This window comes from Salmo salar, chromosome 09 (genome assembly GCF_965601325.2).
Source record: "Salmo salar chromosome 09, fSalSal1, whole genome shotgun sequence".
Taxonomy (NCBI): domain Eukaryota; kingdom Metazoa; phylum Chordata; class Actinopteri; order Salmoniformes; family Salmonidae; genus Salmo; species Salmo salar.
In genome coordinates, this window is record NC_138299.1 from 76103162 (window position 1) to 76217300 (window position 114139).

General features: G+C 43.5%; 2 protein-coding genes and 1 long non-coding RNA gene across 3 annotated transcripts; 1 reads left to right on the forward strand and 2 right to left on the reverse strand.

Annotated features, from left to right (window-relative positions):
- Positions 1-8993: 8993 nt before the first annotated feature.
- Positions 8994-13751, reverse strand: zic6 (zic family member 6). Its single transcript, XM_014212240.2, has 2 exons — positions 12549-13751; positions 8994-10293 (listed from the first exon to the last, which is right to left on the reverse strand). The coding sequence occupies exons 1-2, from the start codon at positions 13507-13509 to the stop codon at positions 9656-9658; spliced, it is 1599 nt and encodes a 532-aa protein (XP_014067715.2). The 5' UTR covers positions 13510-13751; the 3' UTR covers positions 8994-9655.
- Positions 13752-25943: 12192 nt separating this feature from the next.
- On the forward strand, positions 25944-29430 carry LOC106611727 (zinc finger protein ZIC 3). The gene is made up of 3 exons (XM_014212239.3): positions 25944-27241; positions 28150-28313; positions 28688-29430. The coding sequence occupies exons 1-3, from the start codon at positions 26251-26253 to the stop codon at positions 28871-28873; spliced, it is 1341 nt and encodes a 446-aa protein (XP_014067714.1). The 5' UTR covers positions 25944-26250; the 3' UTR covers positions 28874-29430.
- Positions 29431-36863: 7433 nt separating this feature from the next.
- On the reverse strand, positions 36864-85903 carry LOC106611726 (uncharacterized). Its single transcript, XR_001330148.3, has 4 exons — positions 85781-85903; positions 64620-64738; positions 37483-37568; positions 36864-37350 (listed from the first exon to the last, which is right to left on the reverse strand). It is a non-coding gene; the product is annotated as an uncharacterized LOC106611726 (long non-coding RNA).
- Between the last annotated feature and the right edge of the window lie 28236 nt (positions 85904-114139).

Consider the following 114139-nt stretch of genomic DNA (forward strand, 5'->3'; position numbering starts at 1 on the left):
TTTTCAAACAGCTCTTACACTAAAAGGGCATTATCATAATTTTCACAATTTCACAGAATTAGGCCAACCTCATAGTGTGTGTCACGAGTGCTGTCTTCAAATTCCCTGTCATAAAGGAGCCAAGGCGCAGCGTGCCGGTAATTCCACATCTTTATTGAAGGAAACCGAAACCAAAACAATAAACAGGAACGCAGCAAGAAACATAACGCACTGTGCCGTACACACACAGAAATAACAATAACCCACAAACACAGGTGGGGAACAGGCTGCCTAAGTATGATTCCTAATCAGAGACAACGATAGGCAGCTGCCTCTGATTAGGAACCATACTCGGCCCAAAACAAAGAAATACAAAAACATAGAATGCCCACCCCACACCCTGACCTAACCACATAGAGAAATAAACCCTCTCTCTCAGGTCAGGGCGTGACAGTACACCCCCAAAGTTGCGGACTCCCGGCCGCAAACCTGAACCTATAGGGTAGGGTCCGGGTGGGCATCTATACTTGGCGCCGGCTCTGGTTCGGGGCATAGCCCCCACACCGCCCGCTGATCCCCCCGCTTCTGTGTCGCCGGAGGAACCAGACCGTGGATCAGGGCCGGAGGCTCTGAACTGCCGACCGCCGCTGAAGACTCTGGGCTGCAGACCGTCGCTGGAGACTCTGGGCTGCGGACCGTCGCTGGAGACTCCGGGCTGCGGACCGTCTCTGGAGACTCTGGGCTGCGGACCGTCGCTGAAGACTCCGGGCTGCAGACCGTCGCTGAAGACTCCGGGCTGCGGACCGTCGCTGAAGACTCCGGGCTGCGGACCGTCGCTGAAGACTCCGGGCTGCGGACCGTCTCTGAAGACTCCGGGCTGCTGACAGTCGCTGAAGACTCCGGGCTGCAGACCGTCGCTGGAGGCTGCGAGCTGAGGAGCGTCGGTGGAGGCTCCGGGCTGAGGAGCGTCGCTGGAGGCTCCGGCCTGAGGAGCGTCGCTGGAGGCTCCGGGCCATGGGTTATCCCTGGAGGCTTCGTGCCATGGATCATCCCTACAGACTCCGGGCCATGGATCATCACTGGAGGCTTCGTGCCATGGATCATCCCTACAGGCTCCGGGCCATGGATCATCATTGGAGGCTTCGTGCCTTGGATTAACACTACAGGCTCCGGGCCATGGATCATCACTGGAGGCTTCGTGCCATGGATTATCGTTGGAGGCTTCGGACCATTGATCATCACTGGAGGCTTCCTACGGGGAGCTGGAACCGGTCTCACCAGACTGGGGAGACTCACAGGGGACTGGGTGCGCAGAGCAGGCACAGGGCACACTGGGCCGTGGAGGCGCACCGGAGGTCTGGAGCTCAGGGCTGGCACACCCCGTCCTGGCTGGATGGTCACTGTAGCCCAGCAAGGGCGGGATGCTGGCACAGGATGATCTGTGCTGCGCTGGTGAACGGGGGGTACCGTGCGTAGAGTAGGCGCAGGATAACCTGGGCCATAGAGACGCACTGGAGACCAGACACGCTGAGCCGGCGCACTTCTTCCTGGCTGATGGCCAACTCTAGCACGGCAACTGTGAGGAGCTTGCACCGAGTGCCCCGGGCTGTGAGTGCGCACGGGCGACACCGTGCGCACCACCGCATAACACGGTGCTTCTACCGTCACTCGCTCCCCACGGTAAGCACGGGGAGTTGGCTTAGGTCTTAACCTCGCCTTCGCCAATCTACCCGTGTGCCCCCCCCAAAAAAAAATTTTTGCAGCTGCCTCTCGGCCTCTTCTTGCCTGCCTAGCCGTTCCTCCCAGTATCGTCGTTCCGCCTTCGCTGCTTCTATCTCCCACTGCGGACGGCGATACTCCCCAGGGCTTGTCCAGGGTCCTGCCTCATCTAAGATCTCCTTCCAGGTCCAGTCCTCTGAACCATACTGCTTGGTCCTGCTCTTCCTCCTCGAGAATGCACGCTGCTTGGTCCGTTGGTGGTGGGTAGCTCTGTCACGGGAGTCATTGAAAGGGGACCAAGGCGCAGAGTGTAAAGTGCTCATATTACTTTTATTAATGATAACACTTCAACATAATAACAAAAAAACGACAGCCAACAGTTCCGTCAGGTACGTAGACAAAACGGAAAACAACTACCCACAAACCCCAAAGGAAAACAGGCTGCCTAAGTATGGCTTCCATACCTGCCTAAGAAACCATACCCGGACAAAACCTGGAAAACAAAACATAGAAATAGAATACTAGAAAAAACCCACCTATAAACAGAAAACCCAAAACAACCACCTGTCACGCCCTGACCGCTCTACTATGGCAAATGACCTCTTACAAGGGTCAGGACGTGACAGTGTGGAACCATACACTACTGTTCAAAAGTTTGGGGTCACTTAGAAATGTCCTTGTTTTTGAAAGAAAAGCACATTTTCTGTCCATTAACATAACATCAAATTGATCAGAAATACAGTGTAGACATTGTTAATGTTGTAAATGACTATTGTAGCTGGAAACTGTTTTTTTAATGTATCATCTACATAGGTGTACAGAGGCCCATTATCAGCAACCTTCACTCCTGTGTTCCAATGGCACGTTGTGTTAGCTAATCCAAGTTTATCATTTTAAAAGGCTAATTGATCATTAGAAAACCCTTTTGCAATTATGTTAGCACAGCTGAAAACTGTTGTGCTGATAAAGAAGCGATAAAACTGGCCTTCTTTAGACTAGTTGAGTATCTGGAGCATCAGCATTTGTGCGTTCGATTACAGGCTCAAAATGGCTAGAAACAAAGAACTTTCTTCTGAAACTCGTCAGTCTATTCTTGTTCTGAGAAATGAAGGCTATTCCATGCGAGAAATTGCCAAGAAACTGAAGATCTGGTACAACACTGTGTACTACTCCCTTCACAGAACAGCACAAACTGGCTCTAACCAGAATAGAATGAGGGGTAGGAGGCCCCGGTGCACAACTGAGCACGAGGACAAGTACATTACAGTGTCTAGTTTGAGAAACAGACGCCTCACAAGTCCTCAACTGGCAGCTTCATTAAATAGTACCAGCAAAACACCAGTCTCAACGTCAACAGTGAAGAGGCGACTCCGGGATGCTGGCCTTCTGATTGTATGCGTCTCTGTGTGTGGAGTATAGGTGGTCCAGAGTTCTTTTTCCTCTGTTTGCACATTTAACATGCTGATAGAAATTTGGTAAAACAAATTTCAGTTTCCCTGCATTAAAGTCCCCAGCTACTAGGAGCGCCACCTCTGGGTGAGCGTTTTCTTGTTTGCTTATGGTGGAATACAGCTCATTCAATGCTATCTTAGTGCCAGCCTCTGACTGTGGTGGTATGTAAACAGATACAAAGAATACAGATGAAAACTCTCGGTAGGTAATGTGGTCTACAGCTTATCATGAGATACTCTACCTCAGGCGAGCAATAGCTCGAGACTTCCTTAGAAATCGTGCACCAGCTGTTGTTTATAAAAATACATACACCGCTTCCCCTTGTCTTACCAGACGCCGCTGTTCTATCCTGCCGGTACATCGTATAACCAGCCAGCTGTGTGTTGATGTTGTCGTTGTTCAGCCACGACTCCGTGAAGCATAAGATGCTACAGTTTTTAATGTTCTGTCGGTAGTTTAATCTCCCACGTAACTTGTCGATTGTATTGTCCAAAGATTGCACGTTTGCTAGCAAAATGGAGGGAAGTGGGGGTTTATTCGATCGCCTACGAATTCTCAGAAGGCAGCCCGACCTTCGCCCCCCCTCTTTCTGCAGCTCCTCTTCACACAGATCACGGGGATCGGGGCCTGTTCTCGAGGAGGCAGTTTATCCTTCACATCGGGCTCGTCAGAGTCGTGAAAGGAAAAATATAATTCTACTAGTCCGTGGTGAGTAATCTCAGTCCTGATGTCTAGAAGTTATTTTCGGTCATAAGAGACGGTAGTGGCAACATTATGTACAAAATAAGTTTTAAAAAAGTTACAAACAACAAATACATTTTTTTTTTAAAAACACAATCGGCTGGGGGCACGTAAAACGTCTGCCATCTTCTCTGGCGCCATCTTACTTATTTACACAGGAAATCACATTTTCACTGCACTGGGCCTTTAAACAATATGGTTTCAAGGTTTGTTTGACATCAAATTAAATTCACATTGACAACTCAATCAAACAATAATCAAACTGGACGTTGATCTGACGTCTTTGCACGGTGGCTGCTGACTCATGAAGCAAGCACACACACTAGCTGTTGATAAAGTTAATCTAAATTAAGGGAACCAGACCTAACGATCATATGAGGTTCTGGAAGGAATAGGTGATGAGGTTCTGGAAGGAATAGGTGTGTCTCTCCCTTCTTTCTAATCCTCATCTTGTTTTTTGATTGCACCTCATCTCACATTGGTTGAGTGCCTTCTACTCCTCTCCAATCTGAGGTTCAGACAATTGTATCATCTCTCATTTAATATTACAGTTCTTTTATGAGAGGTTTCTGAAAGATGGCAACACAAAACATCAACAAGTTCTTGCAAATTATAGGATCCACAATCAAATGTCTACTCTTTCGAAAAGCAAATTAGTAAGGGGATCTTTGTGGTGTTACTGGCGGATGACTTCTCAGACAGATGGCTTGGGTCTCCGACCCGCTCGTTATTTATTTCCCTGGGCCGACATAGAGGGCAAGCACCCAACCGTGGTCTAACTCAGTGGGATTTGCAAAATACACCATCAAAACATCCTGCCTTCTCTAAAGACGCGTCCTCATGAATATTGTGTACGACATACACTAATACGACACACTTCAGTTTACATGAAAGCCCTAACACGCTTATCACCTTTTGCAGAATCCGGAAAAGTGCTACCTCGTGAGGAAATTGACTATGTGTGCTGAGCTGCCATTGTTGGCGATGGGTGCTGCAGTCAAAGCAGGCAGGGAAAAAACAGTTTAGGAGGTGGAGAACTCAAATACATGATAGGACACACAGCTTGTGCAGCCGTGTCTATTGATATCAAGAGGCTGCAGGTGATGGGCCTCAATATCTTTTTACCTTTATTTAACTAGACAAGTCAGTTAAGAAAAAAAGTATTATTTACAATGACGGCCTACCCCGGACGACACTGGGACAAATGTGCGCCCCCTTATGGGACTCCCAATCATGGCCGGTTGTGATACAGCCTGGAATCAAACCAGGGTCTGTAGTGACACCTCTAGTACTGAGATGCAGATGCAGTGCCTTAGTCCGCTGTGCCACTCAGGAGCCTGCGAATAACTAAGAACAAGAACACAAAGCAGACAGTCAGTCAGTCAGTCTGAGCAGTAACCATGACATCGCTGTAGGCCATGACATCATCATTACAAGAACATTCTGGGGGGAAGAAAATCAACAATGAACTTGTTTCAATTTAACTTGGGAAAAAAACATGTTCCACGACATTGGTTCTCTTTCATCAGCAGAACATTACTTTAGAATAAATCTGTAAAGATATTTGTTGTGACAATAATGACAACCCTTCTGACCTATCAAACTTTCAGAATGACACAAGTATATTCTAGCCCAGCTTTGCACATCAGCGGTAGAGTATAGTATGTACGGGGAACACAAAATGGTTTGAAAAACATTATTTTAGCCTCGTTCTATTTTTCCAAAATCGTATTAGGCCCTGTCAGACACTGTCCCGACTTACCACACTCCAACATATCTATGTTGCCGACTACACTAAATCACTGCTGTCCCATTAATACCACAGAGTGGATTCCTAGAAATTGAACAGTGTGAAGTAAAAGTATGGAATGGCATACTCATAGTGTGATACACCAAAATGGTCTCCTCAACCATAAACTGTCTGCACAAGTTTATTTTACTGCAGTAAAAAACATCCATACGCTCTTAGAAAAAAGGTTTCTTTGGCCGTCCTCATAGGAAAAACCTTTTTGGTTCCAGGTAGAACCCTTTCGGGTTCCATGTAGGATCTAAATGGAACTGAAAAAGGTTCTTCAAAGGGTTCTCCTATGTGGACAGCCGAAGAACCCTTTCATAGCACCTTTTTTTCACAGGGTATGATATGATCATGTTAAAGCACCAATGAGGTCATCAATGTGGAGTGACTCTCATCGGGTGGCATGGCTACTGTACACTGACCCCCTTTCCCCAGTCAGACAAGTGGACACGGACACTTATTGCAGGCATAATTTTCAGCCTGTCACAAATATGCGCCTAGTTAGCTGTGCTGAATTCTGTGGCCTCTGCTTTTCCAGCACCTCTCCCTTTTAACTAGACTGTAATGATTTGTGCCTGAGGCTCCATCTTTGACAGTGGGAATTGGATGTGTAAACTATGAATGAGTTATATTATAGTAATAACTATCCAGGGATGACATCGGCCGTTTTAACAGTAATAGACTATGAATCATTAGAGCCACTGTGTTCAGACACAGCAGAGAGGGCAGCAGGTAGTCTAGTGGTTAGAGCATTGGGCCAGTAATCGAAAGGTTGCTGGATCGAATCCCTGAGCTGACAAGGTAAAAATCTGTTGTTCTGCCCCTGAACAAGGCAGTTAACCCACTGTTCCTAGGCCGTCATTGTAAATAACAATTTGTTCTTAACTGACTTGCCTAGTTAAATAAAAAGACAGACTGGCATGATGTATGGAATAGATGGCAGTAGGCTGCTGTACTAGGATCTGTCTGGGTTACTGTAATATATCTGTCACTGTCATATCTGTACTAGGATCTGTCTGGGTTACTGTAAAATATCTGTCACTGTCATATCTGTACTAGGATCTGTCTGGGTTACTGTAATATATCTGTCACTGTCATATCTGTACTAGGATCTGTCTGGGTTACTGTAATATATCTGTCACTGTCATATCTGTACTAGGATCTGTCTGGGTTACTGTAATATATCGGTCACTGTCATATCTGTACTAGGATCTGTCTGGGTTACTGTAATATATCTGTCACTGTCATATCTGTACTAGGATCTGTCTATGTTACTGTAATATATCTGTCACTGTCATATCTGTACTAGGATCTGTCTGGGTTACTGTAATATATCTGTCACTGTCATATCTGTACTAGGATCTGTCTATGTTACTGTAATATATCTGTCACTGTCATATCTGTACTAGGATCTGTCTGGGTTACTGTAATATATCTGTACAAGGATCTGTCTATGTTACTGTAATATCTGTGCTATGACCTATGTTTTACTTTAATAATATCAAAGAAATCATTGTTCACAAACGGATTTATCACAGACGCAAGTACACTGTGATATGAGTTGGATCAAACATCTGAATGGCTTTCTCCAAGACTGGAATTCAGACAAAAATACATAGCAAACACCCACAATGAAACAACGGTTTAGGTCTGTGCAGTCCGCTTACAATTGGATATCAACTGCTTACAGTGATGAAAACCATGGGGCAGAAGCATATAGTACAATAAACGTTGTTTTATAAGTCAATTGCAAATAGTAGAAGGTAATGTTATGAACATGTATTTTCCCTGTGCTATTCTCCTGCAGCACACATTTGATTAAATTTCACTTTAGTTCCAAAGGTCCTGTAAATAAACAGGGCTTTCGAGCAGGGCCATTACTTTTGCTGTACAAATCACAAAAAATATAACATTTCAAAACATCAGCAAACTGGTCTAATAATCTCACATTTCAAAGTTTGACACAGATAGCCAATAGCATTAAATAATAAAATGTAAGGAAGATATTTGCTAGACTCAACCTGACAGCATGATAGGTCAGTTAGGAAATATAAGGAAGTATTAGTAAAATGTAGTTAATCACCAAGAAAGCAACCTTCACCGAGGCCCACAACCTTGAAAATGGGTACTTTGGATAGTGTGCTCTTGCATGCATGGAATTGAATAAATGGAATTGAGAAATGGGCCAGACAATCGCACATCTATGACTGTGGCAAATACGCACGCCCTAATGTAGACCAGGTGCCGCTATGATTTCTAGGAGATCAACTGCCTACACTGCAATCAATAATGGCTTTCCCCTGCGCCATCACTGTGCGTCATCATGGGCCAAGACAGCAGCCAACTTGTCATCAATACCACTGTTTGTTTGCCCTAAATAGCACAGAAACCGACATTTGTTAAAACATTTGACCTCGATTTCCGCTTGATTTCGGTAAGCTGCTCCATATCAAATGAAACCCGTCAACTGTCAAGAGCGCAAAGATTTGGTTTGAATCTTGATTCATGCCTTAATAAGTGTGCACTCCTAATAACATTTTACAAATGAAATTGAGAGTATATGGGCACGTGGATAACACGTCGGCCACCTCGCGGTCGGCTATTTTAGGTGAACCAAGATGTTCAGAATTCAGTGCAGGCTTATACAGAATTCAATGTATTGCATGAAATGCTCATTCAATTCCAAGAAACCTATGTATGAAATGCTAATTACATTTCAAGTAAAATGAACCAATGCACGGATATAGTAACACTGAAATGAACAAAGCGCGTTGAGTCTGTGAGGAGTCACTGTTGTACTATAGCACATTTTCTTTGACAATGCATTGGGCTTAATCACAGAGCCTGATCAAAGAGAATATACTTAAATGAAATATTTAATGCATAATTCATGTTACAGTATGTACAGTAGAATTGTAATTAAACATGTAAATTCTTATCGAGAATACCGTCGATTGTGTTCTCAACTGATGCCGGGAAGAAGAAAAAAATTACACAAAAATTCATAAAATATCAATATACAAAGAACGAATTGTAGTGTATGCTGAGGAGGGAGGGTGTAGGCGGACAGGCGGATCATGCTTCATACACTATATTCTACACTCCACTCTTCTTGGAACAGAGCAAAGCAGCTGAAAGCTTTTTAGGCCTAATGCACCTTCCTTTCATCTGATGTTAATCATGATATTTAGTAAATTAGTGTTATAATGACTATAATGATATGATATTAAATTATGATACAAATCATAGGATGTCATAATTGGTTCACTTGTTATTTGGCCTCAAAATTAAACTTGACGAGAAATAATAGGTTTTCAATAATATTTTATTTCCAAGTTCTGCCTTACATTAAACACGACATAAGTAATGCACGTTTCTATGCTTTCCCACAATACAATACAGTTACATTCCACGAAGACCCAGTCCTTTATATATACTGGTATAGCCTTCCAAGCAACAACACAAGTATAGTTCCTTTTATATCACGTTTGCTACATTCATATATGCATATAGACCTATATATATCGACGCATAGACATCCCCGTTGAATCCATTTCGTTTCCTTGTCCTGTAGGCAGATATACTGTAGGCAGCATTTGTATTAATGATTTATTATTCTAATAGTCCAACAGAAGGGGGGTGAGTGTTCCCTGTAGCCTACACGTGTGTTACAACAGGCCCGTTTCTTACAACTGGCATAGCTCAATGCCCACCACACATAGGACTATATAGTTTGTGCGTCACAGAACAGTTAAAGCTTACCATTACGCATTTCGCAACGCTGTATATATAGTTGAGCACGTTTTCAAAACTACGACACATAATAACTTCGACGTGGCACATTTGTATAGTTCACAACATCGACAAAAACACGCAATAATAGGCCTATATAATCCAAGAAAAACAGATGTCATAACAGAAATAGACCCAAGTTGTGTAGGTCAACGTCACTCAGGTGACATGACTGAGTCAAATGGATGATATGTCGTTATTACACTGCTTTGGTGAGAAAGCGTCCACGCCACTGTGACACGTATACCACCCGTTGACAATACTTTTCTGAAAGGGTGAGGCGGTGGAAAATGTCCTGGCGCTCTGGGCGAAACTGTGGCCTGCCTGGCTGCATGGGTATTGGGTGGGCTCAGGTCTGTAACTGCTCCTCTGGATCAACAATGGATCCAAGAGGCCCTGCGACCTATGTGAGGAGTAGTCCAAACTGTTGTCGAATGTGTGATGGAAACGTGACCTCAGAGTGGACTCGTTTTGAAGCTCAGGGGATAAGGACTCTTGGGAAGTGGGGGGCTGAGGTTGTGTCACCGTGGTGGACGAGGCGGTTTCGGATTGATCTGTTACTTCGGGTGACCTGGCCTCTGCAAGGTGTTCCCCGTCCCCATCGCGCCCATCGCTGCCTTTCGCGCTGTAGACCTTGCAGTGGAGCTTCATGTGCTTCCGGAGGGAACTTGGGTGGGTGTAACACTTCTCACACCCCCTGACCTTGCACATGTAGGGTTTATCACTGGAGTGCACGTGAGAATGCTTCTTTCTGTCGCTGCTGTTAGCAAACCTCCGATTGCAGCCCTCGAACTCACATTTAAAAGGTTTTTCACCTAAACGTGCAAAGAGAGAAATGACCGCGTGTTACGATATGGTGCCTGATTTGTTCTAAACCTCTAGGTTTGGCTTGTAAACTCATCTAGACTTACATTTATTTATATTGTTATACATTTGCACATAAACAAGTGATGATCGAAATGATGATAACTGGGAGTTTATGACCAAGTGGTGTGTAGGCCTATAGTCCTAATTCCAAAACTTTCTTAAAATATTAGATAGTCATGTCGATTTGAGTTTTGGGTACATTTTTCCTCTGTAATGTGCAATAACAATTAATGTGAATGCCTACATTAAACTTGATCACGTGTTAAGACAGTTGTGTTGTCTTTACACTAACCTTAGGCTTAATATTAACTTTAACATAACCCCTAAACCATAACTTCGATTCTAGGCCTAAACCCGGAATAAAGGGTAGAATTGCACAAAGCGTAATGAACATTCCATGAATACTGTAGTTTAATATAGGCCTACACGGAAAATGTCCCAAAAACTACTCTAAACTGACACTTCCGTCAAAAATTGTATGGAAGATATGACGAAGATGATCATGAACATAATCAACATGGCAAGAAGTGGAACAGATCATTCCCATAGAAGTTTACCATACCCATGAAACCCCATTCATACCGTCAATGATTTACCCCAAAGTCGCAGTAAAACAGGCACCATAATCTATCAAGGGAACTGTCAAACCGTCGACCTCCCCAAGTCCGACCCTTGTTATTAGCATGCTAAAGCTATGTTTGAACAATTCTGTCCTGTATCCAGTAAACAAGGCAGAAGATCAAAACCTCATATTCCTACAGATAAATGAGTGTGGTTAGGCCTACTCTTGAAATTGGGATTAGGCCTAAATTGCAAAATATGTTGAAACGGTGTTTTCTCGTCTCAATTAGTCCCAACAAACCATCATTTATTTCTAAAATAATATTTTTTCCAGACGAACATTAATATTTCAGTACATGCATCTGTATTTACTGTTTAATTCGATTAAAACGATACTATTCACTCAATCCAATATAAATGTTGTCACGTAGGCCTACATTTTAACATCAATGCAAAGTTTACTTTAATGTGGCATTGGCATGTATAATAATTAAGGGTTCTTACCATAAAAGTTTGTCACTGAAGGTTTTTCTCTTTGTGTTGATTTAGACAACTCTGGCTACCAACGATATCATTATTAATAAATGTTTGTCCACACTACATTTCTCTTTAAGGAAGCATTCGACTCATTTATATATTTTTTAAAGGACAACATAAACTGTGTTCAATTATCTACGAGCTAAATTTCCACTGCACTTTAACATTTAAATCCTGTTGATCTCTGTAAAATTTAGCAGAGATCAGACTACAAAGGCATTGTGTTGTCTATACCTCATAACCTACTTGGCTGCTGTGTTCTACTACTACACGTCCGGCGTTGTTCCTGCGCCTGCGCAGAGAGGAGGCCTCCCTACTGGGGCTGCAACTGAGCGAAGAGTAAAAGCTACGTCACAACTCTCCGGTGTCCCGGCTTTTATTTATTTATTTAAGTGAATGAATGGGCAAAGCACTCAAACAAATGGGCCTGAAAACGACTTGTCTGTAGCAGTAATACTACAGGTCTTCTGTCCTACTATTTGCAGTCGCTCATGCTTCTCTCCTGTACAACTACCACCACAACAATAACGACAGGCTATAAAGTCATAAGCATATTATAGAAACTACACAGACAACAACAGCACCACGAACATCATAAATAATGACGGCAATATGACGATATTAATAACAAATAATCTGATTATTGAAAATAATAATAATAACAATAATAATATAATACAAATCCTAATAATAGCAGAATATGCACATTTTAATTATCAAAAATCTGGCATGGCAGACAGTGACTATAATTCAAAACAATCAAAAGTTTTGTTCAAACAATTGTTTTTGCTAATATTTTTGTGCACTATAAAATGTTAAATAAATGTCATTATACATACAGAGATAAGATTGAGTTTTGTTACACAATCTAACTTGTGTATATAAGGATATCATTTAGTAAAATATAAACATCAAACATTTAAAATGAGGTTTAAATGAGGTTATCAACCATTTCTCATAGAGTAAATTTAGCCCCCAAAAATTAACAAGATTTTGGCAAATTTGATCGTTGATTAGATTTTTTTCTGCCAACTTTTCTGCTAAATCATTTCCATTATTATTATTATTATTATCATTGCTATTATTTACACTAATAGTTACATACCTGTGTGTGTTCTCTTGTGAATCTTGAGGTTCTCTGATCTTGCAAAAACTTTTTCACAACCGTGGAAAGGGCAGGGAAATGGCTTTTCCCCTGTGTGGACTCTGACATGGTTCACCAGCTTGTATTTGGCTTTGAAAGGCTTTCTGTCCCTCGGACAATTCTCCCAGTAACACACGTATTCAGAGTGCTCTGGTCCTCCGACATGTTCCACTGTCACATGGGTGACAAGTTCATACATAGTCCCGAAAGTTCTGGCGCAGTACTGCTTCCCAGACCCCTCTTGGCTGTCAGTCCACTTACACACCAGTTCGTGCTTCAGGTTCTGTCTGGAGCACCTGAGGAAAGCGTCACCTCCTCCACGCTGAATTGCCATGTTCAGCGGTTTGTAGAGACCCAGGAACTGAGAAACGAGTTGTTGGCTGTTTCCCCTGGGGCCGCTGATGCTCTGACCGTAAGGGTGCGTCCGGGTGAGGAGGTCCCCAGGTAGACCCAACATCACTTGACCGGAGAGATCTCGGGTCGCGTCGGAGGAGCCATGGGCCTGCTCGTGATATGGGGTGAAAAAAGCATGGCTTCTGCTATCTCTATAGCTAGGCAGGTCACGATACCTTCCAATCCCGCCATGTTGGTTACTTCTTGATGCCAGTTGATCAGTGACGGGTGGCATTCCGGTTCCAGAAAGATTGGCTCCAATGATACTACCCCTAGGGCTGTGCTCTAAACGGTGGCTGGAGTATCCAGAGTCTCCAAAATGGGGAACCGAATGGTCAACATATGCACTGGACCTCGTCTCAGGGTAGTCTCGCAAATTGTGCGAGGGGCAGAGTTTTAAGGAACTGCCAGTGGGGTGCCCCATGTGCTCCCCTGCCAAAGGTGGCAGCACCACGCTGGGTTCAGTATTGCTCTCCCCGGGGTTGACGCAAGAAAGAGGACAGCCACTAAACCTCGACAGGCTTGTCATGTTTTGCTGTGAGTTTGTCTGTGAGTTTGCAAAATCAACCAATTCTGTGCTCAAGATTTACATATAAATCTTGTTTCCAGAAATCTTGTTTCCATTTCCTTTGCTGTTTATCATCTGCATGTGAAATGTTTGGCCGTGAACTTCCCAGTAGTAGGAACCAGACTCAAGTTCGTTAAAGTTAGTGTGAGTCCCATGCCGTTCACTTTGCCCTCTTGATTTGTGGCAATAACAGTGGTAGTAAAAATGCTTCGAAACAGGCCATGGTGCAATATAAAAGCACAGCAGGAAAACCTGCTTTTAAAAAAGGGCCTTTGGGATTGGTTGGAATGTGGCATGATTGACAGGCCCTGGGTTTGTTTTAAAAGGGACACGCAGGCGTTCACTGCACGACTCCGTTTTCAAATATCTCAGAGAAAATGCTTTGAAATGTGCCGCGGTATACACTGCCAAATATTGGTGGCTCTTTGACTGTAAGCGACACAATATAAGCGCCTATTCGTAAATGTCTATTTACTGTACATTTTTGTGTGGAAGTCTACAAAATTAAGATATTGAAATGCAATGTTAAAGTATCAAACGTCACAGCTTTTCATTTCATTTCAATGTTTATTTTACTTGAAGGAATAGGTTCCAAAATGACATTCTAGGTTAAGATTGTGGGGTTTTTTTCTGACGGGGGGCAAACGAAAACAAAGGAGAGTAGCCCTATACCCTAAAAAGACCTCAAACAATCACAATATCAATACATTTGGCGTACTAAAAACAACTATATTTTGCTAAACCAAAAAAAAGTAAGTAATTTTAAAACAAGTTACAGAATTGCTGATAAAAAAATAAGTTGATATGACAGAAGATAAAGTTTTGTTGCAAGTCAATAGACCATAATATGTCCGGATAGCCAGACTATAAAATATAAAGCCATCTATCTGTATGCACTCCGTTGCATGATCTTGATAAATGGTGGAGTACAAGGTTCTGGCTTCAAGGCAAAAGGGCAATAACCCAATCAAAACAAGTAGACAATTTGCATATGGGATTTCTACTAACTCATTTGGAAGGAAAAAACGTAGCATTTATTTATTGATATTCGAACAGGCTACGTTGATTTTCCAATGGCTTTCCATAAACGTGTTCCATAAACCGCTCATTTTTTCCATATTCTTGCCAGCCTACTTTTAATTTCACTGACAACTCTAAACCGATTGGATTTTCTCTCACGTCATGCAACATCACCTGATTTAACGAGCATGTTTTGCAAAGTCAACCTTCATACCCTGACACACTGTAACTGCAGTCATTCATATAGGCCACCGTAGCGCCTTTAATGGGATCCACTCTGTCCTGTTTTATGCATGTAGGCTATGATCATGGGGAGAAACTGTGATGTATTATTTGTATAGGTGTTCAACCAGCAGAATCTTTCACTTGTAGACAATGAACAGCGAAAATATGACTATTGTGAAAAGTAAACTGTATCTCCAAGGGCTGCAGTGAAAAGTGGAACTCGGGCCATGCAACAACTCGTCTGTCTGGCAAACACATTTCAAACAGTAACTTATTCTGCCAAATTATTAGAGTTGTATTTAGCGGGTTTTAGTTGTAAATGATGAAGGCCCCCCCAAAAAACTATGTTCCCAAATGAATAGTCCATGCGTCTTCGTTTGGTTATAGAAGGCCTATATTTTAATTTAAGCCACTTGTGATTAATTTGGATGCAGAGGTGCACATCGAATGTAGATTTAATTAGTCAACTATTATTTATCAAGACTGTGTTGTCCTCTAACTTTCAGTCCAGGTTCAACTTTATTGTTCTGATGTCACAAGTCACTAGGCCCAGACAAAACGAGCGAGGCCCACTTGACATAAAGTGCCTTAATGTCGACAAACAGCATTGGCCAAACTTTGTAATTATTGTAATGGTTGCTCATGTTGGTCGGTCTTTAATTAACCTGGCGCATTTCCATCGGCCATATGCATTGGCCTATACTGAAAACATCACGTTTCAGTCACTAGCATAGTATAGCCTATAAAATAGCCTACAACGGGGTTTCAAGGTTTTAGGGGATATCCATCCTCCTTTCGAAATAAATTGTAAAACAAAAAGTAGATCAATAAAGTTGGTGAAAACTCACTTTTGTGATCAATTATGCACATTGCCATTTGTCTCCGCATGCACCTTTCATTGAGGCCCACTATCTTTCAGAGCTGTTGTCTATTTACATTTACATTTGAGACATTTATCATAAACTCTTATCCAAAGCGACTTACAGGAGCAATTATGGTTAGGTGCACTGCTTAAAGGCACATTGACAGATTTTTCACAGATGCGGCTCAGGAATTGGAATCAGCGAACTTTCGGGTTACTGGCCCAAAGCTCTTAACCCCCTAGGCTACCTGCCACCCCTTTTATTGATTTGTTGACCAATGACATTGCATATGGCATGAATTCCTTATAGTCCTAATAACAGCTACATGCAACATACCCAGAAACAACCCGACATCCTTAGGTTGTGTCCTCTAACATTTCAGTGAAATAGATGTGGAGGCCTACATTGTAAAAACTATTATTGACTTTCAGTCATAATTATTCATTTTATCTAGCCAAGTCAACTACATTAGCGAAATTTGTTAACTTTTTTTTCAAAACTTACTAAATCAAGTTAAGTTAGCAAAAAACTACGTGCTTACTCAATTTAGAAATTCACAACCATGAAGTCAAAACAACTGAAGCAACATAACAGTTGAGTTGACAAAAAATGTCAAGTTACAGTTTTTTACAATCACTTTGGCACTAATTTCGGAACCTTGATGTCATTTTTCAAAACTCTAGACACAAAACTCACAACCAATGATCAAAATGCACATTATTCAAAACTCTTAACACTTTTTCCAATTGCTTGGATACAATACACATAAAGCTAAGATCATTTGTTCATTGAACTAAAATCAGCTGTTCAAAATGACATAACTTAACATCAAAGTATTACAATTCACACATTACATCTGAAATGACTGTCTATTCATTTCATTACAATGATCTAACTATAAATTGATACAACTGCTCAAAATGATAAGTAACTGTTGCATTACTCTTAATGCATAGTTTTATGTAAACTGACAAACAATATTCCATGTTTAGATCATGAAAGGTTCAGGATAACGAGATCCATTGACACCAGTTACCGTGGAACATTAACCAATTGGACTACATTATCTATGGATGTAATATTTCATCATCATTCTTTATCAGACACTGTTTCTATGGTCCCATGTACCACTTTTCCAGACCATGTTTTCAGATTTGACATTACTGTACACTCATCGGCCACTTTATTAGGTACACCTATCTAGTACTGGGTACACAGCCTGAATTATTCACGGTGTTGTACGTTAAGAGATGCCCTTCTGCACACCACTGTTTTAAACAGCTGTTATTTGAGCATTTGTGGCCTTTCTGTTAGCTTGAATGAGTCTGGACATTCTCCTCTGACCTCTCTCATTAACAAGGTGTTTTTGCCCACAGAACTGCCGCTCACTGAATGTGTTTTGTTTATCGCACCATTCTCTGTAAACTCTAGAGACTGTAGTGCGTAAAAATCCCAGGAAGGCAGCTGTTTCTGAGATGCTGGAATCACCATGTGTGGCATCAACAATCATACCACGGTCAAAGTTGCTTAGATTACTCATCTTGCCTGTTCTAATGTTAGGTCGAACAACAACTAAAGCTCTCTACTCTATATATTCCATATATTCAGTTGCAGGCAGCCGCCACCTGATTCGCTGTTTGAATGTAACCTTCCTTGATGAGCTAAATCAGGTCTGTAGAGCTGATGGCGTGACCTATGTCATTGTGTGGGATAATGTCAGGTTCCACCATGCTCAAATGGTGCAAGCATGGTTTCAGGCCCATCCACAATTTACCACCCTGTACTTACCCCCATACTCTCCTTTCCTAAAACCCGATTGAGGAATTTTTCTCCACATGGAGGTGGAAGGTATATGATAGGCGCCCTCACGAACAAGCCACCATTCTCCAGGCCATGGATGACTCATGCCATGACATCACGGCAGACCAGTGTCAGGCCTGGATTCGCCATGCCCGAAGATTCTTCCCAAGATGTTTGGCTAATGAAAACATCCATTGTGATGTGGATGAGAACCTGTGGCCAAATCGACAAGACAGGGTTGAGGGAAATATAGAAGTACAGTAATCAAGCCTTTGTTTTGCTTTTTACAGTAAGCCAGGTGAGGAACACTGCAGTTGATGTTTTACTGTAGTTTTTTTGTTTTTTTTGTAGCTAATTATTTTTGCTTTGATTCAAAGAAACTTATGTGATTTTATTGTATTTCATCAATAAATTTCAGATTTTGTTCAATGATTCCACTGTGTCTGTAGTATTCTCTCTACTAGTCCTTTTACAGTGATGAATTTACGTGTAGTACCATAATGAAACATGTATCACATATTTTGTACTACAATATTTAATGATTGTACGAACAACTACACAGTGAAACTATCGGTATCTTGTGTGTGGGTGATCTAAATGAATGTTTCTATGGTATTTCATGATAAATTAGTTATTTGAACCAATGATTCTGCAAGTGCAAGGTTTCTTTAAAGATATGAAGGCACAATGCAATATTTTGAACATTGGACAGCCTGTGTTACAAGTTCTGAAATTAGTGCCAAAGGGATTGTAAAAAACTGTAAGATGACTTCAACAAATTTTGGAGGGGCAGAGCTCATTAGAAAGGTACCCACCATGCTTTGCAACCATACATTTTTACATAAACATTTTGGTCATTTACCAGACACTTTTACCCAGAGCAACTTCAGTTAGTGCATTCAGTGAAGGTAGATAAACAACCACATGTAAAAAGTAACAAGTACAACGTTTCTGTAACTGTTACTGAGAATGTCATTGTAGTTAAAGTGTTCTGTTGGTTGGTTGATATTACTGAGTGCACTGCCAGTTTTGAAACTGGCGAAAAAGCTCACACATGAGCAAGAGCCAGATGGGAGCATAATGTTCCCTACTGAAATCTCTATTATATGATTGCTAGGGTTAGTGTTGTTTAGTCAATGTATATGTAGTCTACTTAACTGGATAGCAAGTTAGATGTAGGCTAGTTATCGCTAATAAAACCTAAATGAATTAAACTATAAATGGTAGGTTATACTGACAAACTGTAAAGTTGACATTACTTAATTGTATTAGTCAAAGTCAATTTGGTGTTAGTTAGGATAACTCTACATTTAAAGTTGATATAACTAAAGTTAGTTTTGATTGCTAACTCAAGACTTAGGCCTACAGTTTACAGCTAAATTGTGACTACCAACACACTAGACAAGGGTCAGGGCTATCACTGAGAGTATTGATTGCATTCATTACATGATATGTGTAAGACGATCACAATCAAATTTCACACTTCACATTCAAAATACACAGCCATAGAATAGCAGAAACTGATATCAACAGTCGCTTATGAGGCCTGAGTTGTAGCCTATAGCCACAGCAGAATCAAGATGCACTCGGCTTCAAAGAACACAAAAATGCTGTAAATGTTTTTTCACATAGAATGATATATTATGAGGTCAATATTATGACAGTAGTTGAATGTCAGGGCAATAACCTATTCCACGGGCATGGATTTTACCTAGACTTACCTCTATTTAGCTTTCTCAATGTGTCCGCGATGATCGAATGCTGTTTAAAATGGCACCCATCGCCATGTTACAAAGGGCCCTCTACAAATTGCATGGCTGTGCACATTGTTCATGACCTGTTATTACCTAGTCCTATACGATAATCAACAGGAATCATACCCAAATAAGTGAAAAACTACTCTGCTCAGGCCTTTTATTACACTGTAATAGAGAAAAATGCACAGGAGTCATGGGCAGCTTCATGTACTTCATAGATGCACCCATAAAACCAGCCAAGGTGGAAAATAAACAAATGGAAAAGACAATTAGGGATATCTGTTCATAGATCATAATTTTTGTGATTTAGACTATTTTGACTCTCTGTATAAAATGATAGTGTATCCGTGTATGTGTATCCGTGTGTGAATCCGTGTGTGTAACCGTGTGTGTAACTGTGTGTGTGTGTGTCACCGGCTGTTTGTGTGTGTGTGTGTGTGTGTGTGTGTGTGTGTGTGTGTGTGTGTGTGTGTGTGTGTGTGTGTGTGTGTGTGTGTGTGTGTGTGTGTGTGTGTGTGTGTGTAACCGTGTGTTTATATGTGTGGGTGTATCTGTGTGTGTGTGTGTGTGTGTGTGTGTGTGTATATCCGTGTGTATCCGTGTGTTTGTGTGTCCATGTGTGTCTAAGACTATTCACTGGCACTGCACTTTTGTCATGACTATATTAAATGTAGATGAATTAAGAGGTTTGGGGTGAGGCCATTTGCAGACAGATGTTCCAATAAATCGCAGCGAGGAGTTAATTAGCCATGTTGATAAGCTATATCACAAACGTGATTAAAAAGGGTCAATGGTGCAAGTCTTGAACTTGTAGTAGATTCACTTGGTCCAACCCACCGAACTGACCACAAACACCAAAGTGTACGCTGTCATGGACTATCATGTTGGAAATGTGTCTTTCCTACATTAAAGGCCCAGTGCAGTTAAAAGTGTGATTTTTCTGTGTTTTATATATTTTTCCACACTATGAGGTTGGAATAATACTGTGAAATTGCCCCTTTAGTGTAAGAGCTGTTTAAAAATAAGTGCTTGAAATTTCTACCTATTTTGGTGGGATAGAGTTTTGGCATGCCTGGTGACATCACCAGGTGGTAAATTAGTTAATAGACCAATAAGAAAGAGAGTTGCAAACCTCTCTGCTAATAACAGCTAGTTTTCAGTTTTCCCCTCCCCTCTCCCAGACAGTCGTAGCAAAATTCTTGCTTGAGTAATTACTCTTTGCTAAGAAGCTATTGTAAAAAAAATCACAGTAAGGTACTTAATTGTCACCCAGAAATGATTTGATATTGAGATGAAAATGGTTGGATTGGACCTTTAACATCTGAGTAGAACATGTAATTAGCAGTGGACAGGTTATGAACCTTGAAAGCCAGGTCATGAACCCTGAAAGGCAATGACTGATTGATACACAAATGTATATATTTGAGGGAAAGGTATATCTCTGTATCTTCAAGATAGTTTTCTTCCAAACTCCGCAATCTGAAAAATTAGTCCAAGAAAATGGCAGAAAACAGCCAAAGCACTGCATCCCACATGATGGCTAATACAGGGAGAGATCTGGCAGAATTGTACTGTATTCCTCCTCCATACATGACCTTTATGACCTTGGCTGCCTCTGAGCAGCAGAAGGGGTATTTGTGTCTATAACATGGATAAATAGTGGTCAAATGATATTATCTGTCCCAGTTGGGATGATAAATAACGAACTTGCCCACAAGTTTCTAAGAACTTTGCCTCTCTAACTATAAGAAACTACAGACAGAATACAAAAACGGACTCTGCGTTTACCTTAATGTAAGTTGTTATAAATATGAGTGCATGAACATGTAAGCACCTTTATTACAGTCCCATTGGATATTTTTTAACCTTCATTTAACTAGGCAAGTCCGTTACGAACAAATTATTATTTACAATGACGGCCTACCGGGGAACAGGGGGTTAACTGCCTTGTCCGCTCAGGGATTCGATCCAGCTACTTTTCGGTAATTGGCCCAACGCTCTAACCACTAGGATACCTGCCGGCATTGTGTATTGTCCACTCTACTCTACTCTAAGAGAAGCTCTCTCTTGGTTTTTCGCTCTGCCGATTTAGAGGTGAAAAGATAGGCCTTTCCCAGAAGCTGAGAAAGTGTATTTTATACAATATTTTCCAATAATGCCAAAACCAATGATGTCAAAACCACATATTACCATTTTCAGATTCACACCAAAATGCATGCCTAAAACAAGATTGGTCAAAACATGAGTGAACCTAAAATAATTTTAGAAATATTGCAATCGTTACAGAAAAACAACACATCAGCGCCATGTATCAGTGTCCATTATTAATTGACCAGTGTGTTTCTAACACCAATTACGCATTTCACTTGAACTTCTTAATGTAAATAACGACAGACTAACTCAATTACTGTTGACCATGCAATAAATCATATTTTCCCGCGATTCAATTCAGCAATAACAATTCGTTATAGTTTACACATTTAAATGTGTGTATATAACAAATTCAAACGGAAACATAATTGAATATATATATTTGATTATGATTTAGTTTTAATTTGTTTACATTGATGGTGAATGATAGACAATTGTTTGGTAACCATTGGGTTAACTGTTGAAGAGGAAAGTTTATTCAATAAACTTGTCGAGGGCTACTGCACGCGCGGCTTCAGCTCAGGCACCGCTACGTCAGAGAGAGCCATGCTAATAATGGACAACCATCGCACAAAGACATCTAACCTGGAATTCGAATAGATTTCTCAAATATTTCAAATGTGAGCTATCAAATACAATTCATTTGTTTTCCATGTCCAGTATAGTTTTCATTGACACTGTCGATAAGAAAAGTGCATTAGGCCAATAAGCTATCTTACAGTTTGTGCCCTTAAGACAACATTGATATAAATTGCATTGGTACATTTGATTATATGTGTTCTATTGTCTGGAGGATCTTTGCATCGCAAGACAATTATGAATTAAACATTATCAAGGCAATGATGGTGCAGTATATTTACCCAATTTTCTCAACTCAGAGAGCGATTTGTATAAGAAATAGTCTTACAAGATATTAGACTACCAGAATAGTGTTTCTGCTGAAGCTCATGCGCATGCTCAGGGCCAAATATTATGGGCAGGCAACCGTCTACCGAAAAGGATTTCCTCGCTGAAGCTACTTGAGCTAAAAAAGAATCACCTTGGTAAATATAACTCTTAAATAAGGCAGAAAATGAATAAATAAGTTAATTACTCATTCAAATTGGGACATAACACTGTCGGCGGTTGATTAGTGAAAAAGTATGATGTAGGCTGCAATCATGGAGAGATCTTAGCATATCAATTTGTCTGCAAGCAATCAAACGCAAGCAAAATATGTCCATGCGTGACAATTTTAACATTTAACATAGAAATGTTTAGCTTCACCAATGCAAACGAGGAGATGAGAATAAATACTGTGTATTGTGACATCAATTATTACTTTATATATTTTTATATATATTTATTTTTCTTTTTTCTCTTTAAGTGTCTAAGGTGTAAGCCTTATAATAAGATGCTATCCTGTTTCATTCAAATCAAACTCCGGTAAAGAAAAAAAGATACTAGGAATACAGAACCACAGTGTTGAGAAACAAAATATATTGAGGGCAAAAGACAGGCCTAACATTTCAATATCAGGACCTAATCTGTTCAAATTTCAACAGAAACAAGTTTTGTTATTTAAAAAAAATACTCCTAATTTAATTTGTACAGAGGCAAATGTACCAGGCTACAATCCTCGAAATGTTTGAGTAGATAGCAACAACAACAACAACAATGGTGTAATCTTGTTGACGCATCTGCGAGGCCTTCACTTTGCGTGGCGGAAGTAGATTATGATAATTTTTTATATCCTGGTACTAAATCCAGTCATTCCTATGTGTGTGATCTTCAGTTTGCTACATCAACATGGCAACATGGGATAACTTAACTTTGTTTCTTCTTGTTTATAGTACAACCAGTTGGGTCACGAAATGTGTTGTTGGAAACTCAATAGGCTATAGTATTTTCCAATAAAAGACTAAATACATTTAAAGAACTAACATTTTATGTGGTTCTCTGCAAAGTTGTAGATAATGCTCGCATCTGGATCAATGTATTTGTCTGAAATTCAATAATATTAGGCCGATAGGTCGTTTTCTGCATCACATTGTTTGGCTCTCCGCGAGCAACAGTTGCTTTCGATTATTTGGTGAAGACAGTAACCTGTAACAACACACCAGGCATTTTCTGATGCCAAAGGTCGGTGAACCACTCTCGCCATAGTCGACACTCCAAGACTCTCCTAATACTGCGGAGAACTTGGTGGCTAATCTAATTGAGCGTTCCGTTGTAGAGACAACAGTGCACGTGCTTCTCATCGTTAATCATTTTATAGTAACACCATCACTGTGAACATACCATATATAATAACCTCACCGAGTCCTTTCGTTTCAACAAGCCAATAAAATATCGAAGAGGAAAAGTTAAGAAAACTTAACTGCCTGTCACTTGTGAAAGTTCACAAAGGTCGCCATAAATCTCAAGCTCTAAGACTGCAAGGCTATTCACAGTTAACTCATGTTCCCCCTCTCTCTCACTGTGTGTGTGTGTGTGTGTGTGTGTGAGAGAGAGAGAAAGAGGGAGAGAGAGAGGGGGGAGAGAGAGAGAGAGAGAGAAAGAAAGAAAGAGAGAGCGAAAGAGAGAGCGAGGAGCGGGAGACAGAGAGGGAGGGGGACGAAAGAGTGAAGAGAGAGTAAAAGAGGGTTTGTGTGAGTGTGTGTAAGAGAGAGAGAGAGAGAGAGAGAGAGAGAGAGAGAGAGAGAGAGAGAGAGAGAGAGAGAGACGAGAGAGAGAGAGAGGGGAGGGGAGGGAGCGAGAGAGAGAGAGGGGGAGGGAGCGAGAGAGAGAGAGAGCCCGCGTGGTAGGGAGAAAAATGAGGGAGCGGGAATCATAGTTTTCCATAAAAAAAAAAAAAAATACGTTGTTGAGTTTAGAAACGCAGCTGAGATCTATCTGCTCTAAAAGAAGCACAAAAGTTTAATTTTATGAGAAAAAATATGACTGCTAGGAGTTAAACAAGGTACCACAAGAAACAACTAAAGTTAGGAATATCATAAACAAGTGTCCCGAGCTGACTTTTAAAGAAAGCCTTTAAGCACAGATTTACACACCTCCACAGATTTACACACCTCCACAGATTTACACACCTCCACAGATTTACACACCTCCACAGAACCCTACTTACAATTACTCCACGGTTGCTTTCCTTCAAAAGAAAAGTAACCTTGAAAATTTTAATATTGCATAAATATGAAAACTCACCTTGCAATTTAAAACACTTTTTTTTCTCGTAGAGGAATATGTTGTGGGAATGATTGCGGAGTGGATAAGGCCGCAAGCAGAATGAAGGACTGATTTGAAGATTTTTCTCTTTTTCTTTTTTCAGATGTTTAAAATAAAGAATGTGAACTCCTTCCTGGGACAGATTGAGGGGTAAGGGATGTGAAAGACTTGGTGTTATAAAGCGCCGCTTGAAGCACTCAACGCGTCTCTGAACTTGATCAGATTTTATGTGTCCTGCAGCGAGTCAGCGGCTACCCTGTGAAACTCGCTCAATGGCAGGAATTTTTGGCTAAGCAAAAAATCTCAGGATATTACAATTACTGCCATCTTTCTTTCTGTCTTTTATTCCTGCGTCTTACACCCTATAGAGCTTTGCAAAAAAAGGCCCCCTCCCTTCTCATGCGGCTTCAAGAAAGCCTCATTTCGGATCTCTGCCAACTGCATTCATGTTCTCAGCTAATAAGAGTCAAAATGCTAAAATAAAATAGATAGATAGATAGATAGATAGATAGATAGATAGATAGATAGATAGATAGATAGATAGATAGATAGATAGATAGATAGATAGATAGATAGATAGATAGATAGATAGATAGATAGATAGATAGATAGATAGATAGATAGATAGATAGATAGATAGATAGATAGATAGATAGATAGATAGATAGATAGATAGATAGATAGATAGATAGATAGATAGATAGATAGATAGATATATAGATAGATAGATAGATAGATAGATAGATAGATAGATAGATAGATAGATAGATAGATAGATAGATAGATAGATAGATGTAAACGGGAATGATTTACTGTTATTACACGTGCATTTTGAAAGACACGATGTATAACCAAACGTTACAAACTTATGCCCCCACCAAAAGACACCAAGTAAAATGTTATCTTTTTGTCCAATGCATAGACGATTAATTGTGATTGTTGGTTAAACAACATGCTCGTTCGTGTATGACTGAATTATTTGACATGTAAGCAAGCCATAGGCTGAAGTTTAGATAATGAATATTTTTCCTAGATTTCTATCAGATAAACACATTTTCAGTAACTTTGTTAGGACATCCTGAAACAAACATTTGCTATGACTATTGTCCTCTGGTTATTTACAGCTTTATAATAGAGATTATTCAACTTTTGCAACGGGAGATAAACACGGGTCATGGTATTGAAGCGAAAGAACGCTCGCTCCGTTACCTTACCTGCAAAATACTGCCTGCACTAACCAATCAAATTAAACCATTGAGACGAACTGCCATTTTCAATACCGAACCGTGCCAATCAACAGACATCTAGCCAATTAACTTCCTTCTTTGGCGTCACGTGCCAAAGGGGGAGCTGAGCTCTCATTGGGCGTCATAGCACTGCCTCCCGAGTTCATTTATGTGCAGGGAGTGAGTGATTGACTTTATCAGTCCAAGGACATCATTCGTCTGGAAAGGGGGGGAAGTTTGATCATTTTTCTCACGGATCCCAGTTACGGGAGTTTCTCTCTGCTGTGTAAGCGAAGGATTGTTTTTTCGTTGTTTTGCTTTTCTACTTTTAAAGTCTTATTTGCCGTTTCAACGCACTGAAATCGGGTTCCCGTTATTCGAGGTTAGAGTGAGCTCCATTAACCTGGAGTTTCAATTGAATTCTCTTTTATTTCGTTATAAGTTCGCTTGAGCCCAATGACTATGCTCCTTGACAGCGGTCCGCAGTTCCCATCGCTAGGAGTGGGGGGGTTCGGAACACCGCGGCACCATGAGATAGGGAACAGAGACCCAGGTTTGGGACTCAATCCCTTCGCTGATTCATCCCACTCCGCAGCTTTCAAACTCAGCCCGGTGGCCCACGATATAGCCTCCAGCCAGACTTCAGCTTTTACCCCGCAAGCCAGTGGATACGCAGCTGCCCTGGGACACCATCATGGCGGACAGGTGGGTTCGTACGGCGGTGGACCGTTCAATTCAACCCGGGACTTTCTATTCAGAAACCGTGGCGTTGGGGAGTCCGCTGCATCGAGTGCCCAGCATGGGATCTTTGCCGCTTCTGCGGGGAGCCTGCATGGACCCCCTGGAATCTCCGATAACCCAGGACATCTGTTGTTTTCAGGGCTCCATGACCAGGGCGTGAGCCATACTTCACCAAGCGGACATGTAGTCAACAGTCAAATGCATCTTGGTTTACGCGGGGACATTTTTGGAAGACCCGACCCATACCGTCCAGTCGCCAGCCCTCGGACAGACCCCTACGGCGCTCAGCTCCACAACTACAACCACCCAATGGGAATGAATATGGGGATGAATGTGCCAACACACCACGGTCCTGGGGCCTTCTTTAGATACATGAGGCAACCCATAAAGCAAGAAATGTCGTGTAAATGGATAGATGAGAACCAGATGAACCGACCCAAAAAGACTTGTGAAAGGACTTTCAGCACAATGCACGAGATGGTGACGCACGTCTCCATGGAACACGTTGGCGGCCCCGAGCAAAGTAACCACATTTGCTTTTGGGAGGATTGTCCGAGAGAGGGGAAATCATTTAAGGCCAAGTACAAACTCGTGAACCACATTCGAGTGCACACTGGAGAGAAACCCTTCCCCTGTCCATTCCCTGGTTGTGGAAAAATATTCGCCAGGTCGGAAAATTTGAAAATTCACAAAAGAACACACACAGGTAATTAATTCACTTTTCTCATGTTTGCTAACAAAAACCACACGTTTACGTTGCCTATCCATATGCCGCTATTTTATTTTTGCAGTAGGCATATTGCATGGGAAAGAGAATAGGCATATTGTGGAGAGATTGTTGCATTTTATAACTTAATGCTCGAGAGCAGGCCGCAATTTGGTTTCTAGTTTATACTGGGATAGATAATAAATATGTTGGAACGAAAATACCCATAATATTATTTTATGCACTGAAGATTGTATTTGTTGAAGGATCGGATAGTCTAATTTAAGCCTATCTGAATATATATTAAACGTCCATATTTTGACGTTGGCATGTGTGGACATATTTCTCGATTAGAGAAGCTATTCTGCACGCTCTCGAGGTGTTGATCGAGTTGTGTGTGTATTAAGGGAGAGGCGGACACATACTTTCTCAAAACGAGTGTGAGTGAAGTAGCCTAAACTACATTACGATGGACTCTCTCGGTGCATGGTTTTGTGTGAGTCTGAACAACTGGCCCGGTTACTCTCTCTCTTGTTTTACTAGGCTGGGCTATAAGCTACTACTCCATCCTACAAATCAGTGCAGCAGTTGGGTATTAGCATTGTAGTCTAGGTAAACACACTACGACAAAGCATACAACCGTTGCCTAATATCAAAGTACATACTACATCAAACCCCTACAATAGCATTCGCTGGTCCATATTTGTGCACGTTTGTGTGTATCCTAAACATGTAGGCCTGTATTGAACACATGCTATTGCTATTCACAGGGCATACGTCATCAACGGTGAACAAGTCAGCAGAACATCTCTGCTCGAGAGCATGTCGAGTTTGCATATGTCGTGGTGGGAGGCTAATCAATCTACTTTGTATGGGGGTTAACGAATTATGTTTATTCCATCTTGCAGGTGAGAAGCCGTTCAAGTGCGAATTTGACGGCTGCGACAGACGCTTCGCCAACAGCAGTGACAGGAAAAAGCACATGCACGTGCATACTTCTGACAAGCCATACATCTGCAAAGTGTGCGACAAGTCCTACACGCACCCCAGCTCTCTCAGGAAACACATGAAGGTAATTACCGTGTCAATTACACCTAATCACGTTCATCCATTGACCCAGACTGGCTAATCAAAGCATCGGCCCCGAAACAGAATCACACTCAGCTGAAAGTTTTCACTGCTATTTCACTAGGTTGGAGTGTAGCATAATGTTCATTTCCCAAATATTACTACTTACTTGGAGGCTAAGTTTGAGAAGCAAATTACGCTGCAAGCCTTCAATGAAATAGCAATTTGATAGATCAAAGGGTTGTAAATGGACTTATGTTGAGTGTGTATCAGTGTGTATAACATGTTCAACGTTCTTCTTCAAGCTATAGGCCTATAGATATATCAATATATAATAGCAACTCCTCATGTATTCTTTTAAAATTATTATTATTACAGGTACACGAGTCTCAATGTTCTGAGTCCTCTCCAGCAGCAAGTTCTGGATATGAGTCGTCCACACCGCCAGTTCTGGTGTCAGCGAACACTGAAGACCCAACAAAAACACCACCGTCAGCCGTGCAAAACACATCTGGGCACAGCGATGCAGGACTGCCACCCAACTTTAATGAATGGTACGTTTGAAGTCAGAAGCAAGCTCTCAATGTGGACAAAGAGGTTTTAAGGAAACCTTAATAAGTACTCACACCAAGGTGTACACAAAATGGGATAGGAACAACACGAGGAGATGAGAGCAAGCCAGCAGCAGCAGCAGGCCTCGTCCTTTCTCAGGATTTTATTCCGAGTTCAAAGAGAACAAATAAATCATAAATAATGAAATAATACTTTCTAAGAATAAAAAAAACAACTTGTTTTTCCCCCTTTTTTAGTTTACAGATTTCAGATAATTATTTTATTTTTCATTTTATGTATTTTCTCAAATTTTTATTTAAAAAAATAATGGAGAAGGAAGAATATTTCACGGTGTTTTATATAATGGTGACACACTACTGTCGCCTTTCAATTGATTGTTAAAAATTCAGACAGTCTTAAGAAACGTGCCAAAGTCTTTGTCTTGAACTTGAACAAAAAATAAATCATAAATAAATATATACTCGTGAATGTATTTCCTTGTTTGATGGGGTCGAATCTGTTGTCAATGTCTGTTTTCAGGTGGAGAAATGTGGTATTAGGTTACGATTGTTACCGTTAAATATAACGTTGCCTTTTGTTAATAACGTTGTAAATACATATTCATGATGCCATATTTATCAATTTGTAATTTAATTATGGATATAAGTTCTAAAACTGAAATGATATTTATGAAAATTTTTCTAACAAGACTGTACAGTTTTGGGTCATAACCAGCTAGCATTAAACAACTATGATCAACTATAAAGCTCCAATATTGCGATTGTATCTTTTTTTAACCAATACATGTGTCTTATTTGGATCTAAGATATCGTCTATATAAATATTATGGATTTGTCTATATGATGCTGATTTTTCCATCACTTATTGTTTAGCTTGTGAGACCATTGACATGTAAATCACCAATTCTGTAAATCTGAATTGTAATCAATTGAGTTGGCAAACTATATAAAACGGTTCTGTCGTAACTTTTTGGTCAAATTATCTTTTTTGTGTATTTGACTTTTATAGAATCAGAGAGTAGAGTTCATTTGTAGCATGATTTCTGATTCGAAATATCCATCAGCCATTGACAGATGTTATACCTAGTTCATTCACGAATTCCACACCAAGGTGACAATATTTGGAGTATTTCAAATTCGGGTCAAATACCCAAACATATGAGCCAGTATGGCATTCCTTTATAGTTCCAACAATGTCTTTGTGCAAGTATGTTTAAATGTGTGCATCGGCAACAATGGAACTGTCACAACACAGTATCTTCAAAATAAAAGTTTTTTTGTCTGTCAGCTTGCATTGTTTTAAATGTAATTATTCTGTGAAACTAAGCGTGTTATTTGTTATAAGTACTGTGGTGTTGCATATAGAGCAGTTTGATTATACATTTGCTTGTTTTGTGTGAATAACCTGTCGAGAAAACCTTTTTGTGTGAATTAAGTCTAAGGAACACTAATAGTTATAGGCTATGTGGGTTGGGGAAAATATGTTCAGTGGCACAAAGAGTTACAGCATTGCATTGTAACCTATTTTCAAGAATTTAATCTTATGCATACCACAAAATATATTGTGCTTATGAGAACGATTTCAGACCACCAGCACTACTTTTAAAACAAAATGTAAAAACAGTACCTCGTAAGTGACAGTGATATATAAAATACGTTTATTTAAATAATTTAAGGAATATATGTTTTATATACTATTTTCTATACATTAATTTAAAATAAATACTTTTTTCTTATTCCCACAACCCTTATGCCCCATGCCCTGAAGTCGGAGCACATTTCTGACTTAGAAACGCAGCTAGAATGTGATGTTGTAACACTTTCTGGGAGAAATGGGTCACACTCCAAGTTATTCCTGAAAAGCAAATGTTTTACTGATGAACTGTGTCACTGTGCCACAATCGAGGCAAACGATGACACAACAGCGAGCCTATTCCTTATTTAGCGGGAAGAGACAAAGCTTCATTGTACAATTTAAAGTAGGCTATCGTTTGTTGGTTTGTTTGTTTTACCAACTATTTATGAAGAAATGTGAACATACATTTTGAATGAAATAAAAAAATCATTAAAACTAACGAACTGTGACGTTTATCATTCTTTGTCATTGTTGAATTAGCTTGCACTCTCTGCTAAGATCATATAGAAATTACATTTGTCTGTGCGAGTAGGCACTTCACTTGAACTTGACACTGAGGAAGGCGCCATTTTAGCATCTTGTTTCTGGGAAGATAGACTGGAAAAGTTATCGACTGTAAGCTACTTGGTGCTTTCTAGAAGGAGGTGCGATTGGGCGAAACATACGCCATGTGTGAATGAAAGTGCCACATAAATGGGATCACAACGTGAGAACTATCAAACTAACAACTACTAAAAAGTAAGCCAAGAGAGTGAGGCAAATGAGGACATGAGTTAGCAGCAAAGTACCGTCATACAGCCTATTAGGCTACTCAGGCTGCCAAAAGTAACCACTGAGCACCACGGCAAGTCGTTTTACGCATGCGTGCTGAGTGCTGCTGCCAATGTATGGGCCACTACAGCGGGAAATAGTTTTGAGAAACGTTGTAGTAGCCTATCATCGAGTAGTCTCATGAAATATTAATTGTATGTAGGCTACTCTACAAATATTAAATAATATCAAACTATCAAACACAAAGTGAATTAAAATAAGTCATAATGTTAAACAATTGACATGCATTAGCCTAGCAAAAACCCTTGAAAAAATATCTGTTTGCCAATTGTTCTGCTAATCCTCAGCAATCATGGGGGAGACGTAGAAGCCTATCAAGTTGGAATTATGATTTAACTTTACTCACTGATGATTGTAGGCTATGATTGTAAATTTATGTTGTATAGCTATAAGACTTCATATTTACTACACAGTACTTTTAGACCTACCCCCAAAGACTCTATACCTCCGCTTCCAACCCTGCCCTACCCCCATCTTCAAATATAAACAGATTTAAGAATGTATTCAAATTCCGTTTTCCATCCTCTTGCACAAGCGCGCTCTTGTATTTCACCAGGACATTTTTTCTTCTTACCCATGCAGTTCAAGTTCTTTCTAGCGGACCCCATGACGTCAAAACAAAAAATGGGATAGGCTTTCCCTACGAGTGGCTCTGTGAAACAACGCTCACGAAAGCAAAGCCACGCATTGATGATGGCATATCGGAAGAAAAGCCTAAATAATAGCTTATTCAGACGAATACAACCTAATACAAGCTGATAACTCCTAGCATAATCGTGTTTTGAGATGATGAGAAAACTGGGTGTGGGCCTATATCCACAAGAAAAACATGAAAGGCTCCTTTTTGGGGACTCTCAATGGGATTAGAAAGCGCTGGTAGTCACATGGTATGAGATGGGTAGCGGTTGTCTGACAGTGCTGATTGTGAATACAGTAGTAGGCTCTATGTATGTGAATAGCATTAACATGAAGTGTTCATTCATCTTGACATATGGACGGGGATATATTTGGAACCATAGAACAGCTTTGACAATGCACACATTAATCTATCCACGACTCTAGTGCTCACAGTCACATATGTGCTCTCATCATATCTGGAGTAGCCTATAGTCATCTGTATTCAAACCTATATCATCATCTATAATCAAACCTCTTCCCAACTGGCAAAGTCCGCATCAATTGTTACGGGTTTAGTACGTTTACATGCACACTACTAATTCGATATTAAATTGATTATGGCACAAGGCCGAGTATGGCAATAGTCGTGTAAACATATTACTTTGCTTATCTTAATCGGCGTGAAGTCAAAAATCGAAGTAAGCATACGAGGATTAAAACACCTGGTTTTCTGAGCAATCTTTCGAATTATTAGAACATGTAAAGACCTTAATCGGCGTTCCAGTGGAGTAACTGTTCTACGCATGTGCTAGCACCAGCGGAGCGAGCCTCCCTCTTCAGCGTGAGTGAAGTGAGTTCGAAACAACTGAATGCATGCGTTTTAGAAGTCGTTTTCACATACAAACTTTATATGTGCAAACTCTGCATCAAATATGCTTCTCAAAAAAGAATATGGTGGCTGTGGTAGAACGTTTATTTTGATTGGCGATTTTCTGCATTTATCAGAGTGCCATCGGGTAGCCTGATTTCAGATGTGTCCATGTAAACAGGATTATTAGGGAAATTCTTCTTCTTGCAAAGCATGTAAACGTTTTCATTGAACTATTATATTAATCTGACTATCCATAATGGCATTATTGTGTGCATGTAACCGTAGTTTGACAAAACTAACCCCCCCCCCCCCTTACCTTCCTCCTCCCGGCACTTGAGTCCATAAGAGGACAGACTGAAACAAGCAGGTTCCGAACGCTTTTTGTCACGCAACCGAGTTTGTGATCCTAATAAAGTTGCTGGATAAATTATCTCGCGTAAGGCGTGCTGCAAAGTGAGAGTGTATCAGAATTATTGGGTCTGGCACGCATGCATGCAATTCCCTAAATTCTTGAGATTCACGTTCTCCTTTCTAAATATTTGAAACCCAGCACCGCTGTGTACGGCTGTGTAACAATATGAATTAGGATTTTTTTAATCATAATGGTGTTGGGGTCTCTGAGTGATGCTATAACACGGTCCAAGTGGTCAAAACAATAGACCTGCTATGTAGGCTAGCTGGGCCAAATCTTAAACTGGTATTTTTCTAAACTCAATTAAAATCTAAAATTACGCAAGGCACTCAAGATCCAACATAGGCCTATGTTTTCTTCTGACAAAATTAAATTTAACAAAAATAATCATGTAATTGGCCACTAAATTGTAAATTATTTATTAGGCTAACTAGGCTCTTATTGGGTGATGCTGTTGAACATGAATACAAACCAGTAAGGGAGGCCCCTTTACAACAATACAACAAAATGTAGTGTTAAAACTTTGAAAAGTCTTCCGTTTATAATTTTACAAAACAAAAACTGCTCTCATAAACTTTCTTAAACTTCTCAAGTCAGTGGAAACATTAATTATATCTTGGGACACTATTACGCACATGCGTAATTAGCTCGTTAGAACCTCAGTCGGGTTTAGTAGTAGTTTTAAACGCTACACATTGCAACAATCAAAGTAACACTTAATAATATCCTTATCATTTGCATACAGACTAACAATCATCAGGGAATTACCTAACTATGCACGACCATCATTATAACCTGTTTATCAATTACTGATGATTATTTTCCCTGAAGATCGAAGCCTGTTGAATATGCATAGGTATTCACTGAGCACGGTAATCCAGGATGTGTGCCGTTAAATATCTTTTCGGAGGTGTTACATGGCTATTGTGATGGTAACGAGGTGGCACAATGGCATTGTTATTGACTTCAATGATTCGTTGGCTATTTAGAAATATTTAAATTTCCATTTTATTGAAGTTATGGGAAAACATTTCAATTGCAATGTTAAGTCAGTGCTTTTAGTAATGGGAAACTATTTGCGTGTTACAGAACATTCATTACATCTATGCAGGTATTCTTGAAAGCAAACTGTCATTTGAAACGATTCAGAACAGCATAGACGCCAACAGTAGGTCTGTACTTTCACACGCACATACAACCAGTGGCGGTCCTAGACCATTTCAACTGGGGGGGGGGGGGGGGGGGGCAGTTGTACTGTTAGAGGGGCCAGTTACATTAGACATTATTGTTGTCATATCGTTTTCTTCACTGCATTGCAGGCATTAGCAGGCAAAATACCATGTTCATAATCATCATTGTTGCCACTGTCTAATAAGGGATGTAAAAAAAGAACGATAGCAAAATTAGTTCATACTCCACATTTAGGGGGGCCACAAGGGGGTCCAAAATAGTTGTCACAGAGGCACTGCCGCGCCCCCCCCCCCCCCCCCCCCCCATACAACCACATTTACCATAGGCCTACATCAATGCTTGAAGTTTATGCAGATAAGATTTTAGCTTGACCAGCTCCAAATAAAACAGATAAACAAAATAAAGGAAAACCTCATTTAACTTTCTGTTGACCCTCTTATTGCGTCTCATGTTAGACCTACTGGACAAAACAGGTCATTATGCAATGGCACACAAAGATTTCAACTCAATAGCATAGTAGACTGTTCTCAAGATTCCAGCTCATGGTGTCGTCATATTGTCATTAATTCAATATTTCAATTAAACCCCAAAATAATATTTCCATTGCTAAATAGGCGCAAAACGTATGATTACCAATTAGGTTGTCCAACTGTAGACAGTCTTAATTCCCGAACATCTGGGAGGGTGTCAGAGTCTTGATGACTTCCTCTTCCGCGCAGGCCTGGGAGTCACCGCTAATAGGTCCCCGGAGTGGAAGTTGAAGCGCTCTACTCGACAAAGCAGATGTTCAGCTATGTATATGGTGAAGTGCGTTTGTCTTTTGACAGATATATTTTCAACACTTTTGAGAGGTGCTAAGTGAGCAATTGACAATTTTTATACGTGCCATGCCATCGCCGAAAACCACTCCAAACCGAATTACCCCAGTGCCCCGTAACTCATCATCTGAATACGTCTCTGGTGGGAGAGAGGCCAATATTCTGCCTGATCTCTCATATGATTTCGAATAGCCTGGTAATTACATTTAATTATTGAATATTGTTATGCACACCACACGTTTTTTTCTCCTTCAGCCTATACAATCAATAAGCCTAACAACAAGCTAAAGATAGCCTACAGGCCTAATCATTAAGCCCTGTTGAAAATGCCATACCCGCCTCTTCATCACTCTCCCACATTTTTACGCATGTGTCGGATCTTGCCAGTTGTCTTAAATGAATCTCGTGTTTTTGATTGAGTTTAGCTCAGGTTGTAAAGCAGGTCTGATCTTTGCAACAACAAAAAAAGATAGTTGTCAGCTGTTGTCTAAACCCGCATGGGACAAAGTTGTGTTTCAACAAAGTTTGCACCTGAAAGCCGCCCGTCTTTTGTTATTGGGCAGCAAGGATACCCCACTGTGGCAGTGTCCCGCCTAGGGGAATGGGTAACAGCAGATCTCTGCACTCCCGCCTACCTCAGCTTTTAAAAATGAATATCTAGGACAATGCTTGTTAATGTCTTTCATTTGAAACGGTGAATTGGAAGTGGGGGTTCCAAAGTCTCCATTAAGACCTGGAAATACAGCCAACGGCCCAACGCAACTTTCACGCGAGTTAGAGGATGTTTGAATGGGAAGATTACAGTTAACAATTTGGGCAATGGAAATGTATGACATAGCTGTCAACATGCCTACTGGCGCGCGCCCACCACCGTTCCAGTTACGCAATGTGGCGCGCCACACGTTCAACGCAATTTCCCGCGGGGTTTTAAGATTATGAACACGATGAGGCGGCACAATTCGCTCTCCACGAACAGACTAATGAGTTAACTCAATTTCAATAAAAAAAAAAATGAACATATGAATGTGCGTAATTATAATATCCAAACTATGACACAGAATATCTAGGAATAACCAACGATCTAATACACTTTACATTTTTGTCATGGAGCTGTCAATCAGAGCAAAACTGTTTCAAGACAGCTGGAACTATGGTTGGATAATAGTTTCGTGCAATATGCCCAATAGTTTTTGCGCATTCCATACAGTTGCATGTCCATCCGGCTAGTCCAGTAGATGCATATGTCTGCTCTGCTAGATAGGAATTGAACAGTGGGGAAAGGCTATCACATAACACAACAGACTGTACATTATTTTATTTTGGTTTGAATCAGACATTCTTTATCGTTCTTTCAACATGCAATACTGGCGTCTTCTATGACAACAATAATTTTAAGAACTTTAAACCTGTTTGACACACTGTAGCCTAAGTCAAATCATTCAGCAGACTTTGCTTATGTATCGAGTCTAGAAATCCAAAACATAAGAATCATGCCTGACTTTGGTAAAATGATCACCTGTGCAGTTTTCAGTTTCCCTGCAAGGCAGTATGTTAATATGTTAATATGTATAAAATGATAAAATACAAAAACATTTGTCCCTAACTCATATAATTTCACAGTGAAAACAGTGATCCCCATTTCACCCACACAAATCAGTTATCCAAATACTGTAGCCTACTTCACACTTGGATCCTTCATTTAATTATTTCCATAAAATCAAATTAATTGTATGACCACCAAGACTCTAATCAGGGGAAATTACTATAATGTGAACTTTTATGACCCATGATCCACATGGATTACCCCCCTCTTTATAATTCCATAATACCAAATAACAGAATGCTATTGGATAGCCAACAAAGATTCCACTTGAACTTTAAATGTCCAGGAAAACATAGGTAACACACCATGTACACACTGAGGCACGACCATGAGCAAATACATGAAGGCCACAGAGAGACAGGTGTTGCCAAAGGGGATGGAACAGAGATGAGGACCGATCTGACTGAGAGGGGAAAGGTCAACAGACAAACTGCTCCGTCACCTCTTCTCTTCCAGGGCCATGGGTGGTGACGGGCGGTGACAGTGGACCTGAGAGAGCATGACAAAGTAGCAACATCATATGATCACAGTTGGGGCTAAAGTCTTGCCGTGGGCATCGTACCCCTAGCACCAGTAAATGAGAGCATCAGAAGGCAAAGACCTCAATGAGTAAAACAGTACCTCACAGCTCCACACATCCCAGGGAGTCAGAACATGGGGTGAGAGAGGAGGCCTCGGGGAGCATCATCACAGCTCTGGTGCAGCACCTGTATATACGGAGTAGGAGGACAGATAACTTTACACAAGTGTTGATGCCTGCAATACAGATGCAAGTTGACATTTATTGTCATGAATCTTGCCCTGGTGGCAGGCAGAACTGAGCGATTTCCACTAGATGGACCAGCTGCAAAGTCAAAATTGTCTATATCTTCAAAAATTAATTAAAACAAACATGTGCTTTTCAGTCTTAATTTAAGGCTGGGGTTAAGCATTAGGATTAGCAGTGTGGTTAAGGTTAGGGTTAGGTTTAAAATCTGATTTTGTGACTTTGTGGCTGTGCCAGCTAGTGACGACTCTGCAGAGCTGCCTCCAGGGCAAGATTCATGACAATAAATTCCAACCTGCAGTACAGATGTCAGGGCTAAAGCACTCGAATATTCAACAAATGTATATGGTAGTGATATATTCTGCTAGGACTGCAGCTGATATAACACTGCCTTCCACATCTCCAAATTTGATTCCCCCACTGCACCTTTCAGCCCCAACAACAAGGCCAGGGTTATATTTTCCCTGTATATAAATAACACCTATTATTTAATTGTCTGTCGGTTTAGTATCTTAGTGAATTATCACTGTTCCCATGTTCTTCCAGACTTCACGTCCCCTCGCTACAACCGAGCACAGAGTATTCAAAATCCATTTTCACCTGAGAACCTCCACCACGCTATGATGGAAAAACATTTGTGCTATTGTCATGAACGTCCACTGGACACTATTGTTATTATATGTTATGGTCTTAGTTGCCACTACAGCAGCACAATGAGAAAGGTGTGGTACTAGGCCTGGAGGGGGGACAGGTAATAGGGCCTGTTGAGAGGGGGCAGTGGGGGTTGGGGGGCCAGGTGCTGGTGGCAAATGCCAGACTATTGCTAAAGCGACCTCATGCCAGGATAATGCAAGGGCCATAGGTGTCCCCGAGTCAATCCGAACCCTCATGCTGATAGCCTTTCAATGCCTCTCCAGTAATTACTTTTCCCTGTTTCAATTCTCCTCTGGACAAGCCCTGGGAGAGACAAAAGAGGACATATTTTGTTTTCAGCTTTGCAAAAGTGCACAACCATTACATGGCATGTTTTAACATTTCTTATTTATTGGAAAGTGCAAAATGTGGTTCTCACTTGGATTATTGGTCACAAACATTGAGATTGTTTTTGTTGTTGTTGTGCAACTAAAAAAGTGTGAGGCTAAATGTAAACCTGGACAATATCATAAATGTAATTGTGATAAAATAACCAACAACATTATGAAGTTCATATTTTATTCAGATAGTACTTTACTCAATAGGTGTGACTGAAAGTGCAATTTTTTTACTTAAAAATGTCTTCGTGACGGGCAACATTTCACATTTCATACATATTATACACTTGTCTATTCACTGATTCTGAGATAAGGGACACCTTTGAAATATGTACATGATAATCTCTCAGTTAAAAAGCAATATTTCCAAATATTTTCATATATGTCTTAGAGAAATTCTATCCATACCTAGGTAAAACTGCCTATGACATATTTATTTTGGGAACTTCTCTCTCCAAATGTTCCACTTCTTGCCTTGAAAGTACCTCATAACAATAAAAGAGCATTTGACAGTCTGAAACGGTTCAAATTAGTTTTTGTTTTTCCTTTTGTGATTTTATAATTTTTCATATGGTGTGTTATGTTATCATAATAACCATGAGTTTGAAATATATTCTCATTAAAAGAAGGCCATGTATGATTTATGTTATTATTATTGTCTTATTAATTACGGCTGAATCAATCAAGGCTGGATAGGCCTATAATAAATCAAATACATTGCTTTTTACTGCTCTTCCCGAACAAAATAAGTAGGTAAAAAAAACACAATTCCAAAAACGAATTGGTCGTATATGTTCTCAATAATGTCCAAGAAAAGGCGCAGGTAAGTTTCATGTCAAACTATAGACTACGTGTCAATGTTTCAGATGATAGCCCCCCAATGCAAGCCGAACAATACGCACAAAAAGAAACTGTGCAGCCAGTGCTTTGCGTTATTAACGATTCACTTGGCATGTCCTTGAAAGGCTGAGGCGAAATGAATGTCTAGGAAACCTCAATCGTGCACTATGGGTGAAATTCTGCCAATTTCCCGTTAAAAACGATTAATGTGCCGCCTGGTAATGTGCAGCTGTGGGCGAATTGAATAAAAGTCCAGTCATGGACTTCAAGAAATTGCGCACTTAGTTTTACATGAGAGAAACCCGTTACTACAAATTATACAAATATCACAGAAAACTCTTCCATACGTGTTGTTTAACTAGTCATAACGTTGGGTATGTGGGCTATTCAGCGTTTCAACAGGCCCAAAGAACCGGAATGAGACAACGTCATTGCGCAATTCCAGATCCAATGAAGGATTGCTGTTAATACATTTGTCTTAAAAATGAACAGAATGTATCGTATTCATTTGACCCTAGTATGTATAACACCCAGAACAGTGCTGCAGTTTAGAATGAGAAATGTAGTGCCATATGCACAGTTTGTATCCATTCTTGCCTGATATCAATAATGTATCGCCTCTCCTGTCTGCCTATTACATCTAATATGTCGTCGTTCATGCATTAGCAATGATACAGGGACAGAGATGAAGGGGGACGCAAACTGCTGCTGGTGTAAAAGTGATATTGTAAGACCTTACTTTGTCTTCCGTGGCTCTACTGGACTAAACAGTAAGGGCCATGTTCACACCTCTCCAGGATATGTGGCTTCAGATGCATAGTTCCATGGTTATGGTTAAGATCAAAACGAATCTCTGCAACATCCAAATGGTATATCACACAAATGTGATGCTTTGTTTGTACAATACTTAACGAATGACACACTCCAAGTGTACACCAGCTAACACAACCTAAGCCTACTGTACACCATGCTTGAGATACAACTGTAGTCTACATGGCAAACAGCTCCCTAAACATTACCTCAAGTATAATACGTCTATGTGAGTCTGTCCAAATTTCTGATAGTGTGCCTGCCGAATACTATGTTTAATTTACCTTGTCTAGAGATTTTTTTGTGTGTATTACCTAAATAAGGTGAAATCTGGGGCATGCAGACACTAGTAGACTGGTTGTCAGAGTCAGTGAAGTGTGAAATTGCAACACCAGACAGCCGGCATAAAAGCTCCGAAGGGGGCTAATGTCCCTGCTACATTCACAGAACATTTTTCTAATGGCTAAAAAGAAGGAGAAAAAAAACACAGATTTATGCTCTAGTCAGTTTAGTCATTGTTTTCCCCCATTTTATGTCTGTCTTTCTCAGGGTTGCTGCTTTCTATATGTCCATTTTGTTATTTCATTAAGATTGACTAACGAGATGACGACTCTGTTCTCTATGTTAAGGGAAAATACTACAAGGAGTGGGGGGGGGGGGGGGGGGGGGGGTGATTGAAAAATCAGGGTTGATCATTCGGCCCCTTTACCCCCCCCCCCCATTAGCCACCAGCAGCCTGAAATGTCGCAGGAGGAAGAGACAGAACAATTACAATTAATAACAGTGAGCAGCTCTGTTTCCGCTTCACCCCACCCAGCTGACACACCCAATCACACACTGCACACACACGCATGCAGACACTCAATCACACACTACACACATGCATGTGGCTTGTGCACACACAAGCACACACACAGGTACAGACGGGTGTTGAAGGAACCATGTTTTCGTTCTGAGAGAAAAATCAACAGAAGCGTTTGGTTTGTTGGCCTTGACCGTTCCCATGTTCATTCTGGGTGGTATCACTTCTTTCAGCTCATTCAAGTATCATTACACACCAAAGAGCCACCAAATCTCACCGACTCTCCTCTTAACATTCCCTCTGGTGCAAAATGTAACCTCTCTCAGAGCTGAGGTCACTGTTCTGGTGGTCTGGAGTCCCCAGTCACTGGACCAGCTCGTCCTACCAACACAACTCCCTAACAGCTTGGACTCTATTGTCGCTATAGTCCATTTCAAACACCTTCTATTGTTCAGAGGAAGGATTTTTTTGGGGGGGTCTGTTCGATGCTTGAAACATGTTGATCATACCGTGATTGATTGACATGTTTCACAGCCCAATCAGAATCATTCACCTTTTTAGGAAAGAGTTGAATATCGGCCACGAATAAGTTGATGTGGAGTTGAAGAGCCCAACTGTGACATGGACTAGATTCATCCAAAACACCTGGTCATAGAGTAGAGAGAATGTAACCTCTGGTGCAGAAACACATCCAATGTTTTCATAAACTATCCAGAATCATAGAGAATGTTTGCTGGTCTAAAGATGACGCAAGACAAAGATAAATACGATATGTGTTCAAACTATGCCCGAAACTAAAGTTCCAGAGTGCTTTAACCCGATGAGAGGCCTTCTATTGGCTTCTCTGAAAGTTACAAAGCAGATAAAACAATCTCGATAGGGAGACATTTCCAAGTTAATACAACATTGCTAATCACGAGACATTCAGGTTATATATTGTTTTGATGAAGGCTCCCATTGGTGGCAGCTGCAGACAGACTTTTGGCTAAGTATAGGAGGATAGTAGACAGACAGCCCAAGCGGTTTAGCCTTGTTTAAAATTATTAATCCACTTCTAATTCCAGCTGGCCCCCTGAGAGAGGGACCCCTATCCAAAAAATCAGCCCATTCATTGTGAGGTCTGGCAGAAGGGGGAGACTGGGCGTATTTTCTTCTGCTCCAATCAGTTTCTAGTGGTCCAGAGATTAAAAAAAGAAGCCCAAGCCACGTCTCGATGGGGGAAGTAACAGAATCAGACATTTTCTAAAGTCAATGAATACCAACACAATCCGGGGCCATTAATAAGTGCATGAGACAGAAGCAACAAGTATTTCTGCATCCCAGAAAGAGTTGCAGTCTTTAGTACAATTTAAACCGTTAATGTCGGGCACACATGGGCACTCTTAATTTAGCAGATTAGAAGTGATTGGAAGTGATATCTCGACTGATTGCGCGAGACAAAACACTGTAAGGGCAAAGTAGAAGAGAATTTGATTGAAGCTGCAGACTGATACAAGCGTCTTTTACAAGCTTCATGCATCTGGCAATGATAAAGACACCTCTGCCTGTGAACAGAGCAGTCAGTCAGTTCCCCATGCCTCCAACCCAACAACCCAACAACCCAACAACCCAGCAACCCAGCAATCCAACAACCCAACAACCCAGCAATCCAACAACCCAACACAGCCACAATCCAACTCCAGGCAGCTACAAACGACAATCAGCCTTTAAAAGGGCTACCACGGGCCTCCTGAGTGGCGCAGTGGTCTAAGGCACTGCATCGCAGTGTTAGCTGTGCCACTAGAGATTCTGGGTTTGAGTACAGGCTCTGGCGCAGCCGGCCGCGACCGGGAGACCAATGGGGCGGCGCACAATTGACCCAGCATCATTCGGGTTAGGGGAGGGTTTGGCTGGCAGGGATGTCCTTGTCCCATCGTGCACTAGCGACTCCTGTGGTGGGCCAGGCGCAGTGCACGCTGACATAGTCACCAGGTGCACGGTGTTCCCTCCGACACATTGGTGCAGCTGGCTTCTGGGTTAAGTGGGTATTGTGTCAAGAAGCAGTGCGGCTTGGTTGGGTTGGGTTGTGTTTACGGAGGACGCATGGCTCTTGACCTTCGCCTCTCCCGAGTCCGTACGGCAGTTGCAGCGATGAGACAAAACTGTAACTACCAAATGGATACTACGAAATTGGGGCGAAAAAGGGGTTTAAAAAAAGAAATAAAAAAAAGGGCTACCACAGCTAACTGCCAACCACACTATGTACCCCCCCCCCCCCCGAGGGAACTATGGCTAACCTCTGAGGGGATCCCACGCTGTCACTTCCCTTGACTTTTTCAACATTTTGTTACCTTACAGCCATATTCTAAAATGGATTTAAAAGAAAATCTCTTATCAATCTACACACAATACCCCATAATGACAAAGTGAAAACAGGTTTGCAGAAATTATTGCAAATTTATTACAAATAAAAAACAGAAAAACCTTTTTACATAAGTATTCAGACCCTTTGCTATGAGACTCCAAATCAAGCTCAGGTGCATCCTGTTTCCATTGATCATCCTTGAGATGTTTCTACAACTTGGAGTCCACCTGTGGTAAATTCAATTGATTGGACATGATTTGGAAAGGCACACATCTGTCTATCTGAGGTCCCACAGTTGACAGTCCATGTCAGAGCAAAAACTAAGCCATGAGGTTGAAGTAATTGTCCGTAGAGCCCCCGAGAAAGGATTGTGTCGAGGCACATATCTGGGGAAGGGTACCAAAAAATGTCTGCAGCATTGAAGGTCACCAAGAACACAGTGGCCTCCATCATTCTTAAATGGAATAAGTTTGGAGCCACCAAGACTCTTCCTAGAGCTGGCCGCCCGGCCAAACTGAGCAAGCCGGAGAGAAAGACCTTGGTCAGGGAGGTGACCAAGACTACGATGGTCACTCTGACAGAGCTCCAGAGTTCCTCTGTGGAGATGGGAGAACCTTCCTGAAGGACAACCATCTCTGCAGCACTCCACTAATCAGGCCTTTATGGTAGAGTGACCAGACGGAAGCCACTCTTCAGTAAAAGGCACATGACAGCCCGCTTGGAGTTTGCGAAAAGGTACCTAAAGACTCTCAGACCATGACAAACAAGATTCTCTGGTCTGATGGAACCAAGATTGAACTCTTTGGTCTGAATTTCAAGCGTCACGTCTGGAGAAAACCTGGCACCATCCCTACGGGGAAGCATGGTGGTGGCAGCAGCCAGAGCCCGGACTTGAACCCAATCGAACATCTCTGGAGAAACCTCAAAATAGCTGTGCAGCGACGCTCCCCATCCAACCTGACAGAGCTTGAGAGGATCTGCAGAGAAGAATGTGAGAAACTCCCCCGATACAGGTGTGCCAAGAATGGTGACGAGTTGGAGGGTGGGGGTCCATGTGACATGGATGAGTTTAGAGGGGAACAAGGTGGATCCGGTACCATAACAACCCCCCCCCCCCTCTGCTTCTCATTATGGCTGTCTTTGTCACCATGAAGGCTTTTCATATCTCCACATCCACCGCTTGGTCATTTACCATACATTCAGCCTTCAGACATCAGTCACATCCCACACAGACACACACATGTGCACAAATAAACACACACTACACACACACACACACAAATCCACCCACACCGGCTATTCTGACAGAAAATTGGACCCAATTAAAAGTAATCGAAGGCGGAGAAGTAAAAAGCATTTTAATATCCCATGCTTTTAATTCTTTTCATTTGGCTTTCATCAGTTTTCCCCTCTCTTGCTCTTTCCCACTCTCTCGCCATGCCTCTATCTTTCATAATGATTTTTTGAGTGCTGCTAGATTGACAGAAGAAATAGATTGTTGTGGAGATACTGACTATTTAATGAATTATTTATTATTTTAAAAGTTGCTGGGTGGTGATGTTCCCTCACTGTTACAGTTGATGGAAAATTACAGGCTGGTGCGACAGTGAGTGACATCTGAACAGAAGTGTCGGGGCAGGGGGTGGGCCATGCCCACTGAACCATCCAAATGTGCCCATGCCCTTAATGCCACGGCAACAGCGCCTACCCAACCAGGCCTCTGCTTCTATTTCCTAACACTTCCCCTGAACAAAAGTGTCATATTAATCATGGGCGCCCGTTTCTCTCCACCTCTCACTCTGTTATTGTTGCCATCCTAATAGTCAAGTCTCATGCTAAAAACGACAATCAATTCACCTCAGCATGAGCCCAGAAACATCCACTACTGTGAACATAGCCCCCTAAAAACCCTCCTGAATTTAGCAAGCCTTCATCAAAATGATCTGTCCTCTCCCTAAAACCGATAAGTAGGCCACCGAGAGTGGTCTGGGGAGGCCTGTGTCATTATTGATTTGACATGTTAATGAATAATTCATTTTCAGTGGCTGGCATCAGCTGTGGCCACTGTTTATTAGTGCTGAGGTGGGACAGAGCGAGAGAGAGAGAGAGAGAGAGAGAGAGAGAGAGAGAGAGAGAGAGAGAGAGAAAGGAAGAAAGAAAGAAAGAAAGAAAGAAAGAAAGAAAGAGAAAGAGAGCAAGATAGAGAGAGCGAGAAAGAGGAAGATAGAGAGAGAGACAAAGAGAAAGAGCAAGATAGAGAGAGAGACAGAGAAAGAGAAAGAAAGAGAGAGAAAGACAGAGAGAGAGCGAGAAAGAGCAAGATAGATAGACAGAGAGAAAGAGCAAGAGACAGAGGGAGAGCGAGAAAGAGGAAGATAGAGAGACAGAGAAAGAGATAGAAAGAGAGAGAGAGAAACGAGAAAGAGGAAGACAGAGAGACGGAGAGAAAGAGCAAGAGAGAGAGAGAGGAAGATAGAGAAAGAGCAAGATAGACAGAGACAGAGAGAAAGAGAAAGAAAGAGAGAGAGAGAAAGACAGAGAGAGAGAGAAATGACAGAGAGGAAGATAGAGAGACAGAGAAAGAGCAAGATAGAGAGAAAAAGAAAGAAAGAGAGATAGAAAGACAGAGAGTGCGAGTAAGAGCAAGATAGACAGAGAGAAAGAGCAAGATAGAGAGAAAAAGAGAAAGAGAAAGAAAGACAGAGAGAGAGAGAAAGACAGAAAGACTGACCCGTATGTCACACTCCACTTTCCAGTCCTCTCCAACTCACACCATTGGGTACAGATCTATGATCAGTTTACCGTTTCCAAATTCTAACATGCATCGTAGGGGAGAAACACTCGAAACTGACCTAGGATCAGTCACTAAGCGCAACTTAATCCTACCTCCTTCAACCCAGGATCATTGTGGTCAGAACAATAACCCAGGGACCACTACGCTCCACCACTCTGGGCCAAGCTTCTTTATGTAACATTTATGATCTCCAGTAATAACATTAAATGTTGCAGTGCAATCCCAGATTTCATATGATTTCTTCTGCCCGAGTGCTAGGTGATTTATAGTTGTTTCCAGCCTCCCTGGCGCTCTTGGCTGGGAGTACACAAGCCCAGCTTTATATCTGGGCGTAAATCACACACAACCACACTCGCTGACACAGGACCCAGCAGCTGCCTGTTTTCATACTGTACGCCTTTAACTTCAGAAGACTTTCTAACTTTGATAAAACTCTCAAACCGTTGTTGAAAAGCTAGTAAAAAGAAGGACACATTTGATGGGTGCTTACATGTACAACTGTGTATTATATGCATGTGTGAAATGGAAATGTGTTTTTTTGCATATCCCAACTCCCCCTGAGACACCCTCGGAGGGTCAGCCATTATCAGCGGCGACCCGGAGCAATTAGGGTTAAGTGCCTTGCTAAAGGGCACATCAACAGATTTTCCACCTTGTCGGCTCAGGGATTCGAACCAGAAACCTTTGGGTTACTGGCCCAGGCTACCTGCCACCCCCTTTAGTTTATTTAAGTCTCCTGGTATGGCCTCTGGTCTGCCCTAAGTTGAGAAGGAGAGGGACTGAGTTTAGCAACACCTCAGGTAAATCTCTAGACCTCTCGCAAACACTATAGGCATGCAGCGCAACCTACTATGGTGGCCTCATGGCCACGTCCGAGGCTGGTGACAGGATTTACTGACATGACTCAGTGAGAATATCCCACCCCATAACCTTCTAACACACACACACAGAGGCTTTGTTGTAACATCCTGACCTTTTCACTAGTCAGTTGACATTCTGTGTGCTTTGAAATAGAGTTTGTGTGCTCAGTGAGGAGGCTCCACTGACTTCAGGCCTGCCGTCACATTACTTCATAGAGTTATTTATTTGATCTTAAACAGAAGGAACTGTGTACGGATGACTAAGATATTTTTAGTGAGCTGTCTGACATTGGATACACGTTAAACACATGCACAAAAGCACACACACACTCATACGCAAGAACACAAGTACATGCACAGATGCACGCACTGAAGCACGCACACGCCACACACACACACACACACACACACACACACACACACACACACACACACACACACACACACACACACACACACACACGCACAGGCACAGGTCAGGGCGCCATAAAGAGCCTGTCGGAGAGGACTAAAGGAAGATGAGTTATGCGCTTGAGTTGTCTGTGACCTGTGACACTAGTCCATGTGATATCACTGACTGGAAAAAGCCTATGGGACTGTTAATTCCTGTCCATTCCAATGTAAACCTGGATAACACCGTTGTAAACATGGATAGCACCGTTGTAAACCTGGATAACACCGTTGTAAACCTGGATAACACCGTTTTCAACGTGGATAACACCATTGTAAACCTGGATAACACCATTGTAAAGCTGGATAACACCACTTTAAACCTGGATAACACCCTTTTAAACCTGGATAACACTGTTGTAAACTTGGATAACACCATTGTAAATCTAGATAACAATGTTGTAAACCTAGTTAACACCGTTGTAAACCTGGATAATACCGTTTTAAACCTGGATAACACCACTGTAAACCTGGATAACACCGTTGTAAACATGGATAACACCATTGTAAACCTGGATAACACTCTTGTAAATCTGGATAACACCGTTGTAAACCTGGATAACACCCTTGTAAAATTGGATAACACCATTTTAAACCTGGATAACACAGTTTTAAACCTGGATAACACCATTGTAAACCTGGATAACACCGTTGTAAAGCTGGATAACACCCTTTTAAACCTAGATAACACCATTGTAAACCTGGATACCACCGTTGTAAACCTGGATAACACCATTGTAAATCTAAATGCCAATGTTGTAAACCTAGTTAACACCATTGTAAAGCTGGATAACATCACTTTAAACCTGGATAACACCCTTTTAAACCTGGATAACACCGTTGTAAAGCTGGATAACACCCTTTTAAACCTAGATAACACCATTGTAAACCTGGATACCACCATTGTAAACCTAGTTAACACCATTGTAAAGCTGGATAACATAACTTTAAACCTGGATAACACCCTTTAAACCTGGATAACACTGTTGTATACCTAGATAACAGCATTGTAAACCTGGATAACACCGTTGTAGACCTGGATAAGGATAACACCGTTTTCAACGTGTATAACACCATTGTAAACCTGGATAACATCATTGTAAAGCTGGATAACACCATTTTAAACCTGGATAACACCATTGTAAACCTGGATAACACCCTTTAAACCTGGATAACACTGTTGTATACCTAGATAACAGCATTGTAAACCTGGATAACACCGTTGTAGACCTGGATAACACCCTTTTAAACCTGAATAACAATGTTGTAAACCTAGTTAACACTGTTGTAAACCTGGATAACACCGTTGTAAACCTGGATAACACCACTGTAAACCTGGATAACACCGTTGTAAACCTGGATAACACCATTGTAAACATGGATAACACCGTTTTAAACCTGGATAACACCGTTTTAAACCTGGATAACACCATTGTACACCTGGATAACACCATTGTAAAGCTGGATAACATCCTTTTAAACCTGGATAACATCATTGTAAACCTGGATACCACCGTTGTAAACCTGGATAACACCATTGTTAATCTAGATAACAATGTTGTAAACTTAGTTAACACCATTTTAAAGCTGGATAACATCCCTTTAAACCTGGATAACACCCTTTAAACCTGGATAACACTGTTGTAAACCTAGATAACAGCATTGTAAACCTGGATAACACCATTGTAGACCTGGATAGCACCCTTTTAAACCTGAATAAAACCATTGTAAACCTGGATAACACCGTTTTAAATCTGGATAACACCGCTGTAAACCTGGATAACACAGCTGTAAACCCTGATAAAACTGTTGTAAACCTGTATAACACCGTTTTAAACCTAGATAACACTGTTGTAAACCTGGATAACACTGTTTTAAACCTAGATAACACCATTGTAAAGCTGGATAACACTGTTTTAAACCTGGATAACACCATCTTAAACCTGGATAACACCCTTTAAACCTGGATAACACTGTTGTAAACCTGGATAAGACAGTGGTACCAATCACAGCAGTCCTTTCAGCTGTACAATGTCTAATACAATCTCCCCCGCCCCTTTCCTCTCCTCCCACCCCTCCCCTCTCTCGATCTCTGGCCTTTTCCTCTCTTTCTCTATCTCTCTCTCCCTCCCTCCCTCCCTCCATCCCTCCCTCTCTCACCTTGTTACTGTAGTTATAGGTGGTTAGCTGCTATGAGAGCCCAGACTAACTGCCTTTGTTAGCAACACCGCTTTGTGCCTGTGTTTCTGTCTCTCTCTCCCCTTTCTCTCTCTCTCTCTCTCTCTCTCTCTTTCTCTCGCTCTCTCACTCTCTCTCTCAGGGGCCACAAGGAACTCTAAGTTTCCATTCATGCTTCTCATTATCGGGGCATGTTGGGGTTTTTATGGGGCCTTGTAAACCCCTGAATTACAGCACTTTAAAATGGATCCTGACACTATTATGTGACCGTGCTTATGGAAAAGCCTTTCATTGCTGGACCGAGGACTTAAAATGGTGGACGACAAAAGAGCATGACTTGTTAATTATTTTTAACAGCCGGATAAAATGATTATGAACTAGGTAGGATACACAAATGACCAGTACCAGAAATGTTACATAATAAAATTACTTCCTCTTTGGGAAAATAACATGATGTCTTAGAGGAACAATGAAACATGTGCATAACAGACAAAATCGTATGTGTAATTGTTTTTGTATGGGAGAAGTTTTCCATCTTACTTTATTAAACAAATGAAAAACAAATTAAGTTGAATTATGGTTCAACATTGATTTATGAGGCATCACTTCCTTTAAGATGAGGGTAATAATGTAAAACACAATCCTTTCAAATAAGATACTTAAAATTCAACAACACTAGATATTCAATAATGAAGATAATGGTAATGGAAATCTAAATTGTAATTAGGGTTGCACATTTTGGGGAATATTCAGAGATGGAAACTTTCCGTGGGAATTTAAGGGAATATATGGGAGTTAACCCGAATATATGGGAATTAAGGGAAATATATGCAAATTAATATTAATACCATTTAAATGTAGATGTTTTTTGCATTGTTATATTTACCATATCACATGGAGACAGAAACATAAACCTTTTACCTTATCATAAGTAGACATAATTGCAAATTAGTAAATCCTTCCAATAGAAATAAAAAAAACAATTTAGTTACGAATTGAACTTTAATTAAATGAGTTGACACTTCACATCGGATGATTTCACTGAACAACAAAAGAAAGGAAATATTGAATGATCTCCAATGATCCAGCGCATCTCCCAAAAACATTTTCAACATACATCTGTAAAGCTTTGGTGATGTTCCTCTCAGGCTTCCATGTCTTCTTCATGGACCTCCTCAATGTCCACCTCTTGAACATCAGACTCTGAGACCTCATCTTCACTGTCACTTTCCAACCTTGTTGAGGATGGCTCGTTGTCGGGCTCAAAAAGCCTCAGATTTGCCCCGATGGCCACCAATTTTTCAACCCTTGTATTGGTCAGTCTGTTGCGTGCTTTGGTGTGTGTGTTCCCAAACAAGGACCAGTTGCGCTCTGAGGTGGCTGATGTTGGTGGGATTTGGAGGATGATGGAGGCAACAGGGGAAAGAGCCTCAGATCCACAAAGTCCCTTCCACCAGGTGGCTGATGAGATATGTTGGCACGACTGCCATATTGCATCTCCATCCCAAAGCCCTTGCTTGGAAGTGTACTTTGCCAGACTGCCAAGAACCTTGCCCTCATCCAGGCCAAGGTGGTGAGACATGGTAGTGATGACACCATAGGCCTTGTTGATCTCTGCACCAGACAGAATGCTCTTGCCAGCATACTTGGGGTCCAACATGAACGCTGCGGCGTGTATGGGCTTCAGGCAGAAGTCTTCACGCTTTTTGATGTATTTCAGAACTGCAGTTTCCTCTGCTTGGAGCAACAGTGAAGTGGGCAGGGAAGTACGGATTTCTTCTCTTATATCCGCAAGCAGAGTCTGAACATCAGACAGGATGGCATTGTCCCCCTCAATTCGTGCAATGGCTACTGCTATAGGTTTCAGGAGTTTCAGGCTGCTTACCACTCTCTCCCAAAATATATCATCCAGGAGGATCCTCTTGATGGGGCTGTCTATTTCGGCAGACTGTGATATGGCCATTTCTTGGAGAGAGTCCTTCCTCTCCAGGAGACTGTCAAACATGATGACAACACCACGCAAAAGGGTGTTGCTGGGCAGCTTCAATGTGGTGCTCTTATTCTTCTCACTTTGCTTGGTGAGGTAGATTGCTGCTATAACTTGATGACCCTTCACATACCTAACCATTTCCTTGGCTCTCTTGTAGAGTGTATCTGTTGTTTTCAGTGCCATGATGTCCTTGAGGAGCAGATTCAATGCATGAGCAGCACAGCCAATGGGTGTGATGTTAGGGTAGGACTCCTCCACTTTAGACCAAGCAGCCTTCATGTTCGCAGCATTGTCTGTCACCAGTGCAAATACCTTCTGTGGTCCAAGGTCATTGATGACTGCTTTAAGCTCATCTGCAATGTAGAGACCGGTGTGTCTGTTGTCCCTTGTGTCTGTGCTCTTGTAGAATACTGGTTGAGGGGTGGAGATTATGTAGTTAATTATTACTTGCCCACAAACATTCGACCACCCATCAGAGATGATTGCAATACAGTCTGCTTTCTCTATGATTTGCTTGACCTTCACTTGAACTCTGTTGAACTCTGTATCCAGGAAATGAGTAGATAAAGCATGTCTGGTTGGAGGGGTGTATGCTGGGCGAAGAACATTCAGAAATCTCTTCCAATACACATTGCCTGTGTGCATCAGAGGTGAACCAGTTGCATACACAGCTCGTTCAAGACATTCATCAGCATTTCTCTGACTACGTTCCTCCATTGAGTCAAAAAAACTTCTGATTCCAGGAGGACCATGAGCTGGTGCTATCGATAAGGTGTCTGATTCGTCATTTTCACCTCGAATAGAAGTAGAGGGACTTTTGTCAGAGGTTGATTGTTGTGAGCGCTGAGGGAACTTTATGCATTTGGCCAGATGATTCTGCATCTTTGTTGCATTCATCACATATGATTTGGCACAGTATTTGCAAATGTACACAGCTTTTCCTTCTACATTAGCTGCAGTGAAATGTCTCCACACATCAGATAGTTCCCGTGGCATTTTCCTGTAAAGATTAGAAAAAAATTCTGGAGATTTACTGGAAGGTTTCCGACCCTTTGCAACCCTAATTGTAATAGTAAAAATTTACTTTTTATTGTGATATATAACATTATTTATCAAGAACAAAAATGAAAAGTAATTAGGAAGTATTGCTGCGCAGAGAAAAGTAATTTCTAAATTATTACAAAGGCAAAAAGTAGAGATATTTTATGATTTTATCATTACACAGACACAAACAGATGAATTGTATTTCCAATGTTCACTGGTATATAAACATGGAAATACAGTAGATATAATTACACTTTAGTTCATTTACATGCGTGTGTTCGTGCATGCATGCAGGTGTATGAGTAGACCTATGTGTGTTGGTACATATGCATGTATATATTCTCTGAAGGTCATACTGGGCTGAGTAGAGGCAGGACCAGGCTGTTGGTCGTCAGAGCAGAGCGGTGGGTCACAATAAAAGGTGTCAGCCAGTCAAAACAGTGCCCGTTATTCCAGCCTGGGCCCAAGTGGCGGTGAAGAGGCTCTTTTCAAGCGCCCTTAATGTGGTAAAGAGATCTCCTTCACAATTGGGACACTCCAAGAGGCCATCCCCGGCAAACAGGCGAAAACAAACACCTCCCACCCCCACCACCCCTCCAGCCTCCACCCAGCCCACTAATTCAGACCTCATGTCCCAGTGTGCACCACTGGAGGCCCAGCCACCAGCAGACAGAACCAGGTGATCCCAAATGAAACACTGTCTCCTCACAACTTCACAACACTTTCAACTGCTATGAGAGATGTTCTACTCAAAATAACGATTACTGCTGGCACTGCGAAGCCACATGATCACCTTGGCAGTGTCTGGAAATGTTACCTACATGGTTATGAAAGTTAGCAGTGTGGTGTGGTTCACAGAAGATATTAAATGCATTGCGATCTGCTCCAAAACGGCACCCCTCCGAATTCATACAGATCTTCCCAGTGTCAACATTTACTTTCCCCACTAACCCAACTTTCTGTGTGCACTGATACACCATTGTTATTACAACTGCACTATTATGCACGGTATATTCCTGGCTATGTTCTAAAATCAACATCTAACTTATCCATCCTCCTTTCACTCTAACCTCTCTGTCTACAGTCAGGGCACAACATCACTGTATAATTTAGAAGAGTATTTTCTCCTCTCTTTGAAAAGGCCTAGTCTTCCTGTTCCACACAGTGAGCTGGTTCACTGGAGTTCACTGGGGTGACTTCTGTGGGTCCACATGGGGCCATGGTTATTTTGTGGAGGAGAGAGGCTTTGAATCCATCTTACCAGGCAGAGGCTGGGGCTGGGGCTGGGAGGAGAGGAGACAGCCTGAGCAGTAGCAGCCCAGCTGGCCTAGTGACAATTTGGCTGACAATGGCAGGAGAATTAGCACTCACGTTTACAAGCACCACCTCAAATTACTTCTCTCTCTTTCTCTGCCACACTCACAAAAGAGAAAGAAAGCAAGTTGAAAGTGAACTTTATAAGACGGTGCAGAGGCCAGACATTGTCGGTAATAAGTAAAGGTTGCCGGGATCCAAATCCATAATTATGATCATAAAAGAACACAAATTAAACAATTATACTAGCTAGCTAACTCTCTCTCTCTCCGGCAGATCCCAGACTGGAATGGGACTCATGGGGCTTGACTGAATTCAAAGACAACACCATCTTCTTCTACCTCCTCTATTTTCTCCCTGCTCCTCCATCTCCTTCTTCTTGTCTGTTGAAACATGTGGTCAGCTGTTGTGCTTCCATGTGGTCAGATGATCAAAGCTTGGGAGCGTTGGTAATTGTCCCCCGCTGAAGCGCTGCCCTGGCTGGGATCAGGCTCTCAGCAGGTGGGGGGGACAGCCATGAGAACGGAGGGAGCGGGTGGAGGAACGTGAGAGGCCCTGCCTAGTAGAAATAAAGACTTCCTAAGGGCTGCTCTCTGACAACAGATCCCCAAAGGCATAGTGAAAAATGAAGCCTAGCTTCCCACATTAGCAGGGGTTGGAGCAAGGAGGAGAAAGGGGCCGCCGATGGGGGGGGGGGGGTTGAAGGGGAGAGATGGAAGCATAAGAGAATGGGATTATAATATTGGCTCAGAGAGGGGTGAGTGATGATTGTACACCACATTTTGCATCGGGGCTTAGAAGTCGGTCTGTGTCCAACGCCAGGGTTTTTCCAAAGGTGTTCTCTGAAATATGAATGCTGTGTTACTTCTCCTCGCAAACACACGCACACACACAACCAAATAAAGTCGGCAGTTGTTCTAACACAATACACACACACTCACACACAGATTGAAGCGGCGAGACGCATACCATGGCGGTCCTAGTGTTTACCTGAAGACCAGGGGGAGCTGTGAAAGCTCACAAGTCGGGCTACTTCACATGTATGTGGGAGCCCGCAAAACACTTTTCACTGCTGTCCGTCATTTTGATTGCCCAGCACGGCTCCCCCACCACGCCCCCACCCCTCGGCCAGATGGCTCTTTTTAACTGTCTGCGGGCTCTTGCACCTCCAGACTAAATCCCTGGGCTCTGGGCTGGGCTGGTGGGTAGAGGAGCTGGAGGGAGGGTGCGGAGGGGAGGAGAGGAGGGGAGGGGGGGGGATCTCTGTGGACAAATGGTTTCGGAGGTAGCAGAGCAAATAAAACGGATTAAGGGGAGTCTTTTCACAGACACTTCAAAACTACTTTGGAGCTCGTCCGCCGACCGCAGCTTCCCCCCACACATCCACCCCAGCCCCTGATAAGAGCAAAAAAAATCTGCCAATCACAGCAAGCTAGGGAGAATCTAAACTGTGTTCACCAAGGAGAGCTAAGACATATATATAAAAACAAACCAACATAGGGCACAAAATGCTTTTGGAACCCAGAGAAAGCACTAAGAAAAGGCTGGACTACTCTTCAAACCTCATGACATTACCTTTAAGAAATGTAGCAGATCCATTATGACCAACAGACAAGTGAGGCGATCTCAAAACCAACATAATCTTTCACTGCGGACGGAAGTTAATCAATACATTCATTTAGGATTTTTAAAAGCTTTAAATGTCTCTGTGTCCTCTGTTGAATGGTTCTGTTCAAGTGTAAGTGGACAGACTAAGTCCACGTAGCGTACTGTAAATAGGCCTGGGAATTTGTGACTCATAAAAAAAACACACACTGCACTGGATTGCCAAGCCAATCACTGAACATGGCTGATGTTGATTGCATGTGCTGTCCTTTCAAGTCTTGGTTATTGTTCTGAAGAATCGACAAATTGCACAATATCCACGGGCTGCTTTCCATGAACCACTAGGACACGGCTAGGAAAAGAGGTTAAAGCACATACTGTCCAATACGAACGTGACTCAGTTGTCACCTCTTGACTAATTCCAGCCAAAGGTTCGTTTTTGACTCCCCGCTGCGTCATGTCATTATGTTGCCTAGCAACGTGCCATGATTTATTTTTAGCGACACAAAAATTAAGATTCCCATTTTGTTAACACAAAAACACTTATGACTGTCTGGCATATATTAATTTGTATAAATTATGAGTCTAATCAAAAAGACAATTGAAAGAGGAAGTATTTGCATAAATTCTGTGACATTTTTGTATCTATTGCTCAATCTTACTGAATTGACTGTGCAACCATTGTCTTTGATGAAACACCTGTCATATTTTAGAGGCAGCGTTTAAAAGACGGAAAACAACATTCCGTAACATAAATAATGATTTACTTCTATCAGAAATAAAGACCCTGTAAATAAGGCCCTCGCTTGTCACACGTTATTGTTCATCCTAGTACAATACCTGACGGCCTGCTTCAAGCATTTCCCTCTCATCCCGTTCATGGACATGGCCCAGAGGCCTGGTGTCACTTTGCACCCAGGGCAGTGAGCAAGTGAACCTCCTCCTGATGACATGTCCCCATGCATGCAGGGACCTCTGCAGGGACCCGAGGTTCACTGGGATCACTCAATTAGTGCAGGAGAATGATCCTGCCCAGCCAGGACTGAACCCTGACACAGTACCTGCCAAACACTGTCAGGCTGCACTGCCACCAACCAGCCCGCCGTCTGTGTGGACGGGTGGGTGGGTGAAGGAGTGGGCGGGGGTGGGGGTGGGAGAGTGTTGGAATGGGGGGTTGGGGGGGGGGGTGGAGGGGAGGCGGTATGTTCCTGCCTGCCTTTTTCTTTCTGCCTCTCTACCTGCCAGGCTCTCTATTATTCGTTTGTCTGTCTGTCTATCCGTCTGTCTACCCATCTGTGTGCATCCTGCCATCCTAACTGATTGTCTGTCTCTCCTGTCGCTCTGTGGATTATTGTGTTCTTAGCTCCCCAATGACTGTGCTTCAATGCATTTTTACAGATCCTGTGCTATTCATGCGGAAATAAATATTTCCTACAGTGTTCATGCTTTAGTGCTGATGGTGTACAACTTAAAGAAAGAGAGTCAGTCAGTGGAGATAGCAGGAGTTTAATTAGCATGTTCTCCTTGATAGGTCCCCAACCCCAGCCAACAGATATAGGCCAATAGTAGGAAGAGGCACTGCAGTCTGCCTTTGATTCTGGAGAGAGATAGTAAACACACAGACACAAACTAGACACACACGCTCAAGTGTGCATGTACACATAGACATACACATTTGCATGCACACAAACTCACACACACACACTCACGGCAAAGAAAACAACTACTGTCCTCGGAGTAGTGAAGAGCAGCGAAAGTAAGTGTGTGTTGTCTCAGATCCCATGATGAGGGATGGGTTCTAGGTGAGCTTCATTCTGACGGAGGGGGCTTCGGGGGCTCGATAAACTCCTTCTCTCTTTGTTGTTCTAGGAACGTATTCCCATTGCTGCCTCTTGAAGATCATGGTAACCTGCTGTCAGCCAGAGAGACGGGGGCCCTGTGCCATTAGACTTAGATGTGTTCTTGAATCAAGAATATGTCTAAAACAAGAACAACAACAACAATATCAGTCACTTCCTGGGAGGCACACGATCAAGGAGTAGCAGCTGCCTGTTGCTAGGGAAAGATGATTTATCTCACTATTAGTCTATTTCCTGTCTCTCTATTTCTCTTTTTTTAGAGACTATCTCAAAACTACTCAATTCAGCCTTGGGATGCAGTCCCAAACAAATCAATACAGTACTGTCTATATCTGTCCTCCAGGCTAGGAAATGTCTGTTGAGTAGTAGATACACACACACACACACACACACACACACACACACACACACACACACACACACACACACACACACACACACACACACACACACACACACACACACACACACACACACACACACACACACACACACACACACACACACACACAAGGAATATAGGTTTCCTCGAGACAATGTACTGGATATCATAACAACAATCAACTCTCTTACTCCCGATCCTATTAAGGATTCATTTGACCTCTAAAACTTTGCAGAGGCTCAGTGAGATGGAAGTCAGTGGAACACAACAGCTGGCACTACAATTTACATGAGAACACAGCAACTGCTGCAGCTGCCATCACTAGGCATCTGCCGGGTAAATACTGCTATGAAAATAAACATTCCTGCGAGGCCACATACACTATCTATCTCAGTCCATTCCTCAGGGGTAATGACATGCATTATCATATAAATCCAGGTATGCTAACGCCTTGCATTTCAATTCCAAGTTTGTTATTTTAGCGGTCCAACTTTCCAACTGCCCAATCACCAGTTTGCACTTCACTAATGGTGCCCTTTTGGTGCCCATTAATTGCCCAATGATGATCTTTACGCTCTTCAAACAGTCACACGTTGCCTTGTGTCCCGGTGGCTGACATCAGACTGGGAAAGGCCCTGACCCCAGCCCCTAGACAAGGAGGAGGAGAGTAGAAAAAAGGTCACCCTAACCACTGATCCCATGTCAGATGTTGTACCATCCTCTAATGCAGGGATCATCAACTACATTCAGTCACGGGACGATTTATTTCTTCAGCGGATGGTCGGGGGGCTGGAACACAATTACTAATCATTTGTAGACTGCAAATTGACCACAAGAAACCCAAACAGATATAATGTTGGATTAAAACATAATCATTTCAAACCTTGCTTACATTTGTATACGATCACCACTCTCTATTATGCGTGGGAATACTTTGGAACAGACTTCTTAAAATCACTTGGAGCTGATTTCTTGGTGTTTTTACAGTCTTTTATGTCCAACAATGGAAATAATAATAAAATAAAATCATAATAATTTTTGCTCAGAAAACTCAAATAAAACCACCCGCGGGCCAAATTCGGCACGCAAGCCGCCAGTTGGTGAACCCTGCTCTAATAGTTACTGATATGATCGGAGGTAGTGTAATCTGATCCTAGATCTATAGTAAAGAGCCTTCTAGTTTGAGCTAGGGGAAGGAGGAGTGGGCCTTGGTGCTGGGGGGAGAGAGGGCCGTACCACACCTGTGTGTGTTGACTCTACACGTCTAGATATTTGATTAGCTGTAATCCAATTGAGGGAGACGGCTTCCTGTTAAGCGAGGTGCAAAGGGCCTAAATAAACAGTTTACAGGACAAACACCAGCCAGTCTACAGCCCACTATGGCCCATTCCACCAGCAACAACAACATTGTCAAAGTGTGTGTCCTCTGCTAGAGCTTGACCCTTATGTCTGGTAGGTCATTTGCCTCGGTTGCAGCTGCAGTGCACTTTAGGAGCGATATGAAGGAGTTTGGTCTTACTAAAAGCATCATAGTAGGAGAGGGAAGGAAAGGGGGTGAGAGAGAAAGCACAGGTTGGGAGCAAAAGCTAATTTTGACATAAAAGCTTCTTATCGTATCTAACATTTTTCTTATTTTAGCCCAGCGGTGTTATTAAGGTTTTTAGAAATCACATTTTCAAGGAAGATCAAGAAAGGGTGACTAACGTGTTTTCAACTGCAAAACAACACAAATCGGTTGTTATTAGGTTATTACAATAGAGATCTGGTCGACTTTCATCAAAGCCTTTTCCTTTGCAAACACCAGCGAGTCCCAGATCCTTTGTTGTAAAGCTTTATGTCAAACGGGTTACAAACAAAGGGAAAAAATACTGGTCATTCTGTTTGGAGAACAATTGGTCGGCTCTCTGTAACAGTTGGTTCCTACAGAAGGCATGGGTTTAATGGGAATAAATAAAGCTGAATGGCCTAAATACACTGATGAGAAAAAGGCTGATAACCATGGCAACAGCCTCCTTTTCTAAATAGTTTATTGAGGCCCGAAGCACAGTAGGAACCAAAACGGTTTGGTGTGTCAGCCTCCCACTAATATAAGTAGACTATACCAACACCTCCACAACAAGGTCCATGTGATGCTCTGGAACAGATGTGTTTGTCGACTCTGTGGAGTTTAGACTCCCTGCCTCCCTAAAGCTGTGCCAGGCCTGTTACAAAACACAAACAGCTGGGTCTCCTGCTTCCCCATGTGCCCACCGACCAAATTACTGGCACTCACTGGAGGGGTACCAGGGATACACCAAGTCTGTGTGTGTCCGTGTAAGGAGTGTCTCAGACCATGCGTGTGGGTATAGGAAAGGCACAATGAAGGACGAGTCTCACACAACTATACTGTTCTCATCAGCGCAAATGTCAAAAGTCATGTCCTCCTTCCCTGTCACTCACTTACAGAAACAAAAGACCGTCAGCACTCTTTCTGAGGGTTTTCAGCAGACATGATGAATTCCAATATAATTGCCTACAATCTCATATTAATGGGGGTGGGAAAGCACATGCACAAGAACAAAAACATAGCCAAATGTCAAATGGAGAGATGAGACAGACATGGGGGTAGGAATAAAAAAAGAAAAATGAGTCGAAATGAAATCTAAGTTCTTTATGTTGACCTCCATAACCGTGGCCTCGCAAGCATGCTTCATTTCTGTCTTAATGCTTTGCTCAACCATAAGGTTTGTTCTCATTTCTCATTTGAATTTCTACCTTGCCATTGTTTGTTTCTAATTCTCTCATTATTATCTTTGGCCTACCATGTTTTTAGCTTATTCAAAACGTCAAACTTTCTGAGATGGAACTCTGTTATATTCATTCATCGTTTGATCATTAAACAGAGCCGCGGAACTGTCCTCTATCAAATAGACTTCAGCTATCGGTCCAGATCATCCGACATACGAGAGAGAAAAAAATGAAAACATATTTTCAGACATTTTATGCCGCTTTGCTGGAACTCTTAGCTCTGTCTACATCGCTCTCTTGCGTTCTGTAAATATAACATGTTTATTGAAATAGCGCTGCCTGACTCCTCTTTACTGCGCTGTGCCAGTCAAGTTGAAATAGGTTAGGTGTCATCTCTCACATCACGATGTTGTCACCATCGACCATCATCCTCAATGGCAATACTATTGTAATATCGCCCGACCCTAATGACAACCATGCAGCATTTAATACCACACTGCATCTAGAGTGTTCTCTAGCCAATCATAGCTGACCCCTCAATCATAGCTAACCACCAACAAAGAGAGCCAAACGGTCCAAACGGTCTCCAAACCCAGTGAATCATCTTCAAACTTTCTCTACAAGCCCAAACATCAACTCAGATCAAAGTGCTAAACACATATAATTGCTGTGCTTTCTCCATGGCTCAACATTGTCAATGTCCCTGTCATTTGTAAACACATGTAGTGTTGCCACTAATCCTCTATCAGCGTCGACAATCAACTTGAAACAGACACAGCTAAGGGTTAAGGAAGTAGTCATTGTTTTAATAGAGAGAGAGCTGCTACAGTGTACCCTGTAGTGGCGCTCCAGTGGAGATGCAGCGATGGGTGGCTGAGCCAGTCCAGATGCCCGCTGACGGACCAACTTGCCTGAGAGACGCCCGAGCTGTCTGGGGCTTCTGACAGCGCTCTTCATCACCACACTCACCACACACACACTCCCTCCACATGCCATCTGTGACACACACACACACACACACCCACACCAGCAACACCCACCAATCAACCAGCAGCAGCAGAAAAGCGGGGAGACACGTTAGCATCATGGCTAAGACCGCAGCTCTGCTGACTGCTGACAGGCGTTAAAGAGAGATAGAGAGCGGGAGGGAGAGAGTAAGGAGGGAGGGAGACAGAGTTGCTGAGCCAGATGGTCGTCCTAAGCTAAGCTAAGCGCTAAAGATTTAGCTGCCAGAAGACAGCCGCCTTGGGCCGCTCTGGTGCTGCCGTGTGTGAGACTGCTGCTGTGTGTGTGTGTGTGGTGTGCCCGCGTGCCTATTTGCTTGCCTCTGTGTCTGTGTGTGTGTCATAGTGTGTGTCGTGTTTGGGGTAGTGTGTGTGTGCCGTGGCGTGGTGCTTGTGGCGTGTAGGGTCAGCCCTCTCTGGCGGTGCGCGGCCCTGCACTTGCATCAATTACAGCGGATGACGGTGACAGCTGTAATTACAGTGCTGTAAGTGTGATTAACCAACGGCTCTGTCATGGAGATCAGCAAGCCACCTATTTCATCTTCAGCACCCCTCTGACCATAGCCGCGGGAAGAAGGGGTGCTGAGGGTGCTGCAGCGATCTCCAAAATTGGGAAAGAAAATCGAAAGAAAAACGAAATATAAAAAATGGTGCCGTTTGTTTTTCTTCACAAAAGTAGTGCACTGGGCCTTTACTAGTCCTGTATTAGCTGACTGATACAGCCCTCTGTAGCGCGGGCTACATCGTTAGGGCAGAGAGCATGTTTTAAAAAAGATACATGTTTTTATTGTCAGCAGATAGATGCAGTGAAATGTGTTGTTCTAATGAAGATCTACAACAGTAAGTAAATGGCAGTATTAGACTGAAGGTCATTCTGTGAGGTCATTCCGTGAGGCTCTCCATGTTTATTAGTTGCTCATTCAACATACAGTATTTGTTGCTACTTCACTCAATGCCGTTTTAACAGTTTCCCCTCCTAACTGTTTTACATTCCCTGAGATCAACCAGAAATGTTTTCTTGGCCAAATATTTTCATAAAAAGCCACACGTGGTTTCTCGTTTCTGCATCATCAAATTTTGAGGAGGAGTAGGGGCGCTTCGGTGCAGCGGACAGCAGTGTTCCGGAGCGCACAGAGCTTCGCTCCGCCACTTCTCACAATGGTGCTTGTTTTGTAAAGTTAGATCAAAGTTGAATCAATGTCTTGGAAGATTCATTAGTATTCTACATAACAGAACCAAACACAGTATAATAGTATAGTATAACGTTACTGTTACACCAAATACACCACCTCATTTCTGATGAGATTTTAGGACCTTCAGCTGAATAGTCAAAAAGAAAATCAAATGTGGCCAAAACGCAACAGCGCACCCCACTAGGCAGGGGGTGGGGATGGGAGGGTGCAGCCAAATGTTTTTATTCATGTATGCTACACTGTCCCGCAAAATCATCCTGCCGTCCCACATTTGTGAATTTTAAATATGGTCACCCTATCCCCCCACTCTACCTCAGCAGGGAAAAGAAGCCAGGAGGAAGGCTGAAGTGAGAGGGGGGTGGAGGGGGGTAAATCGCCACTAAATACATAAATAGGTGTGCATATACATAGAGACACACACACACCCTCTCCTGCGTCGGTGAGCTCTCCTGCTGCTCTGTGGGATAAGGGCAGCTGCATCAAGCTCCAGTGTTATTATTTTCATAATAACGGATGGTTTGGTGGAAGATTAAACCAAACCTCTTCAGGAGACTGGTGTTTTATCCTGCCTCTAGTGAAAATGAAGCACATGTAAACCAATATCATAATACATTGTGAATACCTTCTATCATCTTAGTGGCAAACCATAATCACAAGTTCCTCTTTAGCCTACTCTAGCATCCAGCTTTCATCAATAATATCCCTAATCACTGTTTGTACTGCAACCGTGATACCACTGAACAGTCACACAAATCTAATGTGATGAAGTCAGTGAATCGATTGGAGATGCCAACTCGGATATGACATTAATATTTAACGATTTGTCTGGGCCAGGCAAATGCATTCCGTGATACCTTCAGGGAATCAAGACAGTGCAGATTTGTTCATAGAGGATAAGAGTTATCTCGCACAGATGAGCTGCGCAGACACACACACTTGCAGACACACACACAGCCAGACTCGCTCCGGCTCATAAGCTGTAACCCATCCAATATGCGTAGCTGTCGGGCAGCGCTCTGGAAAGCCATTCTAGACAGCCCAGTGAATCCTGCACGCTACCCTCTATTCAATCACAGCCCTCCCTGGCCCAACCCGTACAAGTGGACCAATCCGGTGCACCAGACACTGCCCCCCCCACCCCCCATCGCCACACACACATTTAAAGCATCCAATCCAGCTGTGATTACTGGCCAGGAGCCAAGCTGTCGTTCTGGCCGGGGTGCGGCATGAATGGCAGGGAGATGTGGGTGTGTGTCTGTGTGATTGGTGGGGGGTGGGATGGCTTTCCCAGATACAAATCGAAACACATCTGAACTCTGGTAGTAGATAGCGCCTCGGCAGCACGCGAGACAGACGGAGATAGAGAAAGGGAGGGAGACACAGAGAGAGACAGGGGGTTACTATGCCAGTGTGTGAGAGAGAGTGAGTGAGCGTGACTCTGGAGAGGAGAAGAGGAGCAGCCAGCCTGTGAATCATCCTCTGCTCACAAACATCTCTTGGCCCAGATCACAGCGATATAAAGCCTAGAAAGGCAGACTTACACTCTGTAAGACTCAGATTGGGATACATTCTACTTTGATCTGAGATTCTAGGTTATAAGTTCTAGGAGGTTGGATTTGACAATGGCAGTGTGATTATATGTTGGATAGATGTTCTGCTCCAATATAACTCACACATCTGTACACACACTTAAACACAAACACGGACACACACTTCTAAGACGAAGTTGATGTATGAGTGGTAATGAAACACAGTGGGGACTTACCTATGGTTCAACATGAGTAGTCTGTCCCAGAGACAACTGCCAGGAGTGTTATCCAGGTGAAGGGTCACAAGCCAGGGGAGGGGTCATACTCAAACCAGGGGGTAGAGAAAAGAGACATTCTGAAATAGGAACAAAGAAAAATACAAATAATTTTGGGGCCGCTTATATTTGTCATATTTCACACGTTAATATATGCATGTGTGAATTGGAAATGTGTTTATTGCATTTTCCAACTCTCCCTCAGAGACTGGAGCAATTATGTAAAGTCCCCATATTTGGGGACCCTATTAGATTTTTTTATTCAATTCAGTCTGGTATGAGAACGGTAGCCCCTATCTGCAAAAGCAGGGTGTCTGCGGAAAGATGAATATCTTGGCTATTGATCTGTGCTTTAAAAACTTTGCTGTGACTTACTACCATATATGGGCATACGAATGTATAAGGGCGGGCCGAGCCAATGACCTAATTTCAAGATGTCTGCTACCTACATTCCGGTTAGTGTTATGAAGCATAAACGAAATAAACACATAATTCATTGATACACACCGAAAGCCGGGACTCCACAGATCATGAGGATATCTTATTTGTCTGCCTGTGTCCTACCGTTAATGATCACCAGCTCCGTGAGTCAAAATGTTTATTTTACACAACGTTTTCACCAAACAGCAAACATCTTACAAGGTAAGCTTCGATTTGGTCTGTGTTTGAGCTCCAGCTACATTTGGGGTATCCAATGAATCCTTAGGTTGGTAGGAACAAATCTAGCCTTTTATCTGATGATGTATGACTTAATAGCAACATTGAATGTCCACCGAGTGACTATATCTTTGCACATCAGAAATATGACGTTGCCTGCTTATGCGCCATAGGCATCCATTACTCAGGGGATTGGCTACTATGTCACCTTGACAGTCTTGTAGCCAATGAGATACGCTTTCCAGGGATATGCAGTTGACCTGGGTGGGACAAAGCAAGGCCTAGAATCTTTTATGCGTAATGCGAACTATTGCTACTTGGCTCAGAGACGAGACGCACCGAGCACGCTACATTACATTGTAAATGTAATCATCGCTTTAATTTCATCGCTTTAGCATAAAAGATGGCTACTCAAGAGGGGGAAAAAGGTAAAAATGAAGAATATCGAACAGGAAGCTAAAAAGAAGGCACCTATGAAAAAGTACACAGAATAAAATACTGGTCGGATCAGGGGAGCGATTGTCACGTCCTGACCAGTAAAAGGGGTTATTTGTTATAGTAGTTTGGTCAGGGCGTGGCAGGGGGTGTTTGTTTTGTGTGTTTTGGGGTTTTGATGTGTGTTCTATATTTTCTATTTCTATGTTCATTCTATGTTCCCTATCTATGTTTTGTATATCTGTGTTTTGGCCTGGTATGGCTCTCAATCAGGGACAGCTGTACATCGTTGTCGCTGATTGGGAGCCATACTTAGGTAGCCCTTTTTCCACCTGTCTGGTGTGGGAAGTTGATTTTGCATTGTTGTTTGTAGCCTGCGAAACAGTTCGTTGTGTTGCTTCTTGTTTATTGCTTTGCTGGTTCACCGTAATCATTAAAATATGATGAACCCACGCTGCGCCTTGGTCTCACTCTAACGACGGACGTTACAGCGATTTGGACAATGAGGATTTTGACTCAGCCAACAAAGATTGCTTTCTAGAAGGATTGGATCCACTTTTAGATCTGTAAGTCAATTATTTTCAGGACTTTATATAGCTGATTTACTATATGTATTTAGTTTTATAAGTTGTCTGCTTTTTGTGCTTTGGATTTAGTTTACATAAGCCTATGTAACAAGTCATTTCAATGTTATATCATTCCAAAGTAGTTATTGTCTGTTTCATATTAGTTCACTGTTTGCTGTTCCTATGTTTCATCATTGGAGAGACCACTAAACTCTCATGGCCATTGTTTATTTGTGGCTCTCACCTCTGCCTTTTCTCTCAAGTGTTACTGTTTGCATTGTGTGTGTGCTTCACATCTTCTGTGAGTCACTGCACAGATAAAGTTTAGGCTTGGTGTTTTTCTTTACAGTTATGTCGTTTAGTAAATTTAGTCAACTGTAATTCTGGGTGTCTTACAACAATATATCCCTTTATTGTATTCACCACAGAGTGGAGGATGCAGAGGATTTGGACGATGACGTTTTGGAGCCACTCCTCCCCAGCAAGGTCTTCACCCCCCACTGCGATGCCAATATCCCCGTCTGATGGTTCTACATCCACTTTTCATAGACCTCTTGAAAAAGAAAATAGGGGCTTGTGGCACCATTCGTCCTAACAGAACTGGTTTCCCCAAGACCAAGGTAAACAACATGACAAAGACAGCGGAGAGGGAACAGGTTTTTTGTGCTCACCACACAGCATAAGGCATTCAATAACAACCATGTCTCAAGGAGGTTGAAAAAGGAAGAATGTCCCCATTCCTGTTTATGTGAAAGATGACAATGCCAGCATGGGGGGTGTCGACTTATCTGATGCTCTGATAGGCTACTACCAGGTCCTCCACAAGACCAGGAAGTGGTATAACACTTTTTTTCTACCACTTTGTGGATATAACAACCATGTTAGATTATTCCAGTGCCATTACATATTTGCATTCCCTAAATGCTATTTGTTCAGCATAGAAACACAATTTCTACAACACCAACCTCTCTCAAACATTGTGGTGGTGTCAAGGGACATACAGGGGATATCCAAGTGTTTTTTTTTTTCAACCTCTCCAAAGTGCCTGAACATTTAGCTTAGGCATATCCAATGTATTGGCCCCACATACAAATTAATTGTTTACAAAAAACTATAGAAAAGGAAGATATAAATAAAAGAAAATGGTAAAATGTCTTATCAAACACAAACTTGGTTAAACACGTGTCCTTCACTTTAAAAATAAGCAGAACTATTTAACTACACCTGGGATGTAAATGCTTTCATTCTCCACAAGCAGATGGTCAAAGCAAAAGGTCAAACCCCTCTCTCCCAGTTGGCCTTCTGAGAGCAGCTGGTGTTGGAAATGGCTGAATTGGGGGCCCAAAGCAATCCACAACCATCACAAGACCCCCACTCAAGGTGAGCGCCACTATCCAACACACATGACAAAAGGAAGAACTGCAAGCATTGCATAAAACACATTGGGGGGGGGGGGGGGTTGAAATGCCAGATCTTCTGTCTGAAATGCCAGTTCGCTTTTTGGTTCCTGGCAGAGAGGGACTGCTTCAAAGACTATCACGACATGCACAAGCTATGGTGAAAGTGAAATCTAATCATCTACACGTGGGATGTAAAACCAACATGAATGCCATTTGTAAAGGACATGTGTTTAACCAAGTCAGTTAAGAACAAATTCTTATTTACAATGACAGCCTACCGGGGAACAGCAGGTTAACTGCCTTGTTCAGGGGCAGAACAACAGATTTTGACCTTGTCAGCTCAGGGATTCGATCCAGCAACCTATCAGTTACTGGCCCAACGCTCTAACCACTAGGCTACCTGCCGCCCCAAATGATAAAACATCATCATGGCTGCATGTGAAAAGACGGTGAAAAACGACTTTAACCATAAGTGTGCATTTCCTGATAATTTTTTGTTTCACTTCGGACATTCCTCTCCATTGCTGTCCCCATTATTTGGTGTGAAATAGATATTGCAACTGTTTGCAAGAATGTTTTTTCATATTTCCATCGCTAAATATGTCCCACAGTTGTTATGTAAAAGATCACACGTGAGAACAACGTTGAACAATTTTTTTCCCCCCCGAAGTTATAACACATTGTATCGACGACCTGTACTCACCACTTTGAATTGTTTGAGGACTGATTAGGAGAGTGCACACCGATCTTGTCCACATTAGTGATGGGTCGTTCGCGAAGGAGTCGGCTCTAAGAGCCGGCTCTTGTAGGTGACCGTTGGGAGCCGGCTCGCATACCAGAAGAGCCGACTCTATTTATAAAAAAATTAAGATATGAATAATCAAATGCTTTAAATGAATAGAATTAACTAATTCAAAGAACGAAATAAGAAATAAAATAATATAGGCCTAAATGCTCAAGCGCACACACATTGACTGTCTGCTCAGACTAACAGTCTCACCTGTTGTTCCTGTCAATCAGACACGCAGTGTCAACCAATGAACCAAAGATGCGTGAGGGAGGGCCGAGCCAACTCAGTCACACACTTAGCAGCCAAGGAGAGAGAGGAAGGACAGCTGTGAAAACAACAGCTGGAAAATGAGTCGGAAGCACAGTAGCATTTGGATGCATTTTAATAATGTAGACAATGTTAGAGCACAGTGTAGAATTTGCTAAAACAAAATCTCATAAAGCCGGTTCAATGCACAACCTACACCGGCATATGCGAACTGTGCACCCAACTGTGAAGCTAGCTGTAGCGGAGTTTCGAGAAACTAGCGGGTCTGCTAGTGATATTGGTGGAGCCAGCACCTCCACACGTGGAGATGTATCCACTCAGTCAAGTAGTCCTACTCTGTACCCACAGCAACGCAGTCTTCTATGGACCAGTTTATGCCAAAGTCTATGTCTGTAGCAAAACAAGGCCAAATTGATATTGCATTGGCTAAAATGATTGCCACCAATTTCCAGCCATTTTCGATCGTGGAGGACAGAGGTTTTAGAAATTACAGCAATAGTCTAAATCCAATGTACACAATTCTAAGCAGGAAAACCCTTTCAAAATCACTTATTCCACAACTGTATGAGAGCACACAGGCTTCAGTGCGGGAAAGAGTCCAAAAAGCTACTGCAGTTTGCCTTACCACTGACTGCTGGACATCAAGGGTAACCACTTCTTACATGTCGGTTACGTGGCACTTCATTGAAGATTTTTCGATGTCTAGCTGTCTTCTGGACTGCTTTGAGTTCAGCGACAGACACACCTCAGAACTTGGCAGAGGAACTGTTGAGAGTGGCCAGAGAATGGCAAGTAGACGGAAAAGTGGTCTGTTGTGTTAGCGACAATGCAGTTAACATAACCAAAGCCATAAATACTTAAAATGGACCCATCATCCGTCTTGCCCACACAATCAACCTGATTGTAAGAGATGCTCTGAAGGTGATGAAGCCCACTGTGGACAAAGTAAAAGCAGCTGTGGAGTACTTCCACAGGAGCACAGTAGGTGCTGAAAAACTAAAGTCTACACAACGCCAGATGGGCATGCCTGAGATGAGACCTAAACAAGACTACACTACAAGGTGGAATTCAACATTTTATATGTTGAGCGGTTTCTTGAGTCAAAGATGCCATCATCTCTACCCTGACCATTGTCAATGCACCTGTTGATGCTCTGACCCAAGAGGAATGGGAGGTGGTGGAGGAGGTGTGCAGAGTCCTGGAACCCTATGAGCAGGTCACTGTGGAGATCAGTGGAGAGAGGTACAGTAAGCAGTTATTACTACATCATTATGTAATCCAGTATTATATGTGTATATGAGCAGTAGATGAGAATGTAGTATCAGTAGACAAAACATGAGCCTGAACTAATAAGTTACTGTTCTCTCTTTTCAGCTATGTCACAGCCTCAAAAATGATACTCCTGTGTAAGGGTCTGCAGCGAATCACAGCCAGCCGCCAGAAAGATTCAAATGTAACCACAGGACATGTGACAGAGTTGATGGACACCCTATATTCATCAATGGACAGAAAGTTCCACAGAATGGAATATAATCACGTGCTATCAGAAACCGCTGCACTTGACCCCAGGTTTAAGAAGTTAGCCTTCAGTGATGCCAGAGCAATTGATGAGGCTCTTCAAAGAATAACCTCAGCAGCAGGGAGGGACAGCCCCAGCAGTCAGCTGGCTCAAGCACCAGGGCAACAGGAAGAAGAGGGATCAGATGGAGCAGATGCACCAGCAGTAGTGCCACAAACGTCTGCTGTTTGGATGCTGTTTGACGAGAGAGCAACTGGGGATGCTGCACGAAGGAATCCCTCAGCAGATGCCATAATGGAGGTCCGATCCTATTTGGAGGAGCCCCTCCTCCAAAGATCTGCCGATCCTCTGAGCTGGTGGAAGAACAAGGCCTCTGTCTACCCACGGCTTACTAAAGTCATGACAGGGAGACTCTGCATAGTGGCCACATCCGTTCCCTCTGAGAGGGTCTTCTCAAACGGGACAAATAATTACTGAGAGAAGAAACCACATCAGCCCCTCGAGTGAGGCAGCTTGCATTTCTGAATGCAAATCTCTCATAAAAGCTAAATATGGTCAGCATTGCTGTGTGCTGCTGGTTATAACATGGCAATAAAGAAGAGGGACCAGTTTAATGTTTTAAGTGGGATACTGCAGTTTTGCACATTGTGATTTATTTTTCTTTGATATGGTGCAATATTCTATTTATGCTGTTCAGATTGTAATGGTTAGATTTATATGCATTTTGTTTATAAACATTAAAAAGTTAGACTTTAAATGCAAATGTTTAATAGCATCCTTTTTCATAAACAATGCATTTTTAAATAAATTGAGGTTAAGGTAGAGTATGATTTCAGTTAATAATTGAATTCGAATTGTTTTAACACCAATCATAGTCAAACTATCACAAACTGTTTGACTTGAAGAAATACAAAACATATATTTTTTTTAAGAGCCGTTTGGGAGCCAAAAGAGCCGGCTCTTTTTGGAGGGGCTGAGCCGGAATGCCCATCACTAGTCCACATAGTTACACGCCCATTACAATGTTCTATGGGGTGTCTTCCTAATATCTTTCTTAGTTTAATCTTTATGTGATATTATTGGCCACATTGATATGAAAACTATTCAGTCATTTTTTATAGACATTTTTATTGATGAAGTACCTGTTTATTTGCACTCTGGATTCCAGGGTTCCAGAAGTTGAGATTTTAGTGCACTGAGTATGTATAGAACCTGTTCAATGTGCTTTTCAACAAATGAGTGGTAAATAACAGTGTAGTAATGGGTTTTGGATTGTCTAAGCCTGGTCTCTAAACCACCACTCCATGCTTTCAATTCAGACTGAGGCTTTACAATATGGGATGCTGTTTTTTTTTAGAACCTTAAATACTTATTGATTTCTGTCAAAGCAAAAGGGGCTTACTTTTTTTTCACACTCCAACCCTCATTTGTGTTTTTTTTTGTTGCCGGAGTACTCCCTTTCTTCATCTTTATTGTGGTCATACAATGAGAAATAACTGGTTTTCACTGGTTTAGACGATATACTAAAACACTCAAACAACTCTCTTACTAAGGCTGAGTGTGTTGCTCTGTGTTTAAAGGCAGCCTAGTTATTTGTCCAAATGGGTTAAAGGCATAATGGTGTTTAATCCCCATGGGTCTCCCCCAGCGCACACACACACACACACACACACCAGCTCTTACAACAACCTCCCCCCTCAGCAATCAGCTGTCAAAGTCCCCTGGCTTTCCAATCCTGATTGCCAGCCCATTGTCATACTGCCTATCGACTTGTTAGATTAAACAACATTTCACATGTCAATTAAATGTGTTTTGCCCTGGTGATTAGCGGATCCCACTAATTGTCTCCTCCCTCCTCCTTCTCTCCCAGATATTTTCCACATGGAAGAGCAGGAAATGGGCCTTTGTCCTGACGGGCACCAGTAGACATGTCAAAGATGGCTTCTCTCCTCTTCAGATACCCTGAGCAGGGAGAGAGGGGGTATGAAGGAGAGGGCAGTATTGGGAGGGGGTAAGTTCATACATAGTGGGATATAGGTTTGAGTTTATAGGAGAGCCCTCCCCACTTCACTTTGGGCTGTCAATTTATCCATTCGCATGATGCAGTGAGAATGCAAACAGACAGAGAGCCAGCCAGTCAGCACTAGCCATCCAGACAGAGAGCACAAGCCACTCAGGCAGCCAGCACTAGCCAGTCAGACAGCCAGCCAGCACTAGCCAGATAGACATAGACAGCCAGCAAGCCAGTACTAGCCAGCCAGTCAGCATTAGCCAGCCAGCCATCCAGCACTAGCCAGATAGCTAGCCAGCCAGCACTAGCCAGACAGCCATCCTGCCAGCCAGCACTAGCCAGACAGACAACCGGCACCAGCCAGCCAGCACTAGCCAGACAGCTAGCCAGTCAGCCAGCACCAGCCAGACAGAAATCCCAGCTAGCACTAGGCTGACAGTCAGCCAGCCAGCCAGCACTAGCCAGACAGAGAGCCAGCACTAGCCAGACAGACAGACAGACTTCTACACACTCTCCTTCAAACTCCCACACACTGGGCTAATAATTACCCAAGCAGACTCTGGAGACCCAGACACCCACACGGGGCCCCTAACGGCTTTAGACAAGGGCCACGGCATTCACAAGACCCTCCCTCTTTGTCTCTTTCTCACTGCCCATGTGTTTGTTTTGCTTAGCTTAATGAACTTGATCTCCGGATCATCCTCCCATTTGTTCCGTCTCATCCCAAGAGGTGTTGGGGAAATGCTAAGATGGGCCAGGGAGCATCTTTTGAAGTGTCACTTGAAAGGCGTGAAAAACAAGGCGTGACTGGTAACAAATGTGTTATTCCTTTTTTTTCTTCCCTCAATGTTCGGGAAAATTCGGATGCAAAGTTATGCATTCTTAATACTGCTAAATTATGCACGTGGAAGTAATTCAAAAGAAGAGGACAGTCTACACACACCCTAACCACTCTGATCATCTTGACATCCCTCTTCTCTTGACACCATCTGAAAAAAATGTCCACACAAAAGATACCAATCCAGTCGCTCAACAAGCTCCAGAAGAAAAACGTCCCTCCGCTCTCCTCCAGTCATAAGGAGCCGCCCAATCATCCCTCTTCACAATTAACGGCAGTGAACAGCAGCTCCAAACACTGGGGTGACATCTTTAACCAGTCCTCAATGGTACCAACGCCGAGGCCCTCCCTAGTCCCACCCCAGTGTTCAGCACTAACCAAGCATTACACAGACCTACATTCACAACACACACGACCGCGTCCTTCATAATGGAGGACACAACCCCAGGGCGGACCAGCCCAGATCCTAGACGGTTTAGTCCGCACTTTATCAGACCTTACAAAACACCAATGCCCTATTGAGCCTACAGTACATTGGCTGTTGGTTTCCTTTAAGAGCAACACAATGAATGTGCCAGGCCTGGTCTTCCCTTTGTGCCTGGGCAGCGGACCAGAGACGACACACCACACAGGCCTGGTGGATGAGGGATGGATGGAGAGGTGAAGGAAGGATGACAGGGACCCTTCCTCCTAACAGGAAAACACTCCATACAGTTTTAATATATAGCTCATGTAGTAACATCAATTAATACAGCACACCAATGCAACTCTCCTTAGCATGTGTAACAGTCTATACGCAACTAGGAGCAATGCCTTTTCCTTGGGTAAAAGGTTGTTTAAGTGCAGGCTCTAAAATTGGCGTTTGGGATTTCCCTGTTAGTCCTCTTCCATGCAATCTCTCTCTGGCTCTCTCATTCTCTCGTTTTTACAATGTCCGTGATACTAGCGGTGCGGGTAAGCACGAGCCTTGTGTGGGTGTGCGTGTAGTCATCCGTGAGCTTGTGTGCATTAGAGATCGTGCGGCTAGAGTGTGTGGATGAGTGCTCTGGTGTAGGCAGACAGTAGTACGGGAAGCCAGCCTCTACAGTCAGGCTATCAGACAGACCAGTCGGAGATCACTATGAGGAGTTCACTTTACAAGTGGAGTTATTATGTCAGCTTCTATTCATCTTTAACCACGGCAAAACAACCAGATGACTTTTGCTACTTCTGCTATTCTGAACCCCCCCCCCCAAAAAAAAAAATATATCCCTAAGGAAGCGAAACGGAATATACTGTAAACAGATTTACTAATCTATGTTCTGCAATAACATGAACAAATCCACAATCTGACCTGGTTTTAAAGGCAGAAAACACTTACAGAAATCATTCATTATATAGAAGGTATTTGGTACTAATGTGTTCCTGGTTGTAGAGTCACTACATGACATTACATGCCCCTAAAAAGCCCCTCAGCCCACGGCCATTACTGTGCAGAGAGAATCACAATGGTGGGAGGGGCATTGGGGAGGGGGGGGGAAAGTGTGTTTCCATGACAACAGTGAAGTTCAACTCCTGGCGGGTAGGTGGGGCAGGGGGGGGGCTTAACTGGTCCCATACTCTACGGTCACTCCTATTGTTATGGACTGGGGTCCTTATAAGACAGGGTGGGTGTTGGCTGCCTGCCTGTAAATAAAGAATAAAAACAGAGGGCCACCGGGACAGCTCCCACAGATCTAGGATGAGCTTACCATCCAACCCTAACCATGTCCATAATAGTGAACAAAAAACATAAAATGACCTTAGATCAATGTCTAGGGTTAACTTCACCCTACTCCACGCAGAGAGGGCAGTGGGCGGAGACCAGGCCTACTACTCTGTGGTCTTAAAGGAGAGGTGACGTTGGACTGGCACTAATTGAAAGTGGCGAGGTGATCCGATGACACTGTGGGGATACTCTGGTTTGTCACAATGTGTTTGGGCTTGGTGTTCAAGGGTGGCTGCTCTCACAGCAGAGTTAATGAACGACCCAGCTTAACACAGAGTGCTCAGGACACAGCGCAGAGGAGTGAAGCGGCTGGTCTAGAGGGGAACTGAGGTTCACCGGCTTCACAAACGGAGCTACATGCTAAAGTATGCCTAGCTATCAGTCAACGCATCACCATCACTAGATGAAGGACATGCAAAGTGAGGTTTTTCTTGTAATCTTACCTTTCGCAGACCCCTTGATATAGTAGCTGTTGAAGAGAACATAAACATGTATAAGCTTGGCGCATTAATCCTGGTCTGAATATTAGGGTAAAGAGCAGGGTCGATTTTCATGTGTGTCATGCATGTCCATCCAGCACATGATATGCTGTGTCAGACAACCACTCTTGTTTTCTACATTAGACATGGTGGAAAGGAAGGGTGGCATTCTGGACTGGACGGCACCAGACACACACGCTCAGACTAACACCTTCAGGGACTGCAATACACTGTTAGTGCCACGTTGGAGCCCTCTCTCTCTCACACACACACACACACTCGCACACAAACCGAATAACAGCTAGCCTTTACAGTACACTTGTAAAGTTGTGATTTACACTTGTGTACTAAAAACAGCTTGACACAAACAGACACATTAAAAGTGCAGACGGCTCAGGCCTTCAAAGTGTGCCAGTGTTTGGTCAAATTTACTGAGGTAGACCTAAACCTAATAGCGAGACAAAATTGACACCATAACATTTTTCCACGCAAAACAAAGCCAACGCAGCAGTCTGGTAACTGGCTAACTGAAGCAGCTAAACAAGATGTCTCCTAGCCTCATGTACAGTCTAAACTCTGTCCCTGTCTGTCTACACGGTGTGAGGCCTGCCCTGGGATAAGTCTCCAAATCAAATGAAGAGGGAGGGAATCCATTTGCATTGTAAATACACCATGGATGCAAATCCTGTTTAGCTTGTTGGTTGGAGGGCTGATGTGGAGCTAGATGGAGAGACGCACTGACAGATCTAGGAATCCCCCCTGGACCTGGACCACCCTCCCTACTCCTCCTCTCCCTCTCTCCCTGCACCCGGCCACCCAGCCACCCCAATCCCCCGACACGCTGCCCCCCCCCTGGGGGGACATCCCACTCCCTGACCTCCTCCAACGGGCTTCAGTGGGAATTTAACACGCAGGTCCAACATTCCTCCAAGGTGATAATTGCCCTGGCAGCAGGCAGGGGGTCATCAGGAGCAGAGTAAACAGGCAGAGGGGTGTCTATCTACCCCTCTCCCCTACAAACACTGGCCCCCACTACCTCCTCCTCCCCCCTCCCCAGTCCTCAATGTCATGTATGGCTGTTTCCCCATGAATTATGGCATCAAGCACGTCAGCCCCTGACAGCGCATGTCGCCCGTGACGCCCATCGAACCGGTTGCAAGGTTTATTTAGTCGCTAAGAGCCCACAGCTGTTGGCTAGATGAGCCCTACTACAACGTCAGAGCAGGCCAGCCTCTTCACACGTTATACTGTAGATCCTATTCAACCAACCAGGGCCAGGCTAACACCCTTTACAGTCAGGGAAAAAACGGATTTGATCCCCTGCTGATTTTGTACGTTTGCCCACTGACAAAGAAATGATCAGTCTATAATTTTAATGGTAGGTTTATTTGAACAGTGAGAGACAGAATAACAACAAAAAAATCCAGAAAAACACATGTCAAAAATGTTATAAAATGATTTGCATTTTAATGAGGGAAATAAGTATTTGACACCTCTGCAAAACATGACTTAGTACTTGGTGGCAAAACCCTTGTTGGCAATCACAGAGGTCAGACGTTTCTTGTAGTTGGCCACCAGGTTTGCACACATCTCAGGGGGGATTTTGTCCCACTCCTCTTTGCAGATCTTCTCCAAGTCATTAAGGTTTCGAGGCTGACGTTTGGCAACTCGAACCTTCAGCTCCCTCCACAGATTTTCTATGGGATTAAGGTCTGGAGACTGGCTAGGCCACCCCAGGACCTTAATGTGCTTCTTCTTGAGCCACTCCTTTGTTGCCTTGGCCGTGTGTTTTGGGTCATTGTCATGCTGGAATACTCATCCACGACCCATTTTCAATGCCCTGGCTGAGGGAAGGAGGTTCTCACCCAAGATTTGATGGTACATGGCTCCGTCCATCGTCCCTTTGATGCGGTGAAGTTGTCCTGTCCCCTTAGCAGAAAAACACCCCCAAAGCATAATGTTTCCATCTCCATGTTTGACGGTGGGGATGGTGTTCTTGGGGTCATAGGCAGCATTCCTCCTCCTCCAAACACGGCAAGTTGAGTTGATGTCAAAGAGCTCCGTTTTGGTCTCATCTGACCACAACACTTTCACCCAGTTGTCGTCTGAATCATTAAGATGTTCATTGGCAAACTTCAGACGGGCATGTATATGTGCTTTCTTGAGCAGGGGGACCTTGCGGGCGCTGCAGGATTTCAGTCCTTCACGGCGTAGTGTGTTACCAATTGTTTTCTTGGTGACTATGGTCCCAGCTGCCTTGAGATCATTGACAAGATTCTCCCGTGTAGTTCTGGGCTGATTCCTCACCGTTCTTATGATCATTGCAACTCCACGAGGTGAGATCTTGCATGGAGCCCCAGGCCGAGGGAGATTGACAGTTATTTTGTGTTTCTTCTATTTGCGAATAATCGCACAAACTGTTGTCACCTTCTCACCAAGCTGCTTGGCGATGGTCTTGTAGCCCATTCTAGCCTTGTGTAGGTCTACAATCTTGTCCCTGACATCCTTGGAGAGCACTTTGGTCTTGGCCATGGTGAAGAGTTTGGAATCTGATTGATTGATTGCTTCTGTGGACAGGTGTCTTTTATACAGGTAACAAACTGAGATTAGGAGCACTCCCTTTAAGAGTGTGCTCCTAATCTCAGCTTGTTACCTGTATAAAAGACACCTGGGAGACAGAAATCTTTCTGATTGAGAGGGGGTGAAATACTTATTTCCCTCATTAAAATGCAAATCAATTTATAACATTTTTGACATGTGTTTTTTCTGGATTATTTTGTTGTTATTCTGTCTCTCACTGTTCAAATAAACCTACCATTAAAATTATAGACTGATCATTTCTTTGTCAGTGGGCAAACGTACAAAATCAGCAGGGGATCAAATACTTTTTTAGAGAGGGTGAAAAGCTTCAACCACTTCTGTACACACCTTTTCTATTCATATGCTGTTCATACTGTCTATACACACCATCATATACATATACAGTTGAAGTCGGAAGTTTACATATACCTTAGCCAAATACATTTAAACTCAGTTTTTCACAATTCCTGACATTTAATCCTAGTAAAAAATCCCTGTTTTAGGTCAGTGGGCAAACGTACAAAATCAGCAGGGGATCAAATACTTTTCCCCCTCACTGTAAATATACTCTTAAGAATCTAGCTAGCTGGGAGTTATGGAGGAATCACCATGGCTGCCATCGCTCCCACAAACAGCCGCTCAGCTTATTAATCACCCCCCTCAATCATCTGTCCTCCTTTCCCCCTGGTCGGTGGAGAAAGAGCGGTGTAAACAGAGAGTGATGGATGGAGCTAGCCTACCACAAGTATGCCACTGTTACTGTGAAGCTGCTGCTCTCTCCTTAATTCGACTCATCCATCAAACTAGATTCAGGCCATCATCACTCCATCCTAGGCTTATATATTACCAGCCAATCAAAGTCTTATATATTAACGGCCAATCAAAGGCTTATATATATAAACGGGCAATCAAAGTCTTATATATTAACGGCCAATCAAAGGCTTATATATATATAAACGGCCAATCAAAGGCTTATATATTAACGGCCAATCAAATGTTAACGGTTTATATGTGATGTGGTCAGGGATGGGCAACAACTACAAAATAGAATTACAAAATACCATAAAGGTCAATGTATCAAAAGAAACTACAAAATACTTTTATTTTCAAATGCATTTCATTAAAATATATGTACAGTGGCAAGAAAAAGTATGTGAACCCTTTGGAAATACCTGGATTTCTGCATAAATTGGTCATAAAATTTGATCTGATCTTCATCTAGGTCACAACAATAGACAAACAGTCTGCTTAAACTAATAACACACAAACAATTATATATTTTCATGTCTTTATTGAACACACCGTGTAAACATTCACAGTGCAGGGTGGGAAAAGTGTGTGAACCCTTGGATTTAATAACTGGTTGACCCTCCTTTGGCAGCAATAACCTCAAACAAATGTTTTCTGTAGTTGCGGATCAGACCTGTACAACGGTCAGGAGGAATTTTGGACCATTCCGCTCTACAAAATTATTTCAGTTCAGCAATATTCTTGGGATGTCTCGTGTGAACTGCTCTCTTGAGGTCATGCCACAGCATCTCAGTCAGGTTGAGGTCAGGACTCTGACTGGGCCACTCCAGAAGGTGTATTTTCTTCTGTTGAAGCCATTCTGTTTTTGATTTACTTCTGTGTTTTGGGTCGTTGTCCTGTTGCATCACCCAACTTCTGTTGAGATTCAATTGGCAGACAGATAGCCTAAAATTATCCTGCAAAATGTCTTGATAAACTTGTGAATTCATTTTTCCGTCTATGATAGCAAGCTGTCCAGGCCCTGAGGCAGCCCCAAACCATGATGCTCCCTCCACCAATCTTTACAGTTGGGATGAGGTTTTGATGTTGGTGTGCTGTGCCTTTTTTTCTACACACATAGTGTTGTGTGTTCCTTCCAAACAACTCATCTGTAGTTACATCTGTCCACATAATATTTAGCCAGTAGCGCTGTGGAACATCCAGGTGCACTTTTGCAAACTTCAGACGTGCAGCAATGGTTTTTTGGACAGCAGTGGCTTCGTCTGTGGTGTCCTCCATGAACATCATTCTTGTTTAGTGTTTTACGTATCGCAGACTCGTCAACGGAGATGTTAGCATGTTCCAGAGATTTCTGTAAGTCTTTAGCTGACACTCTAGGATTCTTCTTAACCTCATTGAGCATTCTGCGTGGTGCTCTTGCAGTCATCTTTGCAGGACGGCCACTCCAAGGGAGAGTAGCAACAGTGCTGAACTTTCTCCATGTATAGATAGTTTGTCTTACCGTGGACTAATGAACATCAAGGCTTTTAGAGATACTTTTGTAACCATTTCCAGCTTTATGCAAGTCAACAATTCTTAATCTTAGGTCTTCTGAGATCTCTTTTGTTCGAGGCATGGTTCACATCAGGCACTGCTTCTTCTGAATAGCAAAATCACATTTTGTGAGTGTTTTTTATAAGGCAGCTTATAAGAACAGCTCTAACCAGCGTCTCCAATCTCGTCTCATTGATTGGACTCCAGGTTAGCTGACTCATGACTCCAGTTAGCTAATGGAGAAGTCATTAGCCTAGAGGTTCACATACCTTTTCCAACCTACACTGTGAATGTTTAAATGATGTATTCAATATAAACAAGACAAATGCAATAATTTGTGTGTTGTTAGTTTAAGCACACTATGTTTGTCTACTGTTGTGACTTAGATGAAGATCAGATCAAATTTGATGACCAATTTATGCAGAAATCCAGGTAATTACAAAGGGTTCACATACTGTTTCTTGCCACTGTATTTTGTATTTTAAAATACAGAAATACATTTGCAAGGAGCCGGCCCTAACAGCAACAACATTCTCAGTAAAGGTTACAAAAATGTTTTACTTGGTATGACTCTGATATGTTGTTGTTATTTACGTTAATTGAATACACTGACTTTAAGTCACTCACTCTGGATAGCAGTGTCTTCTAAATGACCAACATGTAAATACTGTCTACACGTGAATATGAATATACCAAAATGAACTGCAAAGCACACTGGGTATTATCATTGGCCTTGTTTCGGGGTTATGTCTAGATGGGACACAGCTTAACCTCACTCTCCTAACCTGCTTCGTTAATTCTCCTAACCTGCTTCGTTAATTATCCTAACCTGCTGCGTAAATTCCTCTAAACCTGCTACGAAAAGTCACTTTTGACAAAAGTTGAATCATTCCTAGACAAAATCTTGTTTCGTGGAAGAGCTCATTCGAATAATATTCAGGCTTCTGATACCAATGCAGGGTGAAAGGGGACCACAAAATGGTGAACCGCTATAAAAAAATGGTATAGAAAAGTATTTTGTATTTTGAAAATACAAATTACAGCTCTTGAAAGTATCTTGTTACAAAATACATTGGAGTGTAATTCAGCCCAGTCTAATACATGTTTCAAATACATGTAACCGAAATACTGTCCATCTCTACAAGTAGTGTATATTATTACATTTTTACATTTAAGTCATTTAGCAGACACTCTAATCCTGAACGATTTACAGGAGCAATTAGGGTTAAGTGCCTTGCTCAAGGGCACATTGACAGATGTTTCAAGTAGTCGGCTCGTGGATTCGAACCAGCGACCTTTCAGTTGCTGGCCCAACTCTCTTGACCGCTTAATTTGAAGATGTAAATAATAGGACCAGGGTAAATGTTCAGTAAGGCGACGTAGGAAGCCTGCAGTAGGAGGTTACCAGCCTATTCCATGGAATTCAGCTCTCTACACATGGTAGTAGAGAAATATATCTATTAATACTTTCCTAATCTCTCTTGACACTCCCAGCAGGATCATAGAAAGGAATGTACCCAGTTCCCTTCTCATAAGCATCAATCAAATGCAGCAGAACACTTCTCACTGTGCCCTTTGCCTATTGTGTTCAGCCCACTGAGCTTACAGAGCCCAGACTGTACGTTTTGGGAGGCGGGGAGGGAGAGCCTATTCTTGTGGGCCTGTGTTTCCTGGTCTGTGCCCACATGTGGTTCCCTCCCTGCATCCACACATTGAAGCTCAGGGAGGTTATAAAAGCCTAGGTGGTGATTAAGAAGCCACATAATGGCCTCCACAAAACCAGGAATGCGTTTAACTGCTACAGCGGCTCGGGAATCATTCTAAAGCGGAACGCCGCCATTAATATCGAGAATGATGCCACTATTCCCAGACAGGATTGTATTTACTAAATTTAGTGTATTTACTGTATTGACTATTTACTGTATTGACTGTATTTACTGTATTTAGTGTATTTACTGTATTGGCTATTTACTATCTTGACTGTATTTACTGTTATTAGTGTATTTACTGTTATTAGTGTATTTACTATTTACTGTATTTACTGTTATTAGTGTATTTACTGTATTGACTGTATTTACTGTTATTAGTGTATTTACTGTATTGACTATTTACTGTTATTAGTGTATTTACAGTATTGACTATGTTTACTGTTAATAGGGTATTTACTGTTATGTGGGTCTTGAAATTAGGGTATAAATGAGTATTAGCATAGTTTAGAAAGGAAAGGGGCATGGAAGTGCATGAGAGGCATAACCAGTATGTAGTGTAGTGTGATTACGTCTCCATGGCTTGGAGGGTGAACCGGGAAGATTAGAGCTCTACCTCCAGTGGCTGTGCTGAACTAACTACCAGATTTACATTGTTGGAAATGTGTGGATCCTTCCAAATCCAGGATTAGAGGAGTCAACCGTGCACAAACTCTGACTTCCACTCTCTCTATACTCCTCCTCCTCCTCACACAAACACACACATGTACACACACACGGTGTTGGCTTGTAGCGGCCTTATGCTCCACAGTTAGCGAAGGAGAGTGTAAGTATACACACACATACACACAGTAAACTTCCACTATCTCTTTCTCTCTACACAGCCACACACACACACACACACACACACACACACACACACACACACACACACACACGGTGTGTCCCTGATGCCTGCGTGCTCAACACACACAAACCCCATCACTTTCCTCATTACAGGAGCTTCATGGCTTTTTAGGGGCTCTGTGGTTTATCAGGGGATTTCACATTTCCCAGCCTGCCACTTGACATGGCTCACCCAGCTGCCAGCAATCAGGCCAGGCTGTAGAGCAGAGGGCTGTAGAGGGGAAGGGGCTGCCCAGCCTCCCTAGACTCCAGGCTGCACCTTGATTTGAACCAAGCGCCAAAGAGCCACTGCTCCTGCTAAGCCCCCATAATTACAGGTCACAGATCCCCTCCTGCCTTCCACCGACATCACACACTGACCTGGCCTCGTGGAAGGACTAGAGAGAGAGAGAGAGGAGAGGGACAGCAGTCCAGAGGATTGTATCTATTTGCTTGCTAAGTTGTTGAGAGACAGTAAAAAAAAGTGTGTGTGTGTGCCCTCATGCACGTATGTGTGCGCGAGTTGCATAAGTGTGTGTGTTTATCTAATTGAGAGGTAAGCAAAAAAATGTTCCCTTTAAAGTTCCCAATAAATATCCTTCCCGTAATTTAAAACACCTGCCCGTAAACCCTGAAGGAATGCTAAATGAAACCAAGTTGCAGAGCCAGTCTCCTGTCTGGAGTCTCACATCATGACAGCAGGATGTGTAACGGCTTTAACCAGGATTAGGGAGTTCAAGCAGAACAGCCAGGGAGAAAAAAATGGCACATTAACAATACAGTACTTTTGTTCAATGCCGAATCCAGCAAGACGAGTAGCCTTAATAAGCCTTTCAACTGCACCATCAAACTTCAAGTTATGTACTTAATGGGGATTATAGCAAAGAACAAAATAACCTGATCATGTATGGAACTGGAACAATATGTGAGATCCTCGTATGTATGAAATCACATCAAATGATTGTAATCATTAGGATTGGAGCATTTGTTTTGGTGAGTAAGGGAATGGCATGACTTGCTTTCACTTCGGACCCCCAAGGGAGGGGGGGGGGGGGGGGTGTTACCAACTGACCCCGGGGGCTGGAGACACTAACCCTCTTCGGCCCATCTCTGGTTTCGATTCCCCCGGCTCCTGTCGCCTTCCTCCCTCTTGCACCTGTCGGCCGCCAATAGACCCCCTGCCTGGGCCCTTTCAGCAACCCTGAATATATGTCCCTGCTCACTGGCCCTGCCTGGCTAATTGCTGTTGGCCCCAAAGGCCACGCTAGGCCCAGGCGCTTAGCTACTACAGCCATCGCTACCCTTAGCTAGGGCTGTGAACGTCATGGAATTTTGGATAATGCTTATTGGTCAGACAAATAACCCCAGTCACATTATAACAATTCAAAAAAAAATAAAAAAAATAAAGCACATTATCTCCTCTGCTCCTGACTGCATGTGCCGCTGCTTCAGGGACGGGCCGTTGCTAGGCAACCAAATACACATTTGCTACAACACCTTGTATGTTTCTGCAAGAAGCCAAAAAAGTTTCATCACGTTGTAGAGTCCATGTTACAGCAGAAATGAGTGATAGCTTTATTATTCATGGCTTGCGTGTTATTTATTTTATTTTTTAATTCCGGTTATGGCGGTTATTTTATTTTCATGACGGTCTTCATCCATTACCATCGGCTACATGGTTATACTGTAATTGTGCCAGCCCTTAGCCTCCCTCAGCCCGGCCAGGCTTGGTGCTCAGTGGGCTGACCTGGGTTGGCCTCCTAGCTACGTAGGCACACTGAGCCACGAACTGCCACAGTAAACCTGGAGATTAAGCACCCTGTCTACACGCAAGCCATGAATAATAGAGCGATCACTCCAGACGAGCAGGCAACAGCAGTTTGAGTCATACACACTCCTAATCCCATAGGTCGCTGCACGAACGTGGCACACACAAGCTACATTCATATACAGTGGTATGAAGGAGGCGATGCACGTTCTTGTACAGTTATGGGAATGGATATTTTACTTTATTCACACAGCATCATTAGTCAGGATATTCCATAAAATACAAGATACTCAATTAAATAATATATGCCATGCATGCAAATCATGAGGGTATCCCTCCCTATAGTATACATTCATGTGAATTATGTTTCCATTTTCAAAATACTTTGAAATGATTAAACATTTATGTGGAGAAAATGTATTCCATATGATCTGCGTAACACTTCATTATCCAATCAAATGCTTGCCCTGACAGTTAGAATTATCCATAATGTATCCATCATTTGTGCAGTGGTGCATCCCAATGTTTCCCTTGAGTGCTATGAAATAAACAGCTGCCCCCATACACTGTAGCCTAACTCACTTAAAAGAGTGCGGACAATAACAAACACCACGTGACTGACTGCAGCACTTGGAGTCTAGACGCACGAAAGAGTCCGGCTCAGAGCATCCTCGCTGTCCCGCGGAGAGATGCACCAACTCATCTCAACACGGGCTGTTTCTTTTCCTAACACTAGTTCATAAATTCACCAGGCAAGCTTAGGGTTTCAAGACGATTTTTAACAAATAAATAATACCGCTCCTACATGTGTAATAACGTTTATTGTAGCCTACACTCAGAACAGTTAAGTAAACTGTTCAGCTTGTCTGAGTCTCGTCTCCCCACCTCTGTTTTCTGCCGCTTGCACCTGCCATTCAAGCCGAGGTCTGAACTTGACATGTGTACCCTTTCGATGTAATTACAGCACATATATTGTCCCCCTTTACATTGCAGCCCAGTCCGTGACTATTGAGTCTGTGCGGAATCCATGGATGTTATTTGTCTCCATAACACCTCTGGTCGTTTACTGCGTCACCTGAGTCAGACAGAGGGGGACGTGTGGCATCGCGTCTGAACTTGTGAAAGTACTACAGTTTTAAAAAGCGCTCAGTCAGCAAGCGACTTACTTAGCTTCCTGTGCATCTGTCTCACCTGCGTGGTTATCTCCTGCATCCTCCAGCGAACATCACATGTCTGGACCCCACTGCGAGGCAGCATCCTCCAGGGTTCTGGACATCCTAGACAGCCTGTCCTGCGACATTTTTTAGTTTGGACCCCGGTGATGTCACATCCTGTCTGGGTAATACATAACCAGCCCAGGCATATCGAAATAAAATATGAGAATTGGCATTTTTTCGGATCACAAGGACGAGTTCACACGGGCAAGCAGGAAATAAGCGGCAGTCGGCGGGGAGAAATACGCCGTCCTGAAAGAACATTAAGGTGATACCCGACATACCATTTCGAGCATCTTTCCGGTGGCGACACGGGCGCATTTCACATGTATATAATCATCTGATCCACTCCCAACTTATCCCTTGCAGATCCGCAGTCGACTTTTAATTTCCTGGTACGATGTGCGCATTTTACTTTGAGGCGTAATGACAGGCAGCACCATCACCTATTGTTTTAACCTATATGTCGTTTTATATCCAGAGGCTCTATTGACCAACTGGGGGACTTTAAAGGAATAGTTAACTGAGGAATGGTAAACAGCGGTTGACGGGGAGTTCATGGAGAAAAAGAGACACTTGTTACATCACACAGACCAAGTCTTGTCCATAGTCTCAAATTACATTCCAAATTAAATCACTGACCTATTTTCCCCCTTGTAGAGTTGCAAAATGTTACACAATGTGAGAATTGTTAAGAGGCACACTTGAATTACTGTTAGAGGCTGACATGTTAGAGACAGGGCTGACTTGTAGAGGCAGGAGACCACTCCAGAGGGGGGACTGATTGAGGTTACTGATGAAGAGGGTGTAGATTAGAGACTTTTAGCAGGGCAAAGGGGAGTTTGGCTGATGGAGGTTGGTTTGGGTGTGGCCTCCTGCTTGGAGCCGGATCCTCTTTCTTTAGCCCAGGTCTCGCCTGTTTACCTTTGAACCCTGGCCCAGCAGCCCATCTCTGATCTACCGAGGGGCTCCCCTTATGGCCCGTACCCAAGCCGGCCCTGTGATAGATTGGCCATCGCCATGCCAATACTGCACAATATTTACATTTCCTGCCCAGGCGGAGGTATTCGGCGGGGTTGACTGGAGTTCAGCTGCACAGTGTGGAGCCTGCAACCGCCTGCCACCAGACCCACTGGCCCCACTCTGCAGCATGGAGACCCAAGACCCAAACATTCAGCTGGGAACATTCCAGAACCCAGACCCTCTCGCTCTCTTTGTGTTTGTGTATCAGCAAAACAGCCGCCTTCACCCGTGGTCCCGCTGTCCCTCAGCTTAACAGACAACAGAACAGTCTACGACTGCAGCTCACTGCAACCTGGGTTGGAGATATAGCCTGGAGTAATACAGTAATAATAGCCTGGATTAATACAGTAATAATAACCTGGAGTAATACAATAATAATAATAGCCTGGAGTAATTCTGTAATATTAGCCTGGAGTAATACAGTAATAATAGCCTGGAGTAAAACAGTAATAATAGCCTGTAGTAATATAGTAATAATATCCAGGAGTAAGTCTGTAATATTAGCCTGGAGAAGTACAGTAATAATAGCCTGGAGAAGTACAATAATAATAGCCTGGAGTAGTACTGTAATAATAGTCTGGAGTAATAAGCAAAACATAAACGTGCCTATGTGCATTTTTCTGTACAAATACATTGATGGACATAGAGGAAAATATTTTGCTTTTACCTGGCGAATAGCTGAATGGAAAATATTTCACTTTTATCTGGTGAATAGCTGAATGGAAAATATTTCACTTTTATCTGGTGAATAGCTGGCAAATATTTCACTTTTATCTGGCGAATAGCTGCATGGAAAATATTTCACTTTTATCTGGCGAATAGCTGGCAAATGATTCGCTTTCATCTGGCAAATATTTCACTTTTATCTCTGCTACTGGGAACCCATGCCAGACATTTCTGCTAGGAGAAAAAAATAAGATTGTTAGAAACACAAGCAGGAATGAGGCCATGGATCAAGTTTGACATTACTATCTGGGTCAGTTATATTTATGTTACATGGTGTTTCAAGCAAACAGGATTATGTACATTCATATCTACGTATGTGACTAAAGCGGGCAAATATCCAGTGTGTGTATAAGTGGGTGTACTATAGTGGTTTGTGATTTATGGAGGCTCCAGTGTGGCAGGGTTTTGAAGGGTGGTGATTGGCTGGAGTGAGCCAGGAGGCTCGAAGCAAGCGGGAGGGGATGCTATGAGGCAGGCAGTGCAACCTAGTGGTGGGAGAGAGGGACGGGGTGTATCATTGACAGTTCATCAGACACACACACACACACACACTCTGACACACACACGTCTCGAACCAGTAGCACCGAACCATGCACGTTCCCCTCCCACAACCCACACACATGCAAACAACCTGTACAGAGACCATTGTAAATTGTCAGTTTAGAGCATTATCTGTCGTATTTGTCACCCCCCCCCCCCCCCCACCCCCCCCCCCCCCCCCCCCACCCCCCCACCCCCACACTAAATGGTGCTAATGGCAACTTAAAAGTCAATAGCTCTGTGGCTGTTCAACCTTCACAAAACAACAGCCAGAAAATGCAGACATTGTTTGGTTGTCTCCACCAGTGGACATTATATATTGGAAGTAATGGACCATACCGTTTAGCCAGACCCACGGCTGAACGGTAACTAAATGCAACATCAGAGCTCCAACCTTGATACTGTCAGAGAGCGGTCACCCCACTGTGTCCCCCCCAGGATCAGCCCCTCGCCCCCTTACAAAATTATAGCAGATTATCCCTCCTTCCAGATGTTTTATGTGAGCGATTGATGGGGCTTTATGAAGGGGGGTGGTTGATTTGGGTGGGGTGGGGGTGTACAGACCAGCCATAGACAGAGACCCTAAAGTAGAGTTTAGTAGCAGCCCAGCCTAGCCCCGCCTAGCCAACCCATCCCAGCCCAGCCTAACCCGGCCCAGCCAACCCATCCCAGCCCAGCCTAACCCAGCCTAGCCCAGCCTAACCCGGCCCAGCCCAGCCTAGCCAACCCATCCCAGCCCAGCCTAACCCGGCCTAGCCCATCCCAGCCCAGCCCAGCCTAGCCAACCCATCCTAGCCCAGCCTAACCCGGCCCAGCCTAGCCAACCCATCCCAGCCCAACTCAGCCTAGCCCAGGTAGCAACAGCCCTGTTTGCCAGTGAGGGGATTAATAATGAATTAAGGCATCCCCCCTTTCAAAAAGATATTCATGCATGCTAATGCATCCATTATTTAGGGTGTGCATACAGGCTCGCTAGTGGTGGTCGCATGGGGTTCCAAGGCTGTGGTGAAACATCCCCCTATTGTTGTTGTGGCTATGGCTGGGAGTGGGGCTAGGGCTGGCACTGGGGCTGGGGCTAGGACTGGGGCTAGGACTGGGGCTAGAGCTGGAGCTATGGCTGGGGATAAGGCTGGGACTGGGGCTAGGGCTGGGGCTAGAGCTGGGGCTGGGGCTAGGGCTGGGACTGGGGCTAGGGATGGGACTGGGGCTAGGGCTGGGACTGGGGCTAGGGCTGGGACTGGGGCTAGGGCTGGGGCTAGGGCTGGGGCTAGGGCTAGGAGCTGGGGCTAGAGCTGGGACTGGGGCTAGAGCTGGGACTGGGGCTAGGGCTGGGGCTAGAGCTGGGGCTAGAGCTGGGACTGGGGCTAGGGCTGGGGCTAGGGCTAGAGCTGGGACTGGGGCTAGAGATGAGTGGGGACAGGATGAGGACGGTATAAGGATGAGGAGGGGAGAGAGGGGGGCTCCTACCACCAGACAGTCAGTGTATGGGGAGTGAGACTGACAAGTATTGTAGGGGGAGGGGTGGATTAAACAAATAAATACATGATAAGAAATAGTCACGATTGGGAGGTAGGGCTCAATGGAGAACAAAGAGGCTAAGGGGTGAGCGGGGGGGGGGGGGGGGGGGGTTGCGGGCTGGGGGTAGTTAAGTCAGCATGGATTTATACTGTTTGGACGGTCCCATTCTGGCCTGAAATAATGTTGGGGTCACGACCACTTTTTTATCCCTTTAATTCATCTGTTGGGTTTAAGTTAATTCACACTCGCACGGTCACGCTCTGGGGATAGAGTTAACCACTAGTGATCCGTAGAAACAAGGCCATCTCTTTATCTACAGGATACAGGCTAAATAGATCTGTCTGAATTTGAGTTTGAATGATCGGGCCATGTTTAGCACTGTCTATGGCTGCAGGCCAACAGACCATGACAATAAAACTATGGTATAGTTTCAACCATAGATGTAGACATACACAGAAAATAGGAATGTTGCCAGAAATAGAGAGAAATGCAGAGAAAATATGTAAGGCATCAACAGAGCCCGTGTGATGGGCGAATAGGAATAAGGGAAGTGGGGCAGAGAGCAAAGGTGAGAGACAGAGAGGAGGATGAGAAAGCTTGTAGAGTCAAGGCATCCTATGAGGCATGCCAGGTATGCACTGAGGCAGAGGACAGAGAGGAGAGAGCAATAAGGTAGAGGAGAGAGCTGAGACGAGCAGGCATCCTCATTAGCATAGATACATAGGCATCAGGCTGCCACCCGGTGGGACGGAGGTGACAGGAGGGGTGGCCACCACGGCATCCAAACACTCATCTCCATAGATACCAACAAGGACAAGGGGAATTACTGACATACCTGTCTTATCTGAGCAGAAATATCTATGCAGCATCATCTTGTAACATTTAGTAGCCTTAGCGGTCTCTTGAATTCTAAATCAAGTTCATCCCATATACAATGCTGATTGACCTGAAAATACTCAAGTGGGGCACATCCTAAAAACACTCTGTGGTTAATCAGAAACCAATGAAGGTCACTGAGTTCACTCTCTACATAGAGACTGTTGACAGAGTAGTACTAATGCCGTAGACTACTTGCACACAGGCTTGGAAAGGCTACTGAGAGGTCAATGTTTTTTGGGCCATACTCGCTCTCTTTTGCTTTGATATCTGGGGTAAGAGGTTATCAGTGTGGCTTTGTCAAAAATGTCACATGGGATAGATGGATAGATAGATAGATAGATAGATAGATAGATAGATAGATAGATAGATAGATAGATTAGATAGATAGATAGTAAGTACTCCTGAGTAAGTACTCCTAGTAAGTACTCCTAGTAAGTACTGCTGAGTAAGTACTCCTAGTAAGTACTCCTAGTAAGTACTCCTGAGTAAGTACTCCTAGTAAGTACTCCTGAGTAAGTACTCCTAGTAAGTACTGCTGAGTAAGTACTCCTAGTAAGTACTGCTGAGTAAGTACTCCTAGTAAGTACTACTGAGTAAGTACTCCTAGTAAGTACTACTGAGTAAGTACTGCTGAGTAAGTACTGCTAGTAAGTACTCCTAGTAAGTACTACTGAGTAAGTACTCCCAGTAAGTCCTCCTAGTAAGTACTGCTGAGTAAGTACTCCTAGTAAGTACTCCTAGTAAGTACTGCTGAGTAAGTACTGCTAGTAAGTACTCCTAGTAAGAACTGCTGAGTAAGTACTCCTAGTAAGTACTCCTAGTAAGTACTGCTGAGTAAGTACTCCTAGTAAGTACTCCTAGTAAGTACTGCTGAGTAAGTAATCCTAGTATATACTGCTGAGTCTGTCATTGTCTAAAAAGTATATCGTCAAAGAACAGAATATTTGACCAAAAGGCTATAGTGTCTTCCATGGACAGTTTTAGGAATACATGCTACCCTCCAGTCCCTCGACTTCTTGGCGCTGACGGAAACATGGATTACCACAGAAAACACTGCTACTCCTACTGCTCTCTCCTCGTCTGACCACGTGTTCTCGCATACCCCGAGAGCATCTGGTCAGCGGGGTGGTGGCACTGGAATCCTCATCTCTCCCAAGTGGACATTCTCTCTTTCTCCTCTGACCCATCTGTCTATCTCCTCATTTGAATTCCATGCTGTCACAGTCACTAGCCCATTCAAGCTTAACATCCTTATCATTTATCGCCCTCCAGGTTCCCTTGGAGAGTTAATCAATGAGCTTGACGCCTTGATAAGTTCCTTTCCTGAGGATGGCTCACCCCTCACAGTTCTGGGTGACTTTAACCTCCCTACGTCTACCTTTGACTCATTTCTCTCTGCCTCCTTCTTTCCACTCCTCTCCTCTTTTGATCTCACCCTCTCACCGTCCCCCCTTACTCACAAGGCAGGCAATATGCTTGACCTCATCTTTACTAGATGCTGTTCTTCTACTAATCTCACTGCACCTCCCCTCCAAGTCTCCGACCACTACCTTGTATCCTTTTCACTCTCGCTCTCCTCCAACACTACTCACTCTGCCCCTACTCAGATGGTATTGCGCCGTCGCAACCTTCGCTCTCTCTCTCCTGCTACTCTCTCCTCTTCCATCCTATCATCTCTTCCCTCTGCTCAATCCTTCTCCAACCAATCTCCAGATTCTGCCTCCTCAACCCTCCTCTCCTCCCTTTCTGCATCCTTTGACTCTCTATGTCCCCTATCCTCCCGGCCGGCTCGGTCCTCCCCTCCTGCTCCGTGGCTTGACGACTCATTGTGAGCTCACAGAACAGGGCTCCGGGCAGCCAAGCGGAAATGGAGGAAAACTAGCCTCCCTGCAGACCTGTCATCTTTTCACTCCCTCCTCTCTACATTTTCTTCCTCTGTTTCTGCTGCTAAAGCCACTTTCTACCACTCTAAATTCCAAGCATCTGCCTCTAACCCTAGGAAGCTTTTTGCCACCTTCTCCTCCCTCCTGAATCCTCCTCCCCCTCCCCCCCTCCTCCTCCCTCTCTGCGGATGACTTCGTCAACCATTTTGAAAAGAAGGTTGACGACATCCGATCCTCGTTTGTTAAGTCAAACGACACCGCTGGTCCTGCTCACATTGCCCTACCCTATGCTTTGACCTCTTTCTGCCCTCTCTCTCCAGATGAAATCTTGCGACTTGTGACGGCCGGCTGCCCAACAATCTGCCCGCTTGACCCCCTCCTCTCTTCTCCAGACCATTTCCGGAGACCTTCTCCCTTACCTCACCTCGCTCATCAACTCATCCTTGACCGCTGGCTACGTCTCTTCCGTCTTCAAGAGAGCGAGCGTTGCGCCCCTTCTCAAAAAACCTACACTCGATCCCTCCGATGTCAACTACAGACCAGTATCCCTTCTTTCTTTTCTCTCCAAAACTCTTGAGCGTGCCGTCCTTGGCCAGCTCTCTTGCCATCTCTCTCAGAATGACCTTCTTGATCCAAATCAGTCAGGTTTCAAGACTGGTCATTCAACTGAGACTGCTCTTCTCTGTGTCACGGAGGCTCTCCGCACTGCTAAAGCTAACTCTCTCTCCTCTGCTCTCATCCTTCTAGACCTATCTGCTGCCTTTGATACTGTGAACCATCAGATCCTCCTCTCCGGCGCGGCTCACTCTTGGATTGCGTCCTAACCTGACAGGTCGCTCCTACCAGGTGGCGTGGCGAGAATCCGTCTCCGCACCACATGCTCTCACAACTGGTGTCCCCCAGGGCTCAGTTCTAGGCCCTCTCCTATTCTCGCTATACACCAAGTCACTTGGCTCTGTCATATCCTCACATGGTCTCTCCTATCATTGCTATGCAGACGACACACAATTAATCTTCTCCTTTCCCCCTTCTGATAACCAGGTGGCGAATCGCATCTCTGCATGTCTGGCAGACATATCAGTGTGGATGACGGATCACCACCTCAAGCTGAACCTCGGCAAGACGGAGCTGCTCTTCCTCCCGGGGAAGGACTGCCCGTTCCATGATCTCGCCATCACGGTTGACAACTCCATTGTGTCCTCCTCCCAGAGTGCTAAGAGCCTTGGCGTGACCCTGGACAACACCCTGTCATTCTCCGCTAACATCAAGGTGGTGACCCGATCCTGTAGGTTCATGCTCTACAACATTCGCAGAGTACGACCCTGCCTTACACAGGAAGCGGCGCAGGTCCTAATCCAGGCACTTGTCATCTCCCGTCTGGATTACTGCAACTCGCTGTTGGCGGGGCTCGCTGCCTGTGCCATTAAACCCCTACAACTCATCCAGAACGCCGCAGCCCGTCTGGTGTTCAACCTTCCCAAGTTCTCTCACGTCACCCCGCTCCTCCGCACACTCCACTGGCTTCCAGTTGAAGCTCGCATCTGCTACAAGACCATGGTGCTTGCACCTCCGTACCTTCAGGCTCTGATCAGTCCCTACACCCAAACAAGGGCACTGCGTTCATCCACCTCTGGCCTGCTGGCCCCCCTACCTCTGCGGAAGCACAGTTCCCGCTCAACCCAGTCAAAACTGTTCGCTGCTCTGGCACCCCAATGGTGGAACAAGCTCCCTCACGACGCCAGGACAGCGGAGTCAATCACCACCTTCAGGAGACACCTGAAACCCCACATCTTTAAAGAATACCTGGGATAGGATAAAGTAATCCTTCTACCCCCCCCCCCCCCCCCAAAAAAAATATATAGATGTACTATTGTAAAGTGGTTGTTCCACTGGATATCATAAGGTGAATGCACCAATTTGTAAGTCGCTCTGGATAAGAGCGTCTGCTAAATGACGTAAATGTAAATGTAAATGTAATGAATGGATTAAATATTGACTCTTAACCAGGCCATTCCCATCAGAATAAGGATCCATTAGTAGCTAGGTTTAGTTTACTGTAGGTAGTCACACAATAGGTAGTCACACATAATATGGTTCTCATGAATTAGCACTGGAGGCTAAACCTCCCTGAAGGTAGTCAACCTTTATTCCCCCAACAAACACCAGGTGAACCACTTACAGCTTTTACACATCCATCTTACCACACACAGGAAAATCCATAAACGTTGAAATGATGTCAAAACAACATTGTGAGGTTTTTGACAAGATTTCATTTTCCACTGTTCAAAGTGAAAATGGCTCCTGCTACATTTCCTGCCCCACCGCCCCCCTGATTTTTATGACAAATACAACAGCACCGTAATTACACATGCGACCACCGCGTAACCAGCATATCGTTAACGAACGTCTTGTTAACATGGGGGGACTTGCCCAAAAGTGCTAGTGTGACGCTTTCTAATCCTTCCTCACTGCTGCTGTCTGCTGCTTGGCACGGTTCTAAAGGAAATATAAACATTAATGTGGCAGAACATACACACCTACACACGCACCTCGTGTTTGGGCTGGGGCTGGTTTGAATGAGCCATGTAGGGGTGCCTGGTGGGACTCAGATGGATCTACTGATGATAAACACACTCTGAAAGATGCGTTATGACGGTTTTGTAGAATTTCAGCCAGTAGTTTTGAAAGTAGAGCTCATGAGCTCAAAAATTGGGCACAATTGTGTACAACATCATCCATTTAGAATGATATGTTACGTCCTGCAAAAATAACACAAAATACTTTACACATACTGCAACCGAGTCCGACACACACTTTAAACTCTTAACCGGCATACATACACTCTCTGATGACACACATTTTAAACTCAGACACTCTCTTAACCCGGCATACATACACTCTCTGATGACACACACTTTAAACTCTTAACCGGCATACATACACTCTCTGATGACACACACTTTAAACTCAGACACTCTCTTAACCGGCATACACACTATAACTGACACACACTCTCACTTACACACACACTCTCTGACACACACTCTCTGACACAATCAATACAACCTCCAGCTGTAGAAAAGAGTCCAGCAAGTCTGTGACCTGCCCCGGGGAGTCAGGGGGGAACTCTTTGAGTCTCCTAATAATGATCAACCTCCAACCTCCTCCCGAAGAGGCTTTCATTAGGTTTCAAAGGCTTCCTGGGTTTTACATTACTGACCAAACACAGTGCAGCTGGACACAAGAAGTGACCAGTCTCATTGAGACACTATGGAAGCAGAGAGAGCGGAGAGGGAGTAGAAGGAGCAGGGACGTCCCGTGACGTAACCAAACAGCCCAATCAAAAGGCCAGCAGGATCAGGAGGAATGCCATTGATGCTGATGTTTGGTGAAACAGGTCACAGTGGTCCCTGATGACAGGTGTGATATTACTCACACAGCCCAGTGGTGGAGGGAGGCTGCCTGGCTGTTTATAGTGTTGCTGGGAGTGATAAGTTCAACCTCTCTCTGACTATCTGTCTTCTACAAAGGGAAGTCTGGGCTCATAGAGTATCGGATGATAATAAAAATGGAGAGAGGTCATGGCAATGTTCCAGCATATTCTACTGCAATCTCATTTACCTCAAACCCATACACCTCCACTGGCGGAAAGCTACCGACAAGCTGCCTGTCAATCTCTACATGAGAGGTGGCTCCAAAAACCCACAGCACACCTCAATAGCAATTCCATCAAAGCTCTTACTACAGAGATATACAGTATATATGACCCTATGTTAAAGGGTGAATGGGCAGAGAAAAGATACCCTCCTGAATCCTATTATAACTCAACCCCATTGTCTCTGGGCCATGCCGTATGCCCCTCAAAGTGGCCCTTAAAAGACATGTTGAGACAAAAAGGCCCTCTGTTTCGGAATGGGCCCAAATCAATTATCATAGCAACTGGCGGTTGCTCTTTAACATGTCAATAGTCCTCTGGCTACATGCATAATTATGCAGAGTCATTGTGGTGGCCTCTGTGTTGCCCGCTGACAAAAACCACAGGCACGGGGTCCTATTGTCATGGGCGCATCCATCTGGATCAAGGCCATTAGGATGGAGAGAGGATATTTGCACTTCCTCTGTGGCTTCTGGCTTCTTTTTGACATGCGGCAGAGGGACCAGGCTTTGACCAGGCTTGGTCCACCACCCTTGGGCCGTTTGAGGTATAGATTTGGCTGGGGGGACCTGTCAGGCTGTGTGATAGACAGACACGGGGGCGGATGGGGGTTGTTGTTGGCCCGAGGTCCAAGAGGATCAGGGGAGATTGATGGGACAGGATGAGGGAGGGAAGCATGGGTCACAGTGGACGTGGGGGGGTGGGGGTTGGAAGGTGTTTCGGTATGTCAGTTCATTTTGGGGGCCACAGCACATTTCTATTGTCGAGCATAGATATACATTATACAACTACCTCCTGCCTTTGCTCACAGATACTGTATACACACAAACACAAGTACAGTGTCACGTTCTTGGAAATGAGCGGACCAAGGCGCAGCGTGAGTATTGTTCCACATATTTAAGTGAAACTAACAAAACAACAAAACTTACAAAGACCGTGAAGACGTAGTGCCAGAAACACACTAACAATCAATCAATATCCCACAAAACACAGGTGGGGAAATGGCTACCTAAATATTATCCCCAATCAGAGGCAACGATAAACAGCTGCCTCTAATTGGGAACCATATTAGCACCAACATAGAAATAGACATACTAGATCACCCCCTAGTCACGCCCTGACCTACTACACCATAGAGAACCAAGGGCTCTCTGTGGTCAGGGCGTGACATACAGACACTAAAAACCAATATTGCAGAAGGCTGGCAGTTCTTGGAAAACAGACACACAGAGTGTACAAACATTAGGAACACCTTCCTAATATTGAGTTGCACACCCTTTTGTCCTCAGAACAACCTCAATTCGTTGGGGCATGGACTCTTCAAAGTGTTGAAAGTGTTCCACAGGGATGCTGGCCCATGCTGACTCCAATGCTTCTCACAGTTGTGTCAAGTTGGCTGGATGTCTTTTGGGAGATGGACCATTCTTGAAACTGTTGAGCGTGAAAAACCCAGCAGCATTACAGTTCTTGACACACTCAAACCGAAGCGACTGGCACCTATTACCATGCCCTGTTCAAAGGCACATAACTCTTTTGTCTTGCCCGTTCACCCGCTTACACAATCCAAGGCTTGAAAATCCTTCTTTAACCTGTCTCCTCCCCTTCATCTACACTGATTAAAGTGGATTTAATAGGTGACATCAATAAGGGATCATAGTTTTCACCTGGATTTACCTGGTCAGTCTATTTCATGGAAAGAGCAGGTGTTCCTAATGTTTTGTACACTCAGTGTGGCTTGCATCATGACAATCACAACACTGAATATGAAATATGGGAAATGGATAGCCCTGATGTAACTATCTCTCAATCTCACATCCTTGTCCTTAGTGAAGGCATCAGATGCCCACTCAGGGAGTGTGTGTGTGTGTGTGTGTGTGTGTGTGTGTGTGTCTATGTGTGCATAGATGAGAGCAACTCAAATAAAACAGCATTTACCACGGCGAAACACCCTAACACCAGAAACTGTCTGGCATGAAAGTCCCCTCAGTTCTGCATGAACACATGAACACGAGAGCCTGTCAATCTGCCCACATGAAACATATACGCTGCACTCTCCGTACTCCGCAGCTCACAGTGTTGTGTTGGAATGCTGACGGCAGGGAGATAAAAATCTTGATTTGATTAAGCGCCAGGGTGTAGGGGCTGGGTACTGCATGGGGCCGAGGTACAGTGTGGGTGTTCAGGGGGACCGGTGAGGGGAGAGAGAGTGGGGACTAGGTGATGGGGCGGGGGGGGGGGGGGGGGGGGTACCTGTGGGCCCGGCCCCTACTGGGAGTAATTTGGAGCAGACTGCTCCCAATGTGTTCATTAGGTTGTGATTGGGAGCTGAGCGCAGGTGGGGAGGGCTCGCCCGGCTGACGCTGAATAGTCCTGATTGTGCTCAGCATAAAACGCCATCTGTTTCGGCGGGGGAGAGAGGAAAAGCGCGGGGGGTGCTACTACCAGGGAAAAAGTCAGCTCTTTTTTGACTTCAATTTTGACAAATTCGGTGGGGTGCAGAGAAATAGGGAGAGGGAGATACTAGAGCTAGAGAAAGGGGGATGGAGGGAGGGAGGCAGGGCGGGATGGAGGGAGGGAGGCAGGGCGGGATAGAGGGAGGGAGGCAGGGCGAGATGGAGGGAGGTACTGTTAGTGTTTATGATCATGGTGTTCCTCTACATGAATTGTCTGATAAAACATTTTATTGAACAATATCCCTACCACCAAAAACGATGCCTATAAATTAAGGCCACAAAATGTCCACACAGAAATCCTCCCCCTATCTCTTGTAAACCACTGGCCGGCCATTTCAGCCAAACGTGATTGATTGAGGCGGCAGACAAAATGGAGGGCGTTTTGGAGTGATCCTGTTGAGCTGTGGTTAGTCTCTCTGTGAGGAGAGAGAGATGAGAGGGGGGGTTGTCGATGTGGTTCCAGAGTTCGTTAATAGGTCACCAGCCTTAAAGCGGGGGATGTTTTTGGATAATCCTTTACTATTCCCCAAAAACATGCGTACACACACTAATCGATAGCTTATGTACACATTTACTCTCTGTCTGCCTAGTTCTCCTCAGCAACACATGGCCATTTATATGCACAGGCATAGAACGAAAATACAATAAAAAGAAAATGTAAATAGAATATTTTCTTTCTTTTTCTCTCCCTTTTTTCTGTCACTCCGGGGAAGAAGGAGAGGGAGCGGCGGAGGAGAGGAGGGCTCAACTTTTGAAGCATCTTTATCTGGCAGCGTGGTCCTGCATGTCCAAGCCTCGCAGCGCTTTTCATCCATTGTGCCGTCCAAGGTGTGTCCAATGCACTGGGGCTTTGTGTTGGCGAGGGAGACGACACATCACATTCTGTCTTCTGTCTTCTGTCTCTAGTGGGGGGGGACGGGGACGGGGGGACGACAAAAAGGCAACTTATAGAGGACCCCGGCGCTTCAAAGCTGAGATGCACAAAGGACTATAAAGCCTTACTTCATGCAGAGTTGTGCCAGATGTAATTGCGGGGTTCCCGGAGATAGGGAATCACATGCAACGCCTTGGCCCCGCCCCTGACACCATGAAAGGCCCGCGGCTAAGAGGCTTCCACGCCGAGCGAGAAGAAGGAAAAAAAAGGAAAAGTTTACCTCACTTTGATTCACCATAAACAAGTGAGTAAATAAGCTATCCTTAAGGCCCTGTTACAAATCCACCACTTGCTGATGTGAAAAGGCAATTTCATGCATGGAGCTTGATAGATGCTCGGTGTGAATGGCTGCCTCCGCCACGACTCAGGAGGGGTGGAAGCTCCGCCAAGCGACAAGTGATACGCCCTCTCTTATCGGAGCCATCAGCTTCCGTAGCAACCTCTTTCAAGTCCAAATTGGGATTTCTACGGAAAATGATGTTGATTGGTTGTTGATAATGGTGGCGGTTGCGACGGTGTGGCGCGTCACTCAGGGAAATGTAGGCCGACTATTTCCTAATCAACCTGCCTGCATCTTCATCTGTTTCCTGTGGCCTCCTGCGGAGATTTAAGGGTGTGGAAGTGTGCATCTTTAAATATGTTCCTGGGCGTAAACAATTGGCGTATGGGGGCAGGCAGGTAGGTCTGCGCAAGCTGTGCCTTTGTGGTAGTCTATCTATATGTGTGTAATTGGGGGTGAACGTTAATGGGTGTGGAGGAAGGGGAGGTTCCACCGCCACCACGGGCCTGCAGATGGGGTTCCCACAGGACAGACACACCCCTGCTGTCTCCGAAAACACGGAGATGATGAGCGTTTTATGTACAAGCAAATATGTTGGCGGCTTCGTCTTTGACTCTCCACAGAGCTCATCTCCACAGGCCTGTTGGAGCCGTGGTAACCCACGCTCAAAGGGTCAAGGGTCAAATCTCTGACAGGATCCTGTCTTTTTTGTTGTTGCCCTTATCTCTAACGCTACGACACAATAAGTTCAAGATTTAAAACGTATTCTATTGTGATGGTGCACCGCAGCTGTTACCTCTCAAGGAAGAGTTTGGCAGATTGTGGCCTACTAGGTGTGGATAATGTGGAAAGGACCAGGACCTAGCCTTAGGGGATGCTACCCTTAGTACCGCAGATCCCATCTCAGGTTTATAACTCTTACTCAGCCATGGGAGAGAACTCTGTATCTTCCTCCTCATTACATTTACATTACATTTAAGTCATTTAGCAGACGCTCTTATCCAGAGCGACTTACAAATTGGTGCATTCACCTTATGATATCCAGTGGAACAACCACTTTACAATAGTGCATCTAAATCTTTTAAGGGGGGGGGGGGGGGTTAGAAGGATTACTTTATCCTATCCTAGGTATTCCTTAAAGAGGTGGGGTTTCAGGTGTCTCCGGAAGGTGGTGATTGACTCCGCTGTCCTGGCGTCGTGAGGGAGCTTGTTCCACCATTGGGGTGCCAGAGCAGCGAACAGTTTTGACTGGGCTGAGCGGGAACTGTGCTTCCTCAGAGGTAGGGGGGCCAGCTCCTCTATGGGCCGGTGGAATTACAAGGATTCTGTATGGCGGAATGAAATCCTCCCCCAGAGTGGAAATGAAGGATCCTGTGTATATCCACGTGATATTAAATGGTACCTGGCAGAGCCAGGGCGGTAACGCCGTGCCTGGTTCTCCTTTGCATATCAATGAGCTGTACAGCAGCCCTATGAAACAGAATAATTCATCCCTCTGTATTGCCCCGCTAACGTCACTTTCAATGGGGGAGCTGTAACCCTGCCGCACTGACCCACGCTGAAACAAAATGGCGGGGCAGAAGCCATGCCGAGCCACTACAGAGGTCTGCTGGACCGCCGCGGCCGTGTGGAAGGAGACAGAAAAGGACGCCCACGCCGTGTTTCATAATTGCCTTCTGCCGCCCATTAATACAGGCGGCTAAAAATGAGGACGAAATTGCACTAGAGGTATCGAGTACGATATGTACAGAGTACATTTTGAGCTTCCATTATCTAAGTTGCTGATTGTCTAGAGAGGAATGGTGTCCAGTAGAAATTGGTAGGTCAGAGCCATGTCAAACTCAGTGGGTGGGTTCGTAGCTCATAGCCCCACTGCTACAGCAATAACAGCACATGTCGAAATGAATATTTCTGCCCAGCTGCAGGGCTGTATATTACCAAATACACCCTGGTTCACTGAGGTCACAGTACAAAGCACCAGGGTTGGCTAGCAGGTCTCAGGGGTCAGGGGTTAGCCTATCCCAAGGGTAACGCACCTCACTCCCCACTCATCTTCAAAAACTAACTCAGCCCCCCTATCAGCCAACCCTGTTCAACCCCTCATCACTAAAGTGCCCCCGATGCTCCCATGCGACCCCATGCCCCTCTCTGGTGGCAGCCGGGGTGCAGGGGGTGGCGGGGGCATCAGGCTAGGTCACCTGGAGCCCCTGGTACATAACAGCCAGGCTGGTTCTCTCCCAGACCCAGCCAGGGACACAGTAGGGGGGGAGACAGTAATAATGCAGACGGGGCAAAACACATCCGGGGGGGGTAGCTTCCACTTCTTCTGTATTTCATAAAAAGCTGTTCTCACATTTTGGTGCGATTCAAAGATTAACGAGAAAGGAGTTTACCCCATGAGAGACAATTAGCCATAACCCAATGACCCTGCTAGTACAGTTCATATACACTCAAACACAGTACGTCCTATCTCCTCGGGCCAGCTCCGCTTTCCACAACAAAGGAAGCTAAAATAAGAAAAATGTCCTGTTTGTTTTGAGACAAAAAAGTTATCCACCATCTCAAATCAAATCAAGTTGTATTTGTCACATGCTCCGAATACAGCAGGTGTAGAACTTACAGTGAAATGCTGAATACAGCAGGTGTAGAACTTACAGTGAAATGCTTACTTGCAAGCCCTTAACCAACAATGCAGTTTTTTTTAAGTAAGAAAATATTTGCTAAAAAAATTACTTTTTAAGAAAAAAAGTATCCCAATAAAATAACAATAATGAGGCTATATACATGGATACTGGTACCGAGTCAATGTGTGGTGGTACAGATTAGAAGAGGGAGTTTAGGTAATATGTACATGTATATGTAGATAGGGGTAAAGTGACTATGCATAGCAGCAGTGTAAAAAAGGGGTTCAATTCAAATAATTTAGGTAGCCATTTGATTAACTGTTTAGCAGTCTAATGGCTTGGGGGTAGAAGCTGTTAATTTAAATGTTTTATTTTTATTTCACCTTTATTTAACCAGGTAGGCCAGTTGAGAACAAGTTCTCATTCACAACTGCGACCTGGCCAAGATAAAGCAAAGCAGTACGACAAAAACAACAACACAGAGTTACACATGGAGCCTTTTTAAGGAGCCTTTTGGACTTAGACTTGGCACTGCGGTATTGCTTGGAGTCTTTGAACATTTTTAAGACTTTCTTCTGACACTGTCTGGTAAAGAGGCCCTGGATGTCAGGAAGCTTGGCCACAGTGATGTACTGGGCCGTACTCACTACCCTCTGTAGTGCCTTGCGGTCGGATGCCGAGCAGTTGCCATACCAAGCGATGATGCAACCAGTCAGGTTGCACTCGATGGTACAGCTGTAAAACTTTTTGAGGATCTGAGGACCCATGCCAAATCTTTTCAGTCTCCTGAAGGGGAATAGGTGTTGACGTGTCCTCTTCACGATTGTCTCGGTGTGATAGTTTGTTGGTGATGTGGACGCCAAGGAACTTGAAGCTCTCGACCCACTCTGCCTCCCTTTTCCTGTAGTCCACGATCAGCTCTTTTGTCTTTCTCACGTTCAGGGAGAGGTTGTTGTCCTGGGACCACAATGCCAGGTCTTTGACCTCCTCCCTGTAGGCTGTCTCATTGTTGTCGGTGATCAGGCCTACCACCGGTGTGTTGTTGGCAAACTTAGTGATGGTGTTGGAGTGCGTGGCCACGCATTCATGGGTGAACAGGGAGTGCAGGAGGGGACTAAGCACGCGCCCCTGAGGGGCCCCCGTGTTGAGGATCAGCATGGCGGACGTGTTGTTACCTACTCGTACCACCCGTGGGCGGGTCATCAAGAAGTCCAGGATCCACCTGCAGCGGGAAGTGTTTAGTCCCAGGGTCCTTAGCTTAGTGATGAGCTTTGAGGGCACTGTGTTATTAAACACTGAGCTGTAGTCAACGAACAGCATTCTCACATAGGTGTTACTTTTGTTCAAGGGAGAAAGGGCAGTGTGGTGTGCAGTGGAGATTGTGTCATTTGTGGACTTGTTGGGGCGGTATGCGAATTGTAGTGGGTCGAGGGTTTCTGGGATGATGGTGTTGATGTGAGCCAGCCTTTCTAAGCACTTCATGGCTACAAACATGAGTGTTATGGGGGGGGGGGGGGGGGGTAGTAATTTAGGCAGGTCATGGCTCACAAGGACTATGGTGATCTGCTTGAAACATGCAGGTATTATAGACTTGGTCAGGGAAGGTCTTACTCATATCGACTACGGAGAGCGTGATCACACAGTCATCCGGAACAGCTGATGCTCTCATGCAAGGTTCAGTGTTGCTTGCCTCAACTTTTGACCATAGCGGGTCAGAAGCTTCCCACTGGGCACAATTTGGTTCAATCAACGTTGTTTCAACGTGATTTGTCAATGTATTGTGACGTGGAATCTACATTGGATTTGAAAAACTTGTTTTGAGGGTGAAATTTCAAACACAGGATTATGTCATCATGGTAACCAAATGTCAACATAGACAAACCTTATGTAAGATATATTGAATTTGTAACTTTAAAACAACGTCAGATCTATATCCACTATCAGAAAAGGAAAACAATATGCAGGGCAGAGAATTGATCTATCTACAGCTAACCTTTGGTCTCCCCTCCAGGGTTTTAACCAAGCCCAGACCATCTTAGCTATGATATTTGTCACTGTGTCACGACTTCCGCCGAAGTTGGTCCCTCTCCTTGTTCGGGCAGCGTTCGGCGGTCGACGTCACCGGTTTTCTAGTCGCCACCGATCAACGTTTCATTTTCCATTTGTTTTGACTTCATTGTAGACGCCTGGTTTCCATTCCATAATTATTGTTCTTTATTTAACCCTCTGGTTTCCCCCTTGGTTTTGTGCGTGATTGTTCGTGTCAAGTTGTCTCGTTTATGTGAACTGGATTATTTGTCTCCTTCGTGGAATATTGTTTTTGAGTAAAGTTACGGTTATTACTCATCTCTGTGTCCTGCGCCTGACTCCGCATTACCTGCATCACCTAGACTTTTGACACACTGACTGTTACCAATGTGCTTTCATGAGAATGTTGAGAGAAACTAAATAGATTCACCGTTGCTATCGAAGTCATTCAAAACGGTTGGTTTAACAGAGAAAATTAAATGTGACCCTACTTTATCACTAATACAGTATATTATCAATTATGCTATTTAGGTCTATATAGCATTTGTAAAGTCATCAACAGCTATTGTTTCAATTGAACCCATAATTCAACTGAGAATAGACAATACAATAGGCCTAGGGTTTCAAGCTCTGGTTGATTTCAAATGGGATGATATTTAGTTATATTGAATTGTGTTTGGTTGTCAACACAACCAAATATTAATATTTCAAGGATATTTTTATACTTCTTGGATATTTCCATCTGTGCCACTGTCTCACAACCAAAAATCCAAGTTAAAGAATAGGACTAAATCAAATAAAACTTAATTTAAAGTGCATATAAAGTTTGATTTTATTTAATGCTATTCTTTAACTTAGATTGTTGGTTGAGATTGGGATGTGAATCCAACATAGACAAACTGGATTTTATTTGGTTGCGTTGACAACCAAATAAAATACAATATCACTTTTGAAATACAATAAATTGCCTATTAGCTTGTCGACAAGTTAACAAATCATATATTGGATTCACGTCTCCAACTCAACCAAACATAACATTTAATGGGATTAAGCCAGTGGCTCAGACGGAACTATCCTAACAGTAGCTACATCTCCTTTAAATGTTGATATTTGGTTGTGTTGTCAACCAAATACAATTCAATGTTACTTTTGAAATACAGTAAATAGCCTAAAGTTAAGGCCATCTTACAAACTAATGTAACATTCAACCTTAAAATGAGTAACACATCCATGGCCACATTTTGAGGTTACTGTAACTATACATGTCTTCTTATGTAATCACATAAAGTGTGCATGTTCAAGATAGCATGCAGAGGTTGTCGCAGGTCTGTGGAGATCTTCACAATTGCTGTAATAATCTGTGCAGAATCTCGAATGGCATTGATCAGTTGCACCATGTACTTTAATATAATCTCAACTGCAGTCCAGGTCATTTGGTTCTGCTATTAGATGAAGCACAGTGATAACACATTCATCTGTTGTTTAAATAAACAAAATATCTGTATTACCGTTTCAACTTTTCTGTGCTTTTAAATGGTTGAAAGCGCAGTGATAGACACCAAAAATCCAACATTGTTTTTCCATTGGAAGCATAGTAATAACACATTGGAAATTCAACTAACTTTTGGCTGTATTTTTGAGTGAGTGAATATCGGTTGCTATCTCATTGATCACCATCCCAACCAAATATTACCCAATTATCCACGTTGAAACGAGGTGGTGTGCCGTGTACATTCAAAACGTTGAGAGGATATACTCAGGAGTTTAATACTGCAGCACAACACAACAGCAATGAATGGAAGGTAGACTGGATTAGTCTATCTTCTGCTACTCTCAGCCTGATCTGTCTGCGAATGTGTTTATTTTGCTTGATAAAGACAAAGCGATGGGGTTACAACCATTGATGCAGCAAATCCAAAACCTCCTTCCCCTTGTTCGCCCAATCAACCATTGATAACGTCTCTCTTCCCTCTCTCTCTCTGGCCCTTCTCTAGAAACCCAGAGAGCTGGGCCCTAGCCTGACACAGTGACGCCTACTCCACGGCCCCCCATAAGGCTATATGCACAAGGTTAAGGAACACAGTTACACAGATATTCAAAGTGCTTTTACCTCTGCATTTGATTTGAGAGGAAGGAATAGGGAAAAACAGCAAACGGCAATCCACACTAAATAACTCAACGGGAGAATACTAAGACATTTTTAGTGTGGACTGCAGTGGTTAAACATATGCATACATAACATGTTGGGGCTGGGGACCCCCTGCCAGGGCCAGGCACGCCAAAGCCTCTCTAACAGGAATACCTCTGGGATCGCTAATGATTCATTAGCTTGTGTCATTAAGTCAGGCAAATGTCACCCTAGCTTCCTGGGGAAACTGTCACACCACGTGCACAACTCTGCAAGCACCAGGGAGCAGAGCCCCGTTAACAAGGCAAACTCTGACATCTAATGGTCAAATACTAAACTACACCTGTTTCTGCCAGCTCTCATTCAGGTAGCTCTGTAATATGGTTACATGCAGTCCTCCCTTTTCCTACTACATAGAAATTCTACCAAATGTAAAAACTACCAGCTATATGCACTACAATGCAACAGCAAGAGAGACACAGATGCACCCGCTGGACTAATCTGTGTTAAAGAGACTCGCTACAGTTAACATGAGGAGCAGGTGACCTTTGACCTGGAAGCGCCACTTACCCAGACAGTGACACATTATTACTGTCAGACTGGGACCAACAGACACATGATGGTGCTATGTGGTGAGCCTGGCACTATCATAACATTAATAATACATATTACTTATACACTTTTTTGGGGCTAAAGCTTAAATCGATTAATGGAATAAATAAAATCCCAATAATTTTTGTTAAATTAAAGTAATGTTATATTTAAATCCAGAGCTTATACTGATTGTTCTTGAAAGTATTCTTACCAGGTCTTACCAGCTTGGTTTGAAGCTCTGTATTTGAAGTCTTATCCAGGGTTTGAGTTTAACTGCCAGGGCACCATTTGAAAAAGCTCCCGATATGCATGTACCTTTCTTTCCATCTATTAGCATTGGACCTGTTTCTATCTGTCTGCTCTACCCATTGCATCCCTATGCCCCTATGAGCTGAACTGCAGGCCGGTGCTGGCCGCCTGGCCTGTTAAGACTTGAGTTCAACAGAGTGTGAGAAGATGGCCCCTCGTTTCTAAAACATAGTGAGGGGTATGAGGAGGTAGCGAGGGAGAGGCATTAAACACACAACTTAGAGAAGCTTAACTGGGGACACACATCCGTCCATGCCCACGCATACACACCACTCCCTCTCACACACACGCATACACACCACTCCCTCTCACACACACACACACACACCATTCTCCCTCTCACACATACACACACCCCTCTCTCTCTCTCTCTCTCTCTCTCTCTCTCTCTCTCATACACACACTGCATTATCTCTCTCTCACACACACACACACACACACACACACACACACACACACACACATACAAAGGCACACCTGTCAGTGCCTTTCCACTGCGTGAGCACGAGCAAAGAAGTCTGGCCCTCCCTCGGCCCCTATTCTGTTTTATATAAGAAGAGCAATTCAACCCCCCCCCCCCTTCTCATCTACAACCCTAAAATAATGGCATGAGCAATTTCACATTTTTGCAATGCATGTGGGCATGTATTGTTTCTCTCTTTCTCTCTCTCCCCTCTCTGTTTCTCTCTCTCATGCTTCTCTCTTTCCCTCTCTCGTCTCTCCCTCTTTCTCGCTCACGCGTACACATAAGCTAAAGAAATGCAGGAGCCTGAATCTGACACACGTGGCTTCGGTGTGGCCACAGTCCCCGATCTGTCTTTGTGGCTCAGGGAGTTTAAAGCTCTACCATGGGTCTATAGATGCAGAGAACGGGAAATCCTCACTCTTTCTCTGTCACAAATGTGTTGCTGCTCGTAGTCTTAGAGACCTTCTGAAGTCAGGAAGCGTAAAGTGGAATGTGTGTCGTCAGTGTGCTGCTTGTGTGTGCTGGTGTTATGAAAGACAGCAGTCTACACTGAGCATAAAAACCATTAAGAACACCTGCTCTTTCCATGACATAGACTGACCAGGTGAATCCAGGTGAAAGCTGTGATCCCTTATTGATGTCACTTGTTAAATCCACTTCAATCAGTGTAGATGAAGGGGAGGAGACAGGTTAAAGAAGGATTTTTAATCCTTGACACAATTGAGACATGGATTGTGTATGTGTGACATTCGGAGGGTGAATAGGTGCCAGACACACCAGTTTGCGTCAAGAACTGCAATGCTGCTGGGTTTTTCACCCTCAACAGTTTCCCATTTGTATTACGAACAGTCCACCACCCAAAGGACATCCAGCACAACCGTGGGAAGCATTGGAGTCAACATGAGCCAGCATCCGTGTGGAAGACTTTTGACACCTTGTAGAGTCCATGCCCTGACGAATTGAGGCTGTTCTGAGGGCAAAAGGGGGGGGGGGGTTTGGGGGTGATGCCGTGCAACTCAATATTAGAAAGGTGTTCCTAATGTTTGGTGCACTCAGCGTATACCCATGTTCTTGCTAAGTCTCAATGTGTGTTTCTTGTGTGTTTCTTGCTCAAGCCAGGGGGGCAGGGCCCAGAGGCCAGGGGCCAGGAGACTGCTTGTTGTGCTGGTGTGTTGGTCTGTGACGTCCATTTCCAGGGAAGTCTGTCAGATAGAAAGATTTAATTAAATAGCACTTTGCTCCAGAGTGGTCCTCTCTTTGGAACCCTTCCCCACAACACTGCTTGTCTAAAATTAATTAGCTTGGGGCCTTTGGTGGCGGAGCGGACGGATCCTCAATGGTCAATGGGAAGAATCGTCTGTCCGTGAATGGAGGCCCATCTGAGAGGACACTTTATTTTTCTACACTTGAGGTTTGTTGTCTTTTGTGACCATTATCCCATTCACCATTTGCTTTCATGTAGCTGTGGCCCCAGTCAAAAACTCTTTGTGCTTCCTCCATGAATACGGCGAATGTGTCCATGGCAGGTAGCCCTTATAGCAAGTTAATCTCCCGAAAGAGTCCCATACAAGTACTTTTAAATTCTCCCTTGGCCACTGAGGGCCGTCATCAATCGGGCACTTCTGTCCTTTGTGGGCAGGGCCCACTTGCGTGAATGTGAAGCGCGGCCGTTGACAATGGCTGCCAAGTGTGGTGAAGTAATCACCTTCTGGGGAAACACAAGTAATTACTTCTAAACTGTTTGGGCTCTGGAGACAAACGGCATTGTGGTGAGCAGAAGAAGTGAATGGGTCCTTTTCAGGGGCAGTGGTGTGACGGTCGCTCTGTGAATCTCCTGTTTATCTGTTTACTTATAGATACAGCTCTCTTTAGCCACAGCCCCTCACAAGCACTGTAATGTGTGTGTGTGTGTGTGTGTGTAATGGGGTCAATTAAGATGACTTAAGTTCATATTTAGTTTAGAGTGATCAACATAATGTTTAGCATATTTGGAGTTTCTGTAATAAACATAATTTCCAGTGTTTTATTTGTGACACTCAAAGGCTGTTTACACAGGCAGACCAATTCAGATTTTTTTTCCCCCAGTAACTGGTCTTTTGACCAATCACATCTGATCTTTTTCAGCGCTGATCTGATTGGTCAATATACCAATTAGTGAAACAAAGATCAAAATTGGGCTGCTGGTGTAAACGCAGCTAAGGTGTGAGTTGATGGTCACTGGACTTGAAGCTGAATGTTATGGATTATTTTCATATGAGACGCCACTGGCCCAGGTTGAGAGCAGTTCATGACGTGTCCACAATAATCAGCTTTCCAAACGTAGATCTGTCTTTGGGTGATGATCCCATTTATTGTATATGAATTGATACATTCATTTGAAGTTGGAAGTTTACATACACTTAGGTTGGAGTCATTAAAACTAATTTTTCAACCACTCCACAAATTTCTTGTTTACAAACTATAGTTTTGGCAAGTCGGTTAGGACATCTCCTTTGTGCATGACACAAGTCATTTTTCCCAACAATTGTTTACAGACAGATTATTTCACTGATAATTCACTGTATCACAATTCCAGTGGGTCAGAAGTTTACATACACTAAGTTGACTGTGCCTTGAAACAGCTTGGAAAATTCCAGAAAATTACGTCATGGCTTTAGAAGCTTCTGATAAGTTAATTTACATAATTTGAGTCAATTGAAAAGCTAAAGAAATCAGCCAAGACTTCAGAAAAAAATGGTAGACCTCCACAAGTCTGGGTCATCCTTGGGAACAGTTTCCAAACGCCTGAAGGTACCATGTTCATCTGTGCAAACAATAGTACGCAAGTATAAACACCATGGGATCACGCAGCCGTCATACCGCTCAGGAAGGAGACGCGTTCTGTCTCCTAGAGATGAACGTACTTTGGTGCAAAAAGTGCAAATCAATCATTGAACAACAGCAAATGACCTTGTGAAGATGCTGGAGGAAACCGGTACAAAAGTATCAAAATCCACAGTGAAATGAATCGTATATCCACATAACCTGAAAGGCCGCTCAGCAAGGAGGAAGCCACTGCTCCAAAACCACCATAAAAAAGCCAGACTACGGTTTGCAACTGCACATGGGGACAAAGATAATACTTTTTGTAGAAATGTCCTCTGGTCTGATGAAACAAACATAGAACTGTTTGACCATAATGACCATCGTTATGTTTGGAGGAAAAAGGGGGATGCTTGCAAGCCGAAGAACACCATCCCAACCGTGAAGCACGGGGGTGGCAGCATCATGTGGGGGTGCTTTGCTGCAGGAGGGACTGGTGCACTTCACAAAATAGATGGCATCATGAGGGAGGATATTATGCGGATATATTGAAGCAACATCTCAAGATATCAGTCAGGAAGTTAAAGCTTGGTCGCAAATGGGTCTTCCAAATGGACAATGACCCCAAGCATACTTCCAAAGTTGTGGCAAAATGGCTTAAGGACAACAAAGTCAAGGTATTGGAGAGGCCATCACAAAGCCCTGACCTCAATCCTATAGAAAATGTGTGTGCAGAACTGAAAAAAAGTGTGTGCGAGCAAGGAGGACTACAAACCTGACTGAGTTACACCAGCTCTGTCAGGAGGAATGGGCCAAAATTCACCCAACTTATTGTGGGAAGCTTGTGGAAGGCTACCCGAAACATTTGACCCAAGTTAAACCATTTAAAGGCAATGCTACCAAATACTAATTGAGTGTATGTAAACTTCTGACCCACTGGGAATGTGATGAAAGAAATAAAAGCTGAAATAAATCGTTCTCTCTACTATTATTCTGACATTTCACATTCTTAAAATAAAGTGGTGATCCTAACTGACCTAAGACAGGGAACTTTTACTAGGATTAAATGTCAGTTATTGTGAAAAACTGAGTTTAAATGCATTTGGCTAAGGTGTATGTAAACTTACAACTTCAACTGTAGTTCCAATACAAAATATGACCATATAAAGGTGCCGGTGGGTAATCTATAAGCATGTTCCTGTGGGACAGTAAGAACCGTATGCCCTCTCCTCTCACGTAATAATAGATGCCTTTTATATAGCGCTTTTCATTACAAACAATCTCAGAATCTCAGTCGCTTTGAACACAAAATAAACAAAAAATATTTAACCTGTGCCAGAGAGGATGAGGCGAAGCAAGACAGTCAACTCCGCCCAAAATCTGTCCACGCAGATTAAGCAGACTTGGCCCGTTTAACACTCATTACGTTAAGCAGACCAAGTGAGGGTTTTTGTATGGGGGCAATGAGAGTGTTGAATTTGGTCAAGATAAAAATGAACTGCTATTTTGATAGTTGAGGATTATTAATAGAAGTTTCATAATGCTTAGGTTGTTACAATTGTATACAAAGATAATTGGCGAGCTAGAATGTTCCCACCTGAACTCGCCTCCTCTCTCCTGCCTTTCGCCTTTGCGGACATGTATTTCCATTGTTAGAGCGGTCAGTCGACCATCTTGTCAATATAATAGACCATATTTTCCCGTGCTAACCCTTCCTGGGCCTTTTCTCAATAAGATATGCTCAACTCCTGCGTCCTCTCTTCTCCGTCCTCGCTCGCCTCCTTTTGAAAACAAAGGTAATTGAGGAGAGGCGGCGAGGAGAGGGTACGTGGATGAAAATGAGACTCTCCTCCCCTCGCGCGTCATCAGGCAAATTACTTTTACAGTGATGAATCCCAAAATAACATGTAAAGTGATAAAAACAAATGAAGTTTGTTGTGCAAGACATTTTATAGATTATGTTTTTATGCGTGTGCATGGTTCTCTTTCAACAACAACAAAAAAGCTGATTTCAGAGGGTGTGTGGCGTATTTCAAACCTCTTCCGTGTAGGACTCAGGTGGGATCCGCATGACTGTCCTGGATGAAAGGTGGCTATCTACCCGACCATGGTTTCCAGGTCACGGAGGAGACAGGATGGAGTAGAGAGGGTGGAGGACGGACTTTTTCCAAATGAAAAAATACCCTGGTCACCTGCACTACTTATATACATGTGACCAATGACCCTTGACCCAACATATAGTGCCCTCTAGTGTACAAAACAAGTTAAAACATCCCTATACAGACAACCTACACAACACATTAAATGACACATAAGCAAGCACAACGGTTCCTACACAATATCTGTTGATAGTGATTGACGCCAGACTGGATGTACACGAACACACTGATTCTTCACTGTTGTTGTATTGTATTGATCGCTACATATTCATCGCCAAACCCACTGGCTCCAGGTCATCTATAAGTCTTTGCTAGGTAAAGCCCCGCCTTATCGCAGCTCACTGGTCACCATAGCAACACCCACCCGTAGCACGCGCTCCAGCAGGTATAGTTCACTGGTCATCCCCAAAGCCAACACTTTCTATTGGCCGCCTTTCCTTCCAGTTCTCTGCTGCCAATGACTGGAACGAATTGCAAAAATCACTGAAGCTGGAGACCTATATCTCCCTCACTAACTTTCAGCATCAGCTGTCAGAGCAGCTTACTGATCACTGTACCTGTACACAGCCCATCTGTAAATAGCACACCCAACTACCTCATCCCCATATTGTTATTTATTTTTTGCTCTTTTGCACCCCAGTATCTCTACTTGCACATCATCATCATCTGCACATCTATCACTCCAGTGTTAATGCTAAATTGTAATTATTTCGCCACAATGACCTATTTATTACCTTACCTCCCTAATCTTACTACATTTGCACAAACTGTACATAGATTTTTCTATTGTGTTATTGACTGTACGTTTGCTTATCCCATGTGTAACTCTGTGTTGTTGTTTTTGTTGCACTGCTTTGCTTTATCTTGGCCAGGTTGCAGTTGTAAATTAGAACTTGTTCTCAACTGGCCTACCTGGTTAAATAAAGGTACAAATAAAACAATTTCTAAAAATTGAATTGATGACATCCTGTGAGCACTGTGTGATTCTGTAGCAGCTGACAACGTCACTGCCTTTTGATTTTACAGAACAGTTGGTGCTGTCTGATTAGGATATAAAGGACCTGTCTCCAAGAGGCTGGTGATTACAGAACAGTTGGTGCTGTCTGATTAGGATATAAAGGGCCTGTCTCCAAGAGGCTGGTGATTACAGAACAGTTGGTGCTGTCTGATTAGGATATAAAGGACCTGTCTCCAAGAGGCTGGTGATTACAGAACAGTTGGTGCTGTCTGATTAGGATATAAAGGACCTGTCTCCAAGAGGCTGGTGTTTATAGAACAGTTGGTGCTGTCTGATTAGGATATAAAGGACCTGTCTCCAAGAGGCTGGTGATTACA

Excerpts from the sequence above, each read along its gene's own strand:
- zic6 (XM_014212240.2), bottom strand. The coding sequence starts at position 13,509 with ATGACAAGCCTGTCGAGGTTTAGTGGCTGTCCTCTTTCTTGCGTCAAC. Across the intron at positions 10,294-12,548 it reads TCACAAGAGAACACACACAG|GTGAAAAACCTTTTAAATGT; the intron begins GTATGTAACTAT and ends TTGCACGTTTAG.
- LOC106611727 (XM_014212239.3), top strand. The coding sequence starts at position 26,251 with ATGACTATGCTCCTTGACAGCGGTCCGCAGTTCCCATCGCTAGGAGTG. Across the intron at positions 27,242-28,149 it reads TCACAAAAGAACACACACAG|GTGAGAAGCCGTTCAAGTGC; the intron begins GTAATTAATTCA and ends TCCATCTTGCAG. Across the intron at positions 28,314-28,687 it reads CTCTCAGGAAACACATGAAG|GTACACGAGTCTCAATGTTC; the intron begins GTAATTACCGTG and ends TTATTATTACAG.